The sequence below is a fragment of the Manacus vitellinus genome, unplaced genomic scaffold (assembly GCF_001715985.3).
Source record: "Manacus vitellinus isolate BGI_N305 unplaced genomic scaffold, ASM171598v3 scaffold_58_pilon, whole genome shotgun sequence".
Lineage (NCBI taxonomy): Eukaryota > Metazoa > Chordata > Aves > Passeriformes > Pipridae > Manacus > Manacus vitellinus.
The window spans coordinates 2,769,014-2,911,930 of record NW_021940671.1 but is presented as its reverse complement, the minus strand read 5'-3'; the positions used below and the strand labels follow the sequence as shown (position 1 = coordinate 2,911,930).

The window sequence follows — 142,917 nt, the reverse complement described above, 5'->3', positions numbered from 1 at the left end:
CATGAAATAGTTTCCTTCCCAACACCTGTTTGAGCCCGACACAGGAGCCTGTGTGTCGACCCGTCCGGGGAGACACAGCGGGCTGGCAGGAGCCACCTCCCAGCGCCCCGGCAGTTAACACTTCAGCCCGGAGTGAAAGCAGCTGCTTTGCTCCGTGCCTCATAAAACCCTGAACAAACTTTTACACATTTGTGCTGAGAGGAGCGATAGATGTTCCTTATCCGCCTCCCTGCCCCTCCGCAGCACGGCCCAGCGATTCCGGCCGGGCCCGTGGTTATCAGGGCAGCAGTGAGGAGTGTGAACAGTGATAGGGGCTGGGATGGGCACTGCAGTAATAACCAGCAGGTTATTGCAGGGCCGTGGCGCCGGCGGGGCTGTGCCGGCGTTTCCGTGGCCCTGCTGGGGCACAGGGCCCTCGCTGCAGTCAGATGGCTCCTCACACCCACGTGGGGATGAGTAAACAGCGCCCAGCAAACACCACCCAACGTGCACATCGATCCCAGCCCGCGCCGTCGCCGTCCCGCCTTTATGGTGGGGAGCTGAACTTTCCCCCGCCGCTCGTCTGCCCCGTCTCCCGCTTTTATTTTCGCTGTCAAAACACAAAGCGAGGTGATAGCTGTGGAGCCCGTGCTGGAGTCTTGCTCCTCATGGCCTGTGCGTCCTCCCCAAAATATTTCACGTGATGGTTTCCATCCCTTTAAAGGGTCCTTGTAGAAACTCACTGTCCTGCTCCACTGAAAATCAACCTGTGTTACCAGATGTGCGAAGACAAGGAATTCAACTTCAAGGCCAAGGTTGTCTTTGCTACTCCAGCTGTAAGAACTGTGGTTCCAAGTCAAGTATCTTGCAGCACAGTAACCACGGGGAGATGAGAAACATGGGAATTTAATATATCAAGTTGTTTTGGTTTGGGGTTTTTTCATGTGTTGTGATACCAAGATGTGCAGAGAGTTAAGGGCAGAGCTGGAGGCAGGATTGTGTTGTCTGATCTTGGGAGAATATGTTTAAAGATTGAGGGACATTAGATGACTGAATTCTCTATTTCTTTGACAACCTCTTCTTGAAAGAGTCATCTCTTTTCATTTAAAACACCACACTGTTTAAATTTCTAATGCTAATTAAAGATGTCACTTGTTATGTTTTCAGGAACCTTCTTTTAATGCTGTCAGCTGGTGTATGTTCAGAGTTGAGTTTACTGAGAAGATTGCAATAAAGGAGTTGTTCTTAGAAAAGGATGCAGGAAGAACCTCCTCACAGAAATGAGGAGAGATGCTCAGACAGTAGGACTGTGGGGGTGTGATCCAAAACCCTGGAAATGCAAAACCTTCTCGTGAAAGCTGGGAAAGTTTGACTCTAGTTCTGGTCAGGGTGAGGTAGATCTGGCTTTATTATCCAGAGCATTTCTCCATCCCAGGAGTATTACTAGGTGCTGATAGTGTAAGAGATGGGAATGACAGATGACTCAAAACAAAAGACAGTGCTTAACTCAGACATCAGTTGCCCTTCCCTTGGTCATAGGAAGTGCTTTACTAAATGGTGCTTCTAAAGACACTTTCTGATTTTTCTGTAGACTCCAGATAATGTTCTCAGGAATTCAGAATAGATCTGAGATACTGAGTTCTGACAATCTTCAGTAACTAGGAATGCTCCATTAGCTAATTGCTCAGTGACAGTGACCTTTCTAAGTCCACATGACAACCACATAAATGCCACCCTACTGCTTCCTGATTAACTTTATAAGCCATTTGCTGTATAACTTTAGTCCTCAGCTAACAGCACCTTTGGCTTCATGTGACTTGGTGTGTCACAGCTGGTCCAGGAGGCTTTGCTTGTTTAGAGTCACCAGGGAATGTCAGCCACCTTTATGGGAAATACCCGAGGAATTTCCTCAGGGAACCCAACCAGCATTGACTGCTGCTCCAGCAGTGCCATGGGGTGTTCCTTAACACCCTGCCCATGGCCTGGCAGTGCAACAGACTGTTCTAGATGTAGATATGAGGTCAAAATTGATGAGCAGAAGAGGAAATATGGGCTGGACTGACTGGTATTGTCCAGAACTCTGTTGCTTGGCTGGCTTGGTGTCAGGAGCAGGGTGGCCTGAGGCAATCATGGAGAAACCTGGAGTTTGTGGACTGTTGTCCCTCTGTTGCAAGTATTTCCAAGTCTCAGTGGTTTAAGTGCAGAGTCAGGCAGTGCAACAGAAGGGTCCCAGGCTCTAATCCTCACTCTCACTCTTCATGCACCTCTGTGATTTGGGGTGATCAGAATTTCCCATGTTGGGTTAGTCCCGAGGCCCATCTAGGCTGGTATCTAATCATGGATCCTTTGGGAGAGAGTATAAAGACAGGACAATTATAACTGGTCCATCCTAACTCCCTGATCTTGGTAGCCAAGATATCAGAAGAGTTTGAAGTCCTGTGCTGAAATGCAATAGCAGTGACCTAAATAGTGGAAAACCAATTTAATCCAACTGGGCCTTGTTGTGAGGGCAGTTGATGCTCCAGGTCTTTTAAGAGTTTTCCTTCCTCTTCAAGCCATTGTGTTTCCCTTTTGACAGGATCTTGAATAAACCTCTGCTATTTTTATTTTTTTAATTTTCTTACTATTTTTAATTTTGCTGTGTCTGGGACTCTACTTAAGTATTTACCCAGCTGATTTATGCCTAGGCCAGATATGTAAGCCGTGGGATAACACATCTCCAAGGTTTGTTATCCTTCCCTCCTGTAGTTTAGTTAAAGATATATGGGCCATGTCATGGAGTCAGGATTTAACCCACCAGCTCTGGGTGAGAGTTTGAACACCATTGAGTGCCTCAGCCCTTTTCTTCTGATCTGAAGATAAGGAGGAGGTTAAATAACTAGAGACAGTCTGGATGGAGATCACAACTGTGGCTCATGTGGGTGTGGCCCATAAACTTTTATGATAGTCTTAGATACTCCTTAGAGGTTTGTGGCTATCTCATCTTGGATCTTCCAGGACCTGCCTTTCACAGGGAGAGATGCAGTTACAAGTGGTTGTGTTGTGAAAATCCTTAATAATCCCAGGTTTATGCAGAGGGTTTATGCTGTGGGCTTTGCTCTTGTATCTGTGGAGCTTTCAGTAGAGCCAGGAGACAAATGAATGCTGGCAGTCTTAGAAGAAGAAAAGTCCTCTCTGTTTATGGTCTCACACTGTGCTTGTTATCACACAACTTGTGATGTCCTGGTCACTGCCTACACCCCCCCCAAGCACTCATCATCCAGGGGACAAAGCTCAAGCATGTAGGATGGAAAGCCTGATAGCTTCATCAAGCATTGAATCAGAATAAACCTAGAGAGAGTGGGAGAAAGAGAGGCTCAGCAAGTTAGTGGTGAGGAAAAAAGACAACAGTTTTAACTGAGCAGTTTTCTTATTGTTTCTCTTCTGATATCTTCCACTTCTTCTGTTTTTTTAGGCCCCTCTCTAGTCCAGTCTTGCTCAAGCTCCTGCAAGGAGCAGTTTTGTCTGCCCAGTGTAAAGCATGGTTTAATCCTGACAACCAGATTTTTAAGACTGCTTAATTAGATGTTTCCTTCTCACCCTATGGCAAAGTTAAGTTGCAGGTGCCATTGTAAAGGCTGCTTGGGAGTAACTGTCATCCCAGTGACAAGGACTGTGGTCATACTGGGGTTTTTTCCTAGTTCTTTCATGTGTCCTGTGTCAGGCATTTACACAGAGCAGATTGTCTGGGCCTGTGTTTCCTCACTCTCTTGTGCCGTGTTGCTCCACACTCAGCACTCAGAGTTGTTTTAAATTTGGTGATGGTTGATTTATGGTGAGATGTGTTATGGTATAACCAAAAGCAGCGTAGGCTCTGGGGTATGAACCTGGTGCTGTTCCCTCTGAAGTTGGTAATAATAATAATAGTAATAATAATAATAATAATCCTGATGACTGGTTGAAAAAAACAGTGCAACTGTTCTGCCACCCCAGAGCCTTTTCCTTCTGGCAACATCTCTGTGGACTTCAGCACAGAAAAATTATGTTCTCTATCTCTTTGCCCTTTTTATTCTCCTGGGTTCTTTCTCTTTTACTTCTTATGCCTCATTTGCTCCACTGTTCTGAATCATAAATAGTTCTGGTAGTGAAACACATCTACCGGGGGGATGCATGGCTATTCTTGCAGTTCGTGTTCCTTTGATGTATTCTTTGAATCTGTTATGTCTTCCTCTGAGCCTGAAGAGATGTGACAAGACAAGTAATACAGCTGGTAAATATTTTAGCATCCCACTTTGAGCACTTGAGACAAGTCTGTTAATGTTCTCAGTGTCGTTGAGCCGTTTTCACATGGATAGTGCCGTGTCTTCAGTGCTCAGAAGGGTCTGAACTCTCTAACAGCAGCTCAGATTTTGGGTGAGGAACACTTGAATCTCTGTCCCTGACTTTGTTTGGATGTCTGGCCCTGGAGTCCTGCCTTGCTGAGCTGCTGCCTGGCTTTCCAGTGCTGCTGAGGGAAGAGAAACCGACTGTTCCTGTGTGTGCTTGAGGAAGTTCATCTTGCATCAGAGAGCCAGGTGGCCCAAGATTTTGGTGACAGCTTAAGAAGCTTTACACTTGACTGATTTTTGGGTAGGACCAGTGCAGTGTAGGGCTCCCATTCTGCTGCAGCCTTTGCTGCACAAACTTACATTTCTGTCCCTCAACTCAGTTGAAACAACAATGATTGTCTTTGGACTTAACCCATAATTCCAGATTCACAGTCATTACCCAAGAGGTTTTAAGGTGATGCAGCCTCTCCAGGTGTGCAGTTCTTGGGGCAGGATGGACCTGCAGGGGTGATGGACTGTTAGTGATGGCCCCAGGAGGAGTGTGGCTCTGTCACACCATCAGACATAAGTGACATGCTCTGGCAGAGCAAAAGCAGAGATCTGACTTAGCTGAGCCAGATCTTGAGCTGGTCTAAAGCCATTACAGCCTAACCTCACTGGTGACATGCCCTGACTGAAGGTTCTGTCAGACATTCAGTGGTGATAATCCTGGACTTCTACAGTGTTCTGAAACATTTCTGTCGAATTTAACAGGAATGCAATGACCAAACTTTTCAGTTCAAGGCTAACAGTTAAATATGTAAATGGCCCAGAGAAATAAGTGGGCAGTGTTCTTTGTCCTAAACTTTTAAAATTCCCTCTGTAGAATAATTCAGCAAGAACATTACTAAGAGATCAATGACAGGAACATGAATCCATACCATAGTTTTTGCTCTTGGCAAGTTTGTGCTTTGCTTTTTTGTCTGTGTGTCTTTGCTGCTGCTGTACTTGGCAATGCCAGTCTGAGTAGCACAGTGAGCCTGTGGCTGTGATTTTCAGTGTTCTTAATTTGTTAGTGCTGAGCTGACAGAGGGATTTGTACCTTTGGAGTCCATACTTACCTTTGAAAAGCTCCCTGTGAACTGCAGCCATCAGGTCTCCACACAAATTTTGGGTAACTGTGCAAATGTCTCCTCATTGGCTTAAACCACACCAAAATGTGAAGTTATTACAGTAGCAACTAGAAGCCATAGCTAAGCTCAAGTCCCTGTGATATCCTCCTAGAATGAGTGATGGCCTCAAAAATGGAAAAATCACATTTTAAAATAAGACAAAAGTAAGATTCTTCAGCCATTTCACGGATAGGAAGCCTGAGGAACAGTCACATCCTTGATGTCACAGAGCTGAAATTGGTCTGTGTGTCCAGTTTAAGGCTTTTTCCTCTTGCTGACTTATTCCTTCCCAGAACTGCTGGTGTGTTACACATTTGGCTCTCATTTGACTCTTTCTGACAGAACACTGTGTGCTACTTCTAGAAGCCTCCAGGGCTTGGAGCCTTTGGAACCTCATCCCTCCTGGGGACTGGCAGTGCCAGCCATGCTGCTCCCTGGGGCAGTGCTGGGGAGTGTTGCAAAGGGGTGTAAAGAGGGTGTAACTGGTCTGTTTGTGTGATGTACGTGGTGGAGGGCAAAAGAAAAGGGCTGGAATTAATATTCCCACTCAGGAATGTCTCCTACTCCCCACCTTTCTTCTGTCCCCACTGTTGGTCCATTAGAGGCAGCTGCTTCTAGTCAGTATTCCCTTACTGAGATGTTGATGTACATGTCAATTCATGACAGAATTTTTCTTCAGGGCAGAAAATCTTTTGCAGGAAAGGTGGAATTTTAAGGGTTCTGGACTGGAAAAAAAGAAAGAATGAAAAAAAAAAAAAGGCCATAAAATCTTACTTGAGTGACTGAGAAAAGGAAATCTGGTTAGAGAAGGCACACTCTGGGCTGGGGAGATTCTTCATGTGCTTCTGAAATCACATTTCCCAGAGACTGTGGCAGACATTGTGACATTGAATTTCATTTTCCTTTACATTTGTATACCAAAAATAAACCCTGCCCAAGTCATTCAGCATCTTCTTGATGGTTTAGAAGCAGTCAGGATGACAACAGCTACTGGTCAGAATTGTCAGAATCAAGCCTCATTATCACAGCTTGCAGTACTTGACCTGGTGCCCTGGCCAGGAGGAGACATTCAATAGGGTGCCAGATTCCCTTTGAATTAAGATCTTGCATATGGAATTTGTGCTTCCTAGAAAGATGCTCTTCCTACTCATAGATATTATCAGGGTACTGCTGTTCCTGAGGTAAAGTGGGTGATGAACTGGGCACCTCCAGTTCTCTGTGCTCCAAAAGCCTTAAAGGGTAACCAGGGTCACAGAATATATTCCTTCCTTTGTGGGAGAGGGTTCAAATGAATGAGGAGTGTGGCAGTGTCTGAGCAGGTTTTGCAGAGCTTTTCTTTGAGAACAGGTTTGCAGAGAAGCTCCACACTTGTATTTTTGCAGATACTTTATTTTCAGCATTGCTTAGTTTTAGCAGCATGGACACGTATTCCCATGACAAATGTGAGCTGAAGATTTAACAAACCTAAACTGGAGTGCAGCTTTATGTTCCTTGTTCTTCCACATTTTTTGTGTCCTAGTGCAGGGAACAGAGGAGTGAATTGAAATCTAAACAGCAGCAAACCCCCGAAGTGGGATATAAATGAATGGGAAACACGGTCCTTGCAGGAACAGCCAGAGGGGATCCTCTGAGGAATGCAGAAGATACTCAGTCCCATATGGAAATTTGAGGCTTAATAGGTGTTTAGATGGCTCATTCCTGGTGGAATCAATGGAAGTGAATCATCTGGAAGCTTGTGAAGACCTCGTGGACCAATGAATTCTCCTGTCCAGCCTCAGTGTCCACTGTAAGCTGTTGGTATCCAAGGACTGGTCAGTGCTCTGTTACTGGGACCAGCCCCTCGAGGATTCCAAGAGCCTGGACATCGTGTCCATGGTCAGTGCCTGCCTTACTTGCCTTCTTCCTTCCTTCCTTTCATCCCTCTGGCCATCCCCTCCTGCTAAATCTGATCAGGACCTAAGACAACATCATGGTACATCTTTCCTCCAAACTCCTTGTCCATTTTTTCTGTCAAAATCGGATTTGTTACCAAGTTTTTAGTTAAAACTACTTCAGTGCTCTCAGCCCTCTAAATTGGGAGTGAAATGTTTGAAAATACTTGTAGGAAGGCAGAACAGATGTCACAGAACTTTGGACTTCCATATATAAATCTTTTATCAAGAGCTGTCCAGATGTAATCAGGATCTTGTGGGTTTGAGAATCCTGAATATTTCTGTGGGAAAATTCTTCATTTTCTATGCACCCTGGGTTTTCATCAGCACAAAGAGAAGCTAAAAAGATGTCGTTTTAAAAATACTGGCATATCTAGATTTTTATCAAGCCTCCCTAAAAAAAGGAGAGGGTTTGGCCTAAAAACTCTATACAAAGAAGATAAATCTTATATCAGTGCACAGCTTAAAAAAAAAAGTCATTATTTTTAGCCAAACATAAAATACATGCCTTTTTATTTTTATGAGTTTGTTTTGGTTGTTTTCTTTTTACATCAAAAAATAAACTATGGACTAGCATGGGAAGCAATAAATCTGGGTGTGTCAGCAGTAAGTGCTCTAACAAGTTCACATTGCAGAGTGGTATGAGATTCCTCTGGGAACATATATTTTTATATACATGTCAGAGGTCTAAAAATAGGTTACTAGAATAAACCATAGCGTTAGAAGAGAGGAAAGGGGTTTTCCAATTTGTTTTATTGTTCTGTTTTGAAATGAGAAAGCAAAATCTGAATGGGAAAAAGGGGTTTTCTAAAAAAAAAACAAAAACCAGTCACAGAAAATGAGGCAGATTAGGCTGGGATTAGTGGAACTAAGACTGCTGGACTGATCCATAGGGAATGCCTTATGTTCCTCTGGAATGGCTGGTGGTCTTTCCATTTGCTTTAGGCAGAGCTGTGTCAAACCCAGCAGTCCCAAGGGGTGGTTTTCCCTTCAGAGTGGGCAGGAGATGATGGGTCATGGAATGGTTTGGTATCTGCTCTTCCTGGATGGCTGTGCCTTGGATGGTGAGATAGGATCCAAACTTCCAGTGAGATAACGTGGATGTTTAGCCCGTTGGGTCTGTGGCCTGCAAAGCATTTCCAAGGGTGGCTCTGCTGGTGCTGCTCCCCCAGCCTGGAGATGGTGCTCGAGGGCTCAGACACACGGGGCCAGAGGTGCTGTGCTGCTCTGACAGCTCTCAGGGCCCTGTTTCCCATCCCTGCTGAAGCTGGGGGTCACTTCAGGTCCAGCAGCCCTGGGCACAGGTCGTGTGCCGTGGGGAGCCTTGGGAAGTCCCCGTCCCCATCCTCACCGTGTTCCCGCGGCTGGAGCGGCACGGCCCCGGTTTGCGTGTGCTGAGGTTCCATCCCGGGGCAGAGGCTTTGAAGCACAGCTCTGGGATGGGATTTGGGCAAGGGGACAGGAGTTCCTTGCACGAGTTCCAGTGGAAAACAGGAAACGGGCAGGGTGGTGCCTCCTGTACATGCCAGACTTCGGGCAAGCGGCTCTTTCCTCACGCTAAGGCTTAACCTTGCCTTTGATATTTATGTTTCCTTGAGGTGCAGCAGGGTGAGGAGGCTCCATCTGAAAAGCAGCACGTTTGGGGGGCTGAACACATGTACCCACACCTGGGTGCACGTGCACCTTCACTCACTGGAGTCAGGAGAAATGGCCAAGTCCTCTGCAAAACTGCTCTGTGGATGAATGGAAGACTGATTTGGAAACAGATTGTCTGTCTTATTTATAATAGCCTAATCAGGCAGATCAAGAGAGCCTTTTTACTTGTGTTTTCTAATCAGAACATACCACAAAGTCTGTTTGCTTATCTCTTAAACGTCTGCTCTCCAAACAGAACATTCAGAATCTTTGCAGTGGCAAAGGTGAAGTCCTCAAGCCCTGTCATCAGAGAGAGGGCTCAGGAAGATTTGGAAAATGATGGTGTCGTTCTGTGGCAGTCCCTCAGTGAAGTGCTGGGGAGGTGGATGTGGCTGCTCTCTTTGCCAGCACTGGCCTGCACCCGAGGGTGGGATGTGCAGTGGTGGGTGACCCCCACCTCACCCTGAATGGTGTGTGGGACAAAGACATGGTGGGAGACTCCTGTGACTTCAGGAATGGTGGGGAATGTTCAGGTTGGAAGGAGGAATACAGTTACCAGCTTCACTGAGGATGGACCCTGCATTAGCTTTACCTTGCTGTCATGGGTGGAGTCAGTTCTTTCTAATTTTATCTTCCTTCTGCATGTTCTGGCAACGAACCTGCTTTTCAAGAAACTGGACTGGGACAGACCAGCTCTTTTTTTTGTTAAGAAATGGACAGAACAGATCTGTGTGTGTGTGAGTGAAGAAGAGGCAAGTGTTCACTTAATTACCTTTCAGCTACACACAGCACATGTCTGTGGTGTATAAATAGCATGAAGAGTTAAGCCTCCTTAGTCCTTCTCCTTCTTCCCTTGTACACTGACTGAGTGATGACTGCGGTGACTCCCCTCAAACAAACACCTCTCCCCCTCCTCCCCCGTGCAGAGATTCTTCTCCTTCCCTTTCTTTTTTTGCCAAGATAAACTGTGTGTGTAAATTGGATGAGCACTGAGTACATTAAGCGGGAGGGGGTGGAACAAAAATAAGACCCTAATTAATAGTTTTGTAACCGAGGGAATGAGAGGAGAATAATTCGAGGAATAACAAGAACAGCTTTCCAATCTGTTACTTGCTGTGTGTTTGTGCATGTAGTTGTACACTAAAATAATTCCAGCTGTCCTTCCTTCTTTTAATAATGGTTCATTGCTTTCCCGTTGTGGGGCCATATTTGGACAAACATTAACCAGATCAAAGCCTAATGGATAGTTATGATGGCTCTGATTCAGCAAAGCACTTAAGCAGGGTTTCATTGTAACTTCAATGGGACATGCTTTGACTTCAGCAAGATATAAGCATTGCTCCAGCCAGTGACAGGAGAAATGCCTGGGTGGCTTGGTGTGTTAAAACTTGAAGGTAAAGCGAGTTCTCATTCTAAAGGAGGATAATGGAGTATTCTTCCTGCCCTCCTGAATCGTGGCCATGCCCATCAGTGTTTTAACAGCTGCAGTACTAGAGCCAGAGGAGGTTGTGGAAACCAAGAATTCCAGTCAAAGCAATGAAGGACAGAGGAGCAGCACAAAGGAAGAATGGGAATGTGCCCATGGAGCAGGGCCTCAGACCTGGCAGTGAGCATTGCAGCAATGTCCCCAGGAATTGTGTCTGGCAGTGCCCTGCAGCAGGTGCTTAGAAGAAGTTTTAAGAAATAGGAAAAGTGCTGGAGACTCCCTTCCCTGGGATGTGCTGAGCTGGATGCTGCACGTGGGCTGTGGTGGTTGTTTTGTGCCATGATCCCAGCAAGGGTCCCTTCACCCTGACAGGGTTTAGCCCTGGTGCTGGAATGATTCCATAGCAGAGAGTTCCAGTGTTTAGCAAGACATGAGGCAAAGAGGCTGAAATTATTTTTGCTCCTTCTTACTGGCGTAAAATCTTAGAGTACAATTTTCTTGTCTCATCCAGGTCATTAAAGTATAATAAATTATGGCAGCTTCTGGGATTAAAGATGCTTTTTTCATTTTTAGTGGCTGGGCTACACCGCCTTGGAAACACTTGGAATTCCCCTTTGTGATTGTCTGGGAGTTATTTATAGTAAGTCCTTGCTCTGATGGCAGAGTCTACATCACAGTTGGGGAACTGCTGATGTGAAGGGGGGCTGTAGTTTCATTTAGGAGTTTTATTCTCTGTGTTTGCCATTTCACCTTTCTGGTTTTTAAGGCGCTGTCATGAGTGAACAGAGGCAGTTTGTGGCACATTGAAGGCTTGCTTTGCTTTAAGAACTCCCTCTGGGGCAGCTTTCTGATGTGAACAGCATTATCACCAGCCTAGCCACATGTATTGGGCCTGTGATGGGCCAGACTGTCCTGAGGTACAGCAGTGGAAGCCTGGAGAAAATGGAGACATCAGGGGAGGAGAGGGAGGGGAATTTAATTTCCTTTACCCTGACATTGATGTTGTTGTAAAGTCTCTGAAACAGCACCTTCTGGCTCAGAATTAAGCAGCCACAATGACATGTCTCAGTTTGTCCAGACTGGTTTTCTTGTCCAGTTAAGTGGGAGAGTCTTATGCCTTTAAAGCTTCCTGGCTCCCAGGAGCAAAATGCCAAACTTGTCAGAGAAAACAAACAGTGGCTTTCCCAGCCTGTGTGTGTTCCGATTAACGAATCTATTAGGCCATAAAACCTGGGACCCCCTTTCCCAGAGAAAGAGCATACATTAGGAAGCTGTTGACAGTTCCTAAGTCTGACCCCTTGCACAGAGCTGGAGACCTCTCAGCAGCTCCGAGGGCTGTGTGTTCCAGGAGGTCCCGGGAGGTGTTGGAGCTCCGTAAATGCCAGATGCGCCCGCGTTTTCATCTGTAACGTGGGGGGCCAGAGGCAGAAAAAGGGAGGAGCTGCAGCACAGCTGAGTGTTTCTGTTCTTCTGGTGTGATCAGAATGTGTTTGGAGGCACCATTACCTTGGGCTTGGATGTTGTTGGTGTGTCCACAGACCGAGCAGGGCCTGGTTTAGCGGGAAGTTCCTCGGTGCGTTTATTGTTGTCGTGGCAAAGTGTTGGATTTGGTGGAATTCCCTGCTCTTGGCTAAAAGGGAAGCAATCCCCAGGGTTGCATTTAGCCAGTACTGTGCTGGTTAAAGCATTAACTTCCTGAGATGACACTTGAGGGGGTACAAAACCCATTCCACAAGAAAAGAGGTGTTAAGCCCTGTGTTGTTGGTGTGTTCCTGTGACAGCAGTTACATCCTCCTTGTTTCCCCCTGCCCCTTTCACTTGAGCTGCTGCTTATTAGAGATGCAGCATTTTCCTCTGGCACTGTGGTATTCATCAAGCTAAAATGCAAATCACTCCTGCATTCCTTCATGCACTGCTGGGTGCTTTTTCACATGGAGTGTTGCTGGAACATCTCTCTTACAAGGGAAGGCTGAGGGAGTTGGGCCTGTTCAGCCTCAAGAAGAGAAAACTGAGAGGGGACCTCATCAGTAGCAACCAGGATCTGCAGGGAGGGGTCAGAGGTGCCCAGCAGTGGGACAAGAGGCAATGGGCAGGAACTGATGCTCAGGAAGTTCCACCTGAACATGGGGAGGAACTTCTTTCCTTTGTGAATGACCCTGCACTGGAACAGATATCCCAGAGTGGGTGTGGAGTCTCCCTCCCTAGAGATATTCCAGAACTGTCTGGACACAATCCTGTGCCATGTGCTGTGGGGTGACCCTGCTGGTGCAGGGAGGTTGGGTCAGACAATCCCTTCCAACCTGACCCATCCTGTGAATATTTTGGAGTTTCAGTTCACTGCTCTGTTCTTGGTTGGGTACCCAGTGCTGTGTCTGTCATGGACTAAAGGGAGGCTGTTCCAGAGCTGGCTTTTGCTGCAGTTATTCCCAGCCAGCTGTGCACGTGATTCCCAGCCCAGCACACGCTGGGAGCAAGGCTGGTCCAACCAATGGTCTCCCCAGCCCATCTTGTAAGCGAGTCATCCCGCTCTCTGTAATTACTAATTAAGACAACAAACGTGTCAGTATTGAAGTGTGTGACCAACACGCTGTAGACAAATTGCTGCAGTGAACTCAGCCTGTTCCTTGCTCTGCCAGACCACGGAGAAGCTGAGGAGCAGCCTCGCAGTGCCAGCCTCTGGTGCTCCTCGGCCACAGGTGGGCCTTGGTGGTTGGCAGCCCAGGCTTGGTGTAGCAGGTGGCTTTTCCCTGGATACAGCACAAGCCGTTCAGGTCAGTCCCCGGGAGGCCTCCGAGCAGGAATCCTGGAATTCGCTGTGGCGCGTTTTAATTTGCCGGGTGAGATCTCCGCGCCCCCCGAACACAAGCCTTGTTGTGGCTCACAGCAGGATATTCTCTTAAGGAGCCCAGCAGAGAGCCGCTGACAGTGTCACAGCGACGCTAATCCGACAGCACATTGGTCATGGCTCCTCGGGTTACCCGCCGGGGACTGTGGGAATGAGGGACCTCGTGCTGCAGGGACACAGCCGGGGCATTAGCAGGAAGAAAATCTATCCTCTTCCCATCACTTCCTGAAGGGTCCGTGTCAGAATGACGCACGAACTCCGGGCTTTATTTGACGAGGGGGAGCGAGAAAGGAATGAGCCGGTCCCGAGGGACGCAGGGTTTGGCTCCGCGGGGTCACGGCGCTCTGCAAGTTCATTTTGAGTTGCTGAAACCGAAGGAGTGGAGAACGGTCCTGGCTGGATACACATTTGTCATCTTCGTGACTCAGGAGGGCTCTTGTGGATATTTTAGACAGCCCGTGGATTATGGGGGGGTTTCTTGGTGGCTTTTCTCAGCCTCGTAAACAGACCTCAGGAATGAGATGGGAGGATCCAAGTGATGGTGGCATATTCTGGGGCCAAGTACATTCTGCCCAGATGCTTCTGAATCACGGGAGAAGGGACTGGGAGTGAAAGCACCCCTTTGCCCACATTCTGTGCTGCCCTGGCTTCCAGGTTAAGTCACAGTGTGTGCCTCAGTGTCCTCTCCAGTCTGACCTGATGTTGACACCAGCAGTGGAGCTTTAATCTTTTGATGAGATCCTCGTGTCCTCTGGGTTTTCTTGCTCTGAGAGATACTTTTGCACACTCAGGGGGACCTGATGATGAGAAAACTTGGGGTGTAGCCTGTGGGGTTCTGTGCCAGCAAAGCTGCACCCAGGCTGTGCCACCCCCTTGGCAGAGGGTCTGTTACAGGACAGTGGGTGAGTCTAGTGTGGTGCCATCGGGGCAGCCCAGAGGGCTGTTTGAATTGTAGGAATATGGGCACAGTCAAAAAAATGTGCAGGAAAGAGGGTCTTTTGGATGTCCCTGTGTTTGTGCTCCCCAGTGCAGGGCTGTGCCAGCAGTGAGGAGGGCAAGTGTGACCTGCACTCACCAAAGCTCAGTCTCTTGTTGGCCAAAATCTCTTCTGTTCTGTTCTTTTCCCCCCTCAGGACATACAGATTTTTGGTCAAATGAAGAATCTCAAAAATAGGTGCTGAAATCTGTACCCTACTACCAGTTTTGGAAACCGGTCAGAACACTTGGACACAGGGAGAGAAAAGAAGCAATTTGGTATTTTTGTTTCAAATGAAGAAACTTAGAAATTAACCTCTAAATTATTTTTAAGTATTTTTCCTTGGGTCAAATTAAATGTTTAGTTTGAGGCCAAAATGTTTCTAGGTTCTGTTTTTCAGTTCACTGAAAAAAAAAAAAATTGACAAAATAGTGTTTGTTTTGGGTTGCTGCCCAACTAATCTCTCTTCCTTCGTGTTTCTATAATACAAGCAAACACAAAATCAGTTATTTATGCATCTCAAGTTTTAGCTTCTGTTTTAACCATCCATCAGAGTAACAGGCTCCACAGTGCAGTAGTTTTTTCTTTACTCTTCAGAGCTATGTTTCTGTGCTCTGGTGGCTTGTAAGAGTTGCACAGGGAAGGGGGAAAGTCATGGAATCGGTGGGATCTTGGGTTCGGTTTGCAGAGCTGTTGAGTGATTCCCCAACTGGATGGAGAGCCTGGTTGAATGAAGGTGTTAACCTTGATCTTAATACCCACGTCCCCCTCGCCATCTGAGGAGCCAACAAACGGTTTGTTTTAACTCTGGAACGATGGTTTAGTCCAGGTGCTGCTTCTCACAGCAACCCTCATCTGAGAACAAATGGGAAGGAGGCCGTCGGTGTCCAAAAAAGAAGATTTGTTTGAAGTGGGAAGGGAAGAATTGAGTTAAAATACAAGAGGATCACATAATCTACCACCTCCTGCAACCTCGCCTGGTGGCTTAACCTTTGATGCTTCACTTTATTTTTCTTCATTCCTGTTGCTGCGCTCGGAATTTCTCCCTGTTCTCCCCACGGCTCCAGGGAAAGCCCAGCAGTGGAACTTTAACCTGTGTGAGACAAGCCTCAGCCCTGATGGGCTTTGCCTGTTGTGGGATTATTGTTTCCCTTTGTAGCACGATTATTTCTTGTGCTCCTTTCCCCAGGACACCTCCCCTGGGTCCGCCTGGGTGCTCGAGGTGCTGCTCTGGATGCGGTGCCCGGGTGGGAACGGAGGAGATGCTCACATTTAGAGCAGCTTGTCTCCTCTCCTCTCTGCCTTTATGTGCCACCGCTTGGGCTTGGGAAATCATTCCGTGCTTCCGTGCCTCTGCCTGGCCGAACTGCCCTTCCTGCAGGGAATTTGGGCACGGCAGCACCTCGCAGAGCAGGTCTGCAGTTTCAGCGGGTGCCTGTAGGTGCTACCACAATACAAACAATAATCAATCACCGGCCGACACCTCCGAGGCTCTCACTGAAACCAAACACAATAAAAAAGCCTCCCCGGGGGCCGAATCTACCAGGCAATGTAAACGGTTTTTTAGTGAAAGTGGTAGAAACCCCATCTCCTGGGACATTTAAACCCCGCTGCAGAAGGCAGGAGCAATCAGTGTGTTGGCAGGAGGATCAAATAAAGAGAACTTCATTATTCTGGACTGCCTGTCCAGCACAGATCACCAGGAGCAAACACAGTGACTTAATAGACCTCTTTCAGCTCCTGTCCTCCACTGCAGGTTCTCACAACTCATGAAGAAGGTAAAGGAGGCCTCAGCCAAAATGGAACATGTATTTTTAAGCTTCCTGACAAACTCTGATCTTTTTCTAGATTAGTGTATATTTAGGCCATCTCCTGAACTCCTTTGCTTGAGTCGTTGGCTCCAGCAAAACACTGGGTAAAGGTGTGCATTTGGAGAAATATTAGTAACTAATTATAGGGAGATAATTGCATTAAATCAGAAGCAAAGCATGATGAGGGAGTCCTGTAAAGAACTGCTGCTCAGTGCAGGGAGAATCAGAGGTAGATCCAGGTAAGAGAGGTTCCACAGAACTTGTGTGTGAACTGCAAAACTCAGGTTTGATTCTCCTTTATGCTTTGGCTTATTTAGTTTCCCCCATTCAACAGAACACAAATTTCCCAGGTAGGTGAGCCCGGGTAGGAATGGAGTGAAACCACCCAATGGATTGAGACAGGATCCCTCCACAGCCCGTTTGATGTTCTTGCTCACCAGGCTAATTCGCTGTTGGGAAGCTGCTCCATCCCGGATGGAAAGAGTGGCTCCCGCCTCGGAGCCGGTGCTAATCCCTACGAGAGGCATCTTTTCCAGCGAGCCCTGCAGGTGGCACAGCGAGCCTTGTCTTTCCAAGCCACGGGAGCAGTCTCTGCCTTCCCTTCCCATCGTTTTGCAGTGCAAAAGCAGCTGTGGTGGGAGAGACCTTTAATACAGAGAAAAGACTGCCGTGGTACTCTGGCTGCTGAAATATCCTGTCTTTTCCCAGCCTCTTTCCAAGGCTTTGCTTTAGGCAGGTACAGAGAGGCCAGATAATTTTCTTTTTGCTGCATCAAGATGCTTTGGATGCCCTTATGCTACTTCCAAGCCAACCTCCTAAAAATCAAGATAACTCTTTAAAGTCTTAGTTGCACTCCTGATGTATTCCGTGTCACGCATGTCTCCTTATCATAAAATCTCTTCTGAAGCCATTGGAATCAAGTGGAACTGATTTGGGAATTGTGAAAAAGGTGGACAGAAAAGGGCCTTGTAGCCTGCAGGGCTGCTGGGAATTCCTGCTTATTAGTCCTTGTTCTCACTTTGCTTCTCTTCATGGCCTTGGGCAAGTCACTTAACTTCTTAATCTCTGGCTCAGTTTCTCTGCCTGTAAAATAAGATAACTATTACTATCACATACCTGTCTGACAGGATTTTCTCCCCTAGTAATAATTAACATTTGTAAAATGCTCTTTGACTGTGTTTATTTTTATTATAATACTTCCAGATTATATTACAATACTGACGCTGTTGCTGTTGCAGATTTGAGGTCCTGTACAAGATTACACGGGAAATTAAGTCATTTTTCTAATAAGATATAAAACAACTTGTGGTTGGTGTGGTTAAGCTGAGTTTAAAGCTCGTTTGCAGCATGACAACAGTGTGAAGTAGCTGAAGCATTGCAGGGAATCCAAGCCCAGTATCTGTGACAAGGTGAACTACATGCACAGAAGATTATCCATGATCTGATCTTAACTCTAACAGAAAGGGTAGTTATTTGAAGGGTTTGATAAGCAGGGCTGAAGGCTTCCTTTGCATTACCAGAAGGTGTAAAGTCTTGTCAGGTCGTGTCTCCAGGCACACTGGGATCCTCCTCCTGCAGCACAGGCTGGACTGTGAGGAGCTGAACTGAGGGTTTGTGTTTGTGAGAACATTTGTGAGCCTAAGGAATCTTTCTTTGCATTTCTCTCTTTTTTCTTTATTTTTTTACCACAATCACAGAATGGTTTGTGTTTGAAGGGACCTTAAAGATCATCTCATTCCTCAAGCAAGAGTTGCTTAGAAATAACTTAATGTTTCCTCTCTGTGTGGAGGGAAACAAGTCGGGCTCTGACCTTGGTTTTATGAACCTACTGTTGCTCCAGCAAATCAGCAAGAATTCAAAGTTTGATTTTTGTGGTACACCTTTGTCTCTGCTCCTTGAATGCTTTAGATCAAGATTGATTCCTGCCTCCTCTCCCTCTTTTCTGATCTCATCTGTACCTGTGTGAACTCTTGGTGTCCCTCAAACCCGTGGCAATGAGTTCCATTATTTAACAGCAGTCTGGGTGAAGGAAGTCAGCCTTTGTAATTCTGAGCCTGGTGTCTGCTCCCTCCATCTGATACCCTCGAAGTGTTATGGAAAAGCATTATGAAAAAACAATGAATGTTTGTTTTCTGCCCTGTCCAAAGTTCTCGTGGCCTCTGTCACAGGCTGCTCAGGTGATGCTTTTCTGGAGATGAGAAATGATGGAGATGAGATGTGAGGAGCAAAGAGAGTGAAGAGGAAGAGGGCTGAGGTTTTGTTGGTTGGTTTTTTTCCACAGACACTGCAAATGATGGGATATTTCTCAGCAGCTGAACTGCTTTTGGACTTTTCAAGCTGTACCATGTCTGAGATTAGATTAGCACATCTTCCCTCTGCCCCCCCGTACATTTTTCAAACCAAAATGTATTGGCTGAGTTTAATTAATCTGGGAGAGAAAACATGTCCTCAAAGGTTTGATTGACAAAACCTGTGAGGTGGTGCCAGGGATGGTTACTCTGTGTTGGAGAGTTTTTTGTGAGCATCTGCCACCAACCAGTGTTGGAGGGAAGGTGTGGACTGGGCAGACTTTTGTGTTGACCATTGAGATGAAGGATGATGCTGTTTGGGCCTTTCCTGAGCCAAGGGAGGCTTGTCCTCCTGGTTCAGGAGGACCATCCAGGAAAGGTGCAAGGCCTTTTAATCCAAAGTCCATTTCTGTGGTGGGAGGAGGTGGGATGGAAAGGCAAAGACTCCTTAAATGGCATCTTCTCTACTTGCTCTTTAGCACCCACCCACATGTAACCTGTCGAAATAACAGTAAGGGGAGTGTAAGATAAGCAGGCATCAAATGCAAAGAGGCAGAAAATCAAAAGTGACTCCTTTTAACCTGACAAAGAGGAATCTGTTGACAAAGTTCCAGGCTTGATTGAGCAAAACACAGAAGAAATACCCCTTTTATTTTTTAACTCATCTTCCCCCCCCCCTTCCCGCCCCCTGCTCCCCTGGAGAGAAGTCTGGATGTAACACTATTGCTAGGACTAGGCCTCTGATTAAGTTCTGTTTTTCAAAGGTGATCCCAGCATGATTAAAACCAGGTGGCCCCACGGCGCGCACGGAGGGAGCCAGATGTGCTCTGCAACTGGATTGCCATTTCCTAGCCCAGCTGCAAACATTTGATTGTCCACTCGCTCTGGGTATTACAGACCTGACCTCCTCTCTTCCTCACCTCCCCCGTCTCCTGTCTGCTTCCCCCAGCGACATTTGAGAGCAGAGAAGTCCCTTTGGACTTGTTTGTCACTGTTACAACCATCCCTTTCTCCCTTCACCTCCCCGCTCCCAGCCTGGGTTCTGCACCTCCATTGCTCACAGATGTTGGAGGGTAGGAGCTGACAGCGCTGCCTTTTACCTCTCTCTTGCCTTTATTTGGATTTTTTTTCCCCTCTCCGTGTTCCGGCGTGTGTGCACTGACCCCAAAGCACTCCCAAGTCAACTGGCAGCGTCTGAATCCACTTAGGGGTGAAGGGATAAAGCAATTTTCTTCGAGATGTGGCATAAGCTGTTTAGTTTTTGCTGTCTCTGAAGGCCTGTAATGAGAGGGTGGCCCTGTCCCAGAACAAGCCCCATCTCACCCTGGTCTATAAAATTTGGAATAGGTTAATCTTTTCCCACAGCACAGGCCTTGTCAGCCCGTTTGTGCTGAATTAGGGCTCTAATGCAGGGATGGTGTCAATAATTGCCTAGTAAGCCATACTTAAAAAAAAGAGTCACAATCAATCGTCCCAACATTAGGATGTCATAATGCATCAGTCCTGCATTAGGAAGTTGTAATCCATCAACTTGACATCAGAAGGGACAGTGGATGGTGGGAGCTCAGTTCAGGCCTAGTACAAGCTGGAACTACTCCACAGGCTTTACATCAGCACTGGATTTGGTCTCAAAGGGTCACATTGTTTTGTTTTCCCAGCTACCCTTTGCAGTTTAATAGCGAGTTTGATGAATATTGGAATCTCTGGGAAGAGAAGGGCTGGTGATGCTATTTATAAGAGGTCTGGGATAACACAGAGTTTCAAAGTTTCTCATCTCCTTCTGTCTAGCAAAGTATCTTTTTTCTTCCTCTAACACACAGATTAAGTCATCCATAATCATTCCTGTCCCGACTGGTTTCCACTTTCCCTGGAAAGGCCTATTTGTGCTAGTTTGTAGATCACTGTAAACCATTTTAAGACTCAGCTTCCCCAAATCAGACCTCACTCTGGTTTGCAGCTCCTTCATATCCCTTTCCCTGTTGTTTCAAATCTTTAAATCTTCCTGTTCAGGGCAGAACCCGCTCAGCTGAGTTGAATGTTGCTTCAGTTTTGTGGCACAAGCCCAAGGATGGCAATTGGTGCTGAAATCCAGGTCTGAATTCAGCTCCACGCAGAGGAGGCTGAAGGGTTCCCTTGATACATCACATGTGTGTTCAGGCCTCAGTTTTTTAAAAACATCCAGACATTCCCTGTCAGGTGAGGCCTCAGGTGTGCAATTCCAACACAGGCACCAAGTGTCTGGAAACCTGCCCACCTTAACACTTGTCTCCTCTCTTAGCAGGGGTAGTCACTGAGCTAATGAATGTTTTATTCTTACAAGCTTTGAATGGAAGAAAGAGCCTTCAGCCTGTGTCCTGAAAAAAACCAAACAAACAGAAAATGAACTATAAGATGTTACACAGATCAAATCTTTCCGGTCAGTGCCTATGGGGAGCTGGCTCTGGGGGTATCTCCTCAACTCTTCCTGCCTGTTTGGAGATCCTGAGGTGCCAATAAGATGAAAGCACAAGCTCTGGTTAATAGGAAATTCCACTTGCATTGTCCTTCCTGAGGTGTTTGATGGCTGGTGAGGAGCTGGGTTTGGATGACGTGGCTGATGGCACACAGGGTGCAGGAATGGCAACGTTTTCCCCCAAATTAGGGTTGAAAGCCACTAAGAAGCTGCTTATTTTGGCATGCAGAACTACCCACACCAGCTGGAGAGGGGTCAGCATGGCCAGCAGAGCCTTTAGTCCTTCCTAAAGGTGCTGTCAGAGGCTCCAATACAACATCTTTGGAGATGAATCCTTCTGCTGTAGGAACATGCCTCGTGTCCTGCTGGGGGTGTGTGGAGCCTGGCTGTGTGCTGGGAACTGGGAAAAATGCAAAAGAAAGGCACAACTGGTCCCCCAGAGCAGAAAAAAAGGAGAGGATTCACAGAAGGTGAAGCCTTCTGCAGTAATAATTTGATTTTAAGTGCGGTGTAATTTCTTCTGGGGACGAGGAGGGAGGAGCACCGAGGATGGAAACGGGAGAGCAGTAAAGGGCAGAGTTTTGGTCAGTGGCAGTGGGCCAGGTGGAACGTCCACAGGGCCAGACACAGACCACAGGCTGTCTCCACAAGTGTTGGTTACTTTTGTAAAGAAAACAATCAAAATTGTTGGGTTTATCTTTGCGTGTTTCTCAGTTGTCGTTTTTGTGTGAGGAAAGGTGAGTTTCCTGTGTGAGCCCAAAGGTTTGTGAATCTTTACGTTTTCTTGGCTTGAATTTAGCAATTACTGGTCTCACATAGAGCACTTTCTGTGCATGGACAGTGGATAAACTGAATAATTGTGGTTATTTTTTTTTTAAGTGAGGGACAGCTTTTGATGTGTGACATTGGTTAGGTAGGAACTCCTGGCTGACATTTTCCCAAACTGCAGGGAGCCATTTGGAATGGGTGTCCAAAGGCTGGAAATCCTTAGTGCCTTGAAACAGGGCTGAGATTGGCAGAGTAGATGAGAATAATAATCTATTCCCAGCACTTCGTGTGCAATCCCTTTGCTTTCAGTCCTACACTGGTGAAGGTCCCCATGACTGAAAACACCCCTGTAGTGGCTGAAGGAGTTGGTCACTGCCCAATTGCTCCCTCACAGCTCTGGGGCTGTGTCTGGGAGGAATCCATGGACTGTGGAATCTCTTCTCTTTTGTGCCACTGTATGTCACAGATCCTTGGTGGGTGGAACACCGAGGTGGCCCCCAGGGAGAAACACAGCGATTTTGCTCCTGAAAAGTCCACACTGGCAAGACTCAGCTTAAAGGCTGAGGCCTGGGGTCAGTTTTAAGCTCAGCCTCTGGCTTGGTTAATCCTTTGGGGAGGGTTTCAGCCATAGTCCCGTGCCCACAGTGACCACTAAATTCAACTTCACTGGCTGAATTATCTCTGATGCCACGAGAGCACCACTCGAGAGTGACCTTCGTAGTTGATCTGGTTCTAATTATAATCCAAGGAGTTTCAAACATTCATTTAAATGTCTTCTTAATTGCAACCTAATTTCTTCAATTGTAGCCCATTCATCAGTTGTTAATCATTTTTTAATTGTGTGGAAAGTTTGAAGGGTTAGTAACAAGTCATTTGTTAGCTAGAGGTCATGAAAAGGGTTATAAAAATTGCTTGACTAATTTTAAATAATAAATTAACAAATGAATGTGTTCCCAAATTGTAAAGTATTTCAGTATTTGCAATACTGCAGAATTATTACAGGTCAGGAAGGATGGATTGTATTTCTTGTGCAAATATGGATATTAGATGTGTGTTGTGTGCAAAACCACGTTGCCCTTCCTTCTCAGGAAAACAATGAATGACAAAAATGCTTTTTAATGATGTTTTAATTGGAATTGGATGGAAATGACTATGAGAATTCTGATCCTAATCTTTTAAGGCACGAACATTACGCGAAGGAAACAAAGAAAGAAAAGCAGTGCCTTTTTCAAGGTATATATTTTTTTTAAATCAAACCTCTTGACTGTTTCTAATAAGAGCAGCTGTGAGCAGGAGTGGCTGGAAGAAGAAAGGATGTGAAGCTGAAATGAAACAGTGTTTGGGATCACATTCGTCACATCCGCGGGGTCGGGTCTGCTGTTTCGGTTCGTGCTTGGCTTGGTCTCCCTCACAGGGATGACCTTGCTCCTGGCTCCAGGCTCATTCCAGCAGTGGGGCTGGGGACTGGGAGCTCTTAGGGGTGTTTTATTCCAGAAAACAAGAGACTTTCTGCACCTCGACGGTGTCAGGCTGAGGTTCAAGGTGATACGAAGATGGAATAAATGACTCATCAGCTCCCTCTCGTTGGATCATGGGGTCAGTCCAAGCATTGGGAGTTTGGGAAAAATCCCTGCAAGGTCGTAAAAAAAATTTACAGGAGTAACAAGAGTCTAAACTGTGCTGAAATAATCCCCAGAGCATCACACTCCTCACACTGCAACAGTTGGAAACAAAACTTCTCTGTGCCTTCCACACTCTGAAAATAGGAAGAGTGATGCTCCATCTGGTTGTGTTTTCCTAGGAGAGGTGGTGCAGCAGGGAAAGGCAAATTGCTGCACAACGAGGCAGCCTTGCTAAAAATTGTCCTATGAAAAGCAGAGGGATTCCTCCCTCTTCTCCCCCCCTCAAATACCAGCATCCCCCAAATCATGACATTTGCACAAATTGGCTCTTCTGTACGGGTGAAATTTCCCATTTGTTCCCCTGGTCATCCTCCTTTGCCTCACTTCTCAGCTTCATACTTTGCAACTTTTGCTCCTGATAAGAAATCCCACCTTCCTCTGCCCTCAGAGCTGCCTCAGGGATGTCTGGCAGGTGATTTACTGCCGGGCTGGGGGAACGGTCTGCATGGGAAGGTCCCCCCATCCTGCTGTAATTTAGAACCATTTCTTAAATCCCCCAGGAAGTTCAGCCCTGGGAGCTTCCCTGCTTTGTACCCAGCTCGGAAAATAAATGTGCATCATCTTCAGAGGGAGTTCCAACCAGCACATGGGCAGGAGTGAAGGCAGTGGTTGGGAATGGGAAGCGGCCCTTTGCCATATATCAAGGAGGCATTTAGGATATATCATCTTTCCTGATGGGATGGGAAGGGAGCTGCAGGCAAAGCTCACGTTTGGAGCGCTCTCACCGGAAGGAACAGATTATCAGAGGGAAAAACCCTTCAGACAGTGCTCAGATGGAGCAGCCCGAGCATATTTTGCTCTGTTGGGACTTTATAACCCCAGTGAACTATAATCTTACTTTTTTTCCCTCCCCAAGACTGGCAGCACTGAGAAATTTGTCTCCTCCGAAGAAAAAAAGAGGAAAAGAAGGGAAAAAAATCCCAAGGAAGGGGTAAAGGCTGATTTTCCTGACCCTGATAGTTCACACAAATCCTCATGGGAAGGGCACTTGGAGGGCTCCATACACTGTATGGCAGCCACAAGGCAAAATCCAGTATGAACTGGATCCAGCCAGGAAACCAACAATTTCACAGTTAAAGATGGATCTGATTTTATTGGTTTGAGTGTATTTTATACCTTGTTTTGTATTTCCCAATACAAAACATTTGTTTTTCTCCCTCTTAATTTATTTTGCATGGCACAGGAAGGTGGATTTTCAAGTGAAAAGAGAACTTCTCTCCCTTCTCTGCAGTGCTGCCTCATCTGTGCAGAGGATGGTGGATGGAGCTGGAATCCAGGACAGAGTTTGAGTCAGTTTCTAGAAAAATGGGGGTTATTCCATGAAAAGAGGAGTTTTATTGTGGTGACTTAGTGCAGACAGCCACGAAACAGATCTGTGGTTGAAATGGCTTGCAAAAGACTGCCTCTTCATTTTTATTTGGGTTTGTTTGTTTGTTCGTTGTCGAGGTTGGCCTTAGTTGCTCCTTCATAATGAAGGCCTCTAAGGGTTCTCTGTTTGTTTTATATTAAAACAATAAAAGGAAAGAAAAGTATATTGCTTGTGTCTTGAAAATATCAGAAATACAAAGTTACCTTGTTTTCCTGGCAGGCTGGTTGTGTTTGCCAGAGACACTGTGTGCTCTGGAATCTTAACTGGAGAGACAAGGGAATTTTTAAGGAAGGTTATTAATGTCTGATGTGTTGATATTAATAGTGTTAAGTATTGACAAAAAACAACCTCAAAACCAGAGAACTCTAAACAGTTTGTTGCCAAGTCTCTTTTCTTCTCGAGTTCTTCCAGCCTTTTGTGTCACTTGGGTCACCATTTCAGTGAGTTCTGGTTGTGGCAGGAGGAAAAGGTCCCACAGGAGAGGTCAAGGTGAGGGAGTAAATACCTGTTGTGAGCAGAGAAAACCCAAGAGCAGCTTATGCTTCATTTGCACCTCAGTGGAACATCATCCGGGGCATTTGTGCTTCGAGGAGTGTTGGGCTTTGAACTTTACACCACCACTGTTCCTGTGGAGAGGGTTGGGATGAAAAAAAAACCTAAAATATGTCTGTTGTGAAGGGTCATCCCAACTTAGCCCACAGCTGGGACCAAGGGGTGAGGAAATTTGGGCAGGAATAGGTTTCTGTGTTGTGTTGTCAAAGGTTCTGTACAGAACATACAGGTACCATGTTCTCTTAAATGTGTAGAAGAAATGGAGATGTTTCTAATGGGGACTTCATCTCCAGCTGTGTGGGACAGAGATCTAGTGGAACAGGTCTGAGGAGCCAAAAACGTTTCTTTGGGCTTTCACCTTTGTAACTGTGTGAAAGTGGGAAAGCTCCCACCCCCCCGTGCTGGTATCAATCTGTAAAGCTGCAGCTTTTGTAGAGCTCTTAAACATAGTGCTGGGCATATGTAAAGATTGCAATGTGATAGCAATCTTAACTTCTGAACATTTTTTCTTTGTATGTTCAGTTTTTCTTTTTCTTCATCTGGTAGAATATAAGGCTGACTCTTTATGGAATATAAAGATTTCTCTGCTGCATTCTCATCAAGATGAAGTGAACTCACTGTTTTGGAAAAGCTCTTTCCTTTTTCATCCTTATATGTCTTCCTGTGTCTCTGAGCCTTATTCTTGGCTACTTGTTTAAATTTGGGGGTTCTAACCCACCAACTTGTCCTTTATTGCATGTGTTGGGTTTGTGAATTTGAAATGGAGCCCCCAGAGGAGCTTTGGGGTGGGCTCAGGTTGTTCCTTCTTCCCCCCAGTGTTTCCAATTGCAGCCTCTGGGAGTTCCCCAGACTTGAATTTGGCTGTGCAAGTAGCAAGGAGAGTGGTTTTAAAATTCTGACTTTATCCTGATTGATAAAAGAGAAAGAGTGAGAAAAGGTGATGAAGTGAGAAAGGACAAGTGACTCCAGATCACGTCTTTGTAAGAATTAATTTCCTACAATTGCTGAATTAATGTGATCAGTAACCAGGGTCTGTAATGGACACAAACATCCAGAGGGATTAGGGCAGGACTGAGCAGTTCTTATCCAGGGAACCCTTTGGAGAGGAGAACTTTATTAAGGCCTCTGCATTAATTGTCATGGATTGTGTTGGGATTCCTCTGTAAATATGAATATTGGCCATCCCTTAGAGATGGCTCTCTCTGGCTCTTTGCTGAGGGATTGTTCTGATTATTTAAGATTTCAGGCATTTACTGGGGTGTGTCCCTGTTCACACTGTGACTTTTGAGTATGTGTGTTAAACACAATTGTTTCTAGTGGGCAGTGTCAGTAGTGGACATGTAATGTGTGAAGGTGCAGAGTGACCCAAGGCTCCCCATGAAGGAGGAGGCTGTGAAATATTGCATCCTGGCTGCCTTTGCCTTTCCCTCCAGGAATCTCCAGCCTTCTTTAGGCAGTGCTGGTGCTTGTAGGAAAAAAAACCCTCTTGCTTTCAGAGGCAGTAAATGCTAAACAGACCAACTGGTGATCCAGCCCCTTTCTCCCCTGAGCCTTTCCAGGGGAAATTTTCTGGGAATGACTTTAGCAGAGCCTCTTGAAGAGTCATGAAATACAGAGCGATGAGATCACAAGGACTCTCTTTAATAGGATTTCTTTTTTGGGGTCCCAGGAGTAATGTCATGCCAATAATTCACCACTGCAGCTCCCTTTTCTGTTTCCTACCAGCAGTAAAGAACCCTAAACAGCTTCCTTTAGAAAAAAGCATCCTGAGTTCAAGGGCCTGATCCAAAATGCACAGCAGTCAGTAAACACTAATTTCAGTAATCTTGGTACAAATCTGATACCAAACCTGTTTGACACCAGTGGGTCTCAGATCCGTGCCTGGTTCAGGTTTCAGTGTTTCACCCTTGTCAATTAGAAAACAGAAACAAAGCAGAGGAACTCAAACCCAGGGAGCTGCAAGGAAAATGATATTTTGAAGGATGGACTTGGGCCAGACCAGGAAATGTTGAGTTATCCCACCAAATCCAGTAAAGAAAACATATTTATAAATACAGCTCTGGCTTTGCATAGAGAATTCACGTAGTAAACGGGGAAACAGAGCCATGTCCAAAATAAAAAACATTTCCTGAACTCACTTAACTTCTCTTTCTGGGGGAGAAATAAAATCTAGGGGAGAGGTAAACCTTGTAGCCAGATCTTGCAGGTCATTTGAAGGGAATGTGAACAAGGCGAGTGTTTTCCAGATTCCAGACCCGAGGAAGGACCTGTCCTGAGGGGTTGCTGGTTGGAGCCTTTCAGCTGGACTCTGCTGCAGTCTGTCCACAGAACTGAGATGGTTCCTGCAGCTCCCAGGGCTTTGTGTCACCCCCAAAGGAGAACGGGACCTTTCTCAGGGCACCTTGTGATGTGTCTGTGTTGGTTGGACTTAGAGGGTAAAACGGGTCCTTCAGTCATCAGGTTTTATTGTCAATTTGAGGCAAGCAAAAAAAAATGAGGTAAAGTGCTTTTTGACACAGTTTGGCTTCTTCTACTTCTAAGCCTGAATCAAAGTGCAAAACTCAGGGGCTCTTTTGTATCGTTATAGGATGATGTCATTTGAAAGGTCTTGTTCTGCTAACACTGACATTTGTCAGGGCAGGCCAAAACGGTGGGAATTAAATCTATACAGTGAATTTTGGATGCCTGAGCTACCAGGCTGTTCTGCTGAGGGTAACTGGTGAGAGGGATGGCACTTGTCTTTCACTGCCCACAGTCACTGTCCTTTGGCAACCCCCCGAAGCCTCCGCCTCGCCTGTCATCTCTTCAGACAGATCATAGACATCTCCCCCGGTCCATTCTGCTCTTAAAGGGGATGTTAAGCAGGAACACAGGATTAAAGAAAGTGAAGTTTGCTTGCAGCTGCTCTGTCCTGTCTGTTCCACTCAGCGTCAGGGGGATTAAATGCCTTCTTTTGGGTGTCAGGTTCTGCGTGTGCGCAGCACCGAGCTGGCAGCACAGCCCAGTGCCCCCATCGCTCTCCCTTCCCAGATTGGTTCCACCTTTGGATCTGTTTCCCACCCCACTGCCTGGTGTCAGCAGCCTATTTGAAGTGGAATGAATTAGCACCGAAGAAATAACTGATAAAAAATACACATTAGCACCAAGCAAACTACAAAGCAGGGCTTGGCTTCCTGACGGGAGCGTTCAGTAGCATCTGGGAACTCTCAGTGTCCAGGAACAGGCTACATTTTACCACAAAAATTTCAGCTTGATTAACATTTTTTTTTATTTCCCCAAAGGAAAGAACCAGTTCCAACACACAAATAGTATCTTGTACTGAGACACTTGAAATAAATATTGTCCATTGCCTTTCATTCAGGATGGTCGTTGCAGACTTGTTATCTTTTTTTCCTCTGTGTAAGTAGGAATTTTCCCCCAAGAACATGGGTGTTGTCAGGGCAGAAGGATGTGTGTGTGTCCTGAGCTAATCTTTGGAGAAAAAAAGCAGTGATAGTAATGAGAATGGGCAGCTTGTGTCCATGAGCTTTTTGGGAACCAACACAATCCTGGCTGCTGGGGTGGACTAAAGCCAGAGAAATTTCTCTTATTTTGGCTCATTTATGGAACATCCTGACTATTGTTTGCAGGGGAACTTTCTAGGAAATATTTCATAAGTGTTTTCATCTGTAATCTGCTGTTGAGCTGCTGCAGAGCCTGTCTCTGAGATTCAGAGCTGGTCCTGTGCCTCTTCATTTGTGTTAAAGCCTTCAGCCCATTTCTCACCCCTGGTTTTAGTGAAAGCTAAAGTTTTCACTAAAGAGCTCCAAGGGGTCTCACACACCCAGGTATGTGGCACCTCTGTGAGAGAGTTCCCTTACCTTTAGGGAGGGGAAAATGACTCTTTGAGAATCCTGATGGCTGTTTTGCTTGGTTTCAGACACATGATTCTCATTTTTAAGCGTTCCCAGGAGCATCCCCTCCTGCCAGGGCACCAAGCAGTGCTTTTAGCTCTGAACACATTGGAGCCTATGGCAGATAAAAGTGAATTTTTTTTTTCCTGGAGAAGATATACTTGATATACCTAAAATATTTCCTTTAAAAAACAAAGCATCCCTCTTGCCAACACACGAGCTGTGGGTTAAGGTGTCTCTTAACGTGGCTTCTCCCATGAACAGAGCCCCATGTTTTTTGCTGCTGCTGCATTAAAACCCCTCAACCTTGTCTTACTGATATCTTTATCAAATTCTTGTTGAAACATGTTTTTTAAAAAAACACACACACACACACACGCACAGAGACACAACCCAGCAGTGAAAGCTCTAACTTAACGCCTCATGTTCTTCTCAGATTTCCAAAGCGCTCAGGCCTCGAGAATATGTTTCCAATATCCTCTCATCCCTCTCTGTTAGTGTTTTACTCAGCTCCATGCTGGGGAGGTCCTGACCCCGGCAATCTCCAGGGGAAGGGGTTGGGAAGGGGGGTCAGGCCATGGTGGAAAGCTGCAGGCCACAGCCTGGGAAATCAGCCCGCTCCCCTCCGCTCCTTCTAATACGTTTAACCTGGAAGAGGCCGTCGCCGGCCAAAGATTAGATTACCAATGTTGGCATGTTTGGCCTAACAAATGGCAAATGGATGACGTGCCAGGCAACAGCTAATCACTGCTGACACAGATCTATGGAGAGGCCTTTCAGAGCAGGGGATAGTTCACGTCTGCAGAGAAGTTTTGTCTTGCCGGCTGAAAGCAGAGTTGAGAAGGCCACCAGAGTACCTGTCTCTTTGAATCTCAGGGCTCCCAAACCGTGTGTCATTTCTTAAAGGTCTCACTGGCCCTCTCAGAGGACGATCTAAATGTCCCGTCCTCCTCCAGGCGATAGGACAGGAGAGCTTGAACCTTTCTCGTAGCAAAGCTGCTCTGTGTGTGTGTATCTGTGTGCACCCGTGTCTTGGCTGTCACCGACTGCCGGGCAAAAAAGGAGGATGAACCCTTCCTGCAGTGTTGATTTGAAAGGATGGTGGGGTCACCAACCTCACTGAGTGAGATGTTTTTTGAAATGTTTTTCAAAATGCCTTTCCCTGGTTGTGGCTCTCGGGGTGTTTCCTGGCTCCTTCGCTGTGACGTGGCTCTCAGCAGGGAGGGAGGGGGAGGTAATGGCTGAGGTGCCTGATTTTTGGTTCCTCTAGTACCTAAAAGTCTGTGTTACATCTATATTCTGCACGCTGCTGAGTGTTTTCACCTCTGCTCTTGACTCACTGAAGAACAAAGGTGTTAATTCTCAATCCAGGTGCTCCACATTTTGTGAGTTCTAATTCCAGGTTTATACTCTTTTAATTTCTTTGGAGAGCAGAATGGACAAGTTCTTGGAAAGACCGTGGTGACAGAAAAAGGTCTTTCTGAATGATAGGTTTACTGTTGGTGCTTTGCATCCAGAAGGTTCTTTGTGTTATTTTGCTAAATCTTGGACGTTTTCAAACCCTGCTTACAATCCTTCAGTACCATTGCACAGCAGGAGGGCATTTTGCCCCCCTGTATATTCTGGTGGAGCTCATCAAAGCGTGTGGCAGAGCCTGGTTCATCGTTCTGGCCTGTGAGCTGCTGGCTCATGTTCTCTCTGGCTCCTTTGCTCCCACAACAGTATTTTCCACGTAACTTTTGCAATGTGTTTTGCACCGTTTGGTCTCTGAGTTTGCTCTTGAGCTTTCCCATATTTCTAAAGTTTCTCCTCTGGGGAAGCAGAGCACAGATACTCAGTGCTGCTGTGGTTTCCACACTTGGGTACAAGGTTCCTTTTTGCATGGCCATAATGACCATGTGTGACACATGTACCTGTCACTGGTGTCCTCTACTCCCTTCTTATGTGGGCCAGGGAGGAAGAACCTTCTCCAAGTGTAATCAACTAAATCAACCTGAATCTTGACAGGAAGAACTGTCTAATTGCTAAAACTATCCCTCACTACATCCCAGTTCCTAACTGCTATTCTCTAAAGCCTTACTCAGACTAAATTTTAGCTTTGCAGTTCTTCAACTCTAAAATTAGATTGAGTGTCTTACTGAATGAGGGAGCTCTGAGGGCAGTGAGGAGGAGGAGCAGAATTGCTCTGAACCACTTAATAGTCTAAACAAGGGGAAAGAAGTCTGCAGTGAGGTCCTGTTTGAGAGCTCTGACTGTTGTCTGGGGTAAGACCAGTCTATTTGGAACACTCTGTGCAAAATCAAAGAGCATTTAGATGAGATACCTGTCTCTTAGGAGGAACATATGCTGTGCTTTGCTTAAGGAGTAGGACATGGAGGCAGTAGGTGATGGAAGGGGAGAAGAAGAGTACTTTAGCAAAGTGGAAAATGTCACAGGCTGGAGCTTGACATCCAGTGAGCAGCAGAGTTAGGTGTCAACCAGGAGATTACTAGAGATTCCACTAAGAGAGCATATGTTCTGTTTGCCTCATTGAACTGATGGCATTAGATCCAAAGCTTTCCTGTGAGCATTTAGAGCTCATATATGATGGCAGGATATCATTCTGGTACCTCTCTTAGAAGGCATCTGCACAGTTGTGGTTGATGCTGTTGACAGCCTGGTCGGCTGCCAGTCAACTTTATCTTCGGTGTCTGATTTCAGCTGTAAGAATTTCTGTTGCAGATCAATCTTGTGCACCTACATTGCTTCATAAACCTTGTCAGGCTAGGATATAGCACAGATAATGTTTCCTTGGTCCAGAACTCATCATACTTAATTTTAGACAGAACTTTCGTCAGGTCAAAGCAAACTGTCTGTATTTCTAATACAGTCAGGGAAGAAAACCAGGCTCTGCTGCAGGGAGTGTTCCTGCTCTCCTGAAATGGGAGATGCATGATTGAAACCGAGGAGTAGCCCTTTGGAAGCTGTTCTGCCTTTTGCAGATAAAGGGAATCTAAGTGGCTAATTTAGATCTGGAAAGCTGTTAGGCATGGGAAGTGAATCCCAACTTTTGGGAGGAAATCTGCGCCAGAAGGTGAAGACTGAGTAACTTCAGAGATAATGTAAGATCTCCAGGTGCCTTCAGGGCCATTAAAAGTAAAGTCCTGTGAGATCTGCTATGAGCAGGAATGGCTACTGCTGTTTGAAATTGCTTTTCTTCATATGTGTTCCCAGATTTTGGATGTTGGCTCACTGTTGGAGGAGGATGTGCTCCACCTTGGCTCCTTTCCCGTTCCTGGCTGTTGGGATGGCCAGTGCTTTATTCTGTTCACACTGACAAGATGTACTATCCTATTTCATTTCCAGTATCAGAAGTGTGAGATTTGTCTTTTCTGAACCCAGTTACAGAGAGCAGAGCACTGAGCAGGGCTGCACGTTGATGAGGCTCGTGCATTTGTGAGGCCTGATCCTTTCTTTATATATAATTTATTTACATTCTGCCTTTGGAGTTTTGGTTTTGTATCCATATTAGGATGAAATTCTCCCCTGTGAGGGTGGTAAGGCCCTGGCCCAGGTTGCCCAGAGAAGCCGTGGCTGCCCCTGGATCCCTGGAAGTGTCCAAGGCCAGGTTGGACGGGGCTTGGAGCAACCTGGGCTAGTGGGAGGTGTCCCTGCCCATGGCAGGGGGGTTGGAAGGAATTAAGCTTTAAGGCCCCTTCCAACCCAAACCATTCCATGATTCTGTGATAATCATCTATGATAATCATTCTAGGATAACAAGGTGGGCTTGCTTTTGTTCTTAAAGTGATGATGGACCTGCAGGAGGAAGCAGCCAAGAAATTGTAGTAGTAGGCACACTGAGGTAAATCTGAAGCATCGCATTGAAACCAATAAATAGGTGTCTAATTTGTGTAAGAGTGCCTCAAAATACAGCCCCGAAAGGTAATTCTGAGTTTGCATTCAAGTGTGTTCCTGTGTCTGGGGCTATGTGTGCTGGGGCTGTGTGTCCTCACTTTGCTTGTTGTGTGTGCCCTGTGCATGGAAATGTGTGCAGTCATAGGGCCTGATGTTCCCTGTCAAATTTAAAATGCTCACAGTCCAAGTAAAAACAAGGGAGGGAAGAAAAATGGAAAGTTTTGGGTTTGTGTTTGGTTTGTTGTTTGGTTTGTTGTTTGTTTTTTTTCCCCCGGGAGTTGTTTGCTGCTTTTGGTTTTGTTTTTTCTTTCCAGAAATTGAGAGGGGAAAAAAAAAGGGCGAGGAGGCAAAGTGGGGCTAATTTGTGCATAAGGAGGCTCGAGTTGGGCAAGACAGAGCCTGTAGTGCTGTGTAGCTCAGGAAAGTCTCACAACCTCTGTCTCAGAGGCTGAAAGCTGTGCCGTGGTCATGCGTGCAAAGGGTATGAGATGGAGGCAGAGCAGGACCTGGGGGAAGGGGGTGGGGAAGATGTGGAAACAACAAACACAGTTACAGGGCAGAGGGAAGGGAGGATGGGTTTAGTTTAATTAGGAGGGAACACGAGAGGAGGCTCCCAGAGCACACGTGCACACACCCTCTGCTCCACACCCTCACCCCCCAGAGGAAAAAAAAAATTCATCACACCGATTTTTTCATGGTCTGGCAGTCAAGTGATAAAATCATCAGATGAGGGTCCCGTTCTCCTTTCCCGCAGTCACTTTCGCCAAGTGCACCACGTCTGAAATAATGAAGCAGATTTGATTAAATTTTCGCTGGCTGGAGCAGCCACGCTAATTTGGAGATGGGCTTATTAGTTTAATGACCGATCCGAATAATCAGAATTCATTAGCATTAGTGCCACTATTGTCAGCTCAGCGCTAGCCCAGGGCTCCGGTACACGGAGATGCGTGGCTCTGTGTTTGTGGGGAGGGAGGCTGTGTTTATGCAGGGTGAAAGGGAGAGGGGGAAAAGCGACAGGAAAACTCTAGATGTGCATTTTACGTTTTATACCCATCTTCTTCTCGTCCCTTCCCGCGTGCCCTTGTCCATTGGCAGCCTGCTGAGGGAAGAATCCAGACAAAATGAGGCTTGGGGAGGGTCAGGCTCGGGCAGCCCTGGGCAGTGCAGGCTCGGGGCAGGTGAACTTCGGGGCCCAGTTTGCAGATCGAGGCAGTGGGGGTTGTTTTCCTGTGAGATGCTCTTGGATGGCCATGACTGGGATCTGGAGATGCTCGGGAAGTCCTTAGGGTTTGGAGCTGGGAGAAGCCACAGGGGAAGCCTGGAGATTTTAAGGTATTTACTCACATTTGAAAGGAGCGAGCTGTCAGTTGGTGGAAGTCTCTCAGGAGGACTTTGGGCCTCATTTTCTGTCACTGTGAAGGTATGATCTGGTAGTTCTTCTACCAAAATCACTGAAGCTTGTAGAAGGTTGGCTTAAATGAAGAGAAAAGGAATTCAGTTCCCAGAGCTCTGATGGTGGTAGCAACTTAGCTGTCAGCTCCAACTACTGCTCAGTTAAATGCAATAAAACAAGATTAATTTAACATTAAGGCTGCACAAAATGTCAAAAAATACAAATTATGAACCCTGATGTTTACTCAGGCTGACTCTGTGTCGTGTCTGTCTTCTGATAAACATCTTTTCATGGAGAGGATACTGTATTAAATCCTGTACTTAGCAGAAAATGCAGGAACATGCAAGATAACTTATGCTGTAGGAAAGAATAAATGTTGTAGTTGTTAGTAGTGTTTGCATTCCCTTACATTGTCATATTTTAAAGTGGTGAAATCGTATCACTATTTCAGTTGCTTTTATTTTGCTCTGTTGGGATTTTTTAACCTAATATTTTGGTTCTCATTTGAATGTCTTTTGTAATATCTGGGTAAATATGGAACACCTCAGAGCTGAAGTGGGCAGGAAACCTTCACTTTCCAGAGGATTTTTCCATTATTGCTCTAAAAGTTGCGAGACAAGCAGTTGTATTAGTGCAGATTTTATTCCACCTGTGCAGGGTTAGGGCTGTGGTGGGGAGAGCCTGGGAGATGTAAACCTGACAGGCCTTGTACCTACATCCCTTTACCTCCTGTTGGGTTGCAGGTGTTCCCGAGACAGTATCTAACACATCCTGCTCCTTTGCTTTCCCTCATTTCTCTGCTGCTTTGAACAGAGGTGCTTTGCTTTTCACCTGAAGGGGCATTCCATCACCATTATATTGACAAAGTAAGATATATTCAAATAATATCCCAGAGCCTGGGAATAAATCACTAATATTTGGGGAAGCGTCGTTAACACCCATCTGTCTGTGAGCTCCGTTTAGATATTGATGTATTGAGGAGAGCACAGAGCTGGAGTCAGGTGAGTAATGGCAAAGCCACAAGCATTCACAGACCTGGGGATGACTGACTACACAGAATTCCTCTCCTGCCCCATTTAAACACACCCAAAAGTTCTGTGCTGCACGAAGATAAATTCGTTTCAATTTTGCATCTTCAACCGAGATGCCCAAAATGGGGTCCTGGGCCCTTTGACCTTCTTTGGAGGGACCACTAGAAAGGTCCATCCCTAAGTCACAGGACTGCTGGTTGTTAAAATGTGTGTAAGGACTGATGAGGAGACTCTTCCCTTGCAAGTCTTGTGTCCCAGAGGAGTAAGTCTTTTGGAGAAAGGACATCTGCTATAAATGGGCAGTACAGCTGCTTTCACATAACCATGGGCATCACGTGCATTAATCGAGTGTGGAGAACTGAAAAAATTCCCACCTGCCTTTTCCAACTTCTGCTCCTCAGTAGTTACACTTTTTGGGAGGGTTCCTTTCACTGTGCTCAGCATCACTGATAATCCCACTGTGTTATCCCCAGGAAAATGAAGTCAGGACTGAGCTTAAAATCCCAGCAGCATGGTATTGGTGGGCATCTGGAACTGAGGCCATGAAGTGTTTCCCTCTTTTCAGGAATATCAGATAAAGGAGGATTCAGTGCTGGTGTTTGGGGTCACTTTTCCACTTGTTTCCATTGGGTGCAATTTACCCAGTGCTCTTGGATTCATTTGATGAATCCCATCACTGCATCACTGTGATTATTGTCACTCCTTGGGTTATGTCTTTGGTGTCCCTTCACGACTGCCAGATGTGGGAATGGGACCTTTTAGAATTCCTTATTCCTGTTTTAGCCATTTGAATAAGGGAATAAGCTTTTCTGATCGCTTAGTTTGCCAGTGTCTGACCTCTTCTGGAAATCTGCCCTTTAAGAGATTCATTAGATATTAAGTTCTTTGAAATCTGGTGCTGACTCGATGCTTTTGAGTCCTTTAAGAACGTGACTCTTACTCACTCAATAGTCTGACTCCATGTTTCAATCCTGGATGGAGCTCAGAGTGACAGACATTAACCTTGAATTGCTTTTGGTGTCTCAGTTCATGCAGTTTTGGGCATTGGAGATATCAGTCCTGGGTTCTGCTTCATTATTAACTTGTTCAGATGAGTCATTGATTTTTCCCTGTGATCCATTGTCCGGGGGAGTCTGACTGAGTCCAGCTTTCACACTGTGTTGTATCCAGAATCAAACAACTGAAATTGGAAGTGGACTGGGATCATCTTCCTTTTCTTGTGTTTTCTTCCTTTTTCCTCCCACCTCACCCCTGTCAGAAGATAATTGCTGTTTAGATGGGAAGCACTGGATCTGGTCAACAGCCTCTGCAAATGCAACCAGTGCCAGATGCTCTAGATGGAAGTGCACAACTTCCAAACGAAGAATTTTGCAGCTCTGTGCCCACAGATAAACTCATTTGGTAGCTCTAGGTCTAGCCCCAGACGTACAGAAGAGGAGAGTCACTGTCTGGGCACTCCTGCTCTCAAATTCCTTCCAGGAAACTGGATGCAGGAAAATCAGAGGTACCTCTTCTTTGCACTTCACATGCTCTTCCCGTGGCAGGGAATTCTGGCAGCATGTTATGAGTTTAACTGTGATCCTGCCTTTACTGCACCCACACAGATCCTCACAAAGTCTGAGGCACTTAACAGCTCCAGAACTGTAAAGGTGTGGCTTAGCCAGGTCCACAAAGAATGGTCCCAAAGAGCACACCTGTAGAAACATCTTGGTCTTTCTCGTGTCCTCAGCTTTGTTTTCTGCCCCACATCTTGCCCAAGCACAGAGTGCCTGAAGCACAGCTGGGCTGCAGCTTCAGGATACTGAGAAGCATGTAAATCCTGTGGCCTAATGCTTTATAGGGTGGGACTGTGTTTGCTTTGCTAGTCTTAATTTCTTTTGAATGGAGACTGTCATAAGCAAGGTGCACAAAGGTGTTTGTGCTGTGATTTTATATCAGTTTGAAAAGAAAAAGTGTCTTTGGTGGTATGGATCACACTGAAACTCTCTGTGGTGGAGCTGTGAGGTTTTAGCCTCAGTTAGGGTTGGTTAAGCTGTGTCAGATCGGGGCCACAGCTTTCACTTACTGGATGCTTCATTAGAACAGGGTTTGCAAGGTGCACCCTCTGGTTCTAGGAAACAGTGACACTGCTTTCACTGTAAGTAGATGTGCATTGCATATAAATTCACCACCACGAAGTTTTGCAAGCCACACAGAAAAAGCCTTTCTCTCCTCTGTTAATTTTAGTTGGTATTCCTGAGCACTAACATTGAAATTCTTCAGATGTTGAATTGATCTTGCTGGGTCAGCATTGGCTCCAGCTTCTCCTCGTCACCAGTGAGGCTTCTCTGCTGTCTCAGTTGGCAGAGGGAGGTGGATGCACGAGGGTGGTTTGGGCATTTGCACATGCTTGCTTGTTCAGGAATTGGCTGTTGAGAAATACAGAAAAACTGGCACTGAGGGTGTTCCCTGAATATTTAAAATGACTGCTGGCATCTGTCCCACCTTTCTGTGAGGTCAGGCTCTTCTTCTGGTACCGTGTGGAAGACACAACTGGCATTAGACTGGCACTGCCAAAAGGACCAAATGACCTTGAAGTGTCCACTGAAGTTTGGATAGCTAAAGGGAGTGTCCTTGGCTAATGTGTCCATGGGGATCCTGAAGGGGCACAACACTTCTGTGGTGAATGAAATGGAGGAGGAAGCTTGAGAGGACTGTACTTGAGGATGGGGAGGGTCCAGAGGTGATCACAGAATCAATTAGGTTGGAGAAGATCTTTGAGATTGAGTCCAACCCGTGACTGAACAACACCTTGGCACTGAGTGCCATGTCCAGTCTTTCCTCAAACACCTCCAGGGGTGGTGACTCCACCACCTCCCTGGGCAGCCCCTTCCAGTAATGCAGAGTGGAGTCAGGAAATATTTTGTATGCAGGCACTTGTTGAGGGGCCAGGACACTGGAGGAAAATGAGTCTCCCACAACAGGATATCTGCTAAAATATGTGACGTAAGAAACCTAGTGCTTCAGAAATGTGAGAGGATGACTGCAGTGTACACAATCCCAGGGATGAGGCAGCACTTTTGTTCCAGCAGAGGTAAAGCAAAGTTTAAGCTCTGTGTGGGATGTTTGTGTGTCAGTTCTGTTGACTGCACAACCACCGGGAATGAGTCAACTGGAGCTGACCATGTCTTTCCCCAAGCCATGCCAGCTCTAGTCTGGGCAAATCAAGAACGTGTCAGCTTGGTGGTATGAGGATGAGTAAGTCTGCAACACCTCAGAGCTGGCACGAGAGGAGCACAGAGCGGTTTCCTACCCAGCTGGCACAGATCCGGGGCCAGCAGGCTCGACGGGAGCCAGGCACGGAACAGAGGGAAACTGTGAGCTAGAGCCTGGTTGTCCCAGTGCAGGGGTTTCACACAGCATCCTGCCAGAGGTGGATGGTCCCTGTGCTGCTGTGGGAAGAGCTTGGAGTCCATAAAACACCTACAAATAACTGCCCTGTTCGTTGCCTGACACACCAGCCGGTGTGACAACTTGTCTGTGTATGGGTAGAAAGGTTTCCTGGGGAAATTTAAAAGCTATTCTTGGTGAGACCAGGACAGCACTTAGAACAGCCTCATTTGGTGGCCAAAACAGTACCAGGACATGGTATCAACCCAGTATTTTCTTCCCTGAGCAGTTCCTTGAGCAGCAGTTTCTTGTGACTGGGGCTGGAGAACTGGCCTGGGAGGAGCAGCTGGGGAGGGTGGGTTGGGAAGGAGCTCTGCCAAGCTCCTAAATTTCCAGGCTGTGTGCAGTTCTCCTTGTTTAGAAATCTTTGTTCTGTCCAGTAATCCCCTCATTTTCATGCTCTTCATACTTTCCTGTAAAGAAAGAATTTATTTCCAAGGACCCGCAGGTTGTGCACCAGTAATTAAATAATAACAATTTCTGGCTTAGCCCTTTGTAGACTCCTGATTTACCTGCTGTGTGTGTGTGTGGACAGGGTTTTATTCACTAGGAAAAAATACTCTGCCACATAAAAATAATCCATTTATAACACAGGCTATTGCTTCATAGAACAAAGTGTGAGAATTACCATCTGAACAGATTGATGAGCTGCCACTAGAATTAAAATGCACATTCAGGTGGAACATTATTTACACTATAGACAGCTGAATTTAAAATACACCGGTGAAGGTTCTTTCCCAGTTTTTTTGAAATTGGAAACCAGCCTGTTACATTGCATCACTCCCTGGGAGCACGAGGCAGCCTCTCAGGTTGGAAACTACTTTAATTGTGCCCGTCTGCCCCGTGCTGTGGATTCCTGCCCACAGGGAGGGGGGAACGGATCCTCCCTGGGGTGTGTCTGTGCCCTGATTTCACCTGCAGCCCCTCAGCTACCGAGCCCAACTGTTCATCTCCCCGTGGCCCACACAACACCTTGCTCAGCCCTCCCCACCTGAAGGCACTGGGGGAGTCATAAAACAACCTGCTTGGGTTGCTAGGGAGTGGCAGCAGGAAAGCTCCCTTTGGAGTGGGATTATGGGATATAAACCAGGTACCTACGCGAAGCTCCGTGTTTAATTTCCCTGATTTATTGGTGTGAGCTTCTTGCACCTTCAGGGATGGTGTATTATCTCCTGTTCCTGGAAAAGGGGAATGCCTGTTGTTCCCTGCTCCATTTTCTGACTGAAAACCTCTGGAAGGTTAAGCAGTGGGTTGGTAGCAGAGCTTTGGGAACAGATTGAACTGCAGTGGCATTGCTGCTCCTTTCAGCCTTCCCAGTTCAAAGGTGCTGTGAGATACAGTGGGGATTTAGAGCCCTTATAGTCCCTGATTGCTCCACAACAGAGAGAAACTTCCAGGAGGAGCTTTAATCCAATGGCTGGGACTTCCAGGCTCCCAGTTCTGCTGGAATACTTGGAGGGAGAATTGGTTCTGACTTTTGCTTCCTGGGGTTTGAGGCTCTGCCCCAGACAGAGGATTTGCCCTGCCCCGGGGTGCTCCCTCCAGGATGAGTCCCAGCAGGAAGGAGTCTCCAGCAGCCAACAGAGCTTCTGCTTCACTTTCCCTTGGGCAGAAAGAGAGAAGGGAAATTCACTGGGAATACTTGGGATATGACTCTGCAGGCTCATGGCAAATCCTGAGTTCTGGTCAGCCACAGTGGGTCAGTACAAATCGTTCTCTGTGGGTGACCACTGACAGCCACGATGTGTTTGTGAGAGGCTCTTTGAGCAGATGAGAAACTGGGAGGGAATTGGCCTGTTTGTCAGGAGTTTTCAGTGGTGCAAAATGCAGCTTTGATATTTCTCCATGGCTGTCCCAATTTCCACTTAAAAGGAAATAATAATAATAAAAAAATACTCTTTTCAATGAAGAGGCTCCTGACAGGCGATTTTTGTAACACTGGCACAGATTTTCCCTTCCCAAAATTGGCTGACTACAAGCCAAGATTGCAACACGTTTGGAATCTGCTGGTCAGAGGTTTGGAGCTGGCTTTCTTATGAGGTTTCTAGTTCTTCTTGGCTTGGGAGCAGAGGTGGGGTGCCAAAAGGTAGAGGCGTAAAAAGTCTTCCCTTTTGAAGTTAATCAAATAATTTGAACGTTTCTCACCTCTACCTTAAGACTGTTGGGATTAATCCAGTGGCATATGGTAACCTTGAAAGACCTCCAGCACCTGTATCAGAGTTGTCTCTCTGGTTTTAATATGTATGAGTTCTGCCCTGCAAAATCTTCCCTCGTTCCTGATGACGTTCACGAATCCCTGTGCAGCTCTGGAAGGAGATTCCCCAAAGGAGCAGCAGCCATGGCCATCCCAGGATTGTGAGGGATTGTGGCACTGTGTGTGCTCTCAGATCTGTGTGTTTGCAGGGGCACAGGAGAGCCTGAGCAAGGAGCCTGTGATGAAATCTTGGGGCTCACGGGTGAAGTGGAAAGTTTATTTAAGGTTTATTTGCAGCCCTTCGTGCTTTTGGTGTTTACTTACAGGGTGTCAGGGAGAAAAACCTTAAAATGACTCTGAGAGCACTGTAGGGAGACAAACAAGGATTTTGGGAACTCCTGAGCTACAGGACACGTGCCTGTCCTTCTGAGCAGGCCTTGTTGACAGTAGTTTAAACCCAAAGGACGTGGTAGAGCTGGATGGTTGAATGTTGAGGTGCAAAGTTTGGCATTGATGGATTTATGACCAAGTAGTTGTCACTGCTTTCCCACAAACTTTGATGTGACCCCAGGGAAACTGCTGAAAGTTTCTGCAATTAGGATTGGGAGTTTTGAAATATATATTTTAAAAAGACCATTAAAAAAAGAAAGGCCACTATGCTGGAGCAGAACAGCCTGTTGATACTTGCACAGTAACTTGAGCAGCAGCTGGTTTGTCCGTAGTTAAACTTGCCAGACTTTTAGTTCCTCAGCTCAGGAACAGGACTAATTGTTTTCTTCACCTGACAAAAAGCCTTGAGAGGATGAAAGGTTGTGAGGTTGCCTTTGAATTTCAGGTGTGGGGAGAGTGAAACGGGAGAGAAAGCGGATGTATCACACCGAGTCCGGGAGGTGAAGACAGCTCCTTCAGCCACGAGGATATTCTCCCACCTTGGTGCAAGACAGCAAAGGTAAGACAAAGGTGGGGGGAACAGGCCACGAACAGCATCTGAATTACTGCTTTTTCTGCAGAAGAACTGTTAAATCTCTAAGATTTTAACAGGAAAGACCTTTGAGGTGGTCTCGTTCCAACATGGGATTATTGGCATCAGAAGGCACGGAGATCTCAGCCCCTTGGCTTTGCTGTGCCACCCAAATAAGGAGTTTTTGCTGCTCCTGAGGTGGGAGGATTTGCCCACCGAGCTCCTGGAGCAGCAGGATGGGAAAATTGAAAGAGCAGTGATCAGTAAAGAAGTAAATGGGAAAAGAAAACAGATGGAGGCTGAGAACTAAACTGATACAGAACAAATTGTTTTTTCTTCCCATGACTTGGAAAACAGTTGTAGTTGTGATTATCCCTTATGGGTTTTTTTTTTTTTGTGGCTGGCTGGATCCAGCATAAGAAGGTTCCGAAGCTCTTCAGGAAGGTTCCTGGTGGCATCAGCCACGCCGAGTCCCAGATTACACAGCAGTTAAACTCAGATAGAAATCTGTGCTTGCTTTGATTCAGCAGAGCAATTAAACCATGTGCTTTAGATCCACTTGGGATTTGAGCGTAACCTAAAAGTTAAGCATGTACTTAACATTTTGCTGAGCTGGGGCCTGAGTCTTTAACCCTTGCTGGAACACAAACTCCTCCCTAATGAGTGTTGGCAGATAACAGGCCTGTTTCTCAACAATGTTTGATTTTTTTTGCAACCTAGGAGCCTTTCTCTCAGCTTCAGTGGGCTTTGGATCGGGGCCCAAGAATGCAATCCAGAAATAATAATTTACTGTATTTACATTGCATGTAAATTATATATGAAGAAATGAAATGGCATAATGAATCAACCACAGGGGCTTTTCTTCCCCTCTGATACCAGAAGAGAAAAAGCCTGTAGGCAGCTCACAACTTTTCTGACTAATACTCTTGAGCCCTTCTCTTATTAAGTCTTCTGTTTTCTCTGGCAAAGCCTCCCCCGAATGTTACCCTCAGAACAACCTTCTTAGTCCATAAATGAGATTTTGATTCTGCTGTTATTAAAATGTACCACTGAGCACAGGGTTTACTGGTGGGAAAATCCCATTAAGTATTTCTGAAATACCCTTTAACTGCTTGATTTTTAAGACGATAGGCAAAACTTAACACTCCTCACAATTATGTGTACAATAGCTGGTACACTCACCAGTCTGGTGATATGAAGGGGAGAAAGCAGATATTGAGTCTTGTGTTTTAATGGCTTTGCTGTCTGGAGGGTGTGGAGGGCCCTAATTTTAATATAAATTGGTGTTTATTGAGGCTTTGAACCTGGTCCTGTTCTGTCTGTGAAAATACATTTCTGGGATGGAGCAGTGCAGGATCCCTTAGAGGTGTAACAGGGAGTCAACAGGTAGAAGGTGGAGCCCTTAAAACAAGGATGTGTTTTGTATTCAGAAGGCTTCATCAATAAGGTGACAGTCCAGGGGAGGTCTCTGTTTCTCTGCACTGCCACAGGTGCATCACCAGTTTTGTGACATAGGAGTGTTTTAGGTCACTGAAAAAAATCACCAGCAAAGATATGGGCAAAAGCAGGTTTTAGTAGTAAATGAAAGCATCAAAAGGTTCCTTGTCAAAGTTCACTCTACTGCTTTCTAGGCGGTTGAAACACACAGAGAGAGAAATCAGACTAAAATTTAAATCAATCAATCTGAAACTAAAAATCAACCCAAACCTAAAATCTAAAATCAACCTAAAATTTTCTGCATGGAGGCTGGGTATGGAACAGGGTCAGGGTATAAAGAGTAAGGATAAAAGGGAGTAAGGGAGAGCCTCCTGTTGAGCCACAAGGTTCAGAACAGACCCCTCTTGCCAAACTTAGCCCAGGACTTGACCAGTGGTTTAGGCCTGAAGGTTATAACAGGACTTGAGCCTAATTGAAATAATTTAGCAAAAGATACCATGGAATTTACTACAGCACAACAGTAACTCTCTTGTGGGCCTGACTTATCTAAGAATCTGGGAGAGCACCTTCCACTAGACCGGGTTGTTCAGAGCCCCACCCAGCCTGACCTAGAGCACTGCCAGCAATGGGGCAGCCACAGCTCCTCTGGCCATGTTGTTGTTTTTCCTCCTCTGTTGTCCACCCCTGAGGTGGCTGATCCTGTCCCCTCCAACTAAATTTGGGGAGTCTCTGAATCCTTTTAGCCCCAACTAATGCTTCACATCTAATCTCCGGGAGCAGGTTTGAGCTGAGCCTGTGACTCAGGATCTGTTCCTTGGGGCAGGTGAAACGTGGCTGCAAAAAGCCCAGCTCTTCTTCTTTGGCCAGTTGTTATTACTCCATTTGGTGAAACATTAGAGTAAGAGTATAATATTCATAAATAAATTTAAAAGGGTTAATGCATGATGAATAGACTGTGTAAGCATATTACAGGCATGGTTATTATGTGATACAGGTGATCATAAGTCATGGTTAAATGCAACCTATTGACCAACTGGACTCTGTAAAAGTCTGTAACAAGACATTAGCCACTTGTTAACAGAGCTAGTAATCATTTATTGATCTGACATGCAGCATTTTTACATCTGCCACCCTGGAAAGTGTGGAATTCAATTCCAGGACCTCCTTGCAAGTCCCTCTGACTATAATGGGTGACACAAATCTCTCACTGGTGAATGTTTAGCTGTCAGGGCTGGTGAGAGGCCAGTGCTGTCCTCAGGTGCACGAGGGCCTGGGGCTGTAACACCAGGGCTGTTCTCAGCGCTGGGCTGCCCCTGTTGGAGCTGTGCAGAAAGAACTGAGCATTTGCAAAGGGTGTTGATATTTTTATGTTTGGTTTTGTTCAGATTAGCAATGAAATACCCACATTTTGAAATTTATCACTGAGAGGTGTTGGGACCATTGTCAGGGACAGTCCAAGGGATTGGGGTTCCTCTTGTGAGATCACAGCTGGAAATATTCAGGCCCTCGTGTCTGCCCAAGTCCCAGCCAAGGCTCAAACAGATCTCAAAACTCACAAGCAAGGTAGACTAACCCATCCCTGCTGAATCTTTCTGTTTGAAAGAAGTAGTAGTTTCCAAGAGAAGTGTTTAGCTTGAATTTGTCTCCCAACTTTCTTAGTCCCATCCAAATACAGGTGAGAAAGCAGAATGATCCAACTGTCCCAACACAGTGACAAAAGGCAAATAAGGTCCCCAAAAGTCAGAATAAAAGTACTCCAGGGGTTTGGTAATGGCCTGCCTTTAAGAAATGGGTAACTGATGTTAAGAGAGGGGCAAATTGTTGGAGGGTTAGGGAGGGAGAAGGAATAAAAAGGTGAAAGGTGCGGGAAAATGAAGGAGAAGGGAAGAGAGAAATAAGGAGTGGGGAAATGGACAGAAGCTGAGGGAATCACCCTCATTAAAGGGATTAACAAGTAGGGATTCCTTCCTGATCCCTAGGTGTTAAAGTAAGGCTGTGCAATAATAAATACGTTGGAAAGCCCACAGTGCAGCCCTGCAGTGCAGAGCGCCACCGAGAAAAGGCCTGCATTCCTCTCCTCCTCCTTCTAGTGGGAGGAAGGAGTGATTTCATCAGGAGAGTGAGAAAAAAATGATGGAATGGCACATTCATGAGGCAACATAGTGAGGAAATAGAAGACACACAGCCCTGGAGGCTGGGAGAGGATGGCCCTTAATTCCCTGTCTCTCCGTGTTCCTCTGGCTCTGGGACCCGGAGCACACACAGCCCATCTGATTTAATAAAGGCAGGAAGCAAACGGTGCTGGAGCCATGAGAGACTGCAGATAGGGGTTGGAGAAGGGTCAAACTCATTAGTCATATGATGTGATGTAGAGTGTGGGGAGGAGGAGACGCTTTGAGGGTTAAGGGGAGTGGAAACAGTTACAGCACTGGAGAAATGGATGTTAACACAGCTGACCCGAGTGCTGGGCTGCAGTGTGACTTCTGGGGGTAAGGACAACATCCTGGCCTTTCATCCTTTCCCTTTTCTCGCTTTGGGTCATGGTTTTATAGTTCCATTCTTTACAGCTTATTCAGTATTCCTGGGAGCTGGGCTATATTTGGTGTCTGTAGCACCCAGGGACTCGAATGGGGGGTCCCTGCGGGGCCGCTGCTGCCTCAGAACATCTGTCCCTCCCAAAGTGGTGCTTCCTCCTGGCTGTAGCAGGAGCTTCTCAAACTCTGTGTTCCTCCTTCAGCAAGACTCCAAATGAACTTTCCACTGGCGTGCTGAGGAACTTCAAAGGGTGTTTGTTGGCCATGGCAGGGGATGAAGCATAAACTAGAGAGATAACACGGGAGAAAATGCACAACCACAGCCCACACATGTATTCCTCTTGCCCTGTGAGGAGCCTAATGAAAGATTCCAGGATAGCCACAGTGCAAAGGGAAGTTTTCCATGTGTTCTTGGAGCAGGAGCAGCACAGGTGGTGCCAGGTCTGGAGGGAAGGGGGTCAGTTAATTCCCAGTAAAGGGGTACCTTTATTGGGCACCTCGTTTGTTCTTGAGCAGACACCAAAGAGCTCAGGAATGGTCACAAATAGATGCCACTGCCATTAATGAGCTTGCCTGAATATATATTCATTAAAGGCACAGTTTAAAAAGTGGTTTCTTTCCAGGAGGAAGTTCAAGAGTTCTGTGTGATGTGCTGCCTTGCAGGACAAACTTTGCTCATGGCAACAAATCTGTTTATTTCTAATGTTGCCTTTTTTTTTTTTTAATTAAAAACAAGGATTTTTTTTTTTTTAACATGAAACTAAAAACAGGCATTATAGGCACCAGGTCAGCAAACAATGAGAACAGATTTGAACTTTCCCTCAGAGATGTTTATTGAAGTTCAAGGGGTTTTTATCACTCCCTCTTTCTTGCTGTGGGAGGAAATCCTAAAATAGAACACAGTCAAAACTTTTTTCTCAGCATGTTTCTGGTTCAGCAAGGAATTACAATTATTGAGTCATAAAGGGTGGGAAAAAAGCAATTTTTAAGTGAAAATGTTTTCCTAAGTTTTCTCCTTTGTAATTTCTCTGAAGTTTTGAAGATATCTGCAAAATTCAGAACCTTACATACAACTTTTGGAGCTGGCTGAGCATGTTACGTTCCCTGAAATGTCTCCATTTCTCTCCCCAGTTAAAGAAGTAAATTTAATTTGCCAAAAACTCCGCCTGCACCAAACATTATAAACTCACCAGTCCTAGAGGTAATTTTTCATCCTTCAGTGGCTGCTGCATCCATATTGTCTCTAATAAATGGGCTGATGAATGAGAAGGATCAGGCTGTGAGTTGATACAGGATTAGGAAAACTATGCAGATTGACACCCTCTGAGTATCTTGTCCTGGGTTTCCAAGAGCAGCAGCAGTTTAATGTGGTGTCTTTTATAGATATGTGATATCTTCTCTCTCTCGGGGTTCCCCCATCAGAGCAAAATGCCTTGGAACCCAAAAACTCCCAGCAGGCTGCAAGCACTGGCTCTACCTGGAGATGGGAAGCGATGGGAACGACAGAATCTCTGTTATGCTGACTGATGGGGGAAGGCTGTGTTTTCAAACTCACAAATGCTGGTGATAAATGGTGAATTAATGCTTGTCAGATATGCTGAACAGTTTAGAAATCCTGGGAATGCAGATACTATCAATTGATGGATTAGTTATAATCTCATAACAGGCGCTGCAGGACTGGGCTGTTTGAAATGCAACATTTGGAATAGGTTTTGTTGCTTTTTTTTTTGGCCTGTTGTGTGTTCAGGCACACCAAAGGTGCCAAACAACAGATGTGGATATGAGTTCTGGCTGTTCCTGTGCTCCAAAGTGGAGTTCCTGCCTCAGGTAGGAAGTGCCTGTGTAGCTGTAGAATCAGGATTATGACAGTGGAGAGTGAACACTTTGATTTGGTACTTTGATTACGGTGGTGTTTTGTCAACCTGCTGCTTGTGATCTTTAAACCAAACATTTATCCACAAAACATTATACCACTGAACACATTTGTTCCTTATCACCCTGTAATCTACTCTGTTTACCTCAATTTTTCTCTGTCAACAGTGTAAAGATCATATTAGTCTCTTTATATTGTTATACATAATTATTTTACCTGCCCTTTAGTGAGGCACCTGCAGCATTCTGGGGGCAGAGAGATGCCCTGAGCAGCAACGATTTGTGCTGTTCACTGTCTCCTCCTTTGTAATTAGGGTTTTCTCCCTTCCTCCTTCCACCCCCTGGCCTAATGTGTCCTCTTTGCTGCCTCCCCTAAGTCAGACAAACGTGTTTCTTGGAAGGTCAGTGTAACCTGTAGGAAATTCCTGCTGTCTCTGAGCTGGCTCATTCATCACTAGTCATAACCATTCTGGAATGTGAACTCGTAGCCTGTTATCTGGCTACTGCTAGTGATGATGCCTGGAGACGACAGCTTGGTTTTCAAAAGCTGGGTTGACCCTGAGGGGCGAGGAAAACTTGTTTTGACAGAGCAAACATGACACGGAAGCAGCGCAAGTGCCAATATGTGCAGGAACAAGGTGTTATTTTCTCAAGGTGGATATTTTCTCTCTGCCCCCAGCCGGGGAAAACACAGCAGCTTATGGGCAAACGAAATATTTCGTGTGGTTTTGCCTTCCCCCCAAATGCCATCAAAGCAGAAAGGCCATTTGTGTGTGTTTTGAGTGAGAGAAAAAAGAACTCACCGGGCTCATCTGGGAAGGGAGTGAGGTGTGTCCTCCTCCCTCTCACCCGTCCTGCAGCAGTGGGTCAGGTGAAAGGTGCAGTGGTTCATGGGTTGGTGGTCCTCAGACCTCTCTGATGCCCTGCCCTTGTCCTCTTCTCCCCTTCCCCACCTGTCCCCTGCAGTTTGTTGTCCCTGGATGGTGTCTCAGGGGGCTGCTGGCCCAGTACCACTTCTCACACTGCAGTGTGTAAAGAACACTGGTGTGGTTATTGTTCCTACCTGTTCTGCTTTCCTCAAAGACATAAAAGAACAGATGACTCTGTATATTTTAAAATGTCACACTGACATTGTGGCATTAGGATAATTTAAGCCAAACGTTGCCAGTGAATTCACTTTGCTTTCTGCTGTCTCAGTGTCTTGTGTTCCTTGTTTGGGGGGCTCAAAGTCATGTGGTTTCATGACACCCTTGATCCTGCTAGGCCAGGGGTTTCCAAATGTTCCAAATGGGAACAGCCAGATGCTTCTTCCATCACGTGGCTGTCCTGTGTCTGGGAGCTGTGACTGCCACTGTGTGAGAGAGGAGATGTCTCTCCTGGGATGTGGCTCTTTTTTGAGAGGAGAACTTCTCTGTGGGAACCAGAGTTGTCACTGAACTGTGAAGGAAGAAGCAAAGTGCTGAGGCAAGGCACCCCACAGGTAAGAATAATGTTTGTGAAAACCAGGAGTGGAATTTGCTCTTTCCTTTCCAGTGACATCTGCCATAGACTGTTCATAAAGTCTCTGGTTCCGTGTGCTGCCACCACAGGTGATGGACCTAAACGGTGCTTTGAAATGTGAGTCACAAAGATGATCCTGAGTGTGTTAGCAGCAGCTTAGGTCCTAGAGAAATCTGTGTTTGAAGGCAGAACCTGAAAATATTTAGCTAAGCAGACAGGATGTAGTAGCCTCTTTCATAGCCCCCTCTAAAGTACTACAGGAGTCTGAGGACATCTTTCACAGCTTCAGTGTGAAGTCGAAAAACACTTGCTGAAGACTGAACGACACGCTGTGACTGTGATAAGTTAAGATGGTTTATGTTTTAATGCTGACAACCCGCTTCCTTCTCATGCTAGAACCAGTTCTGACCTCAGAGCAGTGTCAGGGGGAGAAGCAGCATCTTTCCATGGCTGGTGGGAGAGAAGCAGTGGGAAAGTGCAGTCGTGGGCAGTCCCATGCAGGATCCTCCTCTGTGTAGCTCCCAGTGTCCTCCAAGGTTAATTCCACGGCACAGCTGCACTGCTTGGGGCGATAAGGATGCATTAAATGAAAAGGGATTTCCCTCTTTGGGAATCAAATTAGAGCAGTCCAGATCAGGCCAGTTCTTTTATCTCTTTCTCACCCCAACAGGAAGTTTAGACACAAGTCCCCCAAGGTCCTTTTCTGGTCAGAAACATCTGCAAGGCACTGAACTGAAGGAGTGTGGGGATAGTGCTGATATCCTCGCTGTTAGCTGGGGAGATGGACACTGAGGAGCAGTGTCCTGTGGGAAAAACAAGGAGGCTGAACGTACAGACCATGGAGATTGCTCAGAGTCATGGATTAATCCCAGGAGTGAGTGGCAGAGTCATTCCTAGGGAAGAGAGCTGCCAGCAGTAGCACTGTCACTGCAGCACTACCTTCTCTAGCACGTGGGAGGCCCCAATCTTTGACCTCTATGCAAAGATCTCAAAATAGGGAAGGAAAAAGAAAAGTACAGCTGAAACAAAACCTATTTGTCCTGTAAAGTTTCCTGCCTGAGCATGGATCAGACATGATGTGTTCAAGAGAGTTCTTGGGTTTGGAGCTAATCTGGCTGGTTACTGGGTGGGAGTCTTAGCATGGAGCTAACTCCCAGTAAAAATGAATGACTGTTGATCTGCAACTTGAGTGAGAGGAATTGGTGTTCTCAGTCCAATCCTAATTAGATCAGAGCTCGCAGCATTAGAAAATCAGCAGTGACCCTGGTCCTGCTGTCAGGGAGTTGTAACAGCTGATGGAGAGTGAACTCCCCTGCCACAGAACTGACCTGCCCTCTGAGTTGGGCTGTGGGGCTCAGCTTCCAGGAGGACTCTCTTTCCATCACACAAGCAAAGCAGCTTTGCAGTGCTCCTTGTACTGGCACTTTATGTGTGTTAGCTGGCATCAAGGCTTGTAAGACTTTGCTCTTCCCCCTGTATCAGACCTATAAAACCCCTCCAGGGACTGGCTGTATTCACCATGAAATCCTATAGAACTGTCTGGTAGCTGATGTAGCAGAACTTCACTCCTGTAAAGAAGCAGCAGTGATGAGGTGCCTCTCTCTTGGATTTTTTTTCTGTGTGCACTAAAACCACCTTTTAAAGTTGGTTCTGCTCAAGGTCACTTGAATATGGCCAGTGCTATAGAAGCCTCTAATGCTTTTTGCAACAGTAATGCCTTCATTGTCTATGCAGCTAAATTGCAATCAGTAGAAATCCAGATGTTTGCCTGAAAGGGAGAGCATGCTGGAGCATTATTTACCTCACAGCTCACGCCAGAGATGCAAAGCAACAGCAGCACATTTATGGCTGTTTTGGCATTAATCCCATGAAAACAATGGACCAAATTCATCACTGATACAACTCCATTGTTTTAGTGGAGTCACACAAGAAGAGACATTGCCCTGGTACAAAGATGGAGTTGCCTCTCTTGGAAAGGGTGGAAAAAGGTTTTGTCTGCTTTGATACCAACACAAACGGTCTCGTAATCTCCACTGGCACACAAGAACAATTACCAGCTTCTCAAAACCAATATGTACAAAACAGGACAATAATCCTGAGGTTGCCAAGTGACATCCTTAGATCATTTCCACAGGCTTTTGTTGTCTTCTGTTTTTGGCCCGAATCCCTTCGGGCTCGCCGACGTCGCTCCCTGTGCGTCCCGTCATTCATCCCCCTCGACAGCCGGCGTCGTACGCGGAGAAATCCAGCACAGAAAGGCAGAGGTCAGGCTTGTGACATCTTCTGAGCTCTGCATGTTTGTGTAACCCAGCAGGGTTCATTTCCATCAGGGATGGAAACAGCAGGATTGCTGCTGCGGGGAGTTGCTCTTGGTGGGAGCGTGGCTGGGAAGAGCTGTGAGGAGGCAGCTCTGCTGTGCCTGCAGCCCCAGAGCTGTTCTGCTCTCACTGGCTTCTTGTGAGGGCCCATTCTCTTTATGTATTGCTTGTTAGAAGTTTATCTGCTAAATAAATGGGGGTGGAAGGGGAGAGTGAGAACCTGCAGCAACCCAGTGGGAAGACACGAACACTTCCCAGGGAGTGCATCTTTGTGGTAGCTCCTCAGTGGCTGCAGCCACAGAGGGGAAGGAGGAAGAGCAATGAGAATATTTTGGGCACGTGCTGGAAAACTGATGGAATTGCTGGGCCTTGTATGTGTGGTGGAATTTTAGATACCTGTTCCTGGTTTTTTGTCCCAGACTTGGCAGCTGTTTAGTTCATAGCCATGGCAGAGGGACCTCAGTCTTTGCTTCCTATTGAGAGCAAATTGTCCTTTTCTACTCCTCACTCCCTTAGTGAGGAAACTCCTTAGTTTTCCTGAGCCTCAGTTCTGCCCACAGGAGCTGGTGCTTGTCCCTTGGGAAAGTGTGGCTAAGTTGGTTTTGTTGGAGGAGGCAGTGGGGTGACAGTTCCCTTACTTTGACATATCATTGTTGAAACTTTCTGGCCTTTTCTGTGCCTTTCAGGAGGAGACAGTCTACAAGAGTTACTCCTAAAGATTCTCTGGACTGACATGCAGGAGATCTGATTAACTGGGCTGATTGTGCCCCTGATTTCCTAAGTTAAGAATTGGTAATAACTAAGTAGTTATTACCTGCTTCTGATTTGGCTAAAACCAGGGAGGTGACTCCTGATCTTAATCCTGACTTCCATGCACAAGCTGTGACACTTTCAATGAAACATGTGCTGGAAACAAAGATGAAACTTTCATTTATGAAAGCGTTGGGAACGTGTCTGTGAATGCCTGAAGTGTGCTTTGAGAGCCAGGCATAGAAGCTGCCAGATATATTTAATATACCCAACATCCCACAATGAATAACTCAAAACCATAGATAGTTTTTACATTAATCTTGTTCTCCTCGTGTTCTTATTAACAGGAGTAAAGGTTTATATGTGTTACCATCGCAGAAAACCAACACCAATGAAAATGTAAAGCTGGACACAGACTCACAATTCATTCCCTGGAGTTTGTTATTCCTCCTTTAGGGCCTCTCCTGGCTCTAAGCAGGAGAGGAAGCTGGAGATTGCCCTTAAAGGCAAGCACTCAGGTGACTGAAATACTGCTCCTCCAGTTAGTTTAGTTAGTTAGTTCCTTAAGGTTTGCTGTCTGCCCTCCTGCTCTACTCAGCCTCCAGCACATGAGGTAATGGTCCCCATGTGAAGTCAGCTCAGAGTATGTGCACTCTACCAGAACCTCCCTTGCAGGCAGTAAATCACCATCCCGAGCAGGTTGAAGACAGCCCAGTCAGATAACAGCTCTCTGGGCTGGTTGGGGACTCACAGTCCCTGCCACGGCCCAGTCTGGCTGAGTAAACATCCAGGGAAGCATTTTTCTTGTCCTCACAGAGCTTGCAATCCCAACGGAGCAGAGGCAAAGGGGGGAGTCTGAGGGAAAACAGGAGCTGAAGTTGCTCAGCCAACCACGGCCATCCTGTCTGTGGTGGAGCTGGGACCCGAATGCAGGTTACCTGAGTTAATACACAGGAGCAGGATCCCTCCTAGGGAGTATTTCTTCACTGTAGCAGACCTGGGGGAACCTGAGTGCAGCTCTGGTTTGAGGTCACGCAGGCAGGGGGATGTGATGGCCTCATATGAGTGTAAAAGGTGGCTCTATCAGGAGATGAAGCAGCTTTGCCACGAGCAGTAGGTGACCAGGAAAGTGGGAATCAGCTGTTCCACATACAGAGCAACTCTAGACTGGACACTGGCATTGGCTGGGCTGTTCTCACAGCATTTCACCTGCCCTGAGAGCCCTGATGCTCCTTTGTAACCGTTCTCGCTCATTCCAAAATTATTCTGAAAACTATAAAAGCTTTTTTTTTTTTTGCTGTAGAACCGTTTCTGTGAACACACACAGTGGTCAGAGGGCTGATTAAGAGAGTCTGAGCATCTCAGCCAGTTACACAGCCAGGGCTGCTTTCCTGCAACTGGAATTAAGGATCCAGATGATGTGTTCAAGATTTATGGTTTCCACTGGGGTTTGTGCTGCTGATGTTTGTTCTGCTTCACACAACATATTACATCCCAAAATGAACTCTGTCAGGAGAAGAGAAAATAAAGCCATTGTCTCCTGGCAAACCCGGCCTCTGGAGTCACCCTTCAGTGCAAGGTGTGGATGTGTAAATGTTCCAGGCTGGGAGGAGTAGCTGGAGGCTGCTGAGGTTGGTTTTGGGGGAAGGAGAAGGGGCTTAGGGTGTGTCAGTAAGGGAAGGAGATATCCTAGAGAAGTCAGAGATTACTCACAAAAACAGGCTTTGGCCTGTAGCTGGAGGAAGATTGTGAACAAATATAGGATGGTTCCTCTCCAGATTTCTTGAGCCCTGGATTCCCTTCTGCAGCATTCAGAGAGTGATTTTGTGAGGTCAGAGATTGAGTCCCAGTTTTTGTCTCTCTTTGGATACTGAAATGGACAACAAAATGGGCAGAGGACTGTGTTCACCCCCATAATCACTGTGCATCAAGGTGGGGTTTGGTCTTGCTGCCCTGCCCCTCGTGGTGGGATACACACAGTGTAATTCCTGTGGTAGAACACGAGGAAAGGGAAGGGAGCTCCATCAGGGAAGCTCAGATTGGACACTAGGGGAAGGTTCCTCACCCAGAGGTTGATCAGGCACTGGAACAGGCTCCCCAGGGAAGTGGTCACAGCACCAAGGCTGCCAGAGCTCAAGGAGCATCTGGACAATGCTCTTAGTCCTGTGGTTTAGTTTCAGGTAGTCCTGCAAGGAGCAGGGAGCTGGACTCGATGATCCTTATGGGTCCCTTCCAACTCCAGGCACTCAATGACCTCTGATTCACTGGGATTGTGTGGGAATAGGGTGGGTGAGGGGATAGATGCTTCCTGCTTTTCAGTGCTCTCCAAGAGAGGCACAGGATTTCACCTGCAGAGTGTGTGCACTTAGAAACACATTGTCCTGAGTAGAGCTGAGGGAAGTTGGAGATGGGAACCATTAAAATACCACAGCGAAGGTTGTTCTTGCAGTATTTATGATCAGAGTGAAAGCAGAATGTACCAGAAAGCTTCTGTTGGTGTCTCTCAACTCTTCTCACGAGGTTTCCCATCCTTCATCCTCGAGAGCCTGGGAGAATTTGGATAGACTTCAACTACACACCCAAACTTTGTGTGATTATCTGTGCTGAACATCTGACCCCTTTTGAGGTTTGGGCATCTTTGGGCAAATGGAATCTAAGAGAGATAAAATCAGGCTTTTATTTTTCATGCCTGAACTTCAAAAGTGCCTGTTTTGGTTAATGAAGCTGTGGCATGCCCGTGGGGGGCTGTGTGCCTCTGGGGCTCTCAGCATGGCCAAATCTCTTGCTAAGACTAGTGCAGGTTGCCAGTGTGCTGCCCATTATTTTTCACAGCTCCATCACTAAAAAAACCACTTTCTTCTATTCAACTGGAAATGTTCTCCTTGTTTGTATTTCCTGGATACCTTATGGGACTGAATTTTAGCCCACGGTTGTGTTTCAGACCCCCTTTTCTGTTGCTGGTCCATTTGTATTTGTGCTGTGGAGTTTATTGCCTCTCACAAGAAAAGCAGTTCCTGAGTTTTTGTAAGTTGTTATCAATCCAAAGGCCTCAATGAAGCTATGAGAAACCAGTATGATTTCTGATTTCTAGCTGAGGCTCTAGGTACTCAGTGGGTTTCTTTAATTCCCCAGTTTGAATTAAGTGAAACAGTTAAAGGAGGGTGTTAAATGACCATCAGTGAGTAGTGAGAAATTGCTGTTATGATTCTTTCTGTCATACCCAAGGTCCTAAAACTTTTCTGAATGTTCTTATAAATCATCTCAGTATTTGCAAAGTGTAATTGCTTCTTGAATTACCCCAAAGCAAACTCACTGATGGGATTGATGGGCCTTTGACCTGCAAGCTGCAGGTGTTTATATCAGTGAAGTGGAGGTGAAATCAGACCTTCTTGATCTGGCAACGTTTTTGCCTCCACTTGGGTCTGATTTTACTGGAGGGAAATGACCAGGCAAGGCATTGTACATTATCTGTGATTCACTGAGCCCTCACCTGGCCTGTGGCAGCTTCTCCAGGAACACAAACAGTCCCAAAGCCTCCAAGAGAAGCTGAGCAGATGGGGGGAGAAAAGAAACCACCGTGTCTGGGGCGTATTTTTCTACTTGCTTACACCACCACAGCTCCACTGAGCCCCATGGAGCTGTTCTGGAGTAAAGGGGTGTGAGATCAGCACCTTCAGCATGTGCAGATGCTTGCAGAGCCCCACACTATGGAATTGCACTGGATAAACAAACCGGGGATGGGACACGTGGCAGAGAGGAGGTGGGGGGAGAGAGTGGCCTGGACTGACAGACAGACAGACAGACAGGGCTCCATAGACAGCCAGACAACAATTATAAATAGCACCCTTTTAAGCTCTGTTTGATGTGTTGCCCAAGGCCAGGTGGAAAATCTTTCCGTTGCTGCCTCTTCAACTAATCGCTTTCCCCTCATTTTTCAATAAAGATTCCAAGTTTGGTCACTTCTTTGGCACATTTGTTTCCCATTAGAATACTTTGTGCTATTTCACTGTGTTATGTTAGATAATTGCTCTAATAACAAACCAAGGACAAGCTTTTGAACATTTTAGGAAGTAATTTTTTCCCCTTATGAAAATTCAGCGAACGCTGACGGAGATCTGGGGAATAGCTAAGGGAAGGCAAAGGGAGAGGAAGGGGGAAAGGAATGTATTGACTTCTAGTGATGGTATTTCTGCACTTACATACGAACCACATGCCAAAAATTTAATTGCAGTCCAACTGAATATTTATACAGCACTTTATCACTTCCAAAGCTCTTTAGTGGGTATTGTTCTAGAGAACCTCACGGTGTCCTGTGAGTAGGGACACGAGGTTATTGTGTCCTGCTGCTGCTGCTGGAGAAGTGAGACAATGTCTTTTTTGGCTGGCAGAACGGTTGCAAAGGAAAGATAGGAATTGAAGAGGTCCTCACGCTGCTAAACTTCCCCACTTCCCATATATCAAGGGCATGATTGCTTCAAGTGCCTCAGTAATTGTCCAGCTCGGCTTCCGCTCACGGCAGAGCGAGTTGGAGCCGAGTAGTGCAGGGGAAAACAATTAGAACATGTTTAGTACTTTCAATAAACTCCCCCTCTGTGTTTGCATAGTGCCAAGATGCCTTTAAGAACTTAGTGTGGTCAAGGGGATAGGGAGATAAATAATACAAGCCGAGGAGAGGAGGCTTTGGGCTGATTTACTGAAGCCTCTTAGCTAAATTCTTTCCACTCGTGCCCTGGGAGAGGTGGAGCCTTTGCTCTGCAATGTCTGTGCATTTCCCATCGTACACAAAAAGCTCCAAGTGCACTCAGGGCTCGAAATTAATTCTGGGATGGAGGTGTCTGAGGTCAGAGACAGATGTTGATGAGGGTGCAGGACACATGATATGTGTGCCTGACCTGCCATTAGGCCTTGGCTGGGTCTGTGTGTGCTTTCCCATCACTGGGAGCTTCAGTTGCCCTGTTTCACAAAGGAGGAAGGATGGCACTTACCTCCCCTGCAGAGTGCTTTTAAATCTAGTCTTGAGGAACACATAGCAAGAGCTGGGTTCAGAGCTCCTGGCTCCTCCTGGAAGTAGCCTCTACTCTTGCCTTAAAGCAGGATTTTCACTTATTTACTGTCTTCATTTTTTCAAACCATCTTGATATTCGTTGTGGGAGGGGAAAGGAAATAGGAAAATAGTCTTCTGCCAAATTTCACTCCACTTGACCTCTGTATTTGCTGCAGATGGCCCAGCTCAGATCCTTCCCCTGCTGTGGTCTGTACTGATTGCTTGGCCTTAGGTGTGGCCTGCCTAGATTCTGGATTTCCATGCTGGAGTCATCCTTCCACTGAGCCAATCCTGCCAAATCCCAAACACCAGTACAGTGATTGCTTTCCCCAGGGCTCCTTGGTGTCTGGTTTTCCTTTCTCTCTCTCTCTGTGTTGGCTTTGAGTTTTCCTCAGCACAGCAGCTGCTGGGTTACACTGCCTTGATCCTGGTCTGGGAGAAGAAAGAGGGAGAGGCAATAAAAGTCGTGTGTGTCTCCCCCTTTGTCTCCCCTTCTTTCTGGGGAGCTGTTTGGATGTTGCAGGATCCAAGGCAGGGGATGCACATGCTGAATCCATGGGATTCAAAGGGACACTGCAGCTTTCAGCCACTTCTCTCTTCTGCAAATTCCTGAGCAGCTGACAATCCTTTGATGACAGCCCCAGAGAGTTAATGAACTAAAAGGGCTGTGGGTTATCTGTTCCCAGAGATTGGGGAGCATGAATTAAATGGTCTTTTGGAAGATGGGAAATAATTATTCTTCTGCTTCAGAGCCATGTCCAATTGAATGATGTCGCCAGCCCGAATCAGCAATCACAGCCTCTGATGAAGACCCATTAAACAGATTGGGCTGAGTAATGCACAGGAAAAAAATGTCAGGAGCATCTTTAATTCTGAGTCTCTCAACCCTACAATAGTTCTTTTTTCTTATTTTCTTTTTTTTCTCTTTTTTTTTTTTTTTTTTTTAAAGAAACTCTTTAAGTGCCTTGAGCTTTTCTACCTCAGCACTTCCAAGCTGGAAATAGCTGGGAATGCATTTCTGCACCATCCCTGATGGAAAGGCGAGGACACGAGTAGCCAAGTTTCCTGGGTATTGTCTGGGATATCTGAAGGGTATTGTTTAGGGTCCATGAAGTAAAGAAACCTTTTGGGAAAAGGCTTGGGCAAGACCAGTTGGCAGTTCTTCCTCTGGGATGTTGTTTTGTGGGGCACTTCCTTCTGGCAGGGATTGGGAAGGAACAGGCTACACTTTTGTGCACTTCAAGAGGAGGGAGAGTGTTGAGTGATCCTTACTGAAAGAAAGACACATTCTTCTGTACTTTGGCTATTGCAAAAGTGACATAATGAAGTCAAACATTAGGGCATGATCATTAGGGGAATTCATTAGGAACGCTTGGCTGTACAGTGAATTCAGTTGGAAGTTATGAACTATAACTCCTTAGTGTTGTTGGAGGCAGGAAAATCTTATTCCAGTGGTTTGCTTTTTCACCATATGAGCTGTGACTTGAGGAGTGTTGCACCAAAGGTAAACTTTGCCACTTTGTGCACACGCCAGAAAAACAGCTCCATAGGTTTGGCAACAGGTTAATCCACTGGGTGAAGTCCAGGCTCTCCTCCAGAGGACAGCAAGTTACAGAAACAGTAAAAGGAGACTGAGAAAGGCCCATATTTAGCAATAAAGGAGTTGTCACTTGTGTTTGGACCCAGAGTCTACCTAGTCCCCTAGTGTGGCTCTTACTAGTTGTTGTATGTTCTGCCTCCCTGTTACACCTCACCTTAATCCCTAATAGATCAAATCTGTTGTATCACAATATCCCCAAAACAGATCTGGGGAGGGGCAGTGGCACGGGTGTTTTGCAGAGATGTAGCAAAGCCCAAATATTTTAGGGCTGTCCTAAATAACACTCCTGGACTATTTTTGAGGATATTGCCCTGGGGTTATGTGAGGATGCTGAGGAGGGACAGCCCAGCCTGGAGCATTGTCACTCTGAGACCCTCCCACCCGGCTGGGTTTCAGCTGTCCAGCTTTGCACAGCAGCAGTGCGGTGTCTCATCTGGACCAGCCTCACTGGCAACGGTGAAAAAGACATTTCTGAGGCAATTTATCTTAAAAGAGCCCCCCAGAACAGGTCAGATGAAGTATGGTCTGGAAATGCCAGTTTCCTTCCATCTGGGATAAAATGGAGTGCAGTTCCCTGGCTCAGTTGCAGCGATCCAGGAGCAGATGGAAGACGTCTCACCTCTCGTCTCAGAGGTTAATCTCGTTTTCCTTCCCTCCCCGCAGATACCCACAGATTTCCATCTGTCACAGATGGAAAGAAAAGTTTGAAAATATGGCCTGAGTGGCATTTTCCTGATTGTTGAGCCTGCCTGAAACAAAATGCAAAGCATGGCCCTCCCATTAAAGACAAGAACACGGACGTGTGTGTATGGGAGGACCATGTAGGTTCTCCCTGGGACTTGGCTTTGCTTTACTTCAGCTCAGGACCAGTGAGGGGATCTCCACAGAGACTGATCAAACAGCATGTCCTTAATGCCAGTAGCATATTGACCATGTACAACATGTGTAGGAATGTCATTTGAGTAAAAACTAGTCAGTGGTTCACTCGGTTGAGAGCTCAGGAGGGTTTACCCAGCTCTGGTGGGGCAACCCTGTTATTTTTGTGTTATGGACAGATTGCACGTGTTCCCTGTCCTGTTGAGGACTTATTTGAAGCCCAGTAGCCAGAATTTATTTATTCAAGAACCAAAATCCACTGATGGCCCCCTGGATGTTCGGATGTCCCACTCAGTGCAGTCTCTGAGGTGCTGCAGGGGGGGCTCAGCAGCGGGTGCAGCGCAGCAAGAAAAGGCTTCACAACAGAAATGTTTATAAGCTCTGAAAAAAATATCCTGGGAGGGCACAGAAATGATCTGTGGACTTGCAGCCTGCACTGGCCTATGTGGTGCTGGTGAGTGATACAGGTGTTGGATCAGAGCCCCATTCTCTCCCTGGGATGGGATGTCTGCGGGCAGCCCTGGTGTCCTGCACCCGGATGTGGGCACGTTCCAGCTCAGTGGCAGGATGGCAAACAATGCCTGCTTGTTTGGACCACAGGTTGTTAAAATGCTGCTCTGGGGGCTGTGTCATGGTGTTGGAATGTGACTCAGTGTGAAAGACACAGCAGTGTTTCAGTGGGGTGTCCTGCAGGGCCCTGCTCAGGGTGGGAGGGGAGGCTGCAGGGCACGGTGCTCGTGTTCCGCTCCTCTCTCAACCTCTCCTTGGAGGGTTTGTTTTCTAAAGGACTTGAGCTTTTATTTTGCTCTCTGGTGGGGTTTATGCACCGTTCTCTACCCTTCTTTTGACATGCAGTAGCTGAAAACTAGATGCTGTTCTCAGTGTGCTGAGAACTGACCTGTGCCAGAAAGAATCATTCCATGACTCCACTGACTCCGACGCTCCTGGGAACACACTGCGAGATTGGTCTTACTGTGATAATCAGGCAAAAAACCAGGGGGGTAAAGTAGGAAAAAAATAATTCCCTGGGAAAATGTCTCTTGAGGAACCTCTGCTGCCTCTGAAAACTGGAATGGCAATTCTTGGAGGCTGGGAGAGCGTTCTGCAGTGGAACATCCCATGCTTGTCCTGTTCTTTGAGTCTTTCCTAGAAATTGTCACAGTTGTGTCCAGGACACTGCACTGAGCCGTGGCCTCCCGAGAAATGACTGTTCCTATGACTTGAGAAATAAAGGAGGCAGGGACACTGTGCTGCTGGTGGTTTTGTGGCCTTCCTGCAGAGAGGAATAATCGAGGGTTTGGAGCAGTTTGTCCACCAGTGATCCTGCCCAGCTGCATGTAGCTGGGCAAACACTCACCGGGGTTAACGGGATGCATTCCTCAGGATGGCTGGGTGGGAGATTTGGAGATGCTGGAAAATTGTCTTGTGCCAGGCTGGAGTGCAAATCCTGAGAAATGCCATGTGCTGACAGGCTAAGTGGAAAAAATGTTAAGTTTTGCTCGGTTGAAATGTTTTGTTTTGTCATCTCTGTGAAAAGCTGAGAAAAAGGGAAAAATGAAATATTTCAAAATTTAATTGAACTGCACAGAAAGCTCTTTTGAACAGAAAGCAAATGTTCAGTGACTGTTCAAGCAGCATGTTTTGATTATTTGGGATTTTTTTCCCCAAATCTTTTTTTTTTCTTCTTTTCCCTTGTGTCTGGAAATTTAGTGACACCAAACCAGTCCTAGAAAAAAAAAAAAGGTTTTGGTTTGGATGAATCTAAGTTTTTCAACAACAACATATTTTGTGAGAAAATTCCCTGCTGCTTCTGCTCATCAATAAAGTTGATGAGTTTAACCAGTCTCATGGCTGGCTGGGGAAAAAAAAGATCCCCCAGTTAGAGATGTGGATAAATAACTTGGCACAAAGTCCTTTTCTGTTGACTCAGTTTACTTTGTGGACCCGGGCATGATTGTCATAATAAATTAAAGCATGAACATTCCCATTTGTCACTTCACCACTTCCTTTTGCTGCCTTCCAACATGTGGTAAAACCATTAGTGTTAACACAGAGAGAGAAAAGAGCAGATGAGGGGAAAAGGATAATGCTGGAATTAAGGGGAGGACTTTCAGGGTGGAGGGAAGGCATTGCTGAAGCAGACACAGTTGCATATTTAGGAGGGCACAGTCTTATCAAAGTCATGGGGGTTTGTCATCTCTGGAGGAAAAAAGATGTTGGTTCTCCTGGGACTCACTAATAACCACCTTCCAAGTTCTTAGGGTGGCCCCAGATTTCGGGACAGAGGAAGGCTCCTCCCAGTCCCTCCCTGTCCTGCTGTCTTAGTGAGCCACATCCTGAACTGCTCAGGTGTGAGATGTTCCTGCTGTCCCTTCAGCTCTGCACAGCTTCTCCTCGTGGTCCCTTCAGCTCTGCACAGCTTCTCCTCGTGGTCCCTTCAGCTCTGCACAGCTTCTCCTCGTTGCCCCATCGTCTGTCCCCTTGTCTGTGCTGATTTCCTCCAGCTGAGGGAGGATGTGTTCAGATCAGGCCCCTTGTTGACAAGGTGTGAACAGATTAATGGCCATCCCATCCCACCTGGAATAGACCTGGCCCACGAGGGCTTTCCGGGGAATCCCCCACCGAGGGGGAGCCTGCAGGAACAGAGGTCACATTCAGAGAGGGAGAAGGCTTGGGGGTGTATTTGTGGTGGGAAGCTCAGAAGAATGTAAGTCTGGGATTTGAAAGCATCCCACTCCTGAATTATGATTATTTATTGCCATGATAGTGCCTGGAGGCCCAGCCTCGTTGTGCTGAGGACTCTGCAGACACAGAACAGGGAGACAGTCCCTGCCTTGAAGGTGGATGAGGAAAACCTCCCTCCAGGGGGCTGGGAACAGGTGTGGCACATATCCATCAACCTGATGGAGCTGTTTACGAGGGGTCTCTGTGAGCTGGGCAAGTGTAAGAGAGACAGCAAGACAAGGAGAAAGTTGGACATCACTTTTCACCTCCCTGGCTCTAAAGAAGGGGCTTTCCCCCCCTTTTTTTTTTTGTTAATTATTTTTATTCTCACCTTTCTTCTCTGGCAGTGATTATCTCCAGGTAAGATAAGAATTAACAGAAAATTTTTAGTGATTTTGCTGAAACTCTGGATGCTGAAAGATGTGATTCAGTGACTTATTCTCTCTCTTTAAGCAAGTCACTTCTACTTAGGCTTTTTTGAAAGGTATTTCAGTACCTAGACCCCATAACTACTCTTTAAAAATCTAGTGCTTTTTATCTTTTAGTGTCTCAGTCTTACTTAGTCTGTGAATAAGGAATCAAATGAGTGAAGAAATAAGTTTTTGCAAGTTTAATGAAGCCTGGTGTCCCCGTGGACTTGTATCTTGTGTCTTACAATGCAGAGAGCTCATGACATCCCTGTCCCTGCTGTGCCCCCACCACCCTGGGGTTGGGCAAGGCATGAAATGTGTAATTTGGAGGTTTTTGGGGAGGAACCTGCTGCTGCTGCTCGTGCCAGGGAACTGCTGAGTTTTTAATGCCTCTGCTTCATTTGGGAAACTCACTGAAACCCTCTGGGTCAGATTTGTCCAAGATTGGACTATGGGACCCAAAGTTGGGAGATCAGGAGGGAAATCAGCACCACAGAAGGTGTGATTCTGGGGGGAGTCAGGCTTGAAAAAGGGATCACTTCCCTTGTGGAAACCTAGGGATAAAAATTGCTAAATACTGAGGAATGCTGTGCTCATTAAGGGTTAATGAAGTACCTGCTCTGAAGCTCATAAAAGAGGGAAGGAGAGCATTCTGCACCTCGGTGGGACATGGTGGTTCTTGAGTACTTTAGGCAAGAAAAGAAGCAGGAGAGAGATGTATAAATTTTTTTCTTTTAGTTCTTAGAACAATCACCACCAGGACGAAACTTGGCTATTCTTAGTTGCATCAAAGGGCTCTGCATAATCTTTCCTGCTGAATTATGGAATATGATAGCTTTTATTAAATCCATTACAATTACAGCCTCTCTGCTGCACAGGTTTAGAATATGGAATAACTAGGGTGCATAATTTCAAATAAATATTTAAGATTTTGATGCGTGATACAGTTTCAGACTCTTAAGAGATCGAATTATATTTGGATGGGGCTGTTTTCTTTTAGTTCACACAAACTTTCCTATCCAGCTACTTCAAAGTGCTGGATACTTTAAAAGGAATTCTTCATACTGGGGAAGAAATCAAGGCAGAAATCAAATGAGGATTTGTCTGTAGTGGTGATTTGGGTCTTCTGTAAAGTAGATGGTTAAGTCAAATTTTTTTTGCAAGTTGGAACTAATCTTAGGATTAGCATGCAGTTGGGAAAATTACTAGTAAAAATCTTGTCAAAAAAAATAGGAAATACAAAAACTGGACAAATTCTGTTGAACAAAGAAGTAGCAAGTGATATTATTGCAGAATTTGGATTGTGGGCACAGAATTAACTGGAGAGTAGGAAGTTTGAACGTGGCTGTTGAACTGGATCTCCAGCAAGCAGCTCCTGGTGGGTTCTCCATTCTCATGGACTTCCTCCTCTGTGGGAGTTGCTTCCCAAAACCTACTAGTAATAGGAATACCTGTTCCCCATGTTAGCAAGGAAACAAGGACAGTCCCCAGGGAAGAGGCAGGCAGAGCTCACCGTGCAGGTTGTCCAGGCAGTTGTCAGTGGAGCTCCCGAAGAGCCGCTCACCCACGACCTCTTTGGAGGAGCAAGGACGGAAATTTCTGAGGGAAACCCCCCTGTGGATGACTCTGTATTCTTCCTTTGTCTTCCCCACACCTGCTCCCTCTTCCCACCCGCCCTTCCACCCAGAAGATGCCCAAGGTGTTGGCTGTGCCTCGGCTGCCAGCGCTCTGCGGGGACGTGCTAATGATGACTGGCAGGTCTTAAAAGCGCCGTTTCAACACCTTGCTGTCACCACACCTCATACTTCAGCAGCTTAGCACATGTTCCAAGGTGTTTAAAGAGCTTCCCGGGCAGCCCTTTTGCAGGCAGCAGCCCCTTGCCAGGAGCAGTAGTGCTCCTGACCGCACTTTTCTGGCTGCGACCTTGTTAGTGTTTGCCTGCGACATGTAAATGAGCAGCGCGGTCGTTAGCGAGAGAAAAAACGTGTGATGTTTTCCATTGTGTGGCAGGCTGGGAGCTGACAAGGCCAGAGCTCGTGTTCCAAAGTCTAAAGCAGTTGGCAGGTTTCTCAGTACCAGTTTTTTATGCCCCCGAGTGGGTCGCGGAGCGGAGAAGGGGGTGGAGGGGAGGGGAGAGGGAGGGATGTGTGTGGATGTGTGGTGGGGGGAGAGTTAGCGGGAGAGAAGGGCCATTTGCAAGCCACCAGCTCTGGATGTAGCTCGATGGGCCTTGTGGTGGTGCTGAAGGGCCCGTTGGAGCCTTTGATTGACTCGAGGCTTGATGCTGCTTGCCACTTACCAGCACTTGTCTTTGCTCATTAGCAGGGGGATTGTGGGCAAATATTTAGATATTCAAGAGAGGAAATGTTAATCTTTGCAGTGTTCACTGAATATTTAAATGAGGCAGCAGGCAGCTCCGCTCTGTGTTTGACCCAGACTTACAGCCTGAGCCTTGGGATGGATTTATAGGCCGGTGCCTCCCTGCTGTGGGGGTTCAGGTCGTGCAGGGGAGTTCAGACCCTCTGAGAAAAGGCAGTGTGGTCAGTCTGCACAAGCCCTGTTACATATAATTGACACAGCAGCTTTGATCTGGCCAGTTTGAGGCACAGAGAACTGGAACCCCCATGAAGTTAGAGGGATGTTGGCTTGGTGTGGACCCTCTGCTCTGGGCAGTGAAGGTTGTGACAGCTGGGAAGTCAAAGGAGGAGCACTCAAGGTGCTCTGTTGGATGGAAGATGAGAAAAATAAAGACATTCTCTTGAGGTTTGGACAGGCAGATCTCCCAAAGAACAGTATTAATTAGGAACTTCATGTGTTTGGAGGTGAACATGGTATTTGTGCTGCTGTTAGGCCACCTTGGAGTATGGAATGGTCTCAGGTGGGGTGAATTTGCACTGACGAGCTTGAAGCAGGTAATGGGAGTGCCTTGCATCATGTTATTACCCAGAACTTTTCTCTATATTTACTTATTTCAGTTTATATTTCTTTTCATTGCTGTCTTCTAGAATGATTCCAGACAACAAACATGGGAGCAGTAAAATTTAATTTAAGAGTGTTTTAGCTTTGTAGGAAATGAATGTTGAACCAGCAGTTCCTGATGCCTGCACTTTGAGTCTTGATTGTTTTGTATCAGAATCAGATCAGGAATGTTCTGTGTAACATCTTTATCCTGTCTGTATTTTGGATATTTAACATCTACAGTGGTTCCTCACACAAAAGGTCTAGACTAGGAGTTACTTATGGGAATAATATGATTAGATGGGGTTAAAAGACAAATATATCTGTATACATCATAACTGATAAAGGGCCAAGAGAATGAAATCTGGCAGCTGATTTTTTCACCCATGTCTTAAGGGTTTTTAACCTAAAATGCCCATGGTACAGGCTTGAACAGGGTAGGGGAGTAGGTGAGTTCAGATCCTGCCAGGGGCTGAGGATCTACCCTGACCTGGTTGTATTTCTGTGGGTCACAGCCTCTATATTTAAGGCAATTCAGTCAACCTGAAATTCTTCTCATTTTATTTTATTTCATTTACAGCAAAAATCGCCCAGGAAATTATTTCCTTATTCCTAAATACAGTCACTGGCTACATCCTGACAGGATGAAGTGAAAAACATTTTTATGGATTTTATTATTGATGGAGTTCCTGAACACAGTTTACATTTTCTGTCTCTCATGTTCCAGTAGTTGCCAGTCAATCGAGTATTTCTCCAGTAAATTTAAGGCTTAGAAAAACACTTGGGAGTTGCAGAACTCCTTTTAGTGGGAATTAAAAGCCAGTTTCTGTAGGTTTAGGCACACCTGACAGTTCCAGCCCTCTGCTCTCGGCCGTGCCCTCCTACCTGGGATCTCTTCCTGTTTTCCCTTGGGCATTTTTTTCTTTTTGTCTTTATTAGTCTTTTCCTTTATGTCATATCAGTGCTTTGGGGAATTTTGGGGAGGACAGCTTGTTCTTGTTCCTCTCTCCACGTGACCTTCACACCAGACAGGGGGTCAGCAGTGAAAGCCGTGGTTTTATTCCTCATGGGCCAACTGTCCACCAGGAGTGAGGAGCAGCAGATGGATCTCACTGGAGCCAGCAGAGAGCAGTGACTTCAGTCACAGCCACTCTTTTAACCACCCCACTGGCTGCAGCCTGGCAGGCTGGTGGGGTTAGGCCCCAGATCCCATGTTTATAGCACCTGCTTTGGCTGTGGCTCTCTCAGGCCGTGGGTGCCGGGTCGGCTGTTCCGTAAATGGCCGCGTGCGCTGGGTTTTTGAAACGCCCTCTCTGAGCCTGCTCTCATTGTCAGGCTTTTTTGCTGTTGTTCCTCCTGACTAACCCTGGCATTGTGTTCAGAAAGCTCTGGCTCCTGGCTCTGTGCAGATATAGGGCACTTGCTGCTCTAGGGTGACACAGTAATGGGCGAGAGCATCAGAGCCTCTCCTGCGGTCGGGTTTGTCAGCTGCGCTCGAGTGCATCACACCCAGCCAGGAAAACCCCTGGGACTGCTGCTTCCAGTGATACTCCCTGTTCAGAGCCTTCCCTCCTGCTCCATTACCTCTGCCTAGAGCCCCAGTGTCAGGGAAGTGGTGGGACTGGGGGGCAACATGAAAATAAATGTGGAAGTATTACCACCAAACAAATTCCCAGCACTTCGTGGAAGCGTCCCCATCTTTGCACTCTCTGAGGGTTGTTCTGCAGTTGCTGAGGCTGAAATTATGTTAGGTGTAGGGCAAATAAAAGCATGTTTGACTGGGGTTTGTGTCAAAGATCCAGTGTAACATATCTCTGGGTGGAAACAGGCCCTGTGTCTCCATCCACTGCCTCTTCCTCTGGAGCTTCTGTCTTGGCAGGTGTCTGCAGAGTAGATGCTGAACTGTGGGGGCTTGTGCTCAATAAAGTTCAGCACAGCAGCAACAATCCTGATAAGAGGACAAGGCAGAAAGCTGTGGGATTTCATTCCCAGAGGTTAATCATGGAATGGTTTGGGTTGGATGGTCTAATGGTCATCTAGTTCCAACCCCCTGCCATGGGCAGGGACACCTTCCACTAGATCAGGCATTTGAATTTAAACATTATACCCCTTTTCTGTATTTTTCCCTCCAGCTTAAGGTGTGTTCCAGCTGCTGGTGCCAGACTGAAAAGCAAATGGGCCTATGACCAGTCATGGAAAGTTTCATCTCTGTCACTTGTTCAATTCTACCTGTGATGGTTCAAAGATAAAAGTAATTCTTTAATAGGTTTTAGAAGCTGGTGTGGAACAGATCCACATAGTTAATGGCTGATATCTAGAAAAGTTCATCTGATTAAAAATTCTTGCCAGGTTGAAAAAGTTGGGGCTGTTCAGGCTGTAGAAATAAAGGTTGTGTGGAGACCTCACATCACCTTCCAGGATCTGAAGGGGCCTGCAGGGAAGTCTGAGAGGGGCTGTTCATCAAGAACTGTAGTGACAGGACAAGGGGGAATAGCTTCAAACTGAAAGAGAGGAGATTCAGCTTAGATATAGGGAAGAAATTGTTCCCTGTGAGGGTGGGGAGGCCCTGGCACAGGTTGCCCAGAGAAGCTGTGGCTGCCCCTGGATCCCTGGAAGTGTCCAAGGCCAGGTTGGACAGGGCTTGGAGCCACCTGGGCTGGTGGAAGGTGTCCCTGCCCATGGCAGGGGGTGGGATGAGATCCCAACCTTTAGGGTCCCTTCCAACCTAAACATTCTGGGATTCCATGACTGATTGGGATGGGCAGTAACATCCACTAGGACGGATTCAACGTGGGCTTAAAGACCTATTTTCAGAGGCAGGATGGATTCTGTGCTGCTGCAACTATTCTTCCTAAAGCAATTTACTCACCTTTTAGCCCTCACTGCTAATTCCCAACAGGAATTATCACACTGATTTTACATAGCAGTGAATTTCAGTCCATGTGCAGAGACACTCCTGTCCCCAGGATTGTTCCTCTCTAGTTCTTTCACTACATTATGCTGCTGTTGGCTCATTTATTTGTTGTTGCCGTTTTGGTTTTGTTCCTTTACAAATGAAAAAAGGAAAAAAAAGGAATAATTAAAAAATAAGCCTTCCCTTCATCCCCAACCAAACCCAGAAGCCAGAAACAAAGGAGGCAGTTTGTGACTCTTGACTGCATGTGGCAGGAAGAAAATATTTAATTCAGTTTGCAGTGCGAGCCATTGTGAACTTGAAAGGGACGTTGTCAAGTAATTTGATTTTCCCACAAAGTGTTGCAACGTACCGAGGAGAGTGTCTTTTTGGTGTGGTAAATGCCAGGCTCCAGAAAGGAAAATGCTACTGAAGCAGCTCCAGCTGGCTGTGATCCCAACCTCCATTCCCAAAGCCAAGGTAATGGCATCAGCAAGGCTGGCAGGAGAGTGGAAACAAAACAACCTTGGTGTCTTGACTGCAGGCTCCCTTTGGAGCAGCTTCCAGGAGAGGGAGGGGAGGGGAGAGGAAGAGGTGGGTGGAAAAAAATAAATGTTTGTCCAAGTAAAAACTGTTGGGAAAAAAAAATAAAAATAAAAAGAAAGGCCCAGTGAAGGAAGGTGTTGACGAACTGTGCAGTTCTGGGGAAATCAAAGCCTCGGGGGAGCTGTCAGTCTCAGAGAGAGATTTCAGCAGGGAAAAAAAAATCTAAATCCTTAATTTTTACAAGTAGCAAAACGGTAAAGGTTGGCAGTGTTGAAAGATGATATTTTGATAATAATCCCACTTCGGGGGTTTTTTTTATGGCATGGTAAATTTCTGATTCCGAGGTGTAAATATTTCATTCCTGTGTGCCGTATTTATTATGTCAATATTCAACCCAGTAAAAATATAACTGTTGATGTCAAAACGTAACCTTTAAGCTCTACCAAACAAGCTGTTGTTCCCCCAGGATTGGTGGAACTGGATAATTTATAATTTCGAATGTTTCATGTTCTGGTTCAGAGCAGTTAAGGAGTTTATTTCTTTGATTATGAAGATTCCTATGGAAACTGCTTCTGGACCAGTTTCATCAAGGTCTGCTATGGAAGCATTTTAGCTGTGGGGAGACAGTTTTATCTTTCTGTGTATTTTAGAACAATAACAGGACCTACATAATAATATGAATAAAACACTTGGGTTGTATCATGGGCCTGTGCCTGAGCTGATGCTCCCTCTGAGCAGGGGTCACACAACCTGAGCTACAGCCCCATTTGGGTGCCTCTGAAGCACTTTCTAGTAACAAGAAAGATTTTAATTCTGCTAATGAGGAGCGCAAGGAAACGAGCTCCTGACTACCTGCCTCCATCTGTTTGGAGTTGTGTGACAGCAGATTTGGCTCAAAGGATTTTGGGGTCATTTGAGAAGCTGGAGGGACTCAGAGGTGCTCTTTGGTGCCATGGGTTGCTGTTCTTAAGATGTTTAGGATGAACTGTAATCAAAGAGTCATCATGGGTTTTCCCAGGCTGACACAAAAGTCCCCAAAACTGCCCAGCCATCCTACCTGTGCTGCTTAAACCTCCCTGTGCCCCTGCCCTGCCCAGCACTGGTTTGCCATCATTGACCTGCACTCTGGTCATCTCAAAGAAGCAGACTGCAGGTCCATCCAGAGCCAGCTGGGCATTGCCAGCTCTGTCAGAGCATCACAGAGGGAACCAAGGAGCTTGTTTGGATCCTCCACTCCGTTCTCAGTCAGTGCCAGCAGGAGCAGATGAGGTTAATCCTTTGTTGTGTGCGTGGCAGGAGTTATTCTGTTACGTGGGATGGGGTTTGCCTTTTGTTCTGTGTTGTTGGGCAGGAACCAGGGGATTAGTGCAGGCTGGAACATCATCCATAGCATGACACTGCATGGGAGGTGTTGAATTGGGGACTGGCAGATACTGGTTTATTCCTGGCCCACCCATGGGCTCATTTTGGAGCTGTCTTTGCCTTCTCTGTGTTATGCCACTTCTCTCCTCCCTGGAAACATCAGGTAGTGGGGCTTTCTTGTGCTGTAGGTGGATTACCAGGCTGGTTTGATGGAGAGAAGTGTCTGTGAAGTGTTCCTCGGGTGTCTGCAGGAGTTCAAAGTGGCTCTTTAATCTGCCTGGTGAACATTAACTGAATATAGAAAATCACAGAGTCCCAGAACGGTTTGGGTTGGAAGTGACCTCAAAGTACATCTCATTCCACCCCCTGCCATGGGCAGGGACACCTTCCACTGTCCCAGGTTGCTCCAAGCCCTGTCCAACCTGGCCTTGGACACTTCCAGGGATGGGACATTTTCCTTCAGCTGTTGCAGTGGCTCCCAGCTGGTCCTCACAAAGCAAGCAACTTGTGAAACATTTTCCCTTTGCAAAGCCTGTCTCACAGCTCAGGCAGGGCTAATATGAGGCTTGGGGATGTTAAAGGGTTTAATTCTGAGTGTTTCTTTTTTTTATTCTTCTTTTTTTTTGGAAGGGGGTAGTGACTGAATTTTAAAACTAACACAGAACTTGTACCTGCTGCCAAATAGCATTTGAAGGAGGGGTTTTTTTAGTCAGGAGGGGTCATGAAGGAGCAGGAATAGCTGCAGAGATGGCCCCAGGGACCAGTTTTATTTCTGCATGGCCAGTAACAAACTCTTCAGAAACTGATATAAAAGTGATTTCTGTAGCAATGAGCATCCCAGTTCAGTCAAGCCTTGTGTGGGACAACTTTTGTGCTAATATGTTTTGAATTTCCTAAATGAATCCAGTGGTGCAGGCCAGCAGTTAGATGGATTTCCAATACATGGGTGAGATGACAAGGTGGAATACTGGTGGCATCAACACTTAGTAGGAGAAGAAAACCAAAGAAGGAAAAAGTTATTCAGCAGGGCTTAGACATAACATGTAAGTTAAGACCTAATATTATAAATACAGAGGAAATATAAGTTTCTAGGGGAAAAAGTATCAAGGTTATTGAGGTATCTCTTTCTATTAGTGTTAGAATTGTTAATATGGCTCAATGTTAAGTAAAGTTCACCCTCTGTGTAAGGAAACAAAACTTTATGAGTGTGGAAATAATGTCATTTTGTAGAAATGCATAGGAAGGATGGAACATGTCCCAAAATTCCTTAAGGTTCTCAGGAGCAGGAGGTACCCTGAAGGGTTAAAAGGTATATTTTGAGTCGCTGGAGGAGGAAGGGGGGCAGTGAAAGGGAAGAGGAAAACTTGGGAGCAGCTCAATATTGCAGTAAACACTGGCAGTGGCTCCTGCTGCAACTGAACTCTTTTCAGGTGATAAAGGTGAGTCCCTTGGATGTCAGGAAGTGGGAGTATGTATGATCCATAAATGGATCACATCCAACAGCTCTGGAGGAATAAAAGGTCCAAGGTGTGACTTAAACACCCTCCATGGGATTTACTAGTGGTTTACCAGAGCTAGTTTCTTCTAACTCTTCATGTAATACTCCAAACTGCAATTTCTACAAGTTTCTCTTTGGGTTATCTTGGGTGGTTTCTTTTTCATTTTTGGCAAACTTTTTGCAGACAAGAGAAGGCAGGACTGGGACAGACAGGACTGTACTGAGCTCTACAGTTGAGTGCTGTGTGTTGTCTGGGAAATCACCCATTCCTGGGCTGTATTTCAGTCCCTGGTAACTAAAAATGGCTCTGTGGTCAGAAAGCCATTGATGTTTGCTTCAGAGGTAGGAGGTATTGGCAGATGCCCAGTAAAAGGCAGAACAGTTTTATCATCTGTCAAGGAGACAGGATGGTGGGTTTTCAGGACTGCTGCCTTGTTTTATAATGTAAATGCCCATGTCTATTAATTCTATTCTTAATTAGCTGTATCAGTCTGGCTTTACTGCTTTTGTTTGATGCTGGGGTTTATCTGTAATTGACTATTTGCTTTCATTTTTTTGGAAAGGGAAAGATGTAAGAGCAGCTCTTGGAGTCAGTCTTTATCGACTGCCTGTGCAGTTCCTGGTGACCCTGACCCACACCAAGAGACTGTGCCCAGGCAATAATTAGTGTGTCCCCAGAACTCCCTGCTGATCACACCAACACCCCCCAGCAGCCTCCTCTGCTTTCTGGGGAGCTGAGCAGGGAGGAGGAACAAACAGAACTTTTTAATTCCCTTTTTTTTCCCCTGCTGTGTTCTCAGTCTGCCCAGATCTGTTTGTGCAACGGATCCCAGTGTTTCATTCCTGCTGGTGTTTTATTTAGGATTTATTTAGCACCCAGCCCCCTGCTCAAGAAAGAGCTGGTGCAGAAGGACCAACTGGTGTCTCCTCCTTTGGGGTCGCAGCTCGTTGGCCCTGAGCTGGGAGGGGGTTTTATGGTGAGGAGACTCCGGCCCTTTTTCCTGTGTGGGGTTTATGGTGAGGAGGCTCTTTCTCCTTGGAAGCCCCAGGGAATGCTGTGAGGGCTCCCTGCCCAGTTCCTGCTGGCAGTGAGGTGTGGTGCTTCTCACCCGCTGTGTCACTGGGGTTTATGGCCCTGCAGTGACGCAACCTCCTGCAACGTGCAGGCCTCGGGAGATACCATCAGGGCAAACTGAGAGCTGGGAGGCCAGGCCCCAACAGGCAGCTGGGGATCCTGAGCACCTGAAGGGCAGGTAGTGCTGTGCCTGCACACACACCCTGTTAACCAGTGCATGGTCTGTGAAATTCCCACTTTCACAAATCCTTGCAGGTTGGCTCTGAAATGGCTTTGTTGAAAAGGACCTTGGGTCTCTAATTCGTGGACTGTTTGCAGCTGGCAGTGGATCCACCTGCAGATGCTGGTGTAAAAATGTCATGTCTCTGAGTACTAACCCAGAAGTACCTACAACTGTCACAGGAGATGGTGTTGGCTCTTTGCTTCTTTGCCTGGATTTTTTAGTCTTCTTTTATGAATCTCACGGAATGCATTTCGAGGATCGAGCTGCTGGATAGGTCAGGACATGCTGGGCCAGGCCTGGGACTGTTTCCTGGACATTCACCAGCCCTGTCTCCATGTATCCCTGCATTTCCACATTCCTTTCTCTTTTTATGCTGACATCTTCCTGTGTCTGTCTCTCCCTTCTCCCCAGCCCCAATCCTCTGTCTGTTCCAGACATCACAGCAGCGTGTGCATTATTCCCAAATACAAATGATTTTATTCTGATAATTCCCTGTCAGAGAAAGAAACTTCTTTTTCTTCTGTTTTTCCTCTCCCTGCTTTTCCTCATTCTTCCTTCCCTGCTTTCCTTTACCAATCCCTGTGCTCCTTTTCCCTGTCCCTCCCATGATCTGAGCACATTACTCCTTTTAAAGCTTATGGCTTTTACCTGCTAATGGGAGAGCTGTTCTCTCCTGTCCTTTGCTCTTTGGCAGCCCCTGAACTTTGCCATTTCCTGGGATGTTTGATAAGCCTGGAAACTCCTTTAGCAAGCACTGGAGCAGTGCAGGACTCACCTTCACTGTGTGTTTGAGTGGATGGTCACAGCTCCTCTTTGGATCCTCACACCTACACACTGTCCCAGCTCAGCCCTGACTGCTTTGCAGAACTTTTACTAAACATCCAGCTACAAAGTGAATTTTATGAGCCATATTAAGGGTATGAAGCAACCTTTACAAAGGATGAATAAGCCAGGGAAACCCCTGCAGTTAAGATTTCCCAGTAGGAATGCACACTGCATCCTGTTTTCAGTGGATGTAAGAGATAGCTCTCACCACCCAGGCCTCTTTTAGCCCCCTGATTATTGGGGCAGGATGTGTAAAACACTCAGCCTGTACTCAGCATCCCAAGTTCCTGACTTTGTGACTGTCCCCTCTGCCCTCAGTTATTTTGTGTTCCTCAGGGCTCTCCAGCATTTTGTAAGTGGAACATCAGGCTGGCAGGTGCAGAATAAATGCACTCTAAGTGGTCCTGGTGGTGTGGTACCTTTGGCTCGGATGTTCAAGCAGCTCCTTGTTGTGCCAAGGAGGGGGAAAGCCTGGGAGGAGACCCCCAAAGCTTGGGCTGTGGGGCAGAGAGTGCCTGGGATTGCCCCCTGTGAGGGCAGGACATTCCAGGGTCTGTCTGGGGAACAACTGTAGGCAGCAGACCAGTTTTAATGTGTCATTTTACAGCAAGGACAGTAAAGAGAGTGAAGTCCAGTGGATGAGCAGCTGCCTGGCATTTGGAAGATGCAGGCTCTGGTTGAGCAAATGGCTGGGTGGTGGTGGCTTTATCATTCCCTGATGTCTTTTGGCTTGTTTAACAACATCTTCAGGACATGAGGGATCTCCTCCTGTGTCTCTGGCACCCTCAGCACAGGGCTCTTGTCTGAGAAGTTCCAGGCTATTGTGTGTCCAACAGGCCTCTGCACTGAGGTGACCATATAATTCTGAGAACTCCAGCTCAGAAGTTGGATGCTCAGCCTGTATTTTAACATTTCTTTCTCCTCTTCAACTCACAGTTTCCTTGAATAATTTTAGCAGCAAATTGGTAGCCAGCATATTTATTTGAGGGAAGGAAAACCTACCTGATCCTTCCACTTCCCTTATTCCTACATTTCACGAGAGCTGAACAAGGTTTGCATTTTTTAATCCCTTCTCCCAGCAGGAGCCCTGCTGGGGCAGGTGCACTGGTACAGGGTGATTGAACCTCGGTTGTGTTTGCTCCAAAACATCAAATCAGCAGGTGCTGGATGATCCCTAAGCACTGCTTGTGTGCTCTGTGGTAATAAAGTCTCCAAAAAAAAAAAAAAAAAGGAGGAGAGAGAAGGTAAAAAGCAGCTCTGTTTCCTTATTGCCTTTGAATTCAGAAGGCAGCAAAAGGGTTTGGTTTGCTGGAGAAAAGCAAGGTCAGCTTTAGCAATGTCTCTGAACACAGAAATATGTTTCTGTGTTGGTATTTTTTTATCTCGTGTGTGATATATTTTTATGGAGTTTTGACTTACTTTATTTACATATATTATAACCTCCCTACTGAGTAAACAAGAGATGCCCAGCTAAGCAAACAAGCCCCAGGGTGATGGGAGAGAGAGAGAAAGGAGAAGAATAGCGAGAGGGAGAGGAAAAGAGAGGTGGCAATAGGAAAAGGGTAAACAGACAAGCACTAATTAAGGCCTTCATCACAAGCAGGGAGATGTGCGAGGCTGACAGTCAGTCAAGCAGATAAGGGGAGATGAGTTAAAATCTAGCCCCAGGTTTTGAAGGCCCCGGGGCCCTGGCAGACAAGAGCACAGTGAAGCACAGGAAGCCACTGAAAGGTCATTTGCATGAAATGATGTTCAGGATCTTTGCTTTTGTTGTTGCCCTGATGGCTTTAACCCGTTCCTGGCCCGGGAAAGGCGCAGAAATAAGACACTGCACGTGGCTCAAAGGCTTCTTTTGGTGGCTTTTTGGGGAGCACTTCTCCAGGCAGCGTGTGCCTGGCAGAGGGAGAGGGGGCTCCATTCCCACTGGGGGTAAGGGGAGCTGGAATTCCTTGGCACGGGATGTGCTCACCCTCCAGCAGAGCATAAAAGGGAGAAATCACCAGAATGGGAGACTCTGGGCATGAAATGGGCCACAAGCTTGCCAGGCTGAGGGAGGATGGAGTCACCTGCACTGGTCAAAGGCATTCAGGTGTTCTTGAGATTGAGTTCTGCTCCTCTTTCCAAGAGCTCTGGACACAAATCTTAGCAGTTCCCATTATGGAGCGATGTCAGAACCTGTCGCCACTTGCCCTTGCTGTGGTGTCACAAACATGTCATGGCTGTCAGGAGCACTGTGCAGGTGGCTCCTGTCTGCCCCTTCAGCTGGAATTGAAAACACAGCCAAAATTCTTGGCTTAGGAAAGAATGGGCAAATTGTAGTTGCAATCTCTTCTCCCTGAGCTGCTTCAGGAAACGAGATCTCACTCAGATCTCCAAGGGAATTCTGACACTATAATTATTATTATATGTTCTCAGTGTGCTTAGGCATTTGGGCAGGTTGTAATTCTTAGTGACACAGCAGGAGAAATGAACACAGAAGCACTCCCCATTTTGGAATAGTCAGCCCAGCACACTTTTCCAGTCCCCTCCACTTGTGTTTAGACATTTGGTAAGTCACAGTCATTGCTCTTCTGCTTTTCCTTCTGAAACAAAAACTGGTTATGGCAAAGCTGAGTAGATTAAATTGGGGGCTGGGCTACTGGACTTGAAGGTTCTGCTCCAAACCACGGCCACTTCATTACTGCCTGACCTTCTCCAGCTCGTGTCAGCTCACTCTGAGTGATGTATCTCTCTGCTACAGAAGGGCAATAAGCTGCACTTGCCTCCAAGATGGGGATGATTGGAATTGTTCTCTCTGGGATCACTGGAGTGCCCCAAGATCCTTGGGTGGAAGTGCAGGTAAAGCAGTGGTTAGCAGCAGAGCAGGGGGTGGTAAGGCTGGATGTTTAAATGCCAGGCTTAAGGCCAAACCTTGTTGGGAAGCCAGTGAGGTCTTGAGAGCTGTCAGCCTGTTTAGATGTCCCATATCCCGAGGGAAATCTCACTGAAGTTTCCCAGTGGGGTGGGCTCCATTCAGATCAGTGCCAAGCACAAACCCCTTTCAGGTTCATATCAGAGCTGGAAGATTGCAATGTGAAGCCCATCTTAGACCAAGACTGAACAGATCTGGGGTGAGGTGGTTGGCAAGCTCTTGGGTTTTCCCACTGGAATCAGTGCTGTCCAAACCAACACATTCCCAGTTCAGGTGGCTCAAACCCACCAGGATAATCTTGTTTAGTGCTGTGGCCACAGCTTCCCTGGGATGATGGTGTAACTAATTCATTTCTCTGCTCCTAGGACACAAATCATCATAATAGAGATATTTTGTTTAATTTGAAAGATGCAAAAAAATGTTTCCAAACTTTCCTTCTGCTTCCCTTTGCTTTTTCCCCCCCCTTTCCCTTTGCTTACAGCTCACCCTACATTCCAACACAGTCTTACATCCCATTTAGAGGGATATTTTTAAAAGTTCCTATATGGAGTCAAGGGAGTTGATGGCATGTAGGGTTACAGGTAATTGTTCTGTGTTAGGAATACAGTGTCATGATTGAGAATGGGCTTTTCTAAAGCAGGAGCTGTGAGCACATGTAGGAGTAGCAGAATATAGATAGCCTTTGGCTAACTGCTCATTGCTCCTGCTCTCAGTAGCATTTTAAAAGGCCACTGTCATCAAGTGATTTTTCATCTAATTCACTGTGTGTAATAGCTTCTTTAAGAGCCTGGAAATGATTTTATTTGCCCTTTTACTCTGGACAAACAGCAGTTTCTTTTTCTTGGCCTAACATTCCATCGGGAAGACAAACCCAAGCCCTGTTCAGGGTGTTTTTGCTTCAAATTCCACATAATGCCAGTGCTAGCATCAGCCTGAGAGGAAGAGGGTTCTAAAAGTGTGATTAATCTGTTCAGTGTATGACCTTGAAAGCTGAGCAAGTGGAAAGGAAATATTGATTATTAAAGGTGAGGTCTATGGTTTGGAAAGAAACTTTATGTTGGTGTAGTAAGAGAGATCAGTGGATTCATATGTTGAGGGAAGTCATTTGTATGAAAGAAGAGCCCTTGTGCTCATTTAAGGGGGGAAATGTGTGTCATTCCATCCTGTGTTTTATGGGAACTGGCTGCTGTTGAGAGACAAACCTGTAAAAGTCCCGCAGGGAAATATTCCAAACTGATCCTGTGCCTTGGGGCAAAACACAACCTGGAATTGCAGATTTCCCCTCATACCAGCAGCAGAGATGGCTGGGGATGAGGATGTGGCACGGACTCTGTAAAGCAAAGGGGAAGAAACATCATCCTGCTTCTTTTCAGCCCCTGGATTTGGTTGTCCAGAGTGAGTGTCTCCAAGAGGAGACTTCACCCTCCCGTGCAGGGTGGTCTCGTTCTCCAGGGAAGAGCAGCCTGGGCATCCAGCACAGCTCAGAGTGAGCAGGGGGGAACTCCCCATTCCATCAGGTTTTAAGTAACCTTGGGAGCACAGCTGAGCAAAAGACTTACCAATGGCAGCAGTGGAAGTTGGAAAAACACCCAGGTGTTTTTTTTTGTCCTCTCTTTGCGCTTCAGCTTTAGCACCAAACACTCCTAAACCCCTGTGACTGTGGGTCAGGGAGGAGAGGCAGCCAGAGATGCTGTTATGGACCGTGACTGTGTTAAAAAACACCGAGGTATCTCCAGCTCTCCATTTTTAAATTCTCATTTTAAGACAAGGCCAGGCTCTGCCACAGCGTGGTGTGATCCGTGCCCAGCAGTGTGGCACAGGGTCGGAGAGGTTCACTCCCCGCAGGGAGCAGCTCGTGATTTCCCAAAGCCCAAGCAGGCGATTTTTCTCTCTTTCTTTCTCTCTCTCTCTCTTTTTTTCTCCCCCTTTCTGCTTGGGAAGGATGCAGCATCACAGACCTTGTCACCCGGAGCTTAGAGGACAGCAACCATATGCCTTCCGACCTGCCCTTGCTTTTCTAGGAAAGCTTCAGCCTGCTGGGCATTTCCCATCAGAATCGTTAAGGGAGAAGGGCTGGGATGTGGCCCGGGCTGGCGTTCCTCTGGTGCTGAGCAGGGCTGGAGGAAGGGGGAGGGCGACAGGGGAGCGTGGCAGGGGGAGGAGGGTGAGGAGACTGGGCTGCCAAAGAGGAGGAGGAGGGAGGTGAGATTGGCATCTTCATGTGCACGGGGCTGGCCAGCGCCAGGACAGCTTGATGAGCCCGCAGGCTCCCATCTCCCGCAGTTGTTCTGATTGCAGTGATGGGCTTGTCTGGTGGCTTGGACACCAGCTTTCATTATCATGCTCTGCAACATTTGCAGTGGCGGGGAAGGAAGGGAATGGAGGAGGTAAAGAAGCCCTGGAGTCACACACACACACACACAAAGCAGAGACAGGAAAGGGAGAGAAACAGCCTTGGCTCCAGGCTATTGATTTTGTTCCGTGACACTTGCTCATTTCCCACTTAGTGCTGCTCGGTGGTACCTTCCCACTCCAGCTCCAGCAGCTCCTGGAAGGAATAGTGACCCGGAGTGGCAGGGGCTCAGCAGCTGTGGGGTTGATCCAGTGATTTGAAGCCATTTTGGAAACAATCCCGTGTGCTTGCAGCAGCACACAAACACTCCAACATGTCTCCATGCTCTCCATGGAGACATTTCCATGTTCTTTTCTCCCTGACATGCCCAAGCATCCTCCCCATGTGTGCCCTGGGTTCTTTACATCTTCCAAACCCTCCTTTGCTCCCCCAGCCTCTCCATCAGTCTTGTCCTGCTATCAGGGTAGAGGGATCTGGAGGCAGAGCTGTCCAAACTATCATCCTAGATAAGTGATTGTTTTTTGGAGGCCTGGCCCCAGTGTTGCACTGTCACTGCCAAGGCAACAGCTCTACCCTCACCTGCACTACAAGCCAAAACACTGGGACAACATTACACAGGCAGCATCAGCCTGTTGTTTTTCCCTTGGTTGCAACTTTATTCCTTGTGAGCTGGGCATTGTGGCAACAGCAGTTCTGATCTTTGCCCACGTTTATTTTTTTAATGGAACCAACTGCCTGACCCCGTGGGAAGGGAAGGCAACAGGAGGGGCTGAGGGGACCAGGGCTGTCACTGAATAGCACCAGTCTTGGTGCTCAAAGCATTTGAACCTCTGCTGTGACTGCCAATATTTTATATAGACCAGCACCAAGAAGTTTAGGGGCACAGAGAAGATGTGCTGCCTTGATGGTCCTTTGCTGTCAGCATCACTGTCCTTTATTTAGCTGCTTCTGCCAGAGCTTCTCCTCTCCTCTGCTTGGAAGTTTAGTTCAGCTGCGAGAGGAGAAAAGGGCTCTTGGGGTAACGCAGTTCCTTGTTTTCTGTCTCCCTTTCTGGCCTGAGCACACACAGATGCACAAACACACACGTACGTGGGCAATTTTCCCCAGCTTTGTATCAGGGGATGTTGGAATGCCATGACTGGCAGGAGCTACTAACTGGATTAGCTGGTAAATCCATCTGCAGCTCCCAGTGGGAGGGATGGACAGGTTCAAGATGAATAACAGCTTGTCTGAAGCAGCAAAATGAATTATTTTATGAAAAAAAGAAAGGGGTGAAATACCCTTTTTCTCCTTCCAGACTTTTGCCTGAGACAGGGAAGTAATTTCAGGAAAGAGGAGATGGCTTTTGGAGAGAGGGTGATTCTTACTGTGTTGCTAAATACAGTTGTCCATCCTTTTTCAGTGTATTTAACTGCATCTTCTTCCTAGTAAAGTGTTCCTTTATTTCCTAAAACTTCAGAATGACTTTGAGACTGTAAGGGGTGATGCAGTTAATTTTTTTGTCTCTTCTTGACCTCCTTTTGTTGTGCAGGATGCAAACCCCTTCCAGAATCATGCCTTGGTGCTGCCCCCAGTGCTTGGGGTTTCACAGGGCACTGTCCCTGCTCTCAGGCTGGTGTTTGACACGGACTGAAGGGGGGAAAACAGTGGCTTGTTTAACAAGAGCTGTGCTGAGATCAGCCTCAGCTGGGGCTCAGCAATAACCTCCCTGCAGATCTACCTGTGCAAAGGGAGCAAACCAGCAGGATCTGAGATGACTATTGATAGACTTCAGCAAAGCTGCATTTGCTGATGGATTGCCCAGATAAGTGGCTGAGGAAATAAAATTACCTTTTCCTCTGCCTGCCCTCATCCTGTTGCATAATGTTTCCCACACAAAGCCAAATATGCTGGAATGAGAAGGGAAGAGCCTTTCCCTTTTCTGTCTGGTTGTTTTATCCATCCACAGTGGTTCCAGTTGTGTTGCAGGATTGCAAAATGCTTCTGGCAGCACTTTGTTATCATAGAAAGGCTTGGGTTGGAAGGGACCCCAAAGATCATCCAGTTCCAACCCCCTGCCACGGGCAGGGACACCTTCCACTGGACCAGGACACTTCCAATGTTAAGGGCAATATTCCTGCAGTGCCTACAGAGGTGTGAGAGGAGCTGAGAAGAGGGAGAGGTCCTGAGGGACCTCTTCCCTTGGAGCTGGGAGTGTGTTGTGCCCCACACAAAGCACAGGAGACTCTGCCCTGACGTGTGTGTGCCCACATGCAGCACCTGGCATAGAAGGGTCTGTGTTCTTTAAAGTTTCTTGGGACCAAGGGTAAGAGCTGTAGTTAATAACAATGGTAATAATAACAGCAGCAACAATACAAATCCTTTGGGTGCCATTAAGCAGTGACCTAAAAACCAGAACGGCCGATGAGAAGTCTTTGGTCTGATCTCTCCCCCTCCTCCCCTTCTCCTCCACCCACGTCTCTATGCTTATTTCTCTCTTTCTTATTTTTCTTTTCTTACTGATATGTTTTTTTTCTGCTCTGGACATATCCTTGAATCCTGGCCATTCCCCCAGCTTATGGGATTCCCATTATACACACTTGATATTTAACAGCTTTGGCGTCTTCCATAGCTGGGAGTGAAAAGAGAAAAAACAGCTCAGGAACATAATGGAGCAAAATCTGCATACTGAGCCCTGGTTCCATGTCCCTTTACACTGTTTACTGAGATCTTAAAAGCTACGAGCTGTGGCATCTACTCAGCCTTCATCAGCCCCCGCTGCCCTGATGCTGGCCTGGGAGACACCGCCAGCTCCCGCTGCCTCCGCAGCCACCTCCTCGCACCGGGAGCCTTCTGTGCTGCCTTCCCTCTGCTCCCCCAGTGCTGGGGAGCAGAGGGGAGCCAGGGGCCGCTTCTGCTTTTGTGGGAGCAGAACATATTCCCTTTGCTTTAGTCAGAAGTCCTGCTGGTGCCCCAGAGCTGCGTTTCCCCCCACGTGAACGTGGGCTGTGTTCGCTCCTGTCGTGCGAGATGTTGGTGTCCTCTCTGCAGTGCAGATGGGGTGAGGAGGGGATGGGGGTTTCCAAATGGTTGTCATCATCTTCATATAAAAAGATGTTGTGCCTGAAATGAGTGGAAGTACCTTACCTGAAGTCCTGCCTCCTTACATGCCAGCCTATCTTTGCTGCCTTAAGGAGTCCCTTGAAATTCCCTTTTTCTGGTGAGCCTTTCTTGGTGAAAAAGGGTTGGGGTCAGGTAGATCTAAGCATCGTGAGCAAAGCAGTAATGATGTCCAGCCTTCTCTCCCACTAGATTTATGCTTCTCTTTATTTTTAGTTTGTTTTCTTTTTTTTTAATATTTTTCTCTCCCTTTCCTTCTTCTATTCCATTTTCCTTCCTTTTCCCAGTGAATGTGAGTTTTATGGACAGGCAAGGAGCAGCCCAGCATTCACAGTGGCCTGTCCGTTATGTTAGAACTGGAAAAATGTCTTAGGAATATTTAGACAGTCCGTTTGATCTCCCTCCTTTGCCTGATAAAATTCAGGAGTCAGTCTGAGAATTTTAGCGTTGCTTTTTGTCAAGCAGTGGGGACAATCTGACACTTCCAGAGTTTTAGATTTATTTTTTTTTAGATGTTTATTTTACAGTAAGGTAGATTGCTTGTTTACCAAGGCTATGAAGAAAACACAGGGCAGTCAGCTCTGAATTAGACACCTTGGTTTCAGACATCTGAGTGAGACCTGACTCACCCCATGCTTTAATTCCCTGCGGCTTTGAAACTCTTACCACAACTTCTCCTGATGAAGTGCCTTCTTTTCTATCTTCCAGCATCTTCCTTTCCTCTTCCCATCTCTTATACCTCACGTAAGTCAGGCATTTCATTTTCAGTGCAAAAGCCAGGAGGTTTTATTAAAATTTTAAAATTAACAGTGGCACATTTAAAGCTCATGGAGGCAGATGTGCTTATGACCCAGTGGTTGGTTGCTGAATGGGAACCACTGCTGCCAGTTATCAGGAAGATTTCGATTTTTGTAGTATGGGAGATTTTATATGGCTTGTGGCAGCATCCACAGTTTTATTAAACAGATCAAAAGGGCATCAGCATCAGGATGTGAGACAGCTGGTAATTGGTGGGTGTTAACAACAAAATTCCCTTAGAGCCATCCGTGGTGGAGCAAGGGGGAGGTGTTCTTGGTTCTTTATGGGCCCCTTTGAGGGCCTTGCTGTACATCCACTTGGCTTTTTTCATTATCTCTGATCCAGCAGCACAGAAGGAAATTATCCTCTCTTAATACAACTTCCTCATCTGACAAACTCCTCAGAAATGTCTCAAAGGTGAAAATTTTGGCCTGTTTTTCCAAAGGACTTTTCCCCTTTGCATTAAGGGTGAAGCTCCAGCTGAACCCTCATTCCCCTGGGGAGGGACTTCTCTGCAGTGCTGCTGTCTTGGGGTCCTGCTGAGCTGCAGGGTTGGCATTTGGGGTTTGTCCCATGCCCTATCCAAGAGTTGTGACCCCGGGAAAGGCTTGCTTACCCTAATTTGGGGCTATATTTGAAAAGCCTTTGCAGACCGTAGCCATCCAGATTGGAAGACTGGGATATCCACAGTTGACTCCCTCCTCTCCCAGCACAGCCCTGAGCATCCTCAGGCAGCTTCCTGCCCTGCACTGATCAAATCTCCTCTTTAAGGACCCCGTGAAGAAGCAAATACAGACTGAAGTCCTTCCACACCAACTGCTGTCAAACCATTGTCCTCTGGGACTGGAGGATCCCTGTGTACTCAGGTGGAATTCCCGATTTCCATGCGGGAAGTGGGGTGACGATGTGGCTCGCTGGGTTAACCCCCTTTCCTCAGCTGCACCTTTCAGCCTGGGAGATGGTCAGATACTTCCAACTCTGCACAAGCAGGTCAGCATATTCTTCCAGGGCCATTATCCTGCTGCTCCCACAGCCTTCCTTAGGAACACAGCAGGGAGCTGCATCAAGGAAATGCATTAAGACGAATCAGCAAGAGAGAAGGGTACCTCTGGGCCAACTCCCTGCTTCTCAATTATTTATACTTCATAATTTCCAGCAAATCACCGGCTGTTTATTGGTGCTCATCTATAATTGAAGAGTTTCCTAGATCACTGGCCAGCTTTGCTTAAGTTGTAGCTGGCCCTGCTTTTTGAAAGCTGTTACGAAAAGCCCACAGGGAAAGGCAGGGTCTCAGGAGTGGCTGGTCATCCATTGAGGATACACCCTTTTAATTTTTGGCTTTTGTGGGCACCTGGGACTGGGAGGTTTCCAGCATGTGGTTTACCATCTCCATCTGACCGCACCACAGCGCGCTGCAGAACCAGGATGACCCCGATCGGGAGGTGGTTCGAGGATTCTGCCTTCCCAAGGCCTTGCTCACACACTGTGCTGCTTCTTCTGCCAAAAAAACCCCAACAAACTACCAGAAAAACAAAACAGTGGAAGGTTTTGATGCTCCTGAAATTCTTGGAGGGGCCGTGAAAAAGGAGCTACTGTTCTGAAGGGAGATGAAAAGCCAAAGCCTTGAAAATTTTCAAGAGCTCAAAACCTAAAGGGGAAAATAATCAAGTGCATTCTTGTGCAGGGGACAGAGTTGGCTTTGCATGCTTGGGATGGCTCCTTCATCAGGCCTGGCTGGTCTTTCTCCAGTGACATGTCAGCCTAATTTTTCTCTTTTAACTTCAAAATCAACTAATTTTGGGCGAGGCAGTCGAACACTTTTGTTTAAAAGCACCGAAATGTGCTATTTGGAAAATTTTTTTTTACAGTGTCATTTTCAGATTAAAAAACTTCCCTGGAACCGGCTCTTTCAGCGTGAAGAACTTCACACCGGAGCAACTAGGAAATTCTACTGAAAAAATGTTCTGCTGAAATGTTCCCAACCAGCTCTATCCATCACTTCCTTTCACTACTTACCCAATAAAAATAGCTCCCACATACCGCTGCAGTCAGGAGTGCCATGTTACAGAAGAAGAAATAACTAAGCCAACAAAATGACTCACATTCCAAAGATAATATATAAGGTAGGGCCTGGCCAACTGGTTAGATTCAAATTAGAACCAGCCTCAGCCTTCCTGCCCGAAACAAACTGATCACAAAATATGATCTGTTGTTATTTTTTGATGTTTGCCCGTTTTATTTTCGCACACTTCTACTCATGATCCCACTTCTGCCTCACTGGAAGTGGACACGCTTTTAATGCTGCCTTTTCTCCTCATTTTTAGCCTAACTAAAAGCAGGAAGCAATAGGACTGTGGCAAGGGGATTTGTTCTTGGAAAGAGGTTTTTTTTTTTTTAGCTCTGTTTCAGCTTGGAGTTTGGTTAAAGCAGATCTAGACCCTCGCACAACTGACATTTTACACTGCCGGGTTTCTCTTTTTGGAGGGACCTCACAGAAACCAGCCAGTATAACTCTGTGCTGTGCACGAGCATAAAGAACACGCCCTGAGAGCCTAAAATATCCTTCTTCATTTGAAACGTATAAATCAGAGGCATAAAACTTTTAATTTTATCGTTGTTGTGAGGTACTGAACTAATACCCCCAAGTTTTTAGCTCGTTAATTCTGTCGATCTTCACAAAAGCTCCCGTTCCAGCAGAGTGAGCCCCTCATGTGAAGCACAACTTTTCAGCCAGGTTGGTAGTGCTTGCTGGAGCAGCTCATGGTTTAGGGTGAATGCATTTTAAAGCAACCTATAAATCTTTATGATCTTTGTTTTTCTTTCTCCTGCGTGCATACTTGGCAGGCGTTTCCAGTTTGCATCACCGAAAATTTGATTCACCTATGTACAATGGGCGAGGGTTGCCCACATCTGAGAAGCCAACATCAAGCCCTTTGCACCTTTTAAATCTTCAAAATAGGACTGGAGGCAGGACATTATGGTTTGCCAAACCCTTGCAGTGCCTCCCCCTGAAGCTGAACTGAGTTTCAGCCAGGCAGAATGAAGGGGGTGAGGGTGGAGAATGAATTACTGTGACCTTGCAATGTGCTGTGAAAGAAAAAAAGTAATTTGGGGGCTGCAGAACTGATCATTGCTTTCTTTTCTCCGTGGCTTTGGCGCTTTAGATGGCTGCTTGGACTATTGCATTGCGTTTTGGGCAGCCTCTTATCAAAATCTGGAAGCTTAGGAGAAAGTAAATTAATGTTAAAGGTCTACAGAGACCAACTTCTGGGGAAGGGTTTTGAGTCCAGCAGGTTTGGTTCAGATGAGCAGCACACAGCACTAAGGGGCTGCAAGAATAGCTTGGAATGGTCAATAGATGTGGAAAGGGGAGATTTTTCTGGGTATGAATTTGTCTGCTGGAGGAGTCTGTGTGTACCAGTGGGAGTTTTCAAAGGGAGACTGGACAAAACCTTGGGTGATGTGGTGGGCACGGCCACAGGGTCACACTGTGGGGGAGTTTGTCTCTAGGCTGGTTCTGTGGAATCTCCCAAGAGTATAAAGAGCTGGATAGCTGAAGGTTTGGGGGTGTGGTGAAGGTCTCAGCAGTACTTCAGGGGCAGTCAGTGTGTGTGGGGGCAGTGCTGCCCTAGAAGGTGGCAGAGTCCCTGCCCCACAAGGGAACAGACCAGGCCAACACCATCCAGCTGCCTGCTCTCTGTCTGAGTTCCCTCTGGATGTCTGTCCGTCTGGGCTCTCCCACTCTCTCAGAAAAGAAAGGGAAGTGCTGTTTTACACAGCCAGGGATGGAGCTCAGGCTTTTCCTGAGCACAGGCAGCTCCCAGCTGGGGCCTCTGCCACGACTGCAGCCCTGTCACACAGGGCAGGCACCTGCCCAAGGTGTGTGTGCACCTGAGGAGCCCCAGGCTCTACCACCACCCTTCTGAAGGAGGAATGGGAAGAACAAACAGCCCTGGAAGCCACAGAATCATGGAATCACAGAATGGTTTGGGTTGGAAGGGAGCTTAAAGCCCATCTCGTCCCACCCCCTGCCATGGGCAGGGACACCTTCCACTAGCCCAGGTTGCTCCAAGCCCCATCCAACTTGACCTTGAACACTCCCAGGGATCCAGAGGCAGCCACAGCTTCTCTGGGCAACCTGTGCCAGGGCCTCCCCACCCTCACACTAAAGAATTTTTTCCTAATATCAAACCTAAACTTCCTCTCTCTCTGTTTGAAGCCATTCCCTCTTGTTCTGAGGATTGCTGTACTTGAGAGAGCTGGAGTTTGGCATTGCCCAAAGTCCCAAGGTGCTGCCATGTGTGTGGGAGGGACAAGAGGGTGGGAGGATGCTGCAGATGAGGAAGGGACAGCCTTTAACTGGGACTGGACAGTTTGCCTTGGATCTGAATGAACAAATCCAAGCAGGGCGAGGGCACGAGGCACTTCACAGGAGAGCTGTCAAAAAGCCTTTTGTGCCAGATACCTTTGACTCCTTCCAGGCTTTGAACCAAGCCTGGAACTGCCAGTGTTTATGGTGCTCAGTGGTGTTTAGTGCCTGGCTGTTATTGAATATCTTTGCTGTGTGTTAACGTGGTGGTTTCTGGGGACACTCGGAGGAGTTAAGGAAAACGAGCTGGAAGTTGGAAGTTAAAGAGGACGATGGGAGTGCTGCAAGGTTTGTTAGAGTCCTTCTTCCCAGCTCTGTAGTTGCATCAGTGCCTATCCAAGGCCTGTGGAAGTCCCACATGGAGCAGGAGATGCTCTCCCTATCCCTGAAGTGTCCGGTAGCAAAGTTTCCTTTGCTCGGGTGCTGGGGAACTTCTTAACACTCTTGTCCAACATCCCTGGGAAATGTACTGATTATTGGAATGATCTGCACCAGGAAATAAATATATAAAAGCCATAAGAACAGAAAATGCACCCTCCCAAGATAGCTTTTATGTAGCTAGAAAAGTGAGGTGGTTTCCTGTTCTAAATATTTAACATGATGTTTATGATACGTCCTCTGGGGAAAGAGATGCTTGAAAGCTAATGTTTATGAAGTAAGTCTGGAGGGATGGAAAGGGGAGGGAGGGCACACTAACTAGGAGAAAAAAAAAGAGGAGATAAAAAAAAAAAGAACCTCAGGAGATGTCCTGATTTATGGCTTTACTTGCTGGAGAAAAATCTCTGTTTTGTTAAAAAGGTTGCAACTGAAGGAAAGCAACTTCAACTCTGCTCCTTTTGAAACCAGAAACCTGTTCCCTCAGTCCAGACAGGATCTGAGCCCGGGCCAGCAGGAATCTTTCACTGGCTGCTGCCTTTGTGCTTTGGAGCCCTGCAGAAGGTGAACGTGTGTCTGCATCACGTGAGGGCTGGAGTGATGGGCTGATGCCTAAGAAGCTGAGCTACGTTTCAGAAAGGAGGGGTGAGTTCAGTTTCCTACTCTGCCAAAGGCTTCTAGTGTGATATTTGGGTGTTTAATCTTCCTTTGTCTCTGTTCCCTGTCTGGGAATAGCAACAATTTCCTGATTCACCGGGAGATTGAAAATAAATCACTTTATTGTTATATAGTTAAAAAATAAAGGCCTGGATAGTCATTATTTTAGGAGGGATGACTGAACTCCTTGTGAAACACACTCAGAATGGATGGTATTTTTCAACCCAGGTTATTAAAAGTAAACCAATGCTTGGCTTGTTTTACCTTAGGAATTCTGTGTGTGAACTGTAGCAATTCAGGACCAACTTCAGAAGTCCAGGGAAAAGCAATGGAGCTGAGGAAGGGGCTGGAGCAGCAGGAGCAGCTGAGGGAGCTGGGGGGGCTCAGCCTGGAGCAAAGGAGGCTCAGGGGGGACCTTCTGGCTCTGCAACCCCCTGACAGGAGGGGGGAGCCAGGGGGTGTCGGGCTCTGCTCCCAGGGAACAAGGGACAGGATGAGGGGAAATGGCCTCAAACTGTGCCAGGGGATGTTTGGGTTGGATACTGAGGAAAATTTCTTCACTGAAAGGGTTGTCCAGCCCTGGCACAGCTGCCCAGGAGTCCCCATCCCTTGAGGGGGCCTGTTGATGTGGCACTTGGGGACATGGGTTAGTGGTGACCTTGGCAGTGCTGGACTTGATGGCCACAGAGGGTCTTTTCCAACCTCAGTGATCCTGTGATTCGTGATGGCTTTGCCAGCCCCACCACAGGATGTCAATCCCTCGTGGAAAGCTGTGGGTCAGAGAGGTGGGAACAGCAAGTGCTCCCTCTGCTCTGAGTTTCAGTAGGGGGGGTTCCTGACACCTCCTGGTTGTGTCTGAGGTAGGGGATGCAGTTGGAGAGGCAGGTTTGAAGGAGGGCAGGAGTGCAGCTCCTGCCCCTGGCACTGGCACATCTGCTGGGTCCTCAGCGAGCCCTCAGTGGTCCTTTGGAGCACCAAAGGCCTCAGATCTCAGGACTGGGGAGGCTGGAAGGTGAACACGAGAAATTTCCAGCATGATCTTGTCCAAGATAGAACTCCCTGTGGCTTTAGCACTGGCCTTTGAAGGTTTCAAAGAAGTCAGAGGCCAGGTAGAAAAATCCCATGTCTTAATCAATATTTTAGGCTTTTTCTCTGCGCTGGGCTCAGCCTGGCTGGGAGTCAGGCCGTTTGTTTCAATTATTAAATCCAGATTTATGACCTGTTGTTTTTCTTGGAAATAGAGCCAGGCTTGGGACCAGTTTTCTCCTTGCAAATAACTGTGGCTGCAGACATTTCATGCAGGTAGAAACGTGTCAGTTGTGTTTATAAACACCCAGCTTCCCACTGGTTTTCTCTCTGTCCTCGTGGCTCTGACCTCTCTCTTCAAAGTGTAGCAGTCCCACGTCCCTTTTTCTGGGATTACTGTGTTTTGCACAGGATTAATCTGCATTTGATGGCTTTTCTTTGATTGCTCTCAGCAAGCTCTTAGAGGACTTTGCAGCAGAGAAAATCCCTGCACTGTGACAGTGCATTGCTGGGCAGTCCTGGTTTGATGACAGGCAGGTCTGATAATTCCAGCATGGGAATATTTCCACTGGTGTTGATAACAGTGCAGTACTTCTCACTCAATTCCCTGGTCTGCTGTAACAACTGTTTTCCAGTAACAAGCGTGGATATTTTCCCTTTATTTAGATATTCGTGTCTGATTGTTATTAAATAAAGTAGTTTCGATAGTAGGGGTGGTCAGAAAGGCCTCTGAACTTGGGTAGAGTTCAGATGTTTTGGGTAAAATTTATCAAACAGTGAAAGATGATAATGTGTGACTGTAGTTACATGTTAAAAAAGCAGGGAGACAAGTCTGCTGCTCCTTCCAGCTAATCAGTGGAGCTGCAGGAGGAGCTGTGAGGAAGGTTCTTTCTTTAAACCTTGTTGATAACACACAGAAAAGGCTGTTGTGCATACGTGGCATTTAATTTTTTTTTTATTTTAATGCTCCCCTTTGCCCTTAAAGTTGTGAATCTCTTAAATTCCAACATGAGAAGTTACTAACATAAGAAAAACAGCAAACCCTTCCCCTCCCCACACCCCTGCCATACACACCCCTCCGAAACTTCATGTATTACCTGAGCATCTGGAGCACTGAGCTGAGGGGAACATGGTTTTTAAAGTGTTTTTTTTTCAAGCAAAAAATCCCTAACTCTAATCTATAACCCCCTTCAGACCTGCCTCTAGGGAGAAACCCACCAATTACTATTTACTTTACCAACCTAGAGTGATTTGTGGACGTATGTAAGAATTATTTACGGTTTCATGCAGGAAAAACTTTCAGCTCCCTATTTGCCCTTGTAAGTAATGAGTTGCCTCAGGGGATCAAAGGTCAGATTTTGGTTTTAATGCCCACCTCCTTTTAAAAAATAAATAAAGCAATCTATGTGAAAAGAAGAAGAAGGAAAAAAAACCCTCTAACAGTCTGAAAAGGCTCTGACTCCTGCTCTGCTTTGATGTTTTAGGTCTGGAAGGGATCATAAATTTGCTGGTGTGAGATAGAGTGATAATAAATGTAGCTTTTAACTGCTGGGTTTTTAGCTCACACAGCATCCATTATCACTGGCAACTGCAAAGGGAATGTACTTTTTTTTCCTCGTTGCTCTTTAGAAAGATAAATATTCACCCCACTACCCACTGATGTCCCAAAAGCTCAGATGAAGCCTTTCCTTGTGATCATTCCCCAACACCTTTCATTCTTGGCCCAAATGACTCAGGGGTGTTGATAAGAGCCCAGGGGGGTTAACTGGCCACTTAGTTCAGCATTCCCTGGGTCAGCTCTTCATTGCATGGATACTTTTCCAGCAGTTTGAGGTGCAGTGAGAGGGGAAAAGCCAAGGACCAGCTTGAAACAGAGAATTTGTTTGTGGCTCAGAGCCTGAGAAGCCTTGAGGTTCCCAAGAGAGCTGGAAGCAGAATGACTGTTTGGTTCTAGAAGGACTTTTGCATCTCTGTTGTCCCTCCTTCTGTGAAACTCCAGCCCTGGAGCCCTCCCTTCCTCCTTCTTCCCCTTAAATCAGGCCAGGACGGTGCCCAGGCACAGTGCCACTGTGTGCCCTGCCACCACAGCTTCCTGCCAGCCCCAGGGTGTGTCAGGCTCAGGCAAGGGGCACTTTTGGAAAAGGCTTTAGAAGTCTGGTGGACACTCAGTGCCTCCACGGGGCCGTGCTTCCAACACCACGGCCTCTGTCGAGTCATGAGATTCTGAGATGATGCTGTTAATAAATTATTGCAGCCACTCAGATGTCTATTAATGTCCTCTTGCTGAATGCCAGCAGCCTCATATTCCAACAATTTCCACAAGCACTTATTGATCAGGTATAGATTGGGAATGAATTTTGCCAAATCAGTTTATTTTCCCTATCTATCTCTTTCCAGCTGCTTTGCTGTGTGGAGTAAACACTTCAGCTATTGTTTTTATTTTCCCCTAGATCAGCAGTTAAGTCATTTTTACTCAACTCTCATCCATTATGGATCACTTCTGTTGGAAGTATCATTTATTATTATTTTTTTTTAAGTTCAGCCATAGATTTCTTTCTTTGGTCTGCTGCAAAACTTAATGATTTTCCATATGCTCTCTCAGGCTTCCAATCTAAGTGAGAATGTCATCCACTCTAAACTGTTGGAAAACTCTGGGAGTAGAACAAGTACTGAACAGCACTTTTAAATAAATAATATTCAGAGGGTGTATTAAAAAACACTGATTGGATCTTTACTTACAACTCACATGCTGTTAATACTGTTATTTATGATACCCCTTGCTCTTAGTTCTTTTAAGTGTTTTTTTATGTCTTTATTGAAACTGCATCTATCAGAGGATACCTTTTCTCACTTGGCCTTTCTATTCCAATCATGGAAATCAGCCTTTTTTCACAGATTTAAAAAAAAATGCGAGGTCAGAGGGATGTGTCGTGTGCTCTGAATTCTTCAGGCCCATTTAGTTACCAGTGGCCAACACAACTTCCAGAAAAGTGCTAACAGGTAATTCCTGTGGCTTCTGAGCATTTAACTGCTCATTTGAATATGTCTGGCTGCAGCTTCTGACTAAGGTAATCCACATGGTTTTACTTTAAGCTGCAGTTCTCTCTCTGCCCTTTCATGGTATCAGCTTTACTTTGCCTTTGGGGCAGACAAAATTTTTACCAAGTTCATCATCTTGTTTTTCTGTTAAGCCTGTGTCTTTGAATATAGCTGAGGATTATTGTGGAGTGTTGTCTGAGTTCCTTGCACAGACTTTGGCTGCTTGCTTTGACCATGCCTTTGCTCCTCTCTGGGTCCGTGCAGGTGGCCCCACCTGTCCCCCTGAGGTGTGTTTAGCCTGTACAAGGTGAGCCATTTCATCCCCAAAAAGTTATCTTGGACAGATGGGTTGTGTTTCCTCAGGGAGATGCCTGTGCCATTGGCTCAGCGAAGAGCCTGGAGGATTGTCTAGGCTGGGCCTCATTTCCTGACTACTAACATCAACCGAGATGGATCCTGCTCAGATGCACCTGGTTACAAATTTCTATAGCCCCAGAAATATTTTTAATGGAAAATTTTATCTTAACCATCTGATTTTATTGAAAGAATCTTCTTGAAACTGGCTGTTTTTATCAGGTCGTTCTCAGTTCTCTTTTTTGATTATCCCTTCTCAGATTGTCCCAGCTATCTGGGATGCCATGCAAGAAGGGCTATTTAGTTTCAAACAGCAAATAGATTGCTCATCCCATGAGTAATCTCATAGTAAAAAGGAGACCTGGATTTCAGTGACCACCTGGAACTGAGTCTGGGAAAATATCTCAGCTTAATGTAAACTTGAGCTGGACTCTGGTGGCTGTAAGGCTGGGCTCTAGATAAGGTCTGTTCTGGGACTGAAAACATCTGCTTCCCTGGGCTGGATCTTGTCCATGCTCCTTGGAATGGGACAGCTACTCATGGGAGATGTCAGCCAAGCTCTGGATGCAGCTCTGGTTGTAAAACCTCTCAGGAGGCTCCTGCTGTTGTCCCTCAGCACTCCCTGGAGCTGGAATGCTTTGGGAAGGTACATCTTTACAGCTGCTCTTCCAACTGCAGCCCCGGGAGCACGCTCAGGTGGGAGGAACTGGTGGTGGCTGTGTTGAAAGGACGTTTCAGTGCTTGGGATGAGGCAGCAAAATTCAGAGAATATGAGGAACTGGAGCTGGGCATCCTCAGCTCACCTGCAGTAGCCTTTGGAGAGGTGGTTGTACCCGTGTTTGTGCATCCCAGCTGGAAGCTGGATGGCTGTGCTCAATAGCAGAGTGCACATCTACCTCAAGGAGTCATTGCTGCTGTGTAATCATGATGGCCTGAGGGTTTGAGAGAGGCAAACTTGTTTTCAGGGCAGAAGACACTTTCTTTCATTTATTAAAACTAGGGAAATATTTAGAAAAGCAATCAAAGTTCTGGTCTCATCTCTCTCTTTCCCTATTTCAGGCAGACTAGCCAAAGCTGGATACCTGCATGTATTCCTGTGTTCTCCAAGAACAGTTTGGAAAAGGGTTCCAAGGGAAAAAAACCAAAGAATTCCTGTTTGACCTTAGGAATGTCACCTCAACACGCCGTTTCCTTTTGTTATCAGTGACTAATACCTGTCCCCCCATGAACAAAACAATCACTGGGGGCTGTTGGATCCTTTTAAACGGGGGAACGGGGATAAGGAAATCTGAACATCAAAGCAGTGGTGAGGGAGGGCTTATCTGTGGAGCAGAGGTAGAGTGACCATCCACCAAAGCACCCGAGAGGTTTAACCTCCAGCTCTGACAGCCTGCACCGCGCCGAGATGCTGTTGGATCTCAGCAATCAAATAGAGACAGATGGAAAAAAAACCAACTTAAACATTCAGCTAATCAGGATTACACCCAGCTAATGGAGAGAGGCTGTTTTCCCCCCCCTTTCCTATCATCCTGGTCGATTCCAATTGATCCGAGTTGTGCTGAGCGAGAGCAGTCCTTCAAAGTTTATTCTGGTGTCAATTTTTATAGTTTCCCCCGCTGATCAATAGAATGCATAATCATTAAGGCAAAGTTTGTGAAAGCTAATCCTTCAATAGGAGTTTTATGAATGGCTCAGAGTCATGGCTCTAACCATTTGGATGTAAGTGGAACCTTTAATCAGGTGAGTGACAGGAGACAGTCAATAGGATTTGCTGAGATTGGATTCTGATTTTCTATACAGCTCTGCAGAGTGAGCAGGAGAGAGGGGAGTGGGGATGGCCAGAGGAACACACACAGGCTAAAATGGAAGGTTCTCCTCTTTTATTATTTATAAAATGTATTTCCAGTATTTTTAAAAAACACTTTGCACTCGCATATCGTTTTTCACCTGGAGAGCTCAGATGGGGACATTTGCTGATTAAACACTACATCATCTTCTTGTGAAGGTGAAGAATTAGTGCTGCTTTACACTGTGAGGGCTTCCTGCACCAGGTTTCCAAGTGCAACATCTTTGTAGCTTCTCAGCAAGGTGGGAGAAAGCAGAGACAGATGGAATGACTTCCACAGAGTAGGACAGTGACAGAGGAAAAAGGAACTGGAAAAGGAAGTGGAATTGCTTTGATTTTGCCTACTAGACATGTGGCTCGAATGTGGATTTGTTTTTTTCTTTTTTGATGCATCCTAATCTCCTGAAGTTGCACGGGTGGGATCATTTGACTTGTGTAAACTAAAGAGTAAGGAATTATCTAAAACAGGGAACTGGAAAATCAGAGGGTGGGTAAGATGAGCTGTTGCACTGAACTCCTCACTGCTTAACTGACCAAAAAGCACTTGGTGACAGCATTAATACCTTCCTTCTCTCCTTTTCTGCCATTTCTACAGTGAAATGAGCAGAACAAACATGCCAACAAAACACCTTTCCTAGCAGCAAAAGCTACTTTTGCTTGGGCAAACAACTTCTTTCTGCTGAAGGATCTGCCTTAGAGTGCCAGAAGGAGAAGAAAACAGCCAGGGGAGAATCTGTTTCCATTTGGTGTGTTGAAAAGTGAAGGGCCAGGTTTCAGTGGTAGCACGAAGGCAGTGGGATGCTCTGAGCATCCCTTACCTGTCAGGGTGGGCAGAACATTGAGGCAGGAAACCAGACCTGCCAAAGAGCAAAGCTGGGGTTTCCATCTGCACTTTCCAAGAAGAACAGAACAACAAATGTGAGCTGTATAATAGTCCTTTGCAGATGGCAGGTTGAGGGGCTGATAACAACTTTTTAAAGACATTTTAAAGTTTCAAGAAGCCACCTGCTCTAAACTGATGCAGCTCCATTGGCTTCCCGTGCTTAGCATCGACTCTGCGTTGTCCTTGGGCTCATAATCTGGCTGTTCCTGTTCAGGGGTGAACAAATGTTTCTAAAGCAGGTTCCCATTTGGGTGGTTGAGCAGAGTTCCCTTGGGCTCCATCAGCTGAGCACCTGGCACCACACCTGGGAGCGACCAGGTCATGGCCCTCTGTGCGTGAAGCTTGTGTGTGTCCTGCTCCTCCTCTTCTGCCATTTTTCCACTGGGAATTTGCCATTTTAGCTGAATGTGTTTTCTTTATTAATTGCTGTTTCACAGTCCCCAGAGTGCTCTGTCATTATGAGTGCACAGCAGCAGGAGTAGACAGGTGACAAGGAAGAGAGAAACTCTGCTTATGGCAGCATCTTCAGGAGTTGAGGGAAGTCAGACCCGTGCAGGAAATACCCCACCACTTGCTAAGAGATGATCTTGGAATAGATTGTGCCACAATAAACTCAAGGACTGGGGAGATATTGCTGGCACTGACCTGGAAAAGCAGACTGAAATGCTCTCAGGTATCCATGTACAGGCAGGGCTGTGATAGGGCTGTGCCATGTGTGGTAGAAGACCCTATGGCAGGGTCTTGAGGGAAGTGTGTGATGGATGAAAGCCCTCTTGCCTCACAGAGAAGTTATCACCCAGTGATTCTTGGTACTTTCACACCTAGACCTAGATCTGAGCTTTGTTTCTTGACCCCATTTGCTGAAAGATTGTTTTTGGAGATTTTCTGTGAAATGCTTGCAAGCCTCTGCTCTGAATTTTGAGTGACAAACAGAGATATGGGGGCAGTTCCAATCGTGGAAATTATTAGTTGCTGGGATGTATTTCAAAGCTTTTGGTCTGAGAAGAGCTAACCTTTGATCTGGTGAATGAGAACTTTACCCTATGGAGGCAAGGGAAGGGGAGGAGAAGGGAGGATTGATAGATAGGGGAAAGGGAGGATGACTTGGGAAAGGTCAGTGGGACCTGAGAGCTGGGTTTGTTCTTTCCAGCTCAGGTGGAAGGAGAGACTGAGGGAAAGGGTTATACATCCTCTGTGGGGTTCAAGTCACCTTGTAGACTGTGAAATGCTTCAACTTCCATTCCTGTCCCATTCCCTGACTGCACTGGTCTGCTTTGCTGGTGTAACTGGGGAGTGGACACCAGCACTTGGCGATGGGGTGTGCAAAGTGTTGTCCCACTCAGTGGCTGCCTCTGGGCTGTGCTGACCAGCTGGGTGTTGTGTGGAGCTGTGTCTGCAGAGGTTTCACTTCCAGGGTGGTTGGGGTTGTGATGAGGCATTTTGGGAGGCTCACTGGACTTTCTTCTCTCTTATTGACCCTGAGTGTAGCTGTGCTGTCGTGGAGCTCACGGAGCCCGTGAGAGTCAGAGGGCAAAGGCAGCCGAGTTCACACTGGCCTTGGCAGGACACAACATCAAAGGTGCTCTCCCAGAGTTATTTCACCAAGACATCAGGGGAGTTTTATGAGTCTTAGCTCACCCCAAAGCTGGAATGCTGCCTTTATGTCACATTGGTTTTTCCTTCTCTTTTGTCATTGCTCTCCTCCCGGCTGACCATGTAGTTTTCCTGTTACACCAAATGCTTCATTCTCTGCTGGGCCCTTCCAGAGGCTGATGGTGCCACTCACCAGCACTGCTGAGATGCCTCTCTGTGAGTGATGACCCTGTTCCCAGTCCTTCCCCACACCCCCCCTCCCCGCCTTTCACTCTGGTAAATATTTTAGTACTCGTTGAAATCAATTGAGCCTCATCAATTGGAAATAGAGTGTAAATCACTGGGACTTTTGCGTTCACCCCAGAAATCAATTTTCACACATTAGGGCTATTAGCTTATTGAGAAGTGTGTGATAAATGGCTGTGGGCCATGGTGGAGCCACACTTGCCAGCTCTACATTTTGCATCTGAGATAGGCTGGGAAGCAGGGGGATGCCAAGGGGAGGCAGATCCCGGGCGGGTGGAGCAGTAGGAGACACGAGGACCATGCAGCCAGACAGTCCATGCCTGGAGATCAATAGCAGCACCAGCACTAACTCATCCTCACAGGGGCTGCAGGTGGCTCCCAGCCAAAGCTGTGGTCAGGCATCTGATTCTTTTTCTCTCGCAAAGATGAACATAATTTGAGGAGGAAAGGTGAAATGTAGATTGCAGACATTTAATAAAACTAATGCAGCAGTTTAAAAAAGAAGCTCCTGTGTGTGAGTAAATGTCTTTCTTTCACACAGCAGCTGCAGGTAGGGGGTAGAATTGCCTCTCCTTCTGCCACCCCAGCGCTCAGGGTAAGGAGGATGCACAGCTTACCACCAGCTATGATCCAGGGATAACTGGGATTTCCACTCTCACTTTTTAATTCCTTCCTATCCCCTTAACCTTCTAGTAGTGGCAGCTAATTAGCTTCTTCTGAATAAGTCTGGGAGAGGTGAGGGATGAAGTGTCCAGTGCCCAGCAAGTCCTTCTGTGGCCATCTGGAAGACCTTGGTCTGTATTTCCAGGATAGGATATAACTCATTCTTCTCAGTTACTAGTGCCAGCGAAAAACATGGGTGACTCCAAGGACTTGGAGGCTCTCCAGTGCTGTACTCTGTGTTTATGTGCTGTGTAGTTTGGCATTTTACACATATGAGCCACCCCTGGAGCTGTGGCAGTCATGCATAAGTAGGGCAATCTCTTTGGCTAGAGATCTTATCTCCTCCCTGTCCTCACAGAAACCTCTCCTAAAAAAGCATATGTTTCCCAGTGTTGGATATTGGTCTGTACAACAGGAAAAAAGGGAACACCAGGTCACCAGAGAGATGGTGCAATGTCAGTAGCAGTGGATTTTCCTGCTGTGCAGAACACTGGGCTCAGACACCCCTGTCATTCTAGGAATTAACAGCAGAGTTACCTTAAGAGACATAGAAGATCTGTGTCATCAAAGGTTGTTTCTTAGGATGAGCAATGTGGGCTTAGAGGCAAAGCTCCTTCCTGTGAGCACTGGGAGGAGACTGACTCAGGTGCTCCTTGCTCGGCCCGTTTTGATGAGGAAGCCCAGGCCAGAGGTGCAGTAGAAGTTTCCTTGCTCAGACACTACAGATGTGTGCTGTGGGCTGGTTGGTTTTGTGAAAGTGCTGTTGGATGGACTAGATCAGGAGCATCCCAAGAGTGAGAGGCAGCAGAGAGAACAAAGATGTCCAGTAGGAAGTTCTTGGCTAAGGCTTGCAGGCAGCTTTGACCTGCCCATGAGATCCACTGTTTTGATGCTGATGCCTCATCGCCCCAGTGCCTCTTTCCTTCTCACTTGGTTGCTTTGAAAGACCAAACTGAGAGTCCTGATTCACTTTTGGATATCCTTGCAGGGCAGCTGGAAGCAGGAAGCAGTGACCTGCTCCCCCAGGAGTGCCCGGAGTGGTTTGGCAGCTCCTGCGCTGGGAGACAGCTGCTTTTAAAGGGTTCACACCTAAAAGCTCCTGTGCTTCATTCAGCAGCATTTCTGGAACATTTTCCAGCCTCTCCATCCAAAATATTGTCTTTCTTCTTCCTCACAAGGTTCATATCAAGCAGCACACCCCATGCTGCTCAGACCTGTTGGTGAAGTCCTTCCCAGGATCTGGGTTTGAGGCCGGCCGGCTGCAATCGAGACTCCCGGGCAGGGGCTGCAAATGCTTCTCTGACAGTCCTGGGCTCTCACCCTCAGCTAATTACTTTGATCCTTTACACTTTGTAAAAATTCTTACAACACAAAATAAGTCCCCCCTGGCTTTAACCTTGTGACCTGACTGGCCCTTGTAAAAGGGAGGGAGAAAACACCCAGTGGTGCACACCCAGACACTCGCACACTCCCGCATGTGCCTGGATCCACATCCCCACAAACTGCCTAAAGCCTGGGGCTTTATTAGTTTCCTCCCAGGACTCCCACAAAAAGGCAAATAAAACTCCTTTTACAAGATAGCAGAGCAGCATGAAGGATCAACTTCACCAACAACAAGTTCTTTCTTCAGTTCATTTGTTTTAAACCTACTTTTCGTCCAGGTTTTGATTCTCTCAGTGCCTCTCCCTCCTCTCCCCTTCTCTCTTGCCTGCCCTGCTGCCAACAGCTTAATGGCTGAAAGAAGCAGTGTATTTTTTTCAGGATCTGCTTGTTCACAGGGAGTAGCCTGTGTGTGAACACATGGTTTTAAATTCCCTTTCCACGAACAGGAAATGTTTCTCCTTTCTTCTTCACAGGACCCAGCTAAGAAAAGAAGTGCAGGGGCGAGAGGGGGAAACCCATCCTATTTATGAAGGGCAGTTAAATAGACCAGGGATCTACAGTCAGCAAGGTAGCTGAGGAGAGATGCAATACAGGTCTATAAAATCATAAGTGGTCTGGAAAAATAAATAGGTTGTAACTCTTTTACCTCACTTAGTACAAAAAGCAGAGCCAGTTCTTCACACAGCGTGTATGTCCCTTTGCCTGAGCTGGGGGAAGCATCACAGGGAATGGTAACTTGGGGAACAGCATAAAGAAATTTAAGTTGCTCTATGGTTTAGATTAAGGATGGGGAAACAAATTTGTATCTTGCTCCCTTACTGGCTGACCTGTGTTTATAAAACTTACAGACACTTAATAATCTCAAGAGTTTTTTTCCCCTGACATATTTAGTGAAGAATGCTCAACATTTTCTGAAGTTACCATAAACCAGAACGTAGTGCAAGCTGCATACACATCAGGATTCAGGAGCCTTGCCTCTTCAGGAAAACAGAGAAAAAAATAAAAACCTTCATTTGCCAATAAAACCCACATTTGGATGCCTTTATCACTTCCTCAGTTAAGCCAAAACCAAACTCTTTGAAAGCTTTTAGGCTTTCATTTATTTCTCCCTTCCTTGTAGTATTTTCTGTTTCCCATGCTTGGATTAGAACTGGTAAAGGAAGGAGCTGAGGAATAAAATCCTAGATAGTCTGTTCTTCTTAATAGATCACTTGGATATGACAGGCAAAAAAAATCTCCAGGCTCAGATGGAACCAAGGGTGTCATCTCATGTTCAGTGGGAGCCAGGAAATGGCTTCTGGAAATGTTGGAAGGGAAAAAACCCCTGTTCCCTTCTGGTGAAAGGTCTGCAGTGACTCTGCTGTTCCATTTTGCTGGACATCAAGGTCTTGGATTCGAGGCTCAAGGCAGGGAGTGAAACTTCCACAGCACTGCTGCAGGATGACTGTGTAGGCAACACCTGTGCAGGAACACGTTGTGTGTGTTCTGTAGTGAGAAGAAACCCCCTGTATCGTGAATGTGGGCAGTTTCTGCAGGTCCATTTAGCAATTCTAGCCCTGAAATAAAAGCAGAGGCTGTTTTTAGCTCCCCTCATGAAGTCCCTGTGCATCTGTTGCACCCCTCAGGGCGAGGCACACCCACAGCCTCTGGTTGAGATGCCATTCAACAGGTAGAGGCACAATTAGGAAGTGTGTGTGTCTGCAGCAAAGGTGGATTTTGCTGATTGCTTGGGCATGAAGGCTTTGGGATCAAAACTGTGACTGAGAGATTATGAGGGATCAAGGGGGAATCTTGGTAGGATTTTCATACTCACCTTCCCCTATCCCTTCTTTGAAGAGGAAAGTTGTTTAGATGGGGAATTCCATGGGCTGGGAGCTAACCTGTTTGTCCTTCTTTGTACAGCACCTAGCACAGGACTGCCCTTTGCTACTTGCTTGGGAATCTTTGGGATTTCTGTACTGTGCTTTGGGAAGAAACTATTCCTGCAGCAGAAAAAGAAGGATTTTCCCCACTGCCCCTTCCCCTAAGAGAGACTCTCTGTGGGTTTCCTCATTCCCTCCAGCCTCGTGAGCACGATTTTATCCCATGTCAAGGGAGACTTGAACTTCCCAGCACTGTGGTTTTCCTCTGTTTTTGTCTGGTTCAGCTTCCCACACGTGTGAGTCTGAGTGGAGCCATTTCTAGGCTCAGTCTCTGTAGGGTGCTCCCCGTGCCAGAGCTCTGACCACAGCCAAACCCTAGTCCAGGGCTCCAGGATGGGCTCTCTCCCCCCAGGTTGCCTACTTGTACTAAATACTGGGGCAGCTCTCTAAAATACTGAAGGAACAAAGCATGCAAGGCAGTAAAATGAGGCAATTAAACCTATAAACCCAGGGTTTACAAGGGAATTTATAGTGTCAGAGGCTTTTTATAGCTTTTTTAGATTAGTTTAAATAAAAAAAAAGGGGGAGAGAGAAAGAGAGAAAGAGAGAGGGAGAAAAAGAGGACCTGAAACTTGAGGAGACTTAAAAGTTCAGAGAGAGGCTTTTAGGAAGCACAGAGGGGTAATAATTAGAGGCACATTTTCCATTTCACTGTCTTTGCAAATAGAAATTAAAGGAGAAAAAAAAAAAACACGCACAGAACAACAGGCAGTTTGCTTTGCTCCCACTTCCTCCAATGGTAGCATTTGATTTTTCTGTTTCTGTCCTTTTGTTTTTCTGGCCAGGTGAGAGCATCTCAGCACCTGGGCAAAGGGCCTAAAGGGAAGGAGTGGGGAGAAATTTAGGTTTGGTTGTTCTCCCCTTCCGTTGTGCTCATTGGTTAAGTTCAGTGTGTGCCTTGCAGATCTGGGAGCTCGTGTTCGAGAGGTGAAACGGAGCCAGCACCTGATTAGGGCAAATTTGGTCAGGTGAGACAATAGACCCTGTGTTTGAAAGAGCTGGTTGTGTTTCACTGGTCCCTCCAGCTTCCTCTGGCATTCCACAGGCACAGCACACACACCCCCACCACGTGAGTGAGCTTGAGATTGCCTTTGGTGTGTCAGATCAGACCCATTCCTGGTGCTTCTGTGTGATCTAAGGGAAAGGTGGCTCACAGGCCCCAAATCCTACATCCTTCTCTGTGGAAGCATCTCCTTCATCCAGGCCTGGTTTCCTCTCCATCAGTGCTTTCCACGTGGTGTTTGTCCTTTGCTCCATTCATACAATCACAGAACAGTTGAGGTTGGAGAGGACTGATGGAAGTTTTCTAGTCCAGTGTGCTGCTCAAAGCAGGCTCAGCCAGTTTGGGTTGCTCAGGAGTGAAGTGAAGAAGACATGAATTAACTTGGCCCTATCCATGTCTTTATTTTACCTCTTACCAGTGAGCCCATCTTTTCCTGGATCTTTCTCTTGCTGCTGCTGTGCCTGTAGAAGCTTTTCTTGGTGCCCCTCACGTCCCTCACCGAATTATACCCCAGACAGGCTTTGGCTTTCCTAAATCAATCCCAGCATGTTCAGACAGTGTCTCTATGTTCCTTCTGGGTCACCTGGCCCTGCTCCTACCTTGTGTATTCTTCCTTTGAGGTGTGTCAGGAGCTCCATGTCCATCCACACAAGATTCCTGCTGCCTTTGCTTGACTTCCTGCTTGTCAGGATGGACCATTCCTCAGTTGGAAGAGGTGAACCTTTCAAATCAGCAGCACTTCTGGACCCCTCTTTTCTCCAGCTCTGTATCCCATGCAATTCCTCTGAGTAGATCCTTGAAAAGTCTGCTGTCCTGAACTCCAAGGTTGTGATTCTGCTTTTTGTTTTGTTGTCTTCCCACAATTTTGGTCCCCTTAGAAGTGGCCCCAAAGCCTGTGCTCTGTGATGGCATGAGAACAGTCTCACCTCATACACATGGCCACTTCTTCCTTAAATAAAGGGGAATGTCTGCTGGCCAGTCTTGTCATCATCACACCCTCATCTGAATTTATACCATTAGTAAGATTACCTTTTCCATGGTGTTTGCAGGATTTTGCCTGCTGCAGTGCTGCCAGGGAGCTTGGAGTGTCAAATACTTTGCTTTGTTCCTTCTCTTTACACTCTTCTCTAGCCAGTGTAGGGAATAGTTTTGGATTGTGGAGGATAGGCCCTGGGTTGTTGCTAGAATATGCAATTAGTAAATTACTCATTAACCATAGCAATTCATCATCCTTCTGCTGTGCAGCTTTTCATGTAAACCTGTCTGTTCTCTCAGGCAATGTAAGAAAAGGGCCCATCCTTTGAAAAATAAACTTACAGGAAAATAGGAACCAGCAGCCTGCCCTCCAGATCAGCTTGAACACCTGAGTGGGACATTTTTGCTATTGGAGGGGGTGACACAGAGGAGAGCTCCACCATCCTTGGGTTCTTCAGCAAAAGGGGGAGTTGCTCATGGTAATCTTTGGTTTGTCTGAATTAAATCGTTCCTTTTGTCACAATGCAACATCCAGGGTCAAGGGCAAGCAGGGGAGACAAAACCCTGAAATGAGTATGTGTGAGAGAGAGAGAGAAGGTGGAGGAAGAGGAGTAAATTCAGATCTGATATGGGCACAAGCAGCTCCAAGGTGTTACTCTGGCCAACTTGCAAAAGGCATGAACTATTCTGAAGTGTATTTCCACACAAGTTCCCATCTGAAAGAAGGTTAAAAATGAACCCCAGAATTACCCATTTCTGATCCCATTTACAAGGGGGTAATTATCTTCACTGGAGATGTTATCATTTTACAGTGAGATGAGAGTCAAGCCCAGCATTTTTGAAGTTGCGCTTTAGTTTTTCAAGTCTGCAAATGTGTGTTATTGCAGTCACATGATAAATAGTTCTGCAATCAATAGAGAAAGCTATTAAAAATGTGGGTTTGTCTCTGTCTAGTATGGTACATTAAGACACACGTATCATTCTACACTCTCTTTCCCTCTTTATCCTTATGCACATGTAGGGGCGGAAATTTTAAAGTACTCAACGTTGGACAAACTGTCCCCGATGGAAAATATAACATTGACCTCAAATAGCATCCCATTTTAGGTCAGTGATGAGTGATTTTCAAAATGCTACCGTTAAGTATATGTTTAAAGAGAATCACTGGTGGAAAAGTGAGTCTGCCTTCCCTGATCCTAAAGTTCTGTTTGAGAAATGGTGATGAGAGGGAGAAGGTGGCTGGGCAGAGCTCACTGTGTTGGTCGTCCCAGTCCAGTACTGGTGTGGTGTTTCTGTTGTGATTTCCCACCTGGGACTTATTTTTTGCAATCTGAAGAGCTGCTCAAGAAAGAAAGTGAGCCTGCAATGACTCGTTTACATCTTCTGTGTTGTCAAATGCATCAAGAAACAAAGGGCTGGCTGCCTGAAGCTTTCATAAGAATAGGGGGGGGGGAAAGCTTTACGTTTTCTAGTTGCTAAACACAAGTTTTAGGAAGCACTGAAGTCAAACAAACAAGTTTTACGAGCGAGAAGATCCATCTGCTATCAGTGATCTTATAGATTGTCCTGTTCTCTGATACCTCAGGATTTCAAATAACATCTAATGGGCCAGAACGTACAAAGCAATCAATGTTACTCAACCTCCACAGCCCTCAGCTGCAGGTGTTTGCTGTCCCAGCACCGTGGGCTTGGAGCCAGGGCCTGGGCTCATTTCAGCCCATGTCAGCAGTTTACAGCCTGCTCAGGGCCCGGCCCCAGATCCTTCGAAGAGAAAAGTCTTGGCCAGCAAATAGTCTTGGTCTGCTCTAAAAAAAGCTCCTTCGTTGGTAGCACCGGGATGCAGAGCCACTGTGCTGCTTCAGGGCTCTGACCCCAAAACCTGAGCCTGCTCTCCATGACGTGCAGCAACCTTGGGAGAGAGGTGGACCCACTCCAACAGCACAAAAAGGAGCTAGCAAGGGAAATTAAGCCTGTACTTCACGCATGTTTGGTCTGGTTTGCAACGCCAGTGCTCCTGGAGACCTTTGCTGGGAATGCAGCTCCTCCTGGCAGGCTCTGAGGTGCCATCCCACGGGCAGCATTGATCTGGAGCAGCGCTCCCAGACCCAGACATGTACCTGGCTGTGCTGAATGCCTGGCAGTCTGTCTCCCCTCTGCACCAGGGCAGCTCTTACCACTCTTGGCTGCAGACTCGTGGTTGGCCTGAGAGCCTGACGGTCTGTCTCTGCCTCTCCCGCTTTCATTCGGTTGGCTCCACGTGTTATATCAAATATCTTTAAAGAGCACAGTTTGAATGATGGAGCTTATAATTCCATCTCGGGAGTTCTGATGACTCGAGCTCGGTTCTTGTGGTTTATGATGTCACCGGGGCCCATCGATGGAGCCGTAGCCCCATAATTCACCGTCGCCCTGTTATTTATTCTGTGCCATAAATGGCTGCAGTTTAATCACCAGAGTAAATTGCTGAAGCATCTTTGTGGAAACTGTGATGTTACTGTAGCAGTAACTATGGCAACAGCCATTCCATCGTGGTGGCTGATGCAGAGGGAACCAGTAGCTCTGAGCCCTGTGCACCCAGCGAGACAGGAGCGAGTGCCACCCTCAGAGAGGGGAACCTGAGGGACAAGCCCAGACACGCTCTCAGTGGAGAAAAATCCATTAGTTGCTGCTCAGGTGCATGCACTGAGTGTCATTTGTAGTCTCTGGGAAACTGGGGTGTGGATCCAGACTTCACCAGCCTCAACAGACTTCTGGTATTGATTTCATGCAAAGAGATTTTTAGGGAAAACTCCTGACTCCAGTGTGGACATAGAAAGCAGTTTTTAGTTTGTTTTATTCTTCCTTTTCCAGGTCAGGTAGAAAAAAAGAACTGAGGGCACTTGAACCAAATGGTTCAGCACTTCATACAATTCAGGTTTCAGTTTGGGTTTTGTATGGACAGGAGAAGCAGGAGATTCATCTGCACTGTCCTAATTCTTCTTGGCTTGTGGACTTGTGTCCCTCTCCTTACAAGGCCTTGTAGGATCTTAGATTTTAGTGCTGGTGAGGCATAATGTACCTTGATGGTACATAAGGTTCCTTAATTGTTCTTGGCAAAATGCATTTGCCAACCTATTTAATGTCATCTGAAGATGCCTGGTGGTTGTGGATGTGCAGTTGGCATTGGAATAAGCACAGGGCTGTGATGTAGTATCATAATAGAGCATTATTATAACATAAATATTATTTATTGTTTCTTAGTGAAGTGAGATTTATGAGAAGGTTTTGCTTTCCAAATCTTAAGTTTCCATTCAAGCCCCAGATTTTGTAGATTCCCCCATTCCCCGCCCCCCAAAAATAAACCTCTAACTAAAACCTCTGGTTTTTCTGATTTTAAGAAAAAAGTAAGACACTTTTCAAATACATCTGTGTCTCCCTTCCTTTGTCCTTTACTTCTCTCCACTTACTACATTCATTAATTTTTCTCCTTGGGAAAGAAATGAGGGGAAAACCCATTCTCTGTCCATCCTCTTTCAATACCCTGTGAATGTTTGCAGTGCTCAGCTCTTTTTTTCCCCTCATTCCCTCTGCTGAGCAGCCCTGGAGAAGTCCCACAGCACATGGTATCAGTGCCCTGACAGTCTGCTGCTTATGGGAAATGTCATTTTACAATGTAACTTATTATTTTTAACTAAAGGTTTATGATTTTCTACAAGGATCCATTGTTTTAAGCCACGTAGCCAACATGTGTTTCTTGAGGTATCACTTACCTTTTAAGCAAGTAGCAGTTGAGTTTTGGTCAAGCCAGGCTTGGCTGTCTCTGGATTCCTACAATTATTCTGTCCTGGTAACCTGATACAGCCCAGCAAGGGAAGAACAGAAAGAAAAGCCTTTTAATTTATGGTGGGTCTCAGTTCTAATCTTGTAGTTACGTGGACTTCGACTTTACCGTGAATCATTTTTAATGACAGCTGAAGAGAAAAGAATTGAAAAGCAAATCTTACCTTTCTCATCACTGGCAGCTTCTCATAACAAATCAGACTTTTTTATGGCACAGCCTTGCAGTGTGGGTATGATGCACGTGAAGGGCTGTCCAGCAGGAGAGCAGAGCCTTTTCCTGCCTAGCACAGGGTAGATCTTTGCAGAAGCAACTTCAGAGCTGTCTGTGAGCTGCAGTTTTTCAGCTTGTGGAGTCCTAAACGCTGTTTGTGGAGTCTCTCACAAGGAAACTTGTGCTTCCTCGTAAGAAACTTGACTTTCTTGGTCACCTTTTAGAAGGCCTTTGGAAGTTCTTCAGGAATGTGTCTGGAAAAAGGGTGGAAAAAGTTGATGTCAGAAGCCCTCACGGACTTGAATGTAACCAGAATGTCCCTCCTTTCCTCCAGCAAGCCTGGTGACATCTGCATGTAAAGAGAGATCACTGAGGGGGCTTGGGGGTCACCAGTTACAGCCCCAAGGCTGCCAGAGCTCAAGGACTGTTTGGACAACACTCCTGGGGATGTGGTGGGATTGTTGGGGTGTCTGTGCAGGACCAGGAGTTGGACTCAGTGGTCCTTGTGGTCCCTTCCAATTGAGGATGTTGTATGATTCTATTTGCTTTGGAGCCCATGCTGTTGGTCAGAAAAGAAAATGATCTGCAGCAGTTGCTGGTTTGGTGGTTTGATCCCCATATGGGCCATTCGCTCTAGACTTGGACTCCATGATCCTCGTGGGTCCCTTCCAACTCAGAATATTCCATGATTCTCTGTGATCTCGCCAAGAGACCCGATTTAAAGGGTCACCCTTCTTCAGCAGAGCCCATGGCTGTGCACTCAGTAGTCAGAAGGCAGAAGTTTAGTGCTGATGCCCCGAGTGGGGCAGGAGAAGGTGCTGTCAGAGCTGCTGCTGTGGTGCCCAGTGGAGTTAACAGGGAGATGCTCTCGCTGTAATTGGATACTGGCAGTATCCTGCAGTGCATCCACGTGGCAACTTCCCATCAGCACTAACGTGGCTTTCTGAAAGCTCCTCTCTGTTCCTGGCATGGTCACTCCTCGTTGGTGCTGTTGGGAACTCCCCCACCCTTTGTGAGCTTGGCCATGCTCTGGGAGTGACACTGGCCTGGGCCAGGCTGGAGCTTTTCAGTGCTGCTGAAAGAAAACCACGACATTTCTTGGAGCCCAGAGGAGCAATGAGATGCCCTGCATAGCATGAATCCCACATCACCACAGACTTTGCTTGGCTTCTGTCGTTCCTGCGTTTCTTCCACGACCTCCAACTTTTTCCTGTGTGGAGACATGATTCCAACTTAGGTTGGCTACACACTGTGTTCTTTCTGACACATTTTGACAAATTGGGTTTGATTTTACCCTGGAGGTCTTTCCAGACTTAATTTTATGATTGTGGAAGGTCATCAAAAGGGTAGTGCTATTTAAAGACCAAATCGTGTCACATTTACTCACGGGACTAATGCTCTTTTTCTTGAAGATGTCCATTCATTTCAGTGGAACTACACATGGAGTAAATGGCACCAGTTGTAAGCAGAGGCACTTGAGCCTGTCTTACTCATCTCAGTGGACTACTGAGAGAGTGAAAGTCAAGTCCTTGTCCTTGCCATTGATTTTCCAGCCCCTGTTATTTGGAGGTGGTTTTCTGGCCCCCTCTAGTGACTGCCCACATGGGGATTTATGGATGAGATCCAACCTTTTTGCAGTCAGAAGCAGCCATTTCCACCCCAAGAGTAAATGGCCTAAATTTTAGAAGTGTCATTTGAAATCCTGGGTTTGTTCCCCTTTGCTCACAACATTCTCAGGAGCATCACTTTCCAACTTGGTGGATCACATTTCCAACCTGGTGGGGCTTCTTATGGCACTGGGAACTGCTCACAGTGGTTAAGGGTGAGGCAATTCATACTGATGTTAATGTGGTGGCACAGCCCTGGTTATACTCCCATAGTCCAAAGGTTCATGTTCCTTAATGGAAGTTGGATGGTTTTGGGGTTACAGCTGCAGTACCAAAGGAACAGCCACGAGTTAATCAGAGAATCATTTAGGTTGGAAAAGCCCTCTGAGATCATCGAGTCCAACCATGCCCCCAGCACTGCCAGGCCCACCACTAACCCATGTTCCCAAGAGCCACATCCACAGGGCTTTTGAGCACCTCCAGGGATGGGGACTCCACCACCTCCCTGGCTATTCTGTGCCACTGCCTGAGCACCCTTTTCATGAAGAAATTTTCCCTGATATCCAATCCACACTTCCCCTGGCACAGCTTGAGGCCATTTCCCCTCATCCAGTCCCTTGTTCCTTGGCAGCAGAGCCTGATATCCTCTGGCTCCCCCCTCCTGTCAGGGGGTTGCAGAGCCAGAAGGTCCCCCCTGAGCCTCCTTTTCTCCAGGTTGAGCCCCCCCAGCTCCCTCAGCTGCTCCTCTGTGAATCAGAATGTGTGACCTACTGAATTACAGTGAAACCTGGGGTGAGGCTTGGAGTTCATAATGAAAAGGTATTTTTCAAAGTCTTCCTTTTTCTTATTCTTTTCATACTACTGGAACTGCAAAAGGAATCTCATTTAAAATATGAATTAGAAATTTTATACTTCTAATGGCTCTGTGTTCTTGAGAAGCAGATACTTATCACAGGCCTGTTTTCTTGGGGGAGTGTGCAAGGAGCTTTTGGAACAGGTTTCCTACTTTTTGGCTAATGAGGAGTGGGACAATTATTTATTCCAAGAAGCTGGGGCAGGGTTGACAGCCTGGGGGTAGACCTGAAAGAACAGTAACACTTTAGGCTTTAGTTGCTTTGAGATCCTTTAGAAACAACTGCCTTGATCTTTTAGTGCCCTGGTAAATCATTTATTCTGATCACCTACTTCAAATTCCCTCTCACCCATCCTATGGGATGGAAGGAGCTGGGTATAGAGCTCCTGGCCATAACCCAGCAGGTGAACTGCAACAGTGCAGAGCTTCAGCCGGGCTCCCAGAGCACCTGGCAAAGCTCCTGGGTCAGGAGCAGCCCCAGAAATTCAAATTCCTCTGACAAACAGGGTGTCTGGAGCTGGAGGTTTTGGATGGGATTTCTCCCCTCTCAGGTTGCAGGCTGCAGCCAGGACACATGCTGTGGAACACACTGCATCCCCTCTGCCTCTCCCTCCTCCCACATTGTCTTGGTGCTCCCTGACAATCTGTTTCAATTCCCCTTCACTTCAGCATGACCAGGGTCCCCCGGGTTACCCGATGATTCATCTCTCTGGAATTTGGGAGTGCTGCTTCTCTGCTCCTACCCAGACTGGCAAGGGGGTTATTAAAGCATCGGAGATTAACCAGAACCTCTTTTGGTGAATGTTTAGGTGAAGAGCACTTGATGCCAGACGTTATTTTCCATGTGTGTTCTGACACCAGACTTCGCTACTGCACCTCACGTTTCTCTGTGTGCGTGGGTTTGAACACCTTTTCCAACCACAACCCTATTAGAGGACCCCTGCTGCTTTGGGAATGCACATTGGGAATGACTTCAAGTGGAAGCGTGTTTGGATTGTCCTACTTCTATTTCTGAAGCCCTCTCAAGGGAGCTCGCTCTCTCTTCTCACCCCATCGCTTCCGATGGGGCCGAGTCACTGCATTCCGTGCGCGCACAGTGACACCTCAGAGAGACTTGGACTGTTCTCTTGTCTCACTTCCACTCTCTTCCAGGCTGGATGCACACCCTGGAGGTATGTGGTTTGTCTCAAGATATAAGACTTCCCCCCTCAGAAACTACATTACTTCAACAAGCCACAAAGGGCTGGCAAGAGGGAGAAGGATTGTTAGCGCAGCTTTCCTGGGAGATCTCCTCTGTGGACTCCACGCAGCTGGAAACAGCCTCTCCCTCTCCTGAGCTCACGTGTGTGGGCAGCCACACGTTCCCTCATGCAGCAGTTTCCCTGATGGGTGAGCACAGACACAAACACTTGCTTACAGAGGCACAAATACCTTCCCTGTTGTCCTTGCACGGGCGGAAATTCTCTGAGCGCGCGTGATCGTCACCCCCTGCAGCCCCCAACCTGCTCTTCCTGCAGGTGCATCAGTGCCCCAGAGCACGTGCACCCCTCTCCTGCATGCACAGGTATAGGTGCATCTACACAGCCTGCAGAGGTGTTGCAGAATTTGGAGGGAGAGATGAGCAAACTGAGCCTGAAGGGACCTCTTGAGGTTTAATCCAACCACTGTTCCAAGGAGGCTCACACCGAGTTCAGAAAAGGTTGCTCAGGGCTCTGTCCAGCCAGATGTTTAAAACCTCCTGAGTCAGAGATGTGATAGCCCTTTTTTTTTCTTTCCTTATACCCAGGCAGAACCTTCACTCCTTCAATGTTTCTCCTTTTTTTGACCTTTAATGTGTCTCTGACCCCCCTGCCACACACCTGAGCAAAGAGCCTGGGTCTGTCTCCCTGTACATGCCATGTGATCAAGAAGGCTACAATTAACTGCCCCTAAAACTTGAACAGGGTGGACAAACTCCCTTCTCTCAGCTTATCTCCATAAATCCAGCCCCTTGACTGTCTTCTTGGTGGCTCCCTGTTGCATTTGTTCAGGTTTATCAACATCTCCCTGGTACTTGGGAGCTCACAAATGGGAATACACCAGATGGGATCTAACAACTCACAGAGGGATAACAGATTCCCTCGACCTGTTGGCACAGGTGAGTGTGCTGTGAGCTTTCCTTGCTGCCAGGTGAGCTGGGTGTCCAAGTGGTCTTGGTTAGAATTGAAGGGATAACAAAATACTCAATACAAAATCCAAACACTGAGCTTTGCTTCTTACCTGTCTGGGCTCAGATTTAATGGATCTGAGACCTCAAGCAGTTCCAGGACCCTCTCCAGGAGATCACAGCAGCTGATCCAGCTTTGGGAGAACAGGATGGATCAGATGACCTGCCAGATCTCCTGCACATCTCCTATTTCTTTGATGTGACCATTTTTACTCCTCTTTTTTTTTGTTTTGACCTTGGAGATCCACTGAACATTTTCCCTTTCCTGTATTTGGAGGGATTCAGCCATTTGAAATCTTCCTTTCCTAGTATCCAGTGTCCACACTGGTCACAACCATAACTGCCCAAATCACAGGTTTAAAGTCTTGAAGTAGTTAATTTGGGGAAGAACCTCAGACTCCCTGGAGGCTCCTACCTACCTGTTACCTTGTGAGGCATGTGCTGAAGGGGAAGGGTATTTTTTTTCAGCTTGTTTTCAGACCCCAGTTGGGAGATCCCCTGTTCATACACTTTCCAACTTAAAGTGGAAGGGAATCCTGAGCAGAGCCCTTCAGGTGAATGGGAAAAATGGAAATATAACTTCAGGGTTTCGTTTTGAGAAAAAGAATCTAAAGGAATCTTTCACTTTTTCCAGCCTTTTCCCATTTTTTGCAGTGAAAAGTATTTGCTAAATTTTGCAAATGCTGTTGGATAACCCAAATCTGGCTAATCCAGTATTGTGGTGACTAAAATATGAGGCTAAAAAATTCCCCCAGCGCCAGGCTGTGTCCTGTTTGTGAGGCTGATTTCACATAACAGTAACTGTGGTGCAATCCAAACACCTGCCAGGTGGGCATGAAGTGATGTGACCTTGTGACTGTCACAGTCAGCTTGGTTTCAAACCAGGAGAAAATCTGGAGCAGGGTGTAGTTTTTGGGGAGGTGTTTCTTTCTCATTGTAGCTCTTATCTTCGCCACGTTTTTGTGATTTATTTCTTTTTCTTTACCATAAATCAGCCTGCTGGTGAGAAGATGACTTTATCCAGGAACTCTCCACTGCTGAAGGAGCTGAAGGCTAAAGACTCTCATCTGTCCCCAAAAAGCAGGAAGCACAGCCATGGATGAGGTAAGCACAGCAGCCTGAAATGGCTTTGAGTGTTTTACTCAGTGCAGTGCAGGGATCACCAGTGTGTAGAATTACATGTTGTACTGGTGGTTAACCAGCAGATCGTGGAATGGTGACCTGGGGATGCTTTCAGTCATGGACAGCTGTGGATTTGTATTTATATACACCTGTTTTACCTACCTAAGGCTCGGAGTCGGGGAGACTGATTTTGGGTTTGCTCAAGACCAGTATTTGCTGGAATGACTTAAGGCTGATAATATACTAATAGAAAATAGCAGTTGAGATCTATTATATATTTCCAAAGATGCTTACTTGTAAGACTTCAGTAACAATTATTTGTGAACTGTCTTTAAATTCACACAAGTGTGAACACCCCTCTCTGTTCATGTTCCCGTGTGCACCCTCAGTGGGCAGTGTCTGAGGACATCATGCACGTGTGAGGAGGGATTTCTTGTTTGGTGTGGACATCCTTCCACTCAGGCAGTGCCAGCGAGATGTTCATAGAATCACAGACTGTGTTGAGTTGGAAGGGACCTTAAAGTTCATCCACTTCCACCCCCTGCCATGGGCAGGGACACCTCCCACTAGCCCAGGTTGCTCCAAGCCCTGTCCAACCTGGCCTTGGGCACTTCCAGGGATCCAGGGGCAGCCACAGCTTCTCTGGGCAACCTGTGCCAGGGCCCCACCACCCTCACAGGGAAGAATTCCTTCCCAATATCCCATCTAACCCTGCCCTCTGGTAGCAGGAAGCCTTTCCCCTTTGTCCTGTCATTCCAACCCCTTGTAAAAAGTCTCTCTCCAACCTTCTTGTAGGCCCCCTTTAGGTACTGGAAGGCTGCTATAAGGTCTTTCCAGAGCCTTGTCTTCTCTGGGCTGAAAATGCTGTCCATGTTCATGGGCAGGGTTGCAGGCTGTGTTCACCTGTGTCAGGATGTGCCTCTGTCATTTTGCACAGTTCCTCCAAAACGTCACATGGGTGCATTTTAGGACAGAAGGAGCCCTGGCCAATTCAGGAAGTGACACATGCTTTTACATTCAGGGGCCAAATCCAGATTTTCCCACTGAAGCCAAAAGTATAAGCAACATAATTCCATGAGCATGTTGCCTCTGAGTGACAGTTTGAGTGCAGGGGGGTGACTGGGTTTGGCTGAGCTCTCTATTGCTCTGAAAAGAGCAGTCAATGCCCTTGACTAGCAAGTGATGCCAAGTGCCACATGTGTGATAATGGCCAGGGGCCTGGTCACTCTGCCCAGCCAGTCCCTGAGGATTTGGGTCTGGCCAGTAGCAGCCAGAATGCTTGGGAGACAAGTTTCTGTATGAAATTCTTCTCCAATGGAAGGTATCCCTGCCTCTGGCAGGGGAGCTGGAATAAGATGAGCTTTAACCCAAACCACTCTGTGATTCTGTGTAATTTGTGTTGCTGCTCTGTAGGGACTAAAGGGTAAAATCTCTCCTTTGTCTCAGATACAGAACACAAAGTGAAAATCTGTGACCCTGCAGGTTCCCAGGTTGCTGTCTGTGTGTGTGGATCTGGGTGTAGGGTGGGTTATCCTGCTGTTGGCAGGGGTGAATATGTGGGAGAGCAGAGCCTGGTCACACGTCTGTGTCGGTGCAGCTGCTGATGAACACGAGGGTGTTTGTGTCGGAGCTGTCTGGGGCAGGAGGTGCATGTGCTGTGTGTTATTCTCACATCCTTGCTAGCAGCAAACAATGTCACGTCCCTACCTGGACTGCAACGTGACACACACCTCAAAAACAGCAGCAAAGATGAGCTCCAGAGCCACAGGAGAAAGCAGAGCTGCTCTTTTTTTGCTCATCAGCCAGGAAATCCTGCCAGCCCCGGCAAAGCATGCCGGGATCCAAACCGGCTTTTGGGCTGGGGCTGGAGGGGGGGAGCAAAAGAGAAGCAGTAATTTGTTTGCCATCGCCCTGGAGCCAGGAAATCCAAACCTCAAGCATTTCCCAGGCCACAGCACATGGGAGTCGGGGGAGAGTGTCAGGAGTGGCTCCCAGGAGCACACCCACCCGTGTGCACACGCACGGGGAAGGGGCTCCGCTCCAGCACCACCGCCGAGATGCTGAGACCATCTCGAGTTTTCAGGCCATAGCTGTCAGGATGCTTCGGTATATTCATCACCCCCCACTCCGTGGTGATAAAAATTTACACAGCCAACGAAACGAAGATTAATTTCATGTGAAAAGCTGACAGAATGGCCCATGTCATTGCTTTATTTGTGCCAGCACTCAGTAACTCGGTGCAAGTTCCATCGAGGTGGCAGACACCCCGTCCCCTTGAGCCATCTCGTCTCCTCTCTAATGATGCCACCGTTTTGACAAAACCGAGCAACACAGCCGGTATGTGCGAATTTGGAATTAATTTTCCTCGGAAAGGTCAAGTATGTTAATGAGCTTTTGGCTGCCCGCGTTTTCTCTCTTGTGTTTTTCCCCCCCGTTAATGGGGGGAAGAGGGCGGGGGGGGGCAAAAAAGAAGGGGGAGAAATAATTACAGAAATAAAAAGGAAGGAAGGAGGAAAAGAAAGAAGCTGTGAGGATTTGGAAGAGGCAGGATTCAGCGGGGTTTTTCAGGGGCTCTCCTCTTCCAGGACTGAGGCGGGCTAATTGTATCAGCGCAAGTCTGTGCAGTTTGCTTGGAGCTGTTGAGCAGGGCCAGGGATGTCATGGATAGCAGAGTTGGTGTAACCTGGCACAGAGGGGGTGAATTGCACCTCCTTTGCACTCAGGGACTGAAGGCAGCCCTGTGTGTTGGCAGCTGCCTTCGTTTTCCATCACGGAATGGCTGAGCTCGGCTCAACGCGGGGCTCTGTGTGCTGGGCGAGCAGAGAGCAAGGGAAGGTGAGGGAAAGAAGGATTTCCATTATGAGAGGAAGCTGGAAGAAAGCTCAGCTGCTCTGGGAGAAAGGCCAGGGCCCACTAATTCATCCAGCTTAGAAACAGGACAAACAGGCAGTTTAAAGAGAAATTGTCCATACAAATGGCATGAGATGTTTGAACTAACTATGATGCCAACCACTGTGTTCCCCAAATTCCTGCCTTTATTCCTGCAAGTTAGAATTTGCCACTTTCTGGCATCCTCATGGCAGGAATTGCTTTGATATCTCAAGGGGTTGGGTGATGATCAGCGGGAGGAAAGGTGGTGAAAGCAGCAGATGATGTGTCAGGGCATAAGGGAGCAAAGCTGAACTCCTGGCTCTGTCCCACACGAGTCACACTCACCTGGATAGGACATTTAGGGTAGGATTCATCTCACCTAATTTCAGTCTTCTTAAGCAGAGTATCCAGACTAAACTAATTGTCCAGGTTTCTCTTCTTGATAACAGAGAACAGTAAGGAGGAACATATATCCCACCTAATTTAAGATGAGAGAAATTCCATTCTGGCAAGCAGTTTCTTTCTCATTGAATATAAAGTGAATTTAAACAATTAGTTTGGACTGAACCCCTACCTTTTAGAGGCTTAAAATTATGGGGTGTGATTTCCTCCTCATTCTCTTCTCCCTGCTCCCATTCTGGCTCTTATTTCCATATAATCCTACAGGCAGAGGAAATCCAGTGGGTCTCATAGTGGCTGTGTTGGCAGGGTAGGATCAATGCCTTTCCCTCAGCTTGCTCAGGCTGGCTCCATGCTTATCCACTCTTGTGGCAACACAACCTTTGGCTGTGATCTGGTCCCTCCTGCCTCACACTGCTGGAGCCAGCCCAACACACGGAATCTTGGGCATTGTCCAGGAAGCCTTTGTTGACTTTGGAGGGTGCATGTTTTGCCATCCTGGCCACAGTGCAAGGAGAAACGACGTGCAATGTAACAGTGCCGGTGTCACATTTAAGGGTGTCCTTAATTAGGGGGTTGCTCTGTTTTGCACCTTACCCAGCTGGTTCTGGTGTGTGGGTCCATCCGTGCGTGGCCCTGGCGTGTTCCCCACATGACTCATCCTGCAGCAGGGCTGGGACACGGATTTCCAAAGCACTCAAGTGGCCAAACTTAATGATTTTCAGCTGACTCCCAGCACTGTCCTGAACAAGGAATTCCTACCCATAAACCACTGTGCTGCCCACGCTCTCCCCCTCTCCCCCAGGCTCTGTGGTGTCCGTGGAGGCACATTCTGCTCTGCTGACCCTGCTGCAAGGTGGGGTGGCAGTTGGGGACAGTGAGATTCACCAGAGGAGCTTTGGGCTGTCCCTCTCACATGTGCTTGCCCAAATGGTCTCAGAACATTCATGGGCAGCACCAGATGTATATCTTACCTCTCTAGAAGTTGTTGTGTTGTTAAGTGGTTGCTTTATTCCTCCTCAGAGGAAGTTTCTGTGATGGAAGGAAATTATCTGTTAAGCTCCGCTAAGGTATAAATTTAACAGTAAATATTCATTTGTGCACAGGACAAAGGGGGTACAAGAGATATTTAAAGTATTTCAGTGGCAAATGGTATTTTGAGTCCTCAGTTCTGGCAACAAAAAGAACACAGGAGGTGTCTGCACAGAGATTGCCTCGTTCATGGCCATGGTGAAGTAGGGCATCCCTGTCCTGTGGTTGCCTGGGGTATCAGAGGAGGATGAGATCTATAAGAACTTGACTTCTTAGGGAACTTCTCAGCCAGCAGCTCCCTGGGGCTTTAGCTGAACTGTGGGATATTCAGTGTTTCCCAACTCTCGTGTCAAGGACCATCTCCTCTCTCCCCAGCTGTGAGATGTGGCTCTGCACCATTTCTGTGTCCTCCCCTCCCACGCTCTGGTTTCCGTAGGGAGGAATCCTGGGGATGTGAGTCAGGGAGCTGTAGGGGTCTGTCACCAGTGGGAATGATTCAGGCCTGAGGCAGCACAGCACACCTACCCCCTGATTTACAGATCGCCCTAGGGACACTCAAAGCCACGTTTTCCCAACATGCCAAATTCTTGAGAAAACCCAGCCACTTGTTTTGGTGCTTAAATAGAAACATAACCCCTCAGAACAGGCACAGAGTCTATGAGATGCATCAGGGCAGTGAGTCTGCTCTCCCCTCCTATGCTCCTCCCGTGTTCATGGATATCATGGAGCACAGTGTCCCTTCATCCCTGTGTTGTGGGGATTGTTTGTGCCATCCCTCAGCTTCTGTTTCTTTCTGTCCCTCTGTTTCTCCCCAGTGTGAGAGCACTGGTGCCTGCAATGGGAGGTCACCAGTGAGGTTACTCAACTGGCCCCAAGTATTAAGGCTTCCTGCTCTGCTATGAAGAGCTGCCAAGCCCCCCCTCCCTGCTCCTCACCACAAACCCAGTGCCTGTTTGTCTCCCTCTCTCCCCTTCTCATCCCTCCTCCTACCAAGACATTCAAATCTCTCCCCAGCAGACAGAGTGGGAGGACAAGGCACCCCGAGCAACCTTCAGATGTGTTTGCCTGAGTTCCCAAAGCAGTGTGGCCACAGGGTGATGTTGTCTTTGCCCCTTATCGATGTTGCCAGAGGGTGAACTGTCCCCATCTGTCCCTCCAGAGTCTGTGGCAGGTTCCCATCAGGACCTGACCCAGTAGCTGGGCTGACAAAAGGCTTTTATTTCCACTGGAAAATGTCATCAGGTTCTTCTACCATCAGGCTGAGGGGATCCACGGATAAGTGTGAAGGGGTTCATGAGCAGTGTTTGAGGAGAATGTGAATTTTGTCAGCTGGTGGGAATGGGCTGCACAAGGACCTGTAGCTTCCTCACAAATCTGGTAGGGGGATACAGATATATAAGAGTTAAAAATCTCTGCCCTAGGCATGAACCTGGGGAAAGACAAGGAATCTCCTGTCCCAAAGGAAGTGAAATTTTGCCAAGGGCAATGTGGCAGTGGGTGATCAGCCTAAAGGGAGAGAGCTGCCTTTGGTGGGCATCTGGGCATGTGGGGAGGGAGCAGAACACAGGGAGAGCTTTATTTACAGGAACAGAGCATGAACCAGAGATGAGAAACAGTTAGAACAGGATCCTGTGAGGAGCAGAGGACATAAATAAGGTGGGAATGGGGGGAAGATGGGAGGGGTGGTCACAATTTTTGAAACAACCAAGGGGAGTGGGGATGCTGCTCCAAAAAGCACCGCAGAGATCAACCACATTCAAGTAAAAACATAATTTTCTTTAAGAATAATACAGAAGCCCCACACACAGGATGAGGAAAAGCTGCCTGCTCCACCCCACTATGTGCTGAGGTAAGGGTAAAACCAGAGCCCCTCGGGCAGGAGCCTGCCAGTGGTGCACAGTCGGCCTTGGACACATCTGGGGTGCTCCAGTTGGCAACGATCCTGCTCTCAAAGCAGAAGAGAAACAGCTGCTTTGGAAGAGGATTTTAGGCTCTCCAGCAGTGGCTGAGTCCCCTCAGCTCCTTGTCTTTGCTTCTAACTCCCTTTCTTAAAGATCTCCCAGGAGATTTCCCACTGCTGTCAGTGCTGCTGGGGTCACCAGCCAGGAGCTCTCATCTTTTTCCCAGGAACTGTGAGGCTGCAGGAAACGTGCCCCGAGGAGTTCTTTGTGAGCATCACACCTGAATTTACCTCACTCTCTCCCAGTTTATGCTAAATGGAGACCACAGAGACCTCATTTAATGACTGGGTTTGTGTAGGTGTAAAGCTCTTTGAGGTCTCCATAAACATGGGTGTTTATTCATTTGGAGTTCATTTTGATTTTCTTTTAAGATTAATTCATTAGCAGGGAGAAAGCCAAAGCCTCACTGCTAAAAATCCAGGTCTTGGTTTGGTTTTGTTTTAAGCCATGAAACAAGTTTAAATTAACTAATTTCTAATTATGATCTCATGGGGCTGGTCCTTCAGGCTGCCCCCATCCGTGTGGTCTGTGTTCTGGGAGCTCACAGACAAGGAAAAGCTGAGAAAAGCATTGAAATAGGAGGACTGGGGGCAGCTCTTGCCTTGTTTGATGGCACCCTGTATTAGCTGCTCCTTTGGTTGTTAGGGATATCACATTCCAGGGACGCATTGCTGTGGTTAAGGGGTGAAGTGAGACAAATGAGAGGACAGAGGTTACACACATGAGCTACAAGGATGTCCCCATTTTGATGCCAGGTAGAAAATCAGATGGAGTGTGTTTGCTCCTGCCCTGGGGCTAAGAGCAACAAAGGGAAAGAGCAGGGGATTTATCTAACTACAGTCTAATATTCCTTTGGCTGCAGCAAAGGCTGCAGCACTTCCCGGCTATCGGCTGGTGCTTTCACTCACACACATCTGTGATTGATGGGCAGAGAGTATAAACACCTCATTAGTGCTATAATTCACTGGTTAGGGCTCAGACTGGGCTGTGGGAGGGAGGGGGGGGAAGAAAGAGTTGAGAAAGTTTAATAAAGGAAAAAAAAAAATGGAAGAAGGGGAAGAGCGGATGTAAAGGCCACACAAATCATTCCGGGGAGTTATCTGACCTGCTTTGAAAACTTTAATTGCTGATAATGGACAACCTGTTGGGTGGTATTTTATTAACACTAATAGATTTTTACGGGATATTTCTCACATTGCTCTCCCAGAGCCCGAGGAATACATTAAATATTAAAAGTTAATGCTCTTGGTTGCTGTTTCAAGGATGCCCCGCTGATAACGAGCTTTCCCGCAAGTTAGAAACCAGGAGAAAACATGAGCTGCCTTTGCCACTTACGGCCTCTGCAATAATAATGAGGAAAACACTTGAAACCTGTGTGCACCTTGCAGCTGAGCTGCTCAAGTCTGGCCTAAATGCTCTGTGAGGGCAGTGCCCAGCCCAGAGCTGGTAGCTGCATCTGATCTCCAGTCCTGGATTTACAAGAGCTGGATTCCAGAGTCCCACGCTGAAATGTTTGTAACCCCCATATGCTGCTTTACATTTCAGTTATTCAAAGCAGAGGCTGAGCCGACAACCCATTCCTGTTTCTCAAGAGAACTTAGGTCTGAAATGGATGATATTTTTCTTTAATGTGCTGAATGGTTTTATAAAAGTGTTGCTTCCGCACTGATCTGTTACAGAAATGACCCAGCTATCTGGAACAGAAATGGAAGCACCCCAAGAAACATCTGTAGAGGCCTCCAGGACTGTAGGCAGCAAGGGGAGGTTCTGGAGGAGGCTCCAAAGTCCTGCACACAGCAGACAACCCTCAAAGTATGGAAAAAAAGGTCAGTTCTGTGCTGTAAAGAGATAGATTCAAGCAGCCCAAGAAAGAGAAGAAGTTAATGCAACACTGGGGAGGTTTGCTGGAGGGAAAGTAAATTTGAAACAGGATGAGCAGTAACCAGCTTGTGTGGTGAGTTGGGGGGCTTGTGTTAGGACTGGAAAGTCATAATGCACTTTTGTGCTCGTGGGTAAAACCTGGACTTCCCCTTTAGTGCCTTCTTTGGGTGCACCAGCACGGCCAGCAGTGATGCCCTGGGCCTAGAAAGCCAAGTTAAATCTGTTAGCCCTGCCTGTGGTGGCCTTCCTCTTTGGAGTCGTGTCATCTTCCCTGGCGGCAGCAACGGGCGCGGTTTTGGATCTCACTCTGACCTCTGTTTGTGCAGCCACCTTCTTGTGCCAAACCAAGCTGGGCTGGATGGCCCCATCCACGCTCCCTGGAACAGCCCTGGTCCAATCCTGGTGAGTAACTCAGCTTTCCAGGCCTGCTTGGCTGGAGAGCAGCTTCACTGTCAGGCCAGCTAGACCTTACCAAGAGCCTGGTTCCAGCTGCCAGGCCTTTCTGTAGGCAGCCTACAAGAAGATGGATTTCCATACCTCCTTTCTCAGTAAGTGTTTTCTTGTAGTCATGCCATGAACTGTTTGAGCTGGATTATCTTGGTCTCCTCACTCTCCTCACCGTTGGTTTTTCCAGACAAGGAGGAGAAGCTGTCCAAACTACCTACTCACCCTTGGCAGCCACTCCCACCCTCCTTGCTTAAAACAAGACATCTTCTGTATCCCTCTGTATTCCATGCCCCATTTCTGTGGAAGTTTTTCAGGTTAAGTAAAGGGTTCAGCTGCTCTGGGGTGGTGCAGGCAGAAGAGGAGAGGCTCCAGTTCAGTCTCCTCTAAGTCTGGCTTTAATAATTGAGATCTCATTTTGGCATCTTGAAGTCGAGCTGCTAGAGCCAGTTTTCTGAGGAGTTAGGGACTGATCACAGAGACCAGTTGTCTTCTCTTACATATGGACCTGCTCAGGTCAGAAACGTGCACTGCAGGTTTTAGATTTTGCTGGAGAATATTTCATTAATCCTGTCTACACTGGGGGGTGTTAAGGGCCTTCAGGGACTGGACACCAGCTTGTCTGTGTCAGTTGAGTTAAATGCCATTTTTTTTCCCCTAGAACATTCCCCAAGGAATATACAGATGGCTAGTAAGTATGTTTTTTGTCCTACAGTAAATGACGCCACAGCAGCTGCAAGGTAGGTGCAAATCAAACTGGGAACTTCAGTTTCTGGAAAGTCTTACCTTCTGAGTTAGACCAGGTGCTGAAGCCATGATGGGGCACGGGCAGGGCCAGTCTCTTGCTTTCCTTGAACACAGAGTCTTTAGATTGCTTGGACTGAACTCTCTCCAGGTGGTTTAAGAGTCTTTTCAAATTGTGTATCTTCTGTCTCTGAAAGAAGGATTCGAACCACAGAATGGGTTGGGTTGGAAGGGACCTTGAAGTTCATCCAGTTCCACCCCCTACCATGGGCAGGGACACCTTCCACCAGCCCAGGTTGCTCCAAGCCCCGTCCAACCTGGCCTTGGACACTTCCAGGGATCCAGGGGCAGCCACAGCTTCTCTGGGCAACCTGTGCCAGGGCCCCACCACCCTCACAGGGAAGAATTCCTTCCCAATGTCCCATCTAACCCTACCCTCCCCCTTTGGCCATTCCCCCTTGTCCTATCAGTCCAGGCCCTTGTCCAAAGCCCCTTCCCAGCTCTCCTGGAGCCCTTTTAGGCTCTGGAAGGGGCTCCAAGGTCTCCCCAGAGCCTTCTCTTCTCCAGGCTGAACAATCCCAATTCTCTCAGTGAATTTGGGAGGAAGTTGCTTGGAGGGTAATGGGGAAGAAGAGCCAGGAGAACTTGGTACAGTGATAAATCCTTTGGCTCCCACACTCCAGGATGTGCTTTGTTTCTAAACTGCTGTTTAGCGATAAAATGGTCTTAGTTACTTAACAGGAATTGACTTTGTCCCTTCTCCTCCCCCTGGCAGCCCATCCGTTCTCCCCGTCTCCCCTCCAATGAGGGCAGCTTTTCCTGATTGACCCCACAGGCTTATGAAAAACCTTTTTACTTAAACGTGTATTGACCTCAGTCTTGCTGCCCAGTGAATTATGTCACAGCTGGCAATCTGAAAGCCATAAATCAGGGCTCCGACCCGGGGAGCTGTCTCCTGATGACACGGATCTGAGCCTTCATCGATGAAGGTTGTACCAGGTGCCTTCGTGTCTCTGACAACTGGGGAGGGAATACCCTTTTTATGTTTCTTTTCTGTTGTCATCCCCTAGGCCCTGTGATATTTTTTTTTATTTCCCTTCCCCATCTGTCTTTGCACCGTGTATAAAATTTCCTTCCTTGCCTTAACCCACCCTCCAAAGGGAAAGAAAAGGAACCTGTCAGACTTGACATCTTGGGTCGTCTTAATTCTTAGGCAGTGTGAATTTTGTCAGTCTTTCCTTCCTCCCTTCCTGTTTGATTTTTTGTGTTGATTTGCTGTTGTTTTCCCTGATGTGATTTTATGATCCGGACAAATGCACTGGACAAATGAGAAATTTAATGGTACTGGAAATATTTCTCCCATATTTTGTGAAGCAAAGTGATTCCAATAGATCTTTTGCCCCGTGACTTGGGATGTGCTGGCTGGTTGTCACTTTGTGGATGAGGGAAGGGGAATACTCCATGAGATGTGAAGCATCATCACAAATTCAGTCAACCCTTCTGTCTCTATGCAAGTATTGATCAAGTGGGAAGGAGGGAACTCGCTTCCTGACAGAGTTTGTAAAAGGAAGATCTGCATAGTGCTTGACTTAAATAGTAAAAATGCCACGAGTTTTCACAATTCCCTGTTCCTTTGGGGAATCAGGGAGACATAGCTTCATCTTCCTCTTCTCACAGACAAGTATTTCACATCTTGCCTGGGTGGCAGAGCCAGAAAAGGAGGGATATTTGCTTGCTTTCCCACATCTCAAAATAGAGCTACATAAACAATTTTTGACTTTATTCTGTCTATGCTGGAATACAATGCTAGCTGGGAAAGAAAAAGCATATTTTTTAGTCCTTCTAGGATTAGTAGAAATACTGCCTTGGTGACAGACCCGTTGCTTGTTAGAGATCTTGCAACCCTGATTTTATATCTGTGGCACATTCCTTCGATGTGCCACGTGGATTCTTCAGCTCAGGAATGTCTTGACTTTAGGAGATGTTACCTTTTTGTCTGTGTCTTGGCTGACTTCAGGAAAGGCAGACAGATAAGTTTGGAGATAGCTCTGATAATGTGCCTGGTGCTGAGGCCAGACCTGGCAAGGCTGGGATCAGTCCAGGGCTGATGTTGGCTCTGAATGTCACTGGGGAAGCTGGGAGGGCCCTCAGTGGGTTCAGTGCTCTGGATGGAGATCAGACCCTGAGATAACAAGGTGATGACAAGCACCTCCAGAAATACTGACACAGAGACAGATAAAAGAAGATGCAGTAATAGTGTGTAGAAATAAATCCTTCTCGTTCTGCTTTTGATCTTCTGCGTTTCTTAAATGTAAGAATTTTCTTAATATCAGTTTCTTACATCATCCATAAGCTCATGCCCTGCATTTTAACAGCCTTACAAAATGTTACTCAAAGAAATGGATCCAGGCATTTATTTTAAAGACACTGGATTAGGCACTATCTGTATTTAGATTAAATTCCTCCCCCACAATGTTTGTGGTACTGGCATGTGCAGCACTGCCCAGAGAGTGGAGCTGGCTGGAAATTCCCTCATCTGCATAAATGCAAATGACTAAAAACTTGGACTGGTGGGAGAAAAATTAGTAGATTATGGGTTTTATTCCTCCTTTATTGATGTAAATCGCAGGCATGTGTAATGATAGCTGTGATTTTAAAGTGGGCTGTGCCCCTTCAAAGAAAATGTGAGCTCATAAATCCTGTGAGATTAGAGATCCTGGGGCCCGATGTGGCAATGGCTCCGGGTTTATGGCATTCCTCAGGACAGCCGGGATAGGATGTTCTGTGACCCGCCTTTTATGAAGATCAAAAGGCTTAAAAACTGTTGAGAATAAGATTTTCACGTCGTCCAGGGGGGAGACACCGAGCTGTCAAGTGGGAGGAGGCTCTTTGAAGTGTGGAGATAAGGACTTTTCTAAGCCCTGGTCAGGTATGAAAGCCATTTCCAGGCGGCAGAGGAGCGTGTCGTTCCACTGGATGCTGTGCCAAGGGAATTCATGGAGCAGGCCAGCTGAGCTGAGCCAGGTGAACACCTGGCAGTGCCTCAGCCAACCCATGAACAGGACCAAAACCTGAATGTTTGAAGAGGGTTGAAAGGACTGGGAAAATGTAAAAATTAATGTACTGGAGGAGGTGGGAATTATGGGTGGGAATATCTCCCTGTGCTCCAACCAGCCTGAGTCCAGCAAAGCAGCCACTGCAGGGAGTTGGAATAAAGGAGTGTACTCCTACAAGGATTATCTCAGCCTTGTGTCTGGGGCAGGTGGGAATGCTCCCAGGGAGCTTCTGGGTGGGAAAAGGGTGAGGAGAGACAAAAAGTGGCCTCACACCTCTGTGTTCTGGCCAAGAGCTGAGCCACTGCAGGGCCAGGAGGGAGGAAGCAATTCCCTGCTGCTGGAGGCCAGGAATAGCTTGTCACTGGTGGGGAATAGCTGTGGGAGAAGCACAGCACTGCTTTCCCGACTGTCCCAGGGCTCACCATCCAGCACAAACACTTACATGTTTGTTCCTTCCCTTCTCAGATTCCTCAGAGGGGTTGGCATTGGCAGCTGGATTATCGTGGTGCCTTGAGAAAGAACTTCTGCACAGCATTTTTCATGTAGGCAAAAGCTGTTAGTGCTGAAAACCTTCCCAAAAAAGGATTCCCCTGAGCTGGTAAGAATAATTTCTGGTCACATTTATAGAGGTTTAAATGGCATCTAGACAAGATAAATATCCTTAATGTTTTGTCGTCTTCTTGCTGATGAACTAAAGATACATTTACTTTCCTGTAATGACTTTCTAAGAGAAAACAGCTAAACTAGACAGAATAAAAGTACAGTTTCACTACAGATGCTGTTGATACATATGTTTCCTCTGTAATAAGCTCAGTCCTTGGCTGACAATAAAATAAGAATTGTCCTTAGCCAACATCTTGAAAGCTGAAGGTGAAAACAGAGTGGTAGGAATCACATGGCTTTATCTTCCATGTCCAAGCACTGAATTCCCTCACGGCAACAAATTTGGTTTAAAAAAATCTTGTTGTAATTATCACAGCTCACATAGATACTCTCTAGGAACTGTTGTATGTGGGATTGGTCAGAAACACTTTGATAGTCTGGTTGCTATTGAAAAACACCATTTCCTGTTGGAAATGGTTGAGGAAATCGCAATGATTTAATTATTTTCTTTTTTTTTTGTTTTCAGAGGAGTACTAGAGAGAAGGGCCTGACTGGGTTAAAGCCATAGGTTTTATTTAGGTGTTCTTTTTCTTTTCCAATGATTTGTTGCTTCTTTTTCTAGTCATGTTGTGTATAACACATTTCCAGTGTATTTCAGTGGGTCCAGAATGAAATCGTGGAGGGAATATTGAGATTTTGGGGGTTCTTTTCCAAAGCAAAACATGAGTAATTAATGAAAGTAAGAAATCATGTTTCAAATGGAACATCCATTCTTTCCCTCGTCCCACCAGTGCTGTTACACTCAGAGGCCGACCCGTGCAAATATTTTAGTAGTAGGATTGCAGAAGGAGCTCCCTGTTTGCTTCTTCTCTCCTCCTGACTGTTCAGGTTTTCTCTGTCATCCTTCTTAAAGCAACAACTTCCCAAATACCAGAGTGGAGAGGAGTGTGTTGTCAACCTTCCCCTCAGCAGTGTGATATAACAGGCCCGCTGGTCTGATTCACAGGGAAATTACTGTGTCCCTGTACCCTTTTAATTGTAGGGTTCAAAACCAAAGCATAGAGACACACATAAATTATTACACTGTCATTTAATCTGGAGTCAGTCCAGTGTGAACCCTGAAAGCCTGGAGCTGGTCCAGCTGAGTGGCAGGAACAGGGCTGAGAGTCCTGGTAAACACCACATGATTTCTGGTATTTGCAGGGCATCTGCTCTGCCTGCCCTTGCAGTACCTTTGGCTGCTCTGGAGAAGCTCCTGGGTGACTGGTGATTTTATTAGGGCCTGGCCCATGGGAGGGTGAGCCATTCAGCTTGTCAGCCTGCTCCCAGAAGAAAAGCTGCAGTGGGAAAAAAAAACCCCTTGCTCTGGGCTTTGAAACCTGAACTGCAGCCAATTCCAGCTGAGGGATGTGATGGTTGCCTTTGCTGTGAAGTTGCCATCTGAACAATGACAGTGTTGTGTGGCTTGAAAGGACCAGTGGAAGGGATAAGTGTCTGTGGTGGCTGTGATGGGCCAGGTCTGTGTCAGAGAGCAGCCCAGACCCCTGGCCTTGCCTCAGACCGTGCACCTCAACATCCACAGTTAAACCTGTTTCAGGGGGACACATATGCATCCCAAATTTTCTCCTCTTCCAGCCCCCTTTGGCTGGACCATCTGGCCTTGCTTCTGCTCCTTTGAAAGCTTTGCCTCATTAAACAGCCCTGGGAGCTCAAGAAGGAAAGTCACGGGAGGAGAACAGGAAAGGGGATTGCTAAGAGATGTGCTATTCCTTAATAAAATAATAGCCTGAGAGGAGATCACAGCTTGTAACAACCAGTGAGATCCTGCTGCTAAGATTCCCTGCAAAGCTGCTCCTCTCAGGGCCAAGCTTCCCATCCCCAAAGCCAGCTGTGCTGTGCATGTGCTGCACAGCTCCCCCAAAGTCATGGCATGGAGGGTGAGAGTTATAATGTATTCATCCAAATCACAACCAAATCTCATCTTTTGTTTTCAATTTGTTGGGACAAACAGCTCCTCTCTTTACTATTTATAATTTGGCCCTCCTGTAAGGCCCCAGCTGAAGTCATTGCACTGGGTCTGAGCTCGTTCAGCCTGTGAGATGCTTGAATTAACAACACAGTGGATGGGCAGAGGGGGAGAAGGAGGTTGGTACCTACTGTGTCCCTTTTGCAGGGGGGAGCTGAGGCCTGGAAATGGAATAATTTGCCCTGAGTCTAAAAAAGAGGTGGTGGCAGAATAAGACAACAACTCAGCTCTTCTCCACTCAAGACAGAAACACCTTTTTTGATCAGTGTTTTCCACGACAGGTATAATACCCAACCTGAAGGTTGGCTGAGAAATGGTTGCTTTAGAGATCAGTAATATTTATGAACAAAGTCCTGCTGACCTTGGGTTTGCTCCTGCACGGTCGTGTTGGAGGTGAGGGTTGCTGTCTTCCCACCCAGGAATTCCAGTGCACCTCAGACATCTCAAATTTACTGTTTGTGAGGTTTTTGCTTGGACTGTTCATGCAGGTCCAACCACAGATACTGCTCCGACAACCTGGAGAGAGTGTCTGAAGCACTGAAATCCCGTGAGGACAAAGCTATGGGTCCGTTCAGAGCTGGGTGAAACCAAAACTACCAACAAGGCCTTGTTGACATTTTCCTATGGACAGGATTTTGGATGAAGTGAACCAACACCCTTGGCTTGGGGTGATGGCTCAGTGTAACCCATGGGTGACTAGAAAGTATAAATAGTGCAAAAATAGTAGTTCTTATTTTTTTAAAAGAATAAGAAAGTATTCAGATGTTCATTCAGGAAATGTGTAACCCCAAACACCAAGACACCAGCTTCTCTTCTTCACTCAGCTCTCAGTTTATTGTATGGATGTGTCATAAACTTCTTTACAAATCTGTTACATGCTACAGGTATTTTCATCTGTCCAACACTGTGATGTGGTAAGAAGCAATACAAATGCTGTTTGCTATTTACCAGTAAAGAGTGGGGTGAAAGAGCTTGTGTTACAAGAAGAAACATCCCTGTAGAGGCTACACCTCGTTCCAAGAGGCTGTCCATACCCATTTCCCAAGGGTTAGGACTGTGCTATTGCAATTCTTCATGAGATCTTTCTTACACAAGCTGCAAACCTTGCAGCATCTTTCATTCCCTTTGTGCAGACTAGGAGCAGATGTTGGGAGAGGATCCAGGCCTGTGTGTTGCACTTGAGAGAGGCCACATGTATAAATCCCACTTCTTTCTGCAGCTGTAACATACAGTGTATGCACCTTATTATCAGAGAGACATTCAGAGTGCAGGGCAGAGCATAACCAGGAGAATGAAGGGTCTGGGGAGATTTCTCACCGTTCAGAAAAGCTGGAAGAATTTTGTTTGGAAAGCCAGACTTGGGAGGAAAAGGAGTGAAGAAGGAGGAACCACTTTAAGTACAAAAACGTCTGAAGGGAATAGGGAAGTGCAAGGTTTCAAGGCTATATGAGCTGGTGTCACATGCAGGGATAAGAGAGCCTTGATTTAGGCTAGAGATGAGCCAGCAGGCAAGGAATTTGCTCCAGACAGAGTCCTTCCTAGCTCCTGCATGCTACCATAGCTAACAATCATGTCAATAGGGTTTAAAAGGTGCTTCAGAGGAATTGGGAAGCAAAGACAAATAAGGTGGGTGGCTGAGGGAGGAATGGAAAGTCCAGTGGTTACTGAGTGAGGCTTGAGTGTGATGAAAATCCTGGCTGTGCTCCAGTACAAGATTTCCTATCACATTAATTATATTGCAACAGGCTCCAGGGCTTTCTGTGATACAGACTCTGAGTATCAGAAATGCTGCACAGACACCAGTGGTGGAGTAACAAGATAAACTTGCTGTGTTGTCTCCCAGCCTTCCACGAAGATGCCCTCAAAGATGAAGCCTGAAACTCCTTGGTGCTGTTCCCTCTGTGCACCTGGGCAGAGAGTGAATGATCTACAGGGAACAAGGAATAATTAGCTCTTGGAAATATCAGGTTTCTCTCAAAAATTAACTCCATCCCCTTTCTTTTTGGTAACATACATGTGCTCTTGGATGGCATTTTTGTGACACTTAGAGGTGTTACTTGAAAAGTGTTTCTTTGAAAATACAGATATGTGGTCACCTAAACCGAGGTGAAGATACTGGGAATATTGTGGTACTGCCACTGTTTGTTGTGGGCAGGACTCTTGGCAGGTATCTCATGAAATTGTATCTGTTCAAACCAGCAGATCTGAGGGGAGAATCCTCTCTCTTTCCCTTCCAGCTCTCTCTTTTTCCCCTCTTCTCTTTTTCCCTTTGTCTGGGTGCACTGGATGGCAAATGGAAAGACAGAAAATCAGTGTGTGAGAAGTGTGGTCTGGGAAAGAGAAGTCACAGCAGGTGTAATGCCACCCTGAACAGCAGTGAAACAAAAGCAGAAGCCAGACAATACCGACAAAAAGAAAAGGAAGGAGCGAGGAGCTGCCCCAGGATGGTCCTTCTTTTCTAGTGGAAAAGGAGAGTCTGATCCTTGTGTTTTCCACTCTTGACAGTGCCACAGTTGCTTTCTGTCACCTGGGTATGAGGTAGATGAGGTGGAGTGTCTGTAGGTAGTGACTGAGTCACCTCGGTGGCTTCTGTAGTGGGGGAAGATCTGAGTGTAACAGCCACCCTTCTCTGGGAAAGGGTGTCCTGCAATATATGGAGCCAGGATCACCTTAGACCTGGGATGTGAAGACTGTAAGGCCTGGTTTTCACTCAGACAGTTGGGGTAGGACTGAGGTTGAGCTTGAAGTCTCCTTTATCACTGAAGTGTGGAGATGTAACTTGAGGAGGACAAAAAACCACCGAAGCCCTGTTTGTTACCACTGTTCTCCTTTGTGCTAGAAGTGAAGACTAAAGCTTTGTGCTGGCCAAGGAACTCCTTAAATCAGTAAATAGTCTTAGGAGGCTGATTCTGGATGCTTTTTTTTCTAACCAGAAGTGTCTAGAAGAGATGAGGTCCATTCTGGAGTACCCACCTGCCCTCCCAGCCTGGTGACACATGGGCTGTGAAGATAAGACTGTCCCCTACTGCTGCCTCCTCTCGAATGGCCAAAGCAGAGTTAAGCCTCCTTGCCCCTCTCTCCCCCCCCAAAAAAAAAGTGCATTATGGGATTCTCTTTCCTGCCTCTCCCTCCTCTGTGCAGAGCTGTGTGTTTGAAATGATATCTATTTCTCTTTGTGACAGCACACCGTGACTGCCGCCTTGACGTTCTGCCGAGCTGACATCCCAACCGGTGTGACACTGATGCCTTTGGGCAGAAATCAGAGCCGGTTTGCTGCATGGCTCTGTGCAGCCACGGTGCCTGTAGCGCCTCGGAGAGCCCCCAGTGCCCTGCTGGGGAAATGGAGCGAGCACGTGGGCCCCAGATGAACCCGGAGCGCAGCGCGGGCGTTATCCGCAGCCGTCCCGCTGCCCGTTCCCGGGTTTAAATGTCCACGTTGACATGGGTTTATCTCTTTATTTTTTTTTTCCCCTCTCCCTTTTCTCTCCCTTTTTGCCTTGCCTGCGAGAGGGTTGGTTTCCTGTTTCTCCCCCCCGGCTGCAGAGTCCTTGGGGACCCGGGTTTCCGTGAGCTGGAAAAGGAGCGCGCAAGCGTCTGATCAGCCCTTATTAGTGTTGAGAAAGACCTAATGGTTCCTGGCTTCTGGGACCATTACCTGTCATTTACTTTTATTAAGTCGGTGATGAGAAAGTTTAAAATTAAAGGCTTTGTAAATTGGATTCCAGTTCTAAAGGGAGGCACCGACCAGGAATTCGGTGCCCGAGCCTGCAGATGGGCTGCTGGGAACAACACCGGGCTGGGGTGTTTGTGTTCAGATGCTTTGGCAAAGGTCCTGTGCCAGGGCATGGAGGGGAGGTAGTTTGGGCAAAGCCCTGGGGTATCTATCAGCTATATGAACCATGTAATCCTTCCTTTGCCAGGCTACTCGTGTCCAGACCTCCAGCTCCTGGTCAGGAGGAAGGGTGGTCTTCTGGTCGAGCCATTACCCAGCCTGTGACTTCTGTTCCAGCTGAAATGATCCCAGGCAGGTCATGTCATCTCCTCATGGTTCATCTCTTGGTTTATAAGGAAGAAGAGGTGGTGTTAAGTATTGATTTTGTTTCTTACCTGTTGCCTGGTTTGGGCAGTCAGCTCTTTGAGCCAGGTGGTGTCCTTGGCTCTTGTGCTTAGAACAAAGGCTCCAGCTCCTTTGAGTTTCAAGACTGAAAAATAAAGACTTTGCTTAAGCCTGGAGCAGAAAGCAAGCAAAAGAGATGAGCCACCTAGTTAAGAGAAGCCTTTTATTCTTAGGGCTTATAACACTGTTGCATTCTCTGCTTTTGGGGCTTTATCTTTGAATTAACCATCCGAACATGTTTGCAAATGAAACACCTAAATTACACTAAAACAATCAGCTAATTATGGTGTGACAAGGGAAGCTCAGGGGCCAATCCCAACAAAGAGCTGCTGTCACTTCTGCTCTCTCAGCTGAATAAAAGTCTCATGGTGACATTGCTCTGATGAGAAGCAGCATGACTGAGTGGTTATAAGTACAGTCTGGGAATCAGAATTCTTGGTTATTGTGTCTCAGTTTGTCTTTGACTGGAGTGACATGGGAGAAGTCACCTGAGGTGAGGATTTTAAGGTTGCCTCCTGCCCATCCTTGCATTGTTAAATACACAAATTTTGCCTGCACAGCTTTAGGTGAAGATTTGAGGTTCCCACTGTGTCTCTGAGAGGCAGAATACAGTGCAATACAGTGCTCCACCAAAGCACAGGGCTTAGCCAGTTAGTAATAGATTGCAAAATTAAGTGTTTGTCTCCTGAAGGCAGAATGTACAAGGATGAAACAGATTCCTTTTAAACTAATGATTTCTTGGGAAAGTTTACCTCAGGTTCTCCCTGAGTAGCTTGGCAGGTTTTGGTGTGTTTTGCCATTTTTATCTATACTACTGTTATTATTATTATTATTGTTATTGTTGTTGTTGTTGTTGTTGTATTATATCATATTTACTTACATCAGAGGTAAGATTTGTGAAGATTTGGAAGGGATGCCCCCTGCCCATCCTCTCTGACACCCCCACAGCCAAGCTCCAGGTGTGAGTCCCCACTTTAAGGAGGTTCCCCCCCTTTTAAAGAACCAGGACAGAGAACAAGGTCTCACACCATCCAAACCCACAGGCCTTTCACCTTCTTTCCCCAGAGAGATTCCAAACCACACAGGCAGGAGGAGGTGGGATAATATGCCCAGAGGGAACTGTGACACCGAGGGATGGATAAGGAGGGGCAAACCTCGGGCCCAGAATTCCTGCAAAGTGAGACTGAGCACGTGTTAACTCCAGGCCGTTCTTCCTGTCCCTCCACAGGCATAGCAGCTCCTGGACTTCAGCTAATTGCACCATTGCCTAGAAGGAGGAGTGATGCCTCTCCCAGGTTTCCCTGGGAGGAGCTGATCTGTGAGCTGTTCCGTGGTTACTGACATCATTCCCGCGTTCCCAGCCCTGCCACCCGACCGCAAGGCTCTCACAAGGTAATCCGGGGAGATTTTATCAAAATCTAAAAGGTTCCTAGACATTACTGGAGCCATGATGTAATGAACCAAGGTTTTGTTCTCTGAATTCCGCCGAAAAACCACGGCCCCCAAAAAAACTGTTGTGGGGGGAGCTGATGAGTTTTGAGCGGGAGGCTGAGATCCTGTGCTGGGCTGAGCCCTCCTGGCTGCAGGAGGAAGGGTTTCCAGCTCAGTCCTGTGTCGCTGGCTCGGTGAAGTCTGGGCTGAATTTCTGAGGTGGGCAGTGACCTTTTCACAACACCCACTCCCTGGTTCCTGCTGCTGTGCTGGGAGGTGTTGCCAAAGGAAATGGTACCAGGCTGTGTCGTGCCTCCCTGCTCCAGGTTTGTTGCCCGTTCAGAGTTCTGGCATTTGTTGGAATTGTGGCTGTTCCCACTTCTGTGAAGACAATTCCAGCCCAAAATCTTGCTCAAAAAGGCCAAAACCCCTTACATGAGGTGACATGAGGTTCCCTCATGTAACACTGCTTTCTTAGGGTCATCCCTGCTGGAACTGAGATCTCAGTGCTTTGAAAGACCTTTAAACCCCCTTTTTTTTAGAGGGACAATGATTCCTGAGTCACGTGAAGCCTTCCTGGCATATTTATATCTGCCAGACCAGGATGAGGCTGTCCATGCTTTGATGCTTTGGATTTCAGTACCTGTTGAAATCCCCTGAACAAATGTTGCTATTAATTACGGGGCCTGGCTTTGATGAATGATGCCTAGGGGACAACATTTCATTTTGTCTGGGGGGAGTAGGCGGGATGGGGCGTTTTGGAGTGTTCAGTGATGCAGGAGAGGTCCTGGGTGTTGCCTGATCAAGGGGAAGTTGCTTCCTCTCTCCAGAGTGCTGTAAAGTCAGTGTCAAGTCACTGTGGCATCTGGGTTGTGTCACCTGCTGATGGGGCTCCCCCTTTGTACATCAGATTTGCTCAGACAAAAACCCATTCATCCCTTTGCCTAAGAAGCTTTTAGAATTGCTCTAAAGGTTACAAATAATTTTGTCATAAATGGCTCCTGCCTGCCTGAGGCACTGCCCCATTCCCCAAGGCATTTTAACAGAGCAGTGAGTCTGGGGTTCAGGTTAGACACATGAGATGGGGGGAGGCCATGAAGTGTTCTCAGGGATCCTACCACCTTTCCTTTCCCCACATCCTTTTGAAACTCTCAAAACCAAAATTTTTGACAAAGTTATAAGAAAGCCTTGTTCCTGAAGTGGTGAAAGAAAGCTTTTTCCACAGCTTTGATTTAGTTTCTTATTTATGTGGGTCATTATGTTTTGGTGCCTTGTTTTTCACAGGGTGTGCAGTGGCCCATCCTTCCTTCTGTCAGTGCTTCCCAGATTCCAAAAGCACAGAGGAGGGGATAAACTCCAGCAATGTGTTTTCCAAATAGACTATGAAAAAAAAAAAGAAAGAATTAAAGACAAGTGTGAAGCCTCCTCCAGCTCCTCCTGTCACTTGGGCAATGCTGGTGCCACGTGTCAGAACAAACAGAGGAGACATCTGGAACGGGTTCATGTGAGTCCATGGGGTTTGGAACCCCTTGCATGGGAAATCCCTCATACTCTGCTCATTCCACTGACAGGCAGCTCATTCCTCCACACGACAACACAGAGACAGGCCCTTTGCACAGCTTAGTGGAGGAGGATGTTGTGATTGTGATCCAAAACTGTTCTCACAGCAGCATCATCTGATGTTTAGCCCTCCAGATGGGGAAGGCTCTTACATCCAGCACAGAAACCACTCTTTCTGTTAATTCAAGGCAAAACCCGCTCCCATCCCCTGTGGTGGTTTTACATGTGTTGAATTCCAATGATCCAGTTTCTGCCTCACCACCACTGGAGTCTTCCCAGCTGAGGGAAGACTCTATTTCACACCTTTCAGCTGGCTGAGGTGGGCACACACCTGCAATCCAGCCTGAGAAAGGGATTTCAACACATCCTTGCCTGAAACTGGGCCTAAGAGTGGGTGAAACCTGGCACTGAGGGGGCACATGAGGTGAATGCCCTGTGAAAAACACAAAAATTAGGTAGGGTCTGAACTTGGAGCCAGTGTTTGCTACACTTTTATGTGGTTATAGGGCAGCTGTCTGACCTCCTCACCTAATTTGCAAATAATCTTGTCAGGACAAATTAGTCCATGCTGAGCCTGTGCTGTTGAGCCTAGATGGTTATCAGGACCTGCACAAGTGAATTTTAAGGTAGTTCTGGTGTCTCTGCGTGCAGTGGAGTCACAGTGGCAGTGACTGCAAGTGCAGAGATAGGCTTTTGTATTAAACAAAATATACACAAAACCCTCTCCTACAGAAACCTGGAATTAATGGGTTTCCTAGCTGGTTTCTATCAGGCCATTTTCAGTACAAAAGGGTGAGTGTTGAAAACAAAGATTTAAACTGCATTTTAAAGTGCAGCTCTGAACACTGTGAATTGCTTAATTCATCTTAATAGAGGTGTTCACTCTGAACCCGAAAAGCTTTTAGTTGAGATTTAGCCTGTGGTTTGATATTACAAATTGCTTGGTGGTAACATTGGTTTAAGACACTTGTTGTCTCCTGGCCTCTTGTTCCTGCTGCTCTGCTGGCACAGCTACTCCTGTGGTTGGGAACCGAATGGGAGGAGCCATCCAGCTTGGAAAGGGGGAAAAAAAGAGGTTTCAGATGTTTGATTTTTTTGTTTGTTTGTTTGTTTGTTTGTTTAAAGCAGGAAAGTTCCTCAGTCTGGTTCAGCTCCTGGTCACACGGAGTTTTCCTGGCACAAACAAGTGGAAAGAGCACTTTGGCATGGAGGGGAAATGAGCAGCAGAGGGTGAAAGGTGAGCAGCAATTACTGGTTCTGGGAATGCCCCAGTGTACTTTAATATCAGCCCATGATCTGGAACTGATCTCACCACGTGAAAAATGCTCAAATACCTTTAAAACCCTTGGGTTTAATCTTTGCTTTTAGGTGTCTTGGCAGACACTTCCCAGTTGTGTCCTTATCTCCCAGTCTCCAACCTCCTTCAAAGGTTTTCCAGCTACTGTGTTGTGCAAGTTCAAACCCCTGCAGCCCACTGGGACTGCAAATGTGTGAATGAGCACAGTGATTGGAGTTGAATGACAGTGTGAGTATCAGTTGTCACTGCAAGGAATGTTCCCTTCATTTCCAGAATCAGTTCCTTGAGAAAGAGCCCCTTTTAATACAAATGAAAGCAGGGTTTCCACGGTGACTTTCTCAAATTTAGGAGATCTTGTCATTTAAATCCAGTTTGCCATGGGACATAAAGTTCATTTGTTATAGACCACATCAAACCAGCTGAGTCCAGAGGTACTGTGAAGAGTGTGGTGATGTGCCTGGAAAACCAAAAAAAAAAAATCTATAAAAAACAGACTTCCAAGGCACTAAAAGTGGGAAATTTATCTCATTGCAAGTTTGCCACCCTGCTCCCAGAAATAGAATTGTCTGATAATTAAACTCCCTGCAAACATGGAAAAAAACCCAAGCCAACCCAGAACAGTGGAATACCCAAATGATTTGGTAAAGAACTTTTTGCTTTATTTAATTAATTATGATGGTTTTGATGAAATTTCCCTTTATGAATTCGAGTTGTACTTGACAGGAGAAAATTTGTACCTCCAAAACCTGTGAAAGAAACGTGGGCCTGCCTTCTGCCCATCTGTCCCTTCATGCACAGAGCAAAATTCAGATAGTTTCCATGGCATGAATGTGGAAAGGGAAACTTAGCCAAGTCTCTTTGGCTATAAATAGCAATATATATGTGATATTGTGGTGCACTGACTCAGCTTGAAATCTCAGATCTCTCCATTGATTAACATCTCTCATTAATGGGACTGCTGGGCCCTGAATGTGGAGTTTGCTCTGGAGTTCAGTGTGTGACGAGCTGGGAACCCCCTTTTTTCCTCTCGAGCCTTTCACTGCATCACCCAATACCGTGAAAAAAAAAAAAGAAGAAAGATAAGGAGAGAGGAATCTCTGCTTTGATTTCTTCACAGAGACACGCAGACAGAGGCAGCTCAGGGGAATCCTGCCCAGCAGAGGTTAATGTGACCCACATATAATTGTGTGAAAAGATGCCACTCTGCGCCTTTGTCAAAGAGGCTTCTCGTTACAGCCCCAGCTCCCCAGTCCCCAGCCCCTTCAGCAAAGCACAGTTTTCTTGCATTAAATCACCACTGCCCTCTTGCCAGCTGCTTAGAGTTTGCACATTACACAGGAGGAGCTATCTAATATATATTTGTATATTTTTAAAGCGTGACAGATTGTCTCGTAACATATGCGGCATCGCCTTGAAACGAGCTACGTGCTTGTGATGGCCGAGCCTGCTCTGTGTGTGTGTGTGGGTGGGTTGTGTTTTATTCCTTCTGCTGGGAATCTGAGAGGCTGGGACACTCGAGCTCTTCACGTGGCTTTTTCCCCCTGAAATATTCATGGCGAGTTGACGACCCTGATTCTTTGATACCTGCCATTTATTCCTGTGCCCCTGCCGATAACTGCCGCTAAGTACATATGTCAGTGACATGCCTGAGCGAGCTGCACGATCAGGAGAGGGAGGGCAGCCGAGGAATAAGATTACTTTATAAACTCCCAGGGCATTTTAGGAGCCTGCCATGCCATCTTATTCACCCCACTTCGTTTTTCTGACTTTGCTTCGCTGCTTCTCCAGCTTTTTTTTTTTTTGCTTCCGACTCGGAAATCTGCTCGTTCGCTGCTGCTTCTCTTGAAGATGCTCCCTGGCTCGTTGTCAAGTGAATTGCTAATGAATTAGTTACAACTTAGATTTTTTTTTTTTAAAAAAAAAGAGGTGCAGGTCTGGGGAGACTCAAGGAATTCTTCTCCAGCCAGAAACAGATCCTCGTGGAAATGTACTCCGGGATTAGATGATCAGGGGGCATTTTGGTACTCTGTAAAGGGAAGGAAGGATGAGGGTAGAGCAGGGGAAGATAAAAAAAGAGGAGTAGGCAAGCAGGTAAGCACCAGTATCACCTTGTAAATGTGACATTTAAGCAGGAAAATCTCACTGACTTGTGTGATACCATTCTTTGAAAGGATTATAGCCTGCAAGGCACCAAGCATAAGGTTTTGAGGATGAGGGAGTAAATTCATTAACATAAAGGTTACAGAAGTGATGAAATAATGAAATATATGGGGGAAAAGTTCCTGAGTAAAAATTAAGTGAAGTCCAACCTGAACCAGTCTTCAGTGACATTGCTGGATCAAGGGATAAATGTGGCTCCTTTTGACTGCAAGTTATTCCATGGGCTTTCAGAGACATAACTCATGTCAGGACCTGGTTTCATCCTGCTTGGTTCAAGTTGTTTATCTGAAGGAAGGGACTGGGATACCCTGGGCTGGCTGACTTGCTGTAGGTGCCTGTGCTTTCTGCAGTGGTGTTGTGGGGAGTAAAGGCTGGTGCTTTCCTGATTGGGATACTCTAATTCAAGCAGGGCTTTGGGTGGGAATTGGAAAGGTCAGATGGAGACAGCTGGTCCCTGTCTGTTGGATGCTGAAGAAGGGACTCTGAGGGGTAGAGGTATTGACAGAGCTTTCCTTCACCTAAACTGTGAAGTGAGGGAAGCCAGAGCAAGGGAGGCAATGGAGCAGAACCTCTCCCATGGCTTTTTCTTCTCACCATATTTCATGTAGGAAATTGCAGCACTGCCTCTCTTTTGGACTATCACTTTTCCCTCTCAGAAGTCACAGCACACAGTTGTGTGGCAATGTACATTCTCCTGAAGATAACTTCCCCCCTCTGTAAGAAAATATGGGGAAAAGAAAGAGGACACAAGGGTGGAAGTAAAATTAACAAGGCCTGAGGGGCTTCTGCATGTGCTTCCTGAACTGCAGCCGTCCTGGAGAGGCAGGAGACAAGGTGGCTTTGGGAATGCAGCAGGGTCCAGAGAGGCATTTATTTAAGATTGATATCAAACCTTGGAATTGTGAGTGGGAGGATTTTTGAGGGAAGAACAGGATGTTGCCAGGAAGGAGGGAGGCTGGCTAGGGTGATTTATTGCGAGGGTCGGTCGCAGGAAGTCGCTGGAGATACGTGATGGTCTAAAACACAGGCCAAGGAACCCGCACGAGGACACTGCTTTATGCTCTGAGATCCTGGCTCCTCTGAATAGGGCCAACAAGTGGCTGGGTGGTCTAATTAGGGTCGTCCTTGGTGGTCCTACACGCATGTGTTCTGGTCAGCTTCCCTGCCTGTGTGTGTCTCTCCGTGCACAGTGACCCATCCGGCTCTGGGGTCTGTTACAGAGGCTTCTGCCTTTAAAAAAAATTCACTGCACTTGGAAGAGAGGTTTCAGGCCTTTTTAAAGTCATTTGGTGCTTACACAGATAACTGTGCACATGGGAACACGAAGCAGTCATATTTATCATTAGGCTTCCCTCCTCCCTGTCGGAAAATTCCCCGTGACCCAAGAAATGAGAAGACTGGCAAGAGCAGGGGAGTCATGGTTGGGAATGACCTCTCAGGCCATGAGCAGGATTGGAGAGTTCAGCTGGATGTAGAGCTTTAACTAGTTGTCAATCTGAAATCTGCAGCTCTACATCATCGTAACAGGCCATTTATGTCGGGCAGGACTCCTGCAGGAATCTGTGCTTTTTTACACTGATGGCTGTAAATAAATTATTGATCATTAAGCACAGCCACCTTCTGTCCAACTTACTTCTGAGTGTCATTTAGGTGTGTTTTGCCATCTTGTCTTCTGACCTGGAGTCCTCTGGTGTCAGGAGCAGTTGTCCTTCCTGAGAAGACACGTGTTGTCCCAGAGAACCCTGAAGTCAAACAGGCAGGAGCGTGGAAGAAGGATTTAGGCTCTCTGGGAAACACACCATGGTTGGGAAGGCAGCAGTGCTTTGGAGTGAATGGGAGGGTGCACTTTGACTTCAGATGACCTTAAATGACTTGTCAGAGCTCACACAGCAAAGTTAGTGCCTGGGGACAGGGCTAAGTTCATCTCTGCTGGGGTGAATATCTAGACAATTCTGCTATCCCTGTTCAGCCTCTCATTAATGCAGATTTGGCTGTGTTGTGGTTTCCTTCAGTGCATTCCACCCCTGCTGCTCTGCTTTTGTTCCTTTCTGCAGCTCTTCTGGCCATCCCCACCGGTAATAGATTAGATCTACACGAGGGGGTAACATCTGAGCTTTTCATGCTGTCCTTTTATCTAATGTCCTCCAGCTCGTGGTCCTGTTGTCCCTGCACAGCTTGGCCTGTGGTGATGTTCACTCTCCTGCTTACACTCAGTGAATGATTTATCATGTGTTATCAGTAGGACTCTGTACAGTGTCCAGGGACAATGTTTTCTTCCATCTGGTTCCAAGCTGGTGGAACACCCTTCCATGTGGTTTTCACATGTGGTTCTCCTAGTACCTCCTTTCTATTTTTTCCCCTCTGGATTCATCATTATGCAGTTTGTCTAACAAGTACACTTTGTTTCACTTTATAAATTAACCACATGCAGGAATTAAAGCTTCAGCTAATGTGGCTATTTCTGAAGTGACAGAGGAAACCTTCACAGCTGAGTGAATCTCTCTTCTGGAAGAAATATCCAGTCCCACGAAATACTGAAAGTTAACTGCTGCAGCATTTCATGCCATCTTCAGACAGACATTAACTTCTGGAAGAGCCTTACAACGTGTGAGGAAGTCTCCAGTTCTGTTCTGTATTTTGGAGGTGCTGGTTGCACTTACAGGTTCACGATGTGGGCAGGACAAACACCACAAAAATATCTTTTTATGCAAATTGCCTTGAGACACAGACAGAGATCTCCAATGACTTGATACTGGGAATTCCAGGAGACCAACAGCTGTGTCTCACCAGTGTTCTGGGTGATCCAACCTGCAGAAGGGCTCCTCTGTCAGGATCCCTCGCTGCTGCATTTGTTGCTCTTTGCAGGTAACTTTTTTTCCTGCGGTCTTTGTTGATTTTATGTCGTTAGACCCGGTAACACACTTTTATCTTATCTGCCTTTTTCTCTTCTTTGCTTTCCCTGTTGTTTGCCATTCCAGAATAAATACTGGAGGCCAGTGCACCGTGTTCCTCCCCCCCCCCCCAGAGCGTGCAAATATTTGCAGCACAGCAGCCTCTGAGCCCCGAGACGTGAGCGGCGACACGAGGAGGTGCAGCCGAGGGCAGGGGCAAGGCCAGAGGGTGTGAAACCAGCACACGGCCCCCAGGGCAGCTGGCCTGGACAGTTTAGGAAGCACTTGCCTTGTCTTCATAGCAGCAGGGAAATGGGGACTGGGCTTTGGGGGTGTGATGTGCACACGTGTGTGAGTTTGTGGTGAGGGGGGTGTGTGACGCTGATGGACTTCAGCCAGTGAATGTGTAATGCATATAATGGATGTGCACAATGGGGTAAGTCATATGAGGAGCAGCTGAGGGAGCTGGGGGGGCTCAGCCTGGAGAAAAGGAGGCTCAGGGGGGACCTTCTTGCTCTCTGCAACTCCCTGACAGGAGGGGGGAACCGGGGGGATATCAGGCTCCTCTCCCAAGCAACCAGCGACAGGAGAAGAGGAAACAGCCTCAGGTTGTGCCAGGGGAAGTTTAGATTGGACATCAGGAAGACCTTGTTCATGGAAAGGGTGGTCAGGCATTGGCAGGGGCTGCCCAGGGAGGTGGTGGAGTCCCCACCCCTGGA

At 46.7% G+C, this 142,917-nt stretch overlaps 1 long non-coding RNA gene across 1 annotated transcript; it reads left to right on the top strand.

The window, feature by feature from the left end:
• The first annotated feature begins 41,868 nt into the window (after positions 1-41,868).
• Positions 41,869-111,260, top strand: LOC108641249. The gene is made up of 3 exons (XR_001921865.1): positions 41,869-41,955; positions 88,805-88,962; positions 111,207-111,260. It is a non-coding gene; the product is annotated as an uncharacterized LOC108641249 (long non-coding RNA).
• The last annotated feature ends 31,657 nt before the right edge of the window (positions 111,261-142,917 follow it).